This window comes from Aptenodytes patagonicus, chromosome Z (genome assembly GCF_965638725.1).
Source record: "Aptenodytes patagonicus chromosome Z, bAptPat1.pri.cur, whole genome shotgun sequence".
In the NCBI taxonomy this organism is placed as follows: Eukaryota; Metazoa; Chordata; class Aves; order Sphenisciformes; family Spheniscidae; genus Aptenodytes; species Aptenodytes patagonicus.
This window is the reverse complement of record NC_134982.1, coordinates 60875600-61019778: the sequence shown is the minus strand read 5'-3', so window position 1 is coordinate 61019778 and position 144179 is coordinate 60875600. Positions and strand designations below refer to the sequence as shown.

The window sequence follows — 144179 nt, the reverse complement described above, 5'->3', positions numbered from 1 at the left end:
TACCAGCTACTAGGAAGGAAATTAACTCTATCCCTGCTGAAACCAGGACAATATCCACCCCTTATTCTATACCATCTGCGTCATGCTCAAGTCTCATATTTTCCAGTACATTTTCATTAATCACCACCTCCTTTTTTTCTATATGTATATACACACACACAGAGAAATCATTCCCTTCGTCTGTGGGACATCCCTCTAAAACGTTCGGTGAGTTCATTTAGTCCATGACTTTGGGCTCCATCTGTCATAATAATCTTCCAGGGCAGGAAAAATGGAGATGGTATGTGGTGTTGGATTGTTTCATGTTGAAGTCAGTTCTGGTACCATCATCACTGTGCTTTGCTTGGTTTCACTGAAGTTATTCTTCATTAGTCTGGGTGATTCTTATTGTAATAACATTAGTATGGCATATAATATTATTAGTATTATTAGTATATCTGTGTATTATTAGTATAACTATTATAACTATAATCAGTACTTAACATCACATAATTCAGATCATTGGCTATTCTCACCCAAAATCAAATCCCCTTGAGGTACACATCAGACTTCCCCATCCTTCCGCATTATCCACCAAGTGCACCCAGGTCCTTGAGCAAAAGCAATCCCACGGATGGGTTTGCCTTTGCCCAAGGCAGGAATAACCCAAACTGTCTTCCCCAGCATATTTTTTATGTGCACTACAGGGACTTTATTCCCATCTACAGTACGTAAAAGTTCTGACTGGGCAGGGCCTGCTCGATTGGCAGATCCCCTCATGTTGACTAACCAGGTGGCCTTTGCTAAATGCGTATCCCAATGTTTGAACGTCCCGCCACCCATTGCTCTCAGCGTAGTCTTTAACAGTCCATTGTACCGTTCAATTTTCCCAGAAGCTGGTGCATGATAGGGGATGTGATACACCCACTCAATGCCGTGCTCTTTGGCCCAGGTGTCTATGAGGTTGTTTTGGAAATGAGTCCTGTTGTTTGACTCAATTCTTTCTGGGGTGCCATGTCGCCATAGGACTTGCTTTTCAAGGCCCAGGATAGTGTTCCGGGTGGTGGCATGGGGCACGGGATATGTTTCCAGCCATCCGGTGGTTGCCTCCACCATTGTAAGCGCGTGGCGCTTGCCTTGGCGGGTTTGTGGGAGTGTGATATAATCGATCTGCCAGGCCTCCCCACATTTATATTTCAGCCGTTGTCCTCCATACCAGAGGGGCTTTAACCACTTGGCTGTCTTGATTGCAGCGCATGTTTCGCATTCATGGATAACCTGCGCAATAGCTTCCATGGTCAAGTCCACCCCTCAGTCACGAGCCCATCTATATGTTGCATCTCTTCCTTGGTGACCTGAGGTGTCAGGGGCCCACCGAGCTATAAATAACACCCTTATGTTGGCAGTCCAGATCCACCTGAGCCACTTCAATCTTAGCAGCCTGATCCACCTGATGGTTGTTTTGATGTTCTTCAGTGACCTGACTCTTGGGTGCCTGAGCATCTACGTGACGGACTTTTGCAACCAGGTTCTCTACCCGGGCAGCAATATTTTGCCACAATGCGGCAGCCCAGATGGGTTTGCCTCTGCGCTGCCAATTGCTCCGCTTCCATTGCTGCAACCACCCCCACAGGGCATTTGCCACCATCCATGAGTCAGTGTAGAGATAGAGCACTGGCCACTTTTCTCGGTCAGCAATGTCTAAAGCCAGCTGGATGGCCTTTACTTCTGCAAATTGGCTCGATTCACCTTCTCCTTCAGCAGTTTCTACAGCTTGTCGCATGGGACTCCACACAGCAGCCCTCCACCTCCAATGCTTTCCAACAATATGACAGGACCCATCAGTGAACAGAGCACATTGCTTCTCATTTTCTGGTAGTTTATTATAAAGTGGGGCCTCTTCAGCACGCGTTACCTCCTCCTCTGGCGATATTCCAAAATCTTTGCCGTCTGGCCAATCCATGATCAATTCCAGGATTCCTGGGCAACTGGGGTTTCCTATGTGAGCCTGTTGTGTGATCAGTGCGATCCACTTACTCCAGGTAGCATCAGTTGCATGATGCGTACAGGGGATCCTCCCTCTGAACATCCAACCCAGCACCGGCAGTTGGGGTGCCAGAAGCTGTGCTTCAGTGCCGATCACTTCCGAAGCCATTGGGATTTGATGATGTCCATCTTGCCATTTTATTCCTAAAAACTGGATCTCCTGTGCAGGTCCCTTGTCCTTACTGTGTTTTATGGCAAAACCAGCCTTCAGAAGGATTTGGACTATTTCCTTCCCTTTTTCAAAAACTTCTCCTGCTGTGTTGCCCCATACGATGATGTCATCAATGTATTGCAGATGTTCCAGAGCCTCACCCTGTTCCAGTGTAGTCTGGATCAGTCCATGGCAAATGGTGGGGCTGTGTTTCCACCCCTGGGGCAGTTGGTTCCAGGTGTACTGGACGCCCCTCCAAGTGAAAGCAAACTGTGGCCTGCACTCTGCTGCCAAAGGGATTGAGAAAAACGCATTAGCAATATCAACTGTGGCATACCACTTGGCTGCCTTTGACTCCAGTTCATATTGAAGTTCTAGCATGTCTAGCACAGCAGCACTCAGTGGTGGCGTGACTTCATTCAGGCCACAACAGTCTACTGTCAGTCTCCACTCTCCATTAGACTTTCGCCCTGGCCATATGGGACTGTTAAAGGGTGAGCGAGTCTTGGTGATCACTCCTTGGCTCTCCAGTCAATGAATCAGCTTATGGATGGGAATCAAGGAGTCTCAGTTGGTGTGATATTGCCACTGGTGCACTGTTGTGGTGGCGATTGGCACCTGTTGGTCTTTGACCTTCAGCCACTCCACGGTAGAAGAGTCTTCCGAGAGATCAGGCAGGGTGGACAGCTGTTTAATTTCCTCCATCTCCAAGGCAGCTATACCAAAAGCCCACTGGTACCCTTTTGGGTCCTTGAAATACCCTCTCCAGAGGTAGTCTATGCCAAGGATGCACGGAGCCTCTGGGCCAGTCACAATGGGGTGCTTCTGCCACCCATTCCCAGTTAGACTCACTTCGGCTTCCAATACAGTTAGCTGTTGGGATCCCCCCATCACCCCAGAAATACAGATGGGTTCTGCCCCTATATAGCTTGATGGCATTAGGGTACACTGCACCGGTGTCTACTAGAGCCTTATACTTCTGTGGGTCTGATGTGCCAGGCCATCAAATCCACACAGTCCAGTAAACCCGGTTGTCCCTTTCCTCCACCTGGCTGGAGGCAGGGCCCCTCTAGTCCTCATCACAGTACTCATTTCTCACTTCTTGTACATACGAGTCAGAAGTTTCTTCATTAACATCAGGAGTAAGATCAGCCCTTCTACTCTGTCTGGGGAACTGCCCGCTGGAAACTGGAGCAGCAATTTTCCTGGAAGAACCCCCTTTTGTGATTGTTTTTCCTTGCAACTCCTATACCATGCCTCTAGGGCTGAGGTAGGTTTTCCGTCCCACTTCCTCATGTCCTCTCCGTGGTCACGCAGATAAAACCACAGGGTGCCCCATGGTGTGTACCCTTTATATTCTCTCTCTTGAGCAAAAGAATGCTGACTCCTAATAGCCGAGATACTGGTCCATACAGGTGGGGAGTAGGACCTGTCCTCTTTGAGTTGCTGGATCTCCCGGGATAGTTTCTCCACAGCCGAGACGAGGGAGGAAGAGAGACTTTCCTCATATTGCCGGAGTTGGCCAGCCAATTCATCCACTATTTGTCCCTCTCTATCTTTTCATGTCATTACTGCCAATGAATTGGCATATGACGATGGTGAGCTCCTTACAAACTTCCGCCACATGAGTCGTGTGCATTTGACTTCATCTGGATCTTTGGATAGCTGCTCGTTGCTCAGGTCACCATAAATCACCTCCAGCACAGCTAATTCCCTCACGTACTGGATACCCCTCTCCATGGTGGTCCACTTGCCTGGGTGACATATAACATCTTCCTTGAAGGGATACCTTTCCTTCATGTCTGACAGGAGTTGCCTCCAGAGGCTGAGGACTTGTGTCCCTTTTCCAGTTGCTTTGTCAATGCTTCCTTCTAGAAAGGGATCCCAGCTGGTTGGCTTCCCTACCCTCTAATTCCAGGCTACTGGCTCCGTTATCCAAACATCGGAGCAGCCAGGTGACAATATGCTCACCTGGACGACGGCTGAAATCTTTTCGTATATCTCGCAGCTCACTCAGGGATAGAGATCGGGTGGTCACTGCCTCATTTATGAGTCTTCCTCTACTTCCTCCCTGGGCAGCTGCCGGCTCTCCTCCTCCTGTTCTCATGGTAGCCCTTCTCCAGGGTCGTCTGCCTCATATACTTCTTCCTCCAGCTCCCTTTTAGAAGTTTCTTCCTCCCTTACTAAACGAGCCGACTTCCGCTTCCAAGATTTCTTCTTGTGTACAGGGGCGACTGATACTGGCACAAGCTGGTTCTTTGGTTCAGCTGCAGTGCCTGTCGCCGGGCAGAGTGGCCACCAGATCTAATATTTATTACGAGCACACTATGGTTTCGTTGTGTGTGAAGTGAAGAGTAGCTATTGCAATGCTTTCAATTGTAATAAGAACTGAAACGTATCTTAAGCAGCAGCTTCTAAGGAAGGTTTCCAGAGCTGCTTAGCTGGATCATTAATAAATCATGGAACACTGGAGTAGTCTCAGAGGAAGGGAAAAATATTAACCAAAAATATTCAAATATGGACTTGTAGTTGTGGCAACAGCCCTTACAAAATACTGAACTAATATGAAACTCAACTCAGCAAGAATAACCAGAAAGGCTATCCAGTTAACACTTATCAATATTTTTTTTCTATGAAAACAGACGTCTTTATGTTTGCTTGATATCTTACTATCTTGGTTATCTTGATTATCTTAAAGGATTACTTAACAAAGAAATAAATGAAATAATAATCATAGACTTCTAAGAGGCAGGCCCAAGGTAGTGTTATTAAAAAGACACCAAACTGGTACAATATCTTAAATAGACTGAATCTGGTAGATTTCAAAATGCAAGTATAACCTAGCAGTGACTTTGAAGTGGATATGTTTCATGTGGATTTGTTCTTGCTCCAACATTATTTAACATTTTTATCAGTGACTTAGAAAAAAAACATAAAAATATTATAATAAAGGTTACCCCAATACACAGAGCTACTGAAAGGAAATTTAAATAATGAAGAATGCACTGGTGGATCTGTATTACTTCGTAATCTGAAAACAATAAAAAAAATCCATTTTTATATCAATAGTCAAAGTGATACATCAGGAAGTAAAGAAAGCCGTTTCAGTTGACTTGAAGTGTAGGATTCTATGTTGGTGTGAAGTGTTCCTGAACAAAGTTGGAGGACACAAGGATGATCAAACAAATGTGAGACCTTGGTACAAAATTGTGATCAAAAGTCACTAATGTGTTTTTCAGATGTAGTAACATGAATCTTGAGTAAGAGCTTGAAAGCTAGCACAGGTACAACTCATTTTGAAGTAATATACGTGGTTCAGGTGCTGTGCTGGTTTTGGCTAGGGTAGAGTTAATTTTCTTTATAGTAGCCAATATGGGGTTATGTTTTGGATTTGTGCTGAAAACAGTGTTGATAATACAGGGATGTTTTCATTACTGCTGAGCACAGAGTCAAGGCCTTTTCTGATTCTCACCCCACACCACCAGCAAGTAGGCTGTGGGTGCACAAGAAGTTGGGAGGGGACACAGCTGGGACAGCTGACCCTAACTGACCAAAGGGATATTCCATACCATATGACGTCATGCTCAGCATATAAAGCTGGGGGAAGAAGAAAGGGAGGGACATTCAGAGTGATGGTGTTTGGCTTCCCAAGTAACCATTACGTGTGATGGAGCCCTGCTTTCCTGGAGATGGCTGAACACCTGCCTGCTGATGGGAAGTAGTGAATGAATTCCTTGTTTTCCTTTGTTCGCGTGCGCAGCTTTTGCTTTACCTGTTAAACTGTTTTTATCTCAACCCACGAGTTTTCTCACTTTTACCCTGCAAATTCTCTCCCCCATCCTGCTGCGGGGGGAGTGAGCGAGTGGCTGTGTGGTGCTTAGTTGCCGGCTGGTGTTAAACCATGACAGGTGCCTACAAATTCTGCAAGGTCTCATTCACCTGAAGAATATTCAGCAAGAATCATAGTAATGATTAGCGCAGAGGGGAACTAAATAAGTTCCAACTACTTATTTTAACATACTTGTAGATCCTTTAATAACTAGCATAAATGTAGTAAACAGAGACTTTTCAGTCCAGCAGGCAAGGCTACAGTAAGGTACTATCATTCAAATGTAAAGCAAGCCAATTTAAAATGATGAACTCCTCTTAAAAAGCTCATGAACCCAGATACTACTGTTGTGGTTTAACCTGGCAGGCAGCTAAACACCACACAACCATTCGCTCACTCCCCCTGCTCCCCTGTGGGATGTGGGAGAGAATCAGAAAAAAAAAAAAGTAAAATTTGTGGATTGAGGTAAAAACAGTTTAATAAGACAGAAAAGGAAGGGAAAATAATAATAATAATAGAATATACAAAATAAGTAATGCACAATGCTCACCACCCTCCAACCGATGCCCAGCCAGTCCCTGAGCAGCGGTCACCCCCACCCTGGCTAGCTCCCCCCATTTTATATACTGAGCATGACGTCATATGGTATGGAATATCCCTTTGGCCAGTTCAGGTCAGCTGTCCTGGCTGTGCCCCCTCCCAGCTTCTCACTGGCCAGGCATGAGAAGCTAGTCCTTGACTAGTGTAAGCACTACTTAGCAACAACTAAGACATCGGTGTGTTATCAACATTATTCTCATCCTAAATCCAAAACACTGTACCAGCTACTAGGAAGAAAATTAACTCCACCCCAGCTGAAACCAGGACAACTACACATCAGATACTTCATATCATATCTCTATCTGTCTCTAAACCTTAGATCCTGGTTTCTCCTTGCATATTGCCGTTGTTCAGCAACAATTAATTCATGAAAACCTAGAGCTTCTGTTGAACTAGAAGTCAGACTAGGTGATCACAAAAGGTTCCTTAGCAGTAACTATAGTTCAATCTTCTGGACTAATGCTGTTCTCTGTCACTGCCCTCTTGCTGTCCAGAAAGCTCCTGTTAAACATCACTGGCAGCATGGCTAATCCCAGCTAGGCACTCCTTGCTCTGCTTGCTTTTGTTTCTTCATGTTTCTACAGTTTATGGCAGTGACAAATCCTTCTTAAACTCTTATTTCACACACCTGTGTGCATATTGTCAAGTTTTTACATTTCTTAAAATTCCATCTTAATGTGAAGGGCTCCATATTTACTCTGCCGTGACTGTCAGTAAGTGGAATGCAAAAAGAAGATAGATTTTGTTGCCCATAATACAGAATAGCAACTCATAGTATTTAATTTTAAATAGATAAGCCTTTATTACAAGGATTATAAAGAAAGATCCTGAAACACCCTCCCCACCCCCAGCCCCCATGGGTTATTGATGTGTTAGAAACCACAGAAGTGCCTGAGAACAGTCACATAGGAATCAGGACTTCTCCCCCCAAAAAGGTGGAGGGATCAATAGCTCAACTGAAGTGCATCTACACCCATGCACGCAGCATGGGCAACAAACAGGAGGAGTTGGAAGCCATTGTGCAGCTCGAAAACTGTGATACAGTTGCAATCATGGAAACATGGTGGGGTGACTCTACAACTACCTGAAAGGAGGTTGTAGCAAGGTGGGTGTCTGTCTATCCTCCCAAGTAACAAGTGATAGGACAAGAGGAAATGGCCTCAAGTTGTACCAGGGGAGGTTTAGATTGGATATTAGGAAAAATTGCTTCACCGAAAGGGTTATCAGGCATTGGAACAGGCTGCCCAGGGGAGTGGTTGAGTCACCATCCCTGGAGGTATTTAAAAGACATGTAGATGTGACACTTAGGGACATGGTTTAGTGGTGGACTGGGCAGTGTTAGGTTTACGGTTGGACTCAATGATCTTAAAGGTATTTCCAACCTAAATGATTCTATGATTCAATGATTTTAAGAGACAGTCTTGTCTTGGAAAGTCAACCTAATGGGCTTGTTCTGAAAATCCGACTAAAGAGAATTACTTCTGCCTGTAGATGCTATTTGCTTGGTTTTAACTTAAAATGAATCTACTGCTGTCACAAACCGATGCTAGAAGGAGGGGCATTAAGCATCAGTTTGCTGTGAGAAGTTTTACCACCTGTGGTAGCTCTCCCCAGATAACTTCTGCATGCTGATCACTCTTTTCTCTGATACAACTGATCTTTTCCATAGGTCCATATAAAGACTCATGTTATGCTATCCAGGTGGAAAACTATACAGCTGAATTGTGACATTTCTTTCCTTTATTGCATTCTTCTGTGTTACACAGGAAATTAATTCAGAATTTACAGAAATGGCCTCTCTAGGAGTAACTGATGGAACCGTAGGCTATGTCTGACCTATATTTTTAATATATTTTAAGATGTAGCTATATTTCTGATTAATTTTGTATATGTCCAGAAAGCACTCCTGGTGAATAATGAAAGTAATCCTTCTATTAATTATGAATAAAAATTACTTGTAGATCTTTTTAATCTAATAATTAGCATCTGTTTTTGGAGGATGTTTGTGAAATGTAATAAAGAACAAAGAAGGATCAAATTAGATGCAATTTTAAGGACTCAGTTTGATTCATTGGAAAGAAAAATTGTGGCATAGTATATGTCACTGTTAATCATCAGCTTCTCCAATTCTCTTCATAAATGTTGACCTCTCTTACGTACTAAGGGATTGCACGATGAAGAGAGAGGATGCATGGCAAATAGCCTGAAAATTTGTATTGAGCATTAGCATTTGCATGTTAAAGACACATGAATATCCTGCAAAAGCATGGCATTGAGGTGCTACCCTGGAAATATATAGGGGACAGAATTATTTTCTGAGTCTTCCAAATATGTATCATTCTTAACAATGAATTCTACCTACACACTGTGCCATCATATTCAAGGGGCTATGGAGGAAATGTGTTCTTATTTCAACAGGCATCAAAGATTTCCTGCATCAGCATGACATATATGAAGGTAATACTGTGGTAAAACCAGCATACTAAATGCAGACATCTGTAAAAGTGTCCTGCTAGTTTGCTTCTCCTTTCATAGTAGTCCTGCAAATTTGTATTTTTTAAAAAAAGGAAAAGCATGAGGTTAGTCCCACAGTCTTGACCCACAGCTTCCTTTGGAAGACAACCGTTTTTTTCCTTCTTTAATTCCTCAGTAACACTACATCCAGCATGTATGGCTCCTTCTGGGGTTGTGTTACTAAAACTTAGCAAACAAATGAAAGAAGAGAAGAAATGTCATACTTTCCCCTCTGATTAGCATGTTTTCATGAAATGTGAGTCACTCACAGGTCAGTTTGAGGACAGAGGAGGGACTTTGCAGACTGGCTGCATTTTGACAATTCCTCTTCTACAGTTTAAATCAATAACAAGGACAATTAAGCTGGCCAGGGAGGAAGTGCACAGGGATCCGAGGAGTTAGGAACTGGAAAACAATACTGGAGTTTCAACATCTTCTATGTAGAGAATATTCTAGATGACTTTATGATAGACTTTACCAGCAGTTCTCATTACCCTTTGTTTCCAGGCTTTATGAAATACTGACAAAATTACTTTCTTGTTTGAATTTTTTGTCAGTAATAGCTGTAAATACTGCCTGGTTCCTACTGGTCAATGAGACAAAACAGTAGCCCATCTTCACTGGCATAAACTACAGTTCACAAAGAAGGCAGATCTCTGGAGGCATCAAATTCAGACTGCATGCTGAAATACATTCTCTTTTCTAGGATTTCTTCTTGTTAAAGAACATTCACACAGCATTGCTGAAGAGCTTACATTACTTCCTGTTCTGAGAGCAGCAAGTAATCAAAAGACCAGTGCATTGGCCTCTGAAATTGTCTTTTTTCTTCCAAGCAGAATTTTTTTTTTTTTTTTTTTTGCTTTCACATATTCAGTCTCTGAACTCTTTGCAGTACTGGTTTCTTAATGTTGTGACACACGGCATGAGGAAAAAATTGTCTTCAAAATCTCCAAAACCTGCAGCTTCTAAATTACTGTGCAGTACGAATGATTGTAGTAGACCTCCTGCCTTTTTCTTTCACAGAGGAAGTAGGATTTCCTGAGCATATAGCCATAGATTTCAAATATTATCACAAGAATATTTTCACAGAACAGTCAGAGAAAAAGGTCTGAAAATATATTTCAAAAAGTCAAGTAGTCACTAAAATAAGCAGAGAACAGAATGTTTTATTTCAGTACTTGTATGGGCTCCAGTTCACTATAAAATATATTATATGGTTTCATTGTGCACTAGATCTATCTCTCTCAATTTATTTTATATTACTTTGTATTATTGAAGAGATACACAAAACTCTTCATTTGTTCCTCTATACTCTGAAATCAGTGCATGGCACAGACTGATGCATGCTGAAATTAGAAACAATAGGCTAATCACCAGTGTCATATCTTTTAAACAGAAAATGGACCCAAGTTATTTTACAATGTCAGTTGAAGCAGCTAATGACAGTTGACACGGGGACAGAACAATAATCACTGAACATTAATCTTGATTTGCCTTGATCAGTTTGTAGAAGGACAGAGGTCAAATTCCATGGGATAATTACTCTGTTTAGAGTAACTTTGCTTGAGAACTACATTTACTTCCAATGGGAAACAGAGAACACTGGGAATATACTGAGGTCTTTTACAAGTGACTTGAAAGCTTCCCCTCTGTGTTACTGTGATCCTCTAAGCAACCAATGACCTGGAAGCCTGTGCTTCTAATGCAGCTGATGTTCCCACTACAATTTATGCTCAGTTGTACTGATCTAAGTTCTTCTATTTTGCAATACTTATGCTTCTAATGTGCACTTTATTCCAGTGCTGGCTGAGGGTACCATCAGCTACCACTGCATTGATCCACATCATGTTATTTCAGAAGTAGGTAAGTGAATGTTGAAATAGCTTCTGGGTCATATTAGAACTTGGAAAACAATGTGATATGTCATACTTCGCTAAATGTATCCACACACACACATGTATATACACACACCCTGACACTGTACATACATTTCAGCTGAGTTTTTTTGACAGTAAAATGCTTGGATCATACTAAGGACTGATAAATCAATGGGGAAATTTCATGGACTTCCTTTCACACATCTTTAAGTAGTATATTCTTCACTTATTTCCACTGTTTATCCCGTGATAAAATCAGAGGGATTCTCAGTTGTTTTCTTGGTAGTCAAGGCCAAACGTGAACATTCCATCAGCATCAGTGAGGCCTCCAGGTTTCTGACCCTGGACTTCCTGGGAATATTCAAAAAACCACAGTAGAAGTTATTTGTTGAGGAGTCAGTACTGTACTGTATTTACTCAGGGTAAAATGAGTCCCATTGGGAGCTTCCTTAACCTGGCTACATCCTTTTCCTATATTTGTGTACAATCTTGATCTATCTTTTCCAGTTAGAGACAACATTTTTTATTTTTTATTATAAGCTATAATGGAAAGCTATGAAACTACATGGTTAGTAGTAAAACCTGGTTATAAAATTTTGTCTTTTGCTGCTCATGAGACCTTGATTTTGGGCAATGCTCATGTTCTAATCTTTTTCTTTTGCACCAGATACAATTCCTTAAACTGTAGATATGTTGAGAAAGCCCTGAGAAGGCCTGGGATGTTGGATATAGAATTAGAAAGATCCATGCAAGAGTCTGTGGGTTCCTATCATTGGTCTCTGAAATGAGAGTCTAGATGGCTGTAACTGACCTAAAGCGTTTGTTTTGGCAAGTCACTTCATTTCTTGCATTTCATTTTCTCCAACTCTGAATCAGAAATAATAATATTCATCTTCCTTAACAAAGGCAATGCTAACTTTGATCTGCTATTAAGAAGTTTCCCATAGTAGCACCTTTCTTCCATGAAAGTTATACTCATTATACTTCATTAAATTGAATCCACTTACAGTCACAAGTCCAATCTTAACAGTGTGTTCTAGCTTCTTTGCCTTTCTGTCATAAATCAAAGTAACCATCACCTTCTGTTGATATGCATTTATGGCTATTGTGCATCACCAGAGCAGCAAAAACAGCTGAATTGCACCTGTGAATCTTCTCCATTATTAAGTTTACACTCAATTCTCTTTTTAAAATTGGGATCATGGGTTTTCTGTGGTGCCTTTTTAGATGCATCACCATATATTTGGTTTTATAAGTCTGGGTTATGTTGTGTTGCAATTTCAAACAAAGTGTTTAAAAATGTTCACAGTGGGAAATGTCTCCACGTATTTTGCTTCGTCCATTGCTCACAGATTCCATTGTGATTTCTCAATGGACTACTGACCTAGCTGCATGGATCTTTTGCTTAAAGCATCCAAGAAAGCAGTAATAATACCTTATATTAGTCACTCTTGCCTCAACCAGTTCTCGTGGCAGGCACATCGTATATTCCTGTTTTTATTTTATGCATGCCCTTTAAGCATGGATGATAGATACATTTAAGAACTCTGTGAGTAAATACCAGCAGCAAAATCAATGCATACTCTTCAGATTGAATTTAGGCTATCACATTGCCTGTTGGAACAGAAAAAGACATCATACAATCACTATTTAGAGCACACAGTCTTTTAGGTTGAAATAGCACAATTTTGCTCACGGGTGATGATAGCTCCTGAATTAGCTTGAAAAGAAAGAATATATAAATAATTCAGCAAAGAACATTCCTGCATTCTGTTGTTGGAAAATCTCAGAAGTAATTTTTAGCAAACAAGGACTTGAAACTCAGTTGTTAATTCTATTCTTGGAGATTTTGAATCTTGAGGAAAAGAAAAGAAAGAGTAGTGCATTTTCAGCTGATGTGTGGAAATTTTGAAGAGTTAACTGCCTGCCTGTTCTTCTGGTTAGGATGTCAAAATATATCTTTGGGTGCTACAATACACTGAGGTGTAAGTACTTTGCATTTTCTCCTGACAGTACAGCTGCTGCTATAGACAGCTTGGTGCTGTTGGAAACTCTCACCAGCTTTGTAGTATCTTTCTAGGAGCAGTCTTAATTATTTTAATATTTACATGGGAATATCTGTAACATTAGCAATGTGCAGCGGCTTGGGATATGGACACAAACTGCTCCACTCCCCAAACCCTGACCACCTTTCTTTGTAGTAACTAAAGAAAGCCAAGGAGGAGGACTGATACTATGTCACAAGGAAAGTACTCATGCAGTTATTCTGCTTAACAAATTATACCTAAAGTAACTTTTCCTTATCTGAATAAATCATAATTTTCAGCATTCTCATGAATTAGATGTTGATAGGATATAATTCAAAGGGAGTTTGTTTATGATGCTAAGCTAGTAAATCATAACAGTAAACGATGCCGAATGAATTTGTAGTCTGAGCTTCTTTTTTTTTTCCCTTCCCAGCCTTTCTTTTCCATGCACAGGCTTCTGTCTTGCAGTGGTAAGAGTGGTGCACTATTTAAACTAAACTTTGCAAGGTGACTTATAATGGAACTTTTCATATGCCTGAAAGAGAGAGGTAGTTGGACAAGGCACTGTAGTGTTGCCAGACTTTTTGCTGTATGCTTGTCTTCCTTTCTTGACTGCTGTAATATGTTTGTGATTGTGTTTTACTATTATCTCTGTTTCTTTATGTTTTTCTCCCTCCTCTCATTCAGCCTCCAGTGAATTACAGTGACAAGTGACTCTAATGAATATCCTTTATTTGACAAAGTCAAACCAAAAATGTATAATAATTTGTCTGCTTTGTAGCAACAGTGGCAAGAGAGTGGATTATACTTTTGTCAATGGATTAAACACTTTCATTCAGTGAAATGTGAAAGACAATGACAACACTGTTTTAAGGTGAAAATTAGAATCAAAGAAATCTGCACTTTGGACACACAAACTGGCCAAAACACATTGATAGGAGTTGGTAGGGTACTCTTGAGATGGTGGCATACCCTCAAAATAAGTGATAAATAATCACTCAAATGGTTTTGAATTAGTTATTTCTTGTTTATAAGTGGTAAAAATATTCTTTTTCTTGTATCATTTATACTGATATTTAGTCGTGCATGAAATTAATTTGATTTTACCTAGACTGGAAAACCTATAGACGCCTTTTTGTTAGACGGTGATGTAGCATCCCTTTCAATTAAATTTGGCGCACTTCACATTGTAATATTGCAAATAATAAATCCTGAGGTGCTACGGAAAGAAGGAACTTTGACAATGTACAAGATGTTTTATTGGTCTTCATACTTTGGAAAGTACATCTTTTTGAGTACCATTTATTTTTATCTCATCAGTAAGCTATGTGTTCACATTCATATGTGCAGTAATGACTTAGACATTTGTATGTCCATCAGTGAATAGCAGTTCTCAATAGCAAAACACAGAATTTTCACTTTTGGGACAAGGAAATTAAGGTGTGTTAGATACAGAATGACATACGGCTATGAATCCTAGGGGCAACCTATTTCCATAACATTTTCTTCATTTTTCTTCCTTTCTGCAGAAAAACTTTTAAGAGAAACCTCTCAGGTATTCAGCAATGTAACATGACATCAGGGGCAGTTTAGAAGTATACCCTAATTTTTGGAAGCTGAGCTAGGAACTTCTTTAAATACATGATCTATTTGTTTCTAGCATATCTAATAGTAATCTTTGGAAGCCACATGAAGTTTGGGAAGCTCCAGTGTGGCAAAAGGAGGAGTGATTGATACTTACATATTTCCACCGATATACTACCATTAACAGTGTTAAGAGTTTAGAGAAAAAGATTATGTATAATCCCACAAGGGGAGAGACACAGTAGTTCTTCACATTTCTGTGGTTAGGAGACTATTTTTGACTTAGACATAGGGAGTAAAAGAGGTACTATAATTAAAACCTTTTCTAGAGGCAGAAAGTTTGTGAATTTATTCTGTCTCATATGAGTTGTTGGCAGCAACACCAAGAGGAGCCATCAATATTATCTCTCCTGCTACAGATTTTCATCACTTTGCATTTCTACTGCCTAGTAGAATTAGGTGCATGTATTGGGTGTAGGTGCCCAGGTACTGGCAGCGGGGGGCTGCAGGGGTGGCCTCTGTGAGGAGAGACTAGGGCTGTCCATTGCCAGACACAGCTGGTTCCAACTTTCTCCAACAGACCCACTACAGGGCACAGCTGAGCCCGTCAGCCAAGATGGTGGTGCCTCTGGAAACTTATATTAAAGAAAGGGCAAAACACTGCACAGCAGAGAAAGGAGTGAGGAAAAACAGTATGAGAAACAGCCCTGCAGTCACCAAGGTCAGTGAAGAAGGAGGTGGAGGAGGTGCTCCAGGCACTGGAGCATAGATTCCCCTGCAGCCCGTGGAGAAGATCATTGTGAAGCAGGTTGTGCCCCTGCAGCTTATGGAGGACCACATTGGAGCAGCAGGTGGATATTCCCTGAAAGAAGCTGCAGCTTATGGAGAGGACCCACTCTGGAAGAGGCGAAAAGTGTGAAGGGGAAGGAGCAGCAGGGAAGAAGTGTTATGGACTGACCACAACCCCCGTTCCCCATCCTGCTGTGCTGTTCAGTAAGGGAGACCAGAATGAAGGAGTTGAGTTTGGGGAAAAGTGGGAGAGTAGGGGGGAGGTGTTTTAGTTTTGTCTTTGTTTCTTACCATCCAAATCTATTTTAATTGGCAATAAATTAAATTAATACCCCCTAAGTTGATTCTGTTTTGCCCATGATGGTAATTGGTAAGTCATGTCCCTGTCTTTATATTGACCCATGCGCTTTTTTCCATCTTATTTTCTCCCTCCATCCTGTTGATAACGGGAAATGAGAGAGCAGCTGGGTTGGAGTCTGGTAGCAGCCAAGGTCAACCTGCCACAGCGAGCAACATCAAAATTGGCCCGGTTTATTTCTAGTTCTTTACTTAGTTTCCCAGCCTAAGAAATATGATTAGAATAACTGATGAATAAAAAATGGCAGATTTTAAAATGAATATGTGCCAACCACTATACATTCAGGCTTCTACTTGATTTTGTACAATATTTATGTGTGTGTATATATTTAGATAGTTTGGGCAAGATTTAAGGTGTGGAATAGGATAGAAGTTGATAAGAATTATAACATAGTTACTAACCTGCAACCAACTACTCAATTGAGCAGTCCCATTGATACAGCTGAAGTGAATTCTCTCTCATTTTTCAAAAGTATTATTTCAATGTTTAATACTATGCAGTCACATCTTAGGTTGTGAAAAGAAGTCCATGCTTACTTTCTTCTGGACAATATGACCAAAAATAAAGGGTTATGAGTCATGCCTTCCTTTGCACTTGTAGAAGCCAATTACTTTAAATTATTTCAGTGATTCTGCAGAGATGTCACTGGTTGACACTTCAGTTGTGCAACTAATCCTGTTGTTGCACAGAAAGGGATAAAATTTAGCTCACTTTTCCCCAAGTGGATTGTATTGATTATGACAATTCCAAGTGTAAAAGGAGGAAAAAAGTATATAAATCCTTTAGAACTATAATCACTTCACTTAACAACTGTGTAGAAGGCAAGTGCCTAGCTTGATCTAGTTACCTGGATTTCTTCTGTAGCCAGAAGACAGGCACCTCCAGAAGACAGTTCTACTGTTTATCATAGACTCTTATTTTAGGATGGAATCAACCATCTTCTGAAGGTAAGGGAATTTTAAAAAAAGAGAGATGTTGGTAAGTGCCGACAGTGAATTTCAAAATCTCCTTAGGCATAAAAATACAGTGAAAAACATATACCTAATATCTCATATTTATTAGGCAGAGAAAACTATTCAAATTTTCTGCTTTTATATGGCAGCTACCAGCATTGTGTTGGACTTCCCATGTTAGCTGAGAGAATGACTGTTTCTTGGCACACCAAAAATCACTTGCCACCAACTAATTGTTCTTCATGGATGGTTTATTTCACCAGTGTCTATCTCAGAGTAATTCTTCTATAATAATAATATTCTGCTGTGACAGACCATTATCCTTGTACTTATTCACATTCTCCAATAGTGAGTGAGTGGGAGGAGTAGACGGCACTATGTAGAGAAGTGCGGTTGGGTACTGATTGTAGGTGGACATATTTATTCCAGTTTTAATCTTTTCAGTCTTGTATGAGTGTGTACAAACCAATACGCATGAAAACAAATAGGGTGAACAGATGCCAAAACTGAGAAATACGCATATTAACATATCAAACTGAGAGGACTAGGGGTGAATCTAATTGTAGTTTTAAAAAAAGTTTTAATACATGCATATTCCCTGTTTGGGAAAGAAAAACCCATAAAGTATTTGAAGGGAACTCAGGAGATAAATGCTACTAGAAACAAGCAGTGTCATGGATTTTGAGGATTCATTCCCTCCCTAAACTCCCAAATCCTCCTTTTGTGGCCTGCTTATTTTTAAAATAGTATGATGAGCTATGATACCAAATATTCAGACATTTGTTCTTATTTTCCCCTCAATATTTTATGTCAGTCTTTGTGCCTTGTCTCATTGTATGCCAAAGGAACTTAGATGTCAAATAACTAAGTCTAACTACTACCCACTATTGGTTATACAGACTGGCAGTGATGAGGTTGCAGAGAGAAGTCCTGCAGTGATCAAAAGGGACTTCAGGGCACTGGGGCGACTGGTTGAAGGATCGGGAGCACAGGTAGTGTTTTCCTCTATCCCTACAGTGGCAGGGAAGAATGCTGAAAGGAACAGGAAAACACACCTGATCAACGCGTGGCTCAGGGGCTGGTGCCATCAGAGGAATTTTGGCTTTTTTGATGATGGGGAGGTTTACATGGCACCGGGCCTGCTGGCAACAGATGGAGTTCAGCTGTCTCACAGGGGGAAAAGGATCATTGCTCATGAATTGGCGGGGCTCATTGAGAGGGCTTTAAACTCGGTTTGAAGGGGGAAGGGGATAAAACCAGGCTTGCTAGAGATGAGCCTAGGGGTGGCGTGCCGATGCCGGGGGTGAAATCAATAGCCCAGCTCAAGTGCATCTACACCAATGCACGCAGCATGGGTGGCAAACAGGAAGAGCTGGAAGCCATTGTGCAGCGGGATAGATACGACTTAGTCGCCATCACAGAAACATGGTGGGGTGACTCTCACGATTGGAGTGCTGCAATGGATGGCTATAGACTCTTCAGAAGGGACAGGCGAGGAAGGAGAGGTGGTGGGGTGGCTCTGTATGTTAGGGAGAGTTTCGATTGTCTAGAGCTCAACAATTGTGATGATGATACAGTTGAGTGTTTATAAGGCAGATATCCTGCTGGGAGTCTGTTATAGACCACCCAACCAGGATGAAGGGGCGGATGAAGCGTTCTACAAGCGGCTGGCACAAGTCTCTCAATCGCTAGCCCTTGTTCTCATGGGGGACTTCAACTTCCCGGACGTCTGCTGGAAATACAACACGGCAGAGAGGAAGCAGTCTAGGAGGTTCCTGGAGTGTGTGGAAGACAACTTCCTGACGCAGCTGGTAAGCGAGCCTACCAGGGGAGGTGCCTCGCTCGACCTGCTGTTTACAAACAGAGAAGGACTGGTGGGAGATGTGGTGGTCGGAGGCCATCTTGGGCTTAGTGATCATGAAATGGTAGAATTCTCGATTCTCGGTAGAATTCTCGATTCTCGGTGAAGTAAGGAGGGGGGGCAGCAAAACCGCAACCATGGACTTCCAGAGGGCGGACTTTGGCCTGTTCAGGACGCTGGTTGAGAGAGTCCCTTGGGAGAGAACCCTGAAGGGCAAAGGGGTCCAGGAAGGCTGGACGATCTTCAAGAAGGAGGTCTTAAAGGCGCAGGAGCAGGCTGTCCCCATACACCATAAGAAGAATGGGCGGGGAAGATGACCGGCCTGGCTGAACGGGGAGCTCTTGCTGGGACTCAGGAAAAAAAGGAGAGTTTACCACTTGTGGAAGAAAGGGCAGGCGACTCAAGAAGAGAACAGGGATCTCGTTAGGTCGTGCAGAGAGGAAATGAGAAAGGCAAAAGCCCAGCTAGAATGCAATCTGGCCGCTGTCGTTAAAGACAACAAAAAAAAATTTACAAATATATTAATGACAAGAAGAGAGCCAAGGAGAATCTCCATCCCTTATTGGATGCGGGGGGGAACACTGTCACCGAGGATGAGGAAAAGGCTGAGGTACTCAATGCCTTCTTTGCCTCAGTCTTTAACAGGCAGACCAGTTATCCTCAGGGTACTCAGCCCCCTGAGCTGGAAGACAGGGATGGCGAGCAGGATGAACCCCCCATAATCCAAGAGGAAGCAGTCAACGACCTGCTACACCACCTGGATGCTCACAAGTCTGTGGGGCCAGATGGGAGCCACCCAAGAGTGCTGAGGGAGCTGGCGGAGGAGCTCGCCAAGCCACTCTCCATCATTCATCAGCAGTCCTGGTTAACAGGGGAGGTCCCGGATGACTGGAGGCTTGCCAGTGTGACGCCCATCTACAAGAAGGGCCAGAAGGAGGATCTGGGGAACTACAGGCCTGTCAGCCTGACCTTGGTGCCGGGGAAGATTATGGAGCGGTTCATCTTGAGGGCACTCACAAGGCATGAGCGGGACAACCAGGGGATCAGGCCCAGCCAGCACGGGTTCATGAGAGGCAGGTCCTGCTTGACCAACCTGATCTCCTTCTATGACCAGGTGACACACCCAGTGGATGAGGGAAAGGCTGTGGATGTGGTCTACCTGGACTTCAGTAAGGCCTTTGACACTGTCTCCCACAGCATTCTCCGATCAAAGCTGGCGGCTCACAGCTTAGACAGGTGTACTCTGCGCTGGGTCAAAAACTGGCTGGATGGCCGGGCCCAGAGAGTTGTGGTGAATGGAGTTCAATCCAGCTGGTGGCCGGTCAAGAGCAGTGTTTCCCCAGGGCTCAGTTTTGGGGCCGGTCTTGTTCAATATCTTTATCGATGATCTGGATGAGGGGATCAAGTGCACCCTCAGTAAGTTTGCAGATGACACCAAGTTGGGCGGGAGCGTTGATCTGCTCGAGGGTAGGCAGGCTCTGCAGAGGGACACGGGCAGGCTGGATCGATGGGCCCAGGCCAACCGTAGGAGATTCAACAAGGCCAAGTGCCGGGTCCTGCACTTTGGCCACAACAACCCCATGCACCGCTACAGGCTTGGGGAAGAGTGGCTGGAAAGCTGCCTGTTGGAAAAGGACCTGGGGGTGTTGGTTGACAGCCGGCTGAACAGGAGCCGGCAGTGTGCCCAGGCGGCCAAGAAGGCCAATGGCATCCTGGCCTGTATCAGAAATAGTGTAGCCAGCAGGAGTAGGGAAGTGACCGTGCCCCTGTACTCGGCCCTGGTGAGGCCGCACCTCGAATACTGTGTTCAGTTTTGGGCCCCTCACTACAAGAAGGACGTTGAGGTGCTGGAGCATGTCCAGAGAAGGGCAACAAAGCTGGTGAAGGGTCTGGAGAACAAGTCTTATGAGGAGCAGCTGAGGGAATTGGGGTTGTTTAGCCTGGAGAAGAGGAGGCTGAGGGGAGACCTCATCGCTCTCTACAACTCCCTGAAAGGAGGTTGTAGTGAGGTGGGTGTCGGTCTCTTCTCCCAAGTAACTAGCGATAGGACGAGAGGAAATGGCCTCAAGTTGCACCAGGGGAGGTTTAGATTGGACGTGAGGAAAAAATTCTTTACTGAAAGAGTGGTTAAACATTGGAACAGGCTGCCCGGGGAAGTGGTTGAGTCCCCATCCCTGGAGGTATTTAAAAGACGAGTAGATGAGGCGCTTAGGGACATGGTTTAGTGGGCCTGGTGGTGTTGGGTCAATGGTTGGACTTGATGATCTTAGAGGTCTTTTCCAACCTTAATGATTCTCTGATTCTCTGATTCTATGATTCTATAAGTCAATCTTGAAAATAGGATTGAGGTTTCAAAGCCTCTTACAGACAAGTTTTCAAAAGTCTTTAGATGCTTGATGAACTATGTGATTAAGTTGCAGTGATATAAACAGCATGGCAACTAAAGCACATTACATGTTCCAGGTATAAATGCTGACATTGTGGCAGATGGGAAGTTGTTTACTACTGGTGGGATAGTGCACACCACAATCATTGTTGTTACTGTGGAGGAGCAGTGGCTCTGTAAGGCCATATCGTGCTTCAAATGATTTTGTCGTAAAATCACAATAATAAGTCCAAGTGTCTCATGGACTTTTAAAAACCATTTTAGTGATCAATTTGCATGGTGTTTTTGGCCTTTTAAAAGGATTTTAATTTTTTTATTATTTTTTTCAAAGTTTACTTCTTAGACATATGTATTGTACTTCTTAAGTATGATGGCATTAAAAATGCTGTACTTCAGAGATGAAGCGTAAGAAAAAATAATGGAAAAAGAAGGTGCATTATGAACCTATGGGATTTATTTTCTTAGTCATATCTGCCTGTTTGCATAGTCTCACACTGATGTAAATATGAGTTAGTATACCCCTTTCCCTTTCTTTCCCATCTTTATAATCAGCTTCAATGGGACAAATACATACATGTGGGCAGCCATATAAATGTATACAAGTGTAAAAGTCATCTGAAACAAGCCGTACAGAGTAGCTAATTCAGCAGTTTCCACTTTCCTTTCCGCAGAATGCAGGCATCTAACGAAACAGAAAGGAGAAGCTTAAGAATTATGCAAATAAATGCTTCATTTTCTAATGCGTAATTATTCAATCTCATTAATTCATTTCCCACAAGATAGCCAGAGTCAAACGAGAAGTAGATATTTATAAGGTAATTAGAACATCAAAAATCGTGTTGGGTAGGAAAAATAACAGGGATTTTGATACAGAAGGTAAAGAAACCATTAGGTGACTGGAGACAACTGCCATAAAAATAAAGCTTACACTGTAATTTCAAAGATTGCTCCACAAGCATGTTCTAGTTTGCTCTACAAGGCTGGCCACTGCCAGAAACTGATCCAAACAGGTCACTGGACTCATCTCGCATGTTCTGTGACTCCTGTGTTGGGGGTTTTGTTTGCTTGTTTAGCAGATTGATCTTGTCATAACCAAACTGCTGATTTTTCCAGCGATTAGGTTTGCTACAACCCCCGGCACTGCCCACGCACCAGATTAGTGTTATATTTGTAGAAGCACTTTTTAGTACAGAATAAATGTTGGCAGTGGGGAACATGCAGTTTATTAGTAGAAACCTGCATTGCAATTTTCCTTTCTCTGTGAGAAAGTAGAGTTACTTCTCTGAGCCTGACTGGCATCTTTGCCAGGTATTTAATTTTTTTTTAATAAAAAAAAAAAATAGAAAGGCAATAAGAAAGGTCGAGTGATTTTCAGATTGTCTGGCATTTTTCTCTTGATGTAATATGACACTTCAATTTTGTTCAGACCCAGGAGATCTAGAAATTGAAAAAACATGGATTGAGCTCCATTGAAACTATTTTTTTCTCTAAAAAGAAATCTTTTCTGCAGAACTGTAAGAATGTCAAAATTTCAGAACTATATCACTATCTATGAAATTTTTATGCATGTAGGAACTAATCACCTTAGCTTCTATTATCTAACACAGGTTTTCAACATAATTTCTTCTCTCTTTTTTGCCCTCCTTCCCCCAAAAAGGAACAACACAGTGCAAACCAAACAAAATTCTTCTGCATTTTTGAGATGTCTGGAATGGTGTGGCAAATCAATTGTTATATAATGAAACTGTAACACTAATGGATTAATTTAACACCACTTGCAATTAATCTGGTCCCTGATTTTAACAATGCATAAGTGGTCTATGTCAAAGTGTATGGGATGAAAGTACTTTTCAGACCACCACGTTTTTCCAGGGAGATGGTGGAAAGCTTGGTTCTAGGTGAGCCTTCCAGATCTTCTTTGCCAGCACAGCTGTAATAATGTCCGACACTGGCAAAACGTTCCCAAGTTCAATGCAGTTTTCAGCAGCGACTTGTGCCTTTTCTACAATAAGTTATCATGGAATATTATTCAAAAGAAAAATGCCAAACAAATGGTATTTTGGTGTAATTGAGGACTTTTAGCTGTTGAAGCTATGGTGGTCATAAATCAAACCGCTGCCCAATGTACCTGTGGTGATTAAAATGCTACATTGTAGAGCTGGAAATTGAGTGTCCTAGTCTCAGAAACACATGAGCTTTCTAAAAGCAATACACGGTTCCTAATGCTTTAAGTCAAAGAGAATTTAGAGTGAGTACGTCCATTCACTACTATGCAGCAATGACTTGTTAGTCATTGATTTATATTATTGCACAAATTATTTTTCTATCACAAATAACATCTAAATTAAACTGGCATCTGCTTCACCATCTCATATTATGATTTTGCTGAGTATTTCTGCCCTCTGCTGATTAAATAGTCATTCCTGATAAAGACAGCTATGTATCCGAGAAAAATCATCTATTACAAGGAATGTTACCACTCAATAAGGCTACCTGGACCAGGGGCTTTAGTTGCCAGATTGAGGACTGCACAGCTAAAGGTGTTTGGATACTGCTCCACTCTTTCAGTTGGCCATTTTTGGCAGCTCAAATGGGACAGCTCCTGCAGAAATCTGAAGTGACAGGGTGAAATGAGAATTACTGCATAAGTCCCAAAGGGCTGGCGAGCGGGTGAGTTTTACCCCACACAGCTGTACTGCAGTCCTTCTCTATGGCATGTCAGGAGAGGACAGAGCTGTAAACATATCAATACATCAAGGTATTTGTTCTCAAAAGAATCTATATTCTGTTATGCTTTATCTCTTAAGTATACTTGATTTAGAAACCTTTTTGCTAAGATTTTATCTCTTTTCTTTCATTGTTTTATATCCTTTAAAATGTAAACTTTAAATCAGATTCCTGGAAGCTTGCAAATGCTAGGTAGCTGTGGAGAAACGCCGTCATGGCCTGGGCATTTACTTTGTGTTTTTCCTACTATCACAGGGACTAGAGTTTCCATCCAGAGTACCAATGATGGAACTAAACTCAAGCAGGCTTTGCTCATGTGAAATTCAGCATTTGGATATCTGCACAGTGGTGCTAGCAACCACAAAGAGGAGCTTAACTTGGTTCACAGTATGGCGTAAGGACTGTGGTACTCCTCATCTGTGTTTCACGTAAGTACTGTGCTGTGGTTACAGCCAAAAATAAAACTAATTAAGACTGAGTTTGCAGTGCATAAATTCCTGATTCCTGTGTGACAAAAGACCAAGATTTGTCATTTTATAGTTGAGCAATGTCAAAGACAAAGTGAAAACCTATGCTGTGAAAGTGAGCAATCAGACAACAGAAGTAATATATGTATATTTCAAAATTTTGTTTTCTAGCTAGGGAGAAAAAAAAGAAAGAAGGAGTATTCTGAAGTCAAGAGCTCTCAGAGAGGTACAAGCATTTAGGAATATTTTCCTGCATCCTTAAGTTCCTAAAAGTTCTGTGTACTCAGTGTCTGCTTTTATTAGATACACAAGAATTATAGTCTGTTATTTGCTCTAAAAGGTATAGAAAATGCACAAACGATTCATTTTGCTATCTATATTAAAGGCATGCATAGGTATCAAGCATATGTTCTGTTTAGTCTTAGAGCTACAAGTTATGTATGTAAATTTATCCTGTAGCATTGTAGCATTTTGGCAGGTGCACCCGCCCTGATAAAGACTGGGGACATTAAGACTGCTGCGTCCTTACTTTTCGCACCCTTACTTTTGTGCCTTTAAGGTGGCGAGTGCTGACCATCACGTACAGACCTTGGGGCAGTGATTATGGTCACGTATACACCCTGGGCAAGGAGTAAGAAAGTGAAGGCCCTCAGTCAATTAGAAATGACCACAGGTCAGATTCGACTAGGGTATAAATGGAGCGCCACCGGAGTGCAAGTGGGGCCGGTCCTCCTTGGAGAAGCGGGTCTGCAGTCAGGGACTGTCCCCTTGGGTCGGGACGCCGCCCAAGGAAACTCCTTGAGGTTGAGACTTCTCATCTTGTAGGTGAGTGACTATGCACGTTTTGGATCCTCCTTTCTAAAGCCGGCTGTGCAGTATTAATCCCTCGTACACCATCCTGAACCTGTGGTTTACTGATGTTGGAGTGTTGATGCCTCATTTCTAGTTAGTTTTCTGCTAAACAATTTTGTTTAAAATAAGGTTTATTTTTGAATCTATCAACTGCCTAATTTGATTTCATGAGCCTCTGACAAATGTAGTGTAGATTTGTTAGCTTTCTTTCTCCCATGTAATTTCTTTAGCATTTTTAGATTCTTCTTTGTCAAGTGATACCCAGTTTAAGTTGCAGTTATTATTGATATTACAATCATCACATCTTGCATTGATACCTTTCCTATATCCCACTCAAATCTGGATTTTAACATGGATGGGTTGTTTTGTATTCAGTGACAGGTTATGATTATTTTTCTGTTCTGCTTCCTTTCTTAGACAGGTATTGAAAATCAGTTCTTGTGATCTTAGGATAAAGTTGGCCTGCTCAGTACTGCATTTGTGACAGATGGTGGATATGACTCCTGAATAAGGGTCCAACACAAAATGTAGCCCATTTCAATTCTTTCAGTAGGACCGTAAGAATCTTTTTAAAGCTAGAGTTTATAGAAATATTGTTGAATGAAGTACAGAGGAAGGATCATGAAGTAAAAATAAGTTTACGCTTGCCATTCTAGTTCAGTATTTATTGACTGAGTTATTTAGGGCTTATTGCTGTTTTTCTTGGATAGGTTACTCTGTGACAACTGCCTAGAAGCCAATGAACAAGGTTTAGGACTATTCAGCTTCTCTTCTGATTGTTGGAAGATCTTGACTTCTGGATACGACTAAAGCCTTTTCATTTTAAGATAGGCTTTCTCTTTTCATCTGTTAGCAATTGTTTTTACTTGACATAAACCCTGACAAAGCCCATGAATTACTATGTTCCCACAGATAAATTTGTTTCCCTTCTGGGATTCAAATGAAGCTTTCTTATAGGACAAAGCTGCTACAAGTAGTTTTGACATATTTTTCTGTAATATATAAAATATCCACTCCATTTTACAACAAGATTATGTAAAACTAAAAAAAAATCCCCAAAATATTTATTAAAAAAAGCCTTAACCTTCCCCTCCCCAACTCCTTTTCCACCATTGCATGATAAACAAATTGTAGTTAAAACTATTCTACAGAGGAGATTATTATAGGTACAATACGTTCACTTTAACTTGCCACTAAGGCAAAAATCAATCACTTTACCTATTTCTTAAAGCAGTTCACTGTTATTTCCCAAGAAGTGTTAATACATCTAGTATCCATGTCAAGCAGAAAGCACCCAGTGACAGCACTCCCTTTCAAATTACAGGTGGACCAAGATCACTCTGATGTGCCAGAGGCAGAGAAAGGCTTTTGGGTGCGATAAAACAGTTGTCATAACTAAAGACTCTACCTGCCTTCTTATGAGCAGGCAACTAGTTGAGATAAAAACCTGAATGCTGCATGTATGCAATGTAGACTTGGTCTGTGCTGCAGTCTAGTGTAGAGATTCCCCAAATAGATTTAAACAGATTAGCACTTTCCAGCAGCCTTCCAGCTGCTCAGTAATGGCTACTTTGTCCTGCTTATCTCCGGCTGTTACGGTTTATCATTGCTGCTGGTACCTAAGGAGTAGCATTTGAAGCCAGTTCAGATATCCTATACAACCAGCCAACATGCAATGTAGATATCCTGGTTTTAAATATTCTCAAGTGCTGCTTTCACTCCTAAAGCTAATGACAGCAGCAGTAAATTCTCTTCTTCTCTTTCCCTTCTACCATCCTTTTGCAGCCTCTTTAGTCTTTTCTTCTGACAGGTACTTCTAGAAAACTTTTAAGAGTGCCAGCAGGTTTTATGCTGATACTGGCAGTGTTTTCACTTCCTGTAGTCCTATAGCTACAGCTACTTCTGTTAAAGTTCCATCTCTGGAGAGAGAAGTTCTGGAGGACAAAAACACCTCTATTTCGTAATTTGTTTAGAAAATGATTTTGAACTACTTACCGAGGCAAAAGACATTAGTGACAGCTACCCTTCTTTATCCTAGAAGATTGCTGCAAAAGCATTTCTTAGTGGGTCTGTAATTTCCTCTACCTCTGCAAAGCATAAAAGAATTAATCAGTCTTTCAGACCTTGAAGGAAATCATAAAACAATTTATGGCATTACTTCTGTTCAGAGAATAAATCTGGCTTAGATGCTGCCAGGTGGGCATTTAAGTGTCTGACTGATATGAAGAAATAGTAATGCATTACAATTTTTAAAGCATAAAATTAGTCACTGTATCCTCTCCAAAGCAGGCAGACCTGCTTGGGAAGATGTAGCAGGGATGAAGATATCCAAGACATTACAGCTATGTCTATACTAGTAGGTTAAATAGTGATAGGGAAAGCTCCCAGGTAAAGGAATTCAATCCTGTCTACTATTAAACTGATAGAAAAATCCTTGTCATTATTTGTTTCTTTATTTATTTTGGGCCTGTGTCAGCTAGGGATTTCCCTTGTCTTTCTCTGCATGTGTTTGTTAGTGTGGGGTAGGAGGCCATTTCTGGTAGGCAGCTGTGACATCTTTTTAAAGGTAGTTTGCAAACACAGGTAGTTCTGTACTAGTTGACCTCAGTGTTAGATGACGGTCCTGTGTTAGTTTACTAATATAGCTAGTGAGTTTCCAACATATTCTTGAATATCTAGCAGCAGGGCACAAATGGGAATCTTACTGCAATTTGTCACACTTTCTCAAGAGAGTACAATGGTGTAAAATTTTCTCCCTAGGGGACAATTGTCCCTGGAATTACAGAAACATCTATAACCACAGAAAGGAAACTACACCACTTTATTCCAATGAATTGAACTAAACATTTCAGTTCTTGAAAATTGGTATGGTGGTATTGTGTGATGGATGCAAAGCTAAATTAGATTTGGGACTGCCTACTAGCTCTGGAAACAAGGCTGTCAACAGGGCAAAGAATGAGAGATGCTCGGTTTGGGTGTATTGACAGTTCAAATATGCCTGAGTTCTTTAAGAGAGAATAAGTCAGCAATGAAAGGTCCTGAGACAATGGAGGCAACATAAGAAGAAATAAAATATCTCACTGTAACTTTCCCAAGCAGAGTAGGAGATTGCTGCTGGCTGGTGCTGGAAATTTAAACACTTTGGTATGAGGCAATGGGCCTTGCCAGGTTTGATTAAAGATTATCTTAATTTGTTAATAAGAGAAAGCTGGACAGTTTGAGGGATGTTGTTTCAGCTGAAGGCAGACCGATAAGGAGGCTGTTGAAAGTAGAGCCTAGATAGAATAAATATTTATTTTTAATTACAAACATTATAATTTGATAAAGGAGTTAGTTACCATGAGAAAAGCTTGTTCTCTTTTCCTCATAAGAAAGTCAGTTAGTTCCTTGTAGTATTTTGGTTTGAGAACCTGGCAATCTTTATAACAGGTTTGGGCTATCACATGGGGAAACTGGGGCAGGGTGGATGAATTGTCACAGTTCCCAGAGACACTGCAAAAGCTACAGAGCAGTCGTCTAAACTGCAGGTGGGTTTTGTTACTACCCTGTTATTTGAACATCAATAACCAGTGCTGTATTTAGTATTCCTGACAGTGCCTGAAAATGTATGCTAAACCTTGTGCCTGGCCTTTTTAGACTTGAATTTAGGTTTTCTTTAGATGATTGAAGTTTGTTCACTGGATTTATAGATGCATTTTTACATATGTATTTCTGAATATGTTCCCCAGTTGCATCTTCCCAATAATGGAACAGCATGCCCTGCAGTGCTATTGAATACAATTATTTTCTCTTCTGATCTTGAAATTGAATTCAGGAATGTGGAGCTATGTTATTCTTTATGTGTACTGGTTAATCTGTGGTATAAAACCAAAAAATCTTCTTTTTCTAACTCATTTGTACATGTTTCATAAATATTAGATTGCCCTCCACTTATGCACCATCCAATCTGTAGTATATTTAACATCACTATGCATCATTGTGGTGGGTTTTTTTCCATTTGCTGTTGTTTCTGTAAAGAAGATTTTCTCAAGGATGTTTATCAAACATTGTGATTAGTGACAGGCAAATAAATAGTCTTTGGAGGATCTGGGCATAAATGATTTTTGCGGAAGTCTGACACAGCAAGGAAATGAGCATTCCAAGAGCCTGCCCAAGATCCTAATGTATATGCTTTCATTTAGCCTGGTTAAACCAATAGTGCTAAATAATTAGATAATTTCTTTGTGTTTATGAAGAGGTAGTGGTGGAAGGAAAGCTGATTGTTTTTTATATATATTTTGGGTCTTCAGTGATATAATCCTAGGATAAGCAGTGCCTTTAGATGCTTAAATCTTTCTAATTTCAGTACATACTCAGAATTAAGCTTGGCCTTCAGCTGTTTTCTAAGTGGTGTTCTCATCAGTTAGTAATAGTGTTTTACCAAGTTAATATACACTTACTGATTAGTTAATGGTCTTAAAACTGGAAAAGAAATAATGAAAAAACATAAGTGACTAAACACACCTCACTGTCCTTAAAAATGATTTATGCATATATATTTTTAATGCATACAGAAAATCCTGTCCTTGTGAAATGAAAAGTTGCTTCTAATCATCATCATGAAAAACTGAAAGGAAAAAAATTAAAATCTCATCAGAGTAAAATCTGAGTTCTGTTCTGAACAAATAAATGCCTTTCTAGCTTTGGAATTTGGCAAGAAATTTCTATAATCCAAATGTTATTGAAAAATATGGCAAACAAGGAATATTTAGATAAAGAATGTTAGCTTGTAAAACTACAAATAAGAATAGCTTTTCCACTTCCAAAGTATTATTCAGATTTTAAAAACCTAGAGTAGCTGGTGAATGAACTGAGTTTTAAACACAAAATATTGACATGCTCCTCTGTTCTCAAGTAATACCACCAGCAATTTGATGATTAAGATACTCATCTAAGATACGAAGATTTAAGATAAAATATCATTTTTAAAACAAAAAAAAAAAAAAAGGAATGCTCTGATCCTGGGATCTGTTTTTCACGTACTTGGCAAGTTATCCATTAATCAGTAGGATTTTGATGAGAAGGCTTAAATATGTTCATTACTAGATAAATTAAGCTAGTATTTTCTGGTGGCTAGGGAAATTTGTATGAAAAGTTTGTAACCACCTCTTTGGCTGACAGATAAGGAAGGAACCTTATAGCCCCATGGCAATGCTAAGGAATCTTTGAATACTAGATTTCTGTGTCTGCATCTATAGAGTAGCAGAGCTACTAGACAAAGCCCCAGATTTAAAGCCTCAGAGAACCATTGAATTAACTTTTTTTAATCTATCATTATCTGCCAGCTTCTATACAAATAGTAATTTGTGGAAAACAAACAAACAGGGAAATGTACATCATTAAAAGAAAACTAAGAATTCCTACGTTAGCTGAAAAAAAATAAAGAACACCTGAGCATGAAAAGATGTATTGGAGCCAAAATAAATTAAATAAGTCTGAGTAGCTCTACAAGGAATACAAATTGACTTACTTCCATTTAAATAATACTGGAAGAAATGTAACAAGGAAGAAATTCTTGGATGTTGCTTTAAAAGCAGCCTGAAAACATGAACTTGAGTTGAACCTTTTTACAAAAGGGAAAAAAAGCTAAACAAAAGTTAATAATACTGATAAAGGAATGTGATACTTACCTTTGTTGCAATTCAGTGTGTGTTTAACTCACAAGAGATTTTTAACCTGGTGGGATGCATGAACTGGGTGGAATATGATATGAATCTTCAATACAAACTAATATAAATTCTGTCTGTCTTTTTTTAATTAACTTTGGACCTTGAAAAACCATTCCAAGAACACTTTTTCTGCTTTGTGGAACTGCAGTATTATCAAGCTTGATAACCAAATAAGTTAATAAAGAACTCTGGTTTTATTTGGTTATTTTAAATGTATTACGGTTTTCCATCAGAAGAACTTTGGAAGTACCATTCTACGGCCAAAGGTCATTCACTGCTGTGGTCTTTATGAGCAGGCTGAGCAGCAGCCATGCTGTCATTTACAGCTGAGCACTGAAATCTCCCTAGTACTTATCACTTTTGAGTCTGGTGCACTCCATAGACTTCAGTGTAATAAAACTGCCATTTTAATAAGTGTAGAAAAGGGAGTTTGTGGGGTTAAAATTCTACTCAGTGTTTCATATATAAGAAAGCTACATCTCAGTTACATAAAATGTTCAATCTAAGTTACCAAAGCTAGCATCAGATCCAAGAAAAGCTGCTTAAAGTGGAACTTACAGGCAGAGCGAAGGTATCAAAGTATAAAATTATTGTCTTAGACACACTGATTACCTTCTGTGGTGCTTTTGAGCATGTCCTCCCCTGACTCTGGTATAATTATTTCTGTGTGATGACAGTTTCAGCAAGAGATTTTGTCAATCAGAGTAATACTGTCAGAGCAGAGCATTGCCCCCAGAGCCAGGAGCGTTTGTTTGAACTCCTCGAGGTGAGGAGGGAATTCAATCCAGATCTCTCTGTCTGAGTGAGAGCTTTGAACAGGAAGTGTTGTATGAAAACGGGTACTTTACTACAAAGAGCAAACTAAAACAGCACTGAGAGAATTATGATTCTCCCTCTGTTCTTTGGAAGAATGGTGTATAGCATACGGATCACAAGCAGCTTCTAATTAGCAGCTTAGTGGCCTTTCTGGGGTGGTTCTTGATTGATTTCCTTTGCTTAAACTGATCTACTATAAATAAATTCAGCATTTGTTGAGCTAGAAGAAGAGGTTGTCTTTAAGGAGAGCTCGTTAGAACATCCAGCACAGAGGCTATTAGAGCCTCCATAAAAGAGGTAAAGCCTGCCCAGGAATGACAGAGAGACCAAGCCCATAATCCCTATTATTTGACAGTTGTTTACATAAACATTTTTATTGTAATTACAGCTCCTTTAGATGCTTCTCAGAAAGGATTACACCAGGAAAGGGTGCCCAGTGAAAAAATGTTTCTGCCTGCTAGACTGAAAGATCTCAGCTAATAACCAGTTAGCAGAGGACAAATACCAAAGGTAAACCTGACTATTTCTCAAATGTCAAATTATGCATGAACAATGCCTTTCAATAGACTACTGCCATAGGTTTTACCTTATGCTTCTCAAAACTAACTAGAAAATGTTAACCAAAATTTTTTTTTTTCCTCAGAGAATCTCTTCTATGATCATTTTGTGAAATTGTCTCAATTTTAATCAAAAAAATTTCCAAGGGGATAGATTTCAAAGTTCCTATTGTAACCTTTACAGTTAACACTGGAATGTTTTGGAATTTTGTTTGGGTTTTGGTTTTAATTTATTTTAAAGTATTTTGCTATTAACATTACATTGATTGATTATATCACAAATAGGTGGCACTCAGTTCTGAAAAAGAAATTGTTTCAGTGGGTCACACTTACATTTAAACTAACATGGACATAATACAATATTTAAACTAATATTTTACCATATAAAATATATGCACTATTATAATGACTATATATGTCATGACATGATTCAATAGTTGAAAATTATTGAGTAAAATTTTAAATTTTGCATACATGCTCATCTCGTAAAACATAACCATACAAATATTCTGAAATAAAACAGAAATTGCAATGTGAAAATTGTGGTTTTTGAAATTCCATTTCATGAGACATTTGTAAATATTTACAAGTTCTAGAATGAAAAACGGAAACCTCAAGTCTGGCCAAGTGGAAATTCTGAATTTTGATTGACTTTTTAATCAAGAAAAACTTCATTTTTTAACAATATTTTTTCTCAATTAAGGAGTAAAAACTTTAGCCAGCATGAAATGTGCTGTGAAAATAAATAAAAAACATCTTAAAGAAGCTCTAATGATCAAGACACTTATTCCATTCTTGTACCAGCATTCCTTCCTTCTTTTTTTGCCCTTCCTTCCTTCTTTTCTTTTTTCCTTTCCTTTTTTCCCCCCTATGAATTACAGTTTTTAATTTTACATTTAAAAATTAAAAATGTAATTTTTACATTTTTACATTTACAAGAATGCTGTGGGAGAAGGTGTCAAAGGCCTTACTGAAGTCCAGGTAGACCACATCCACAGCCTTTCCCTCATCCACTAGGCGGGTCACCTGGTCATAGAAGATCAGGTTGGTCAAGCAGGACCTGCCTCTCATGAACCCGTGCTGGCTGGGCCTGGTCCCCTGGTTGTCCCGCTCATGCCTTGTGAGCGCCCTTTCTGTGACACAATAATCTTTCCCTCTTGAGGTCTTTTTGTATATGATTCAGCAGTTGAATATTATTGAATCTGGTCTAAAACTACTTTTAAAACAGCAAGTGGGCTATGCCATCACATTTTAAAGGAAACATCACAGTAGGATATTGCTTGATATTTAGTGGGACAACATGATCCAAACTTTTTACTTGCTTAGGCTTTCAGCTATTGAATCATATAATCATAGAATCATTAAGGTTGGAAAAGACCTCTAAGATCATCGAGTCCAACCGTCGACCCAACACCACCAGGCCCACTAAACCATGTCCCTAAGCGCCTCATCTACACGTCTTTTAAATACCTCCAGGGATGGGGACTCCACCACTTCCCCCGGCAGCCTGTTCCAATGTTTCACCACTCTTTCAGTAAAGAATTTTTTCCTCATGTCCAATCTAAACCTCCCCTGGCGCAACTTGAGGCCATTTCCTCTCATCCTATCGCTTGTTACTTGGGAGAAGAGACCGACACCCACCTCACTACAACCTCCTTTCAGGGAGTTGTAGAGAGCGATGAGGTCTCCCCTCAGCCTCCTCTTCTCCAGGCTAAACAACCCCAGTTCCCTCAGCCGCTCCTCGTAAGACTTGTTCTCCAGACCCCTCACCAGCCTCGTTGCCCTTCTCTGGACACGCTCCAGCACCTCAATTTCCTTCTTGTAGTGAGGGGCCCAAAACTGAACACAGTATTCGAGGTGCGGCCTCACCAGGGCCGAGTACAGGGGCACGGTCACTTCCCTACTCCTGCTGGCCACACTATTTCTGATACAGGCCAGGATGCCATTGGCCTTCTTGGCCGCCTGGCCACATTGCCGGCTCCTGTTCAGCCACCTGTCAACCAACAACCCCAGGTCCTTTTCCAACAGGCAGCTTTCCAGCCACTCTTCCCCAAGCCTGTAGCGGTGCATGGGGTTGTTGTGGCCAAAGTGCAGGACCCGGCACTTGGCCTTGTTGAATCTCCTACGGTTGGCCTGGGCCCATCGATCCAGCCTGCCCATGTCCCTCTGCAGAGCCTGCCTACCCTCGAGCAGATCAACACTCCCGCCCAACTTGGTGTCATCTGCAAACTTACTGAGGGTGCACTTGATCCCCTCATCCAGATCATCGATAAAGATATTGAACAAGACTGGCCCCAAAACTGAGCCCTGGGGAACACCGCTCGTGATCGGCCACCAGCTGGATTGAACTCCATTCACCACAACTCTCTGGGCCCAGCCGTCCAGCCAGTTTTTTACCCAGCGCAGAGTACACCTGTCTAAGCCGTGAGCCGCCAGCTTTGATCGGAGAATGCTGTGGGAGACAGTGTCAAAGGCCTTACTGAAGTCCAGGTAGACCACATCCACAGCCTTTCCCTCATCCACTGGGTGTGTCACCTGGTCATAGAAAGAGATCAGGCTGGTCAAGCAGGACCTGCCTCTCATGAACCCGTGCTGGCTGGGCCTGATCCCCTGGTTGTCCCGCTCATGCCTTGTGAGCGCCCTCAAGATGAACCGCTCCATAATCTTCCCTGGCACCGAGGTCAGGCTGACAGGCCTGTAGTTCCCCGGATCCTCCTTCTGGCCCTTCTTGTAGATGGGCGTCACACTGGCAAGCCTCCAGTCATCTGGGACCTCCCCCGTTAACCAGGACTGCTGATAAATGATGGAGAGTGGCTTGGCGAGCTCCTCCACCAGCTCCCTCAGCACTCTTGGGTGGCTCCCATCTGGCCCCACAGACTTGTGAGCATCCAGGTGGTGTAGCAGGTCGTTGACTGCTTCCTCTTGGATTATGGGGGGTTCATCCTGCTCGCCATCCCTGTCTTCCAGCTCAGGGGGCTGAGTACCCTGAGGATAACTGGTCTGCCTGTTAAAGACTGAGGCAAAGAAGGCATTGAGTACCTCAGCCTTTTCCTCATCCTCGGTGACAGTGTTCCGCCCCGCATCCAATAAGGGATGGAGATTCTCCTTGGCTCTCTTCTTGTCATTAATATATTTGTAAAAACATTTTTTGTTGTCTCTAACGACAGCGGCCAGATTGTGTTCTAGCTGGGCTTTTGCCTTTCTCATTTCCTCTCTGCACGACCTAACGAGATCCCTGTTCTCTTCTTGAGTCGCCTGCCCCTTCTTCCACAAGTGGTAAACTCTCCTTTTTTTCCTGAGTCCCAGCAAGAGCTCCCCGTTCAGCCAGGCCGGTCGTCTTCCCCGCCCATTCTTCTTATGGTGTATGGGGACAGCCTGCTCCTGCGCCTTTAAGACCTCCTTCTTGAAGATCGTCCAGCCTTCCTGGACCCCTTTGCCCTTCAGGACTCTCTCCCAAGGGACTCTCTCAACCAGTGTCCTGAACAGGCCAAAGTCCACCCTCCGGAAGTCCATGGTTGCGGTTTTGCTGCCCCCCCTCCTTACTTCACCGAGAATCGAGAATTCTACCATTTCATGGTTGCTAAGCCCAAGACGGCCTCCGACCACCACATCTCCCACCAGTCCTTCTCTGTTTGTAAACAGCAGGTCGAGCGAGGCACCTCCCCTGGTAGGCTCGCTTACCAGCTGCGTCAGGAAGTTGTCTTCCACACACTCCAGGAACCTCCTAGACTGCTTCCTCTCTGCCGTGTTGTATTTCCAGCAGACGTCCGGGAAGTTGAAGTCCCCCATGAGAACAAGGGCTAGCGATTGAGAGACTTGTGCCAGCCGCTTGTAGAATGCTTCATCCGCCCCTTCATCCTGGTTGGGTGGTCTATAACAGACTCCCAGCAGGATATCTGCCTCGTTGGCCTTCCACCTCATCCTTACCCATAGACACTCAACTGTATCATCTTCACAATTGTTGAGCTCTAGACAATCGAAACACTCCCTAACATACAGAGCCACCCCACCACCTCTCCTTCCTCGCCTGTCCCTTCTGAAGAGTCTATAGCCATCCATTGCAGCACTCCAATCGTGAGAGTCACCCCACCATGTTTCTGTGATGGCGACTAAGTCATATCTATCCCGCTGCACAATGGCTTCCAGCTCCTCCTGTTTGCCGCCCATGCTGCGTGCATTGGTGTAGATGCACTTGAGCTGGGCTATTGATTTCGCCCCCAGCATTGGCATGCCACCCCTAGGCTCATCTCTAGTGAGCCTGGTTTTATCCCCTTCCCCCTTCAAACCTAGTTTAAAGCCCTCTCAATGAGCCCTGCCAATTCATGAGCAATGATCCTTTTCCCCCTGTGAGACAGCTGAACTCCATCTGTCACCAGCAGGCCCGGTGCCATGTAAACCTCCCCATGATCAAAAAAGCCAAAATTCCTCTGATGGCACCAGCCCCTGAGCCACGTGTTGATCAGGTGTGTTTTCCTGTTCCTTTCAGTATCCTTCCCTGCCACTGTAGGGATAGAGGAAAACACTACCTGTGCTCCCGATCCTTCAACCAGTCGCCCCAGTGCCCTGAAGTCCCTTTTGATCACTGCAGAACTTCTCTCTGCAACCTCATCACTGCCAGCCTGTATAACCAACTGCAGGTAGTAATCAGAAGGCCGTACCAGACCAGGGAGTTTCCTAGTAATGTCTCTGACCCGGGCCCCAGGGAGGCAGCAGACTTCCCTGTGGGATGGTTCTGGTCGGCATATGGGGCCCTCTGTTCCCCTCAGAAGGGAATCGCCTATGACAATTACCCTCCTTTTTTTCTTAGCAGTGGCAGTCATAATGCATGGGGCTGACTGCCTCACCCTAGGCAACCTCCTGGATGGACCTTCGTCTACATCCTCATTTACCTGGCCCTCAAGTTCCAGGGCCCTGTAACTGTTGTGTAAGGGCAGCCAGGAAGGTGAGGGAGGCTGGGCGGGGGTTCGCCTGGCACCCCGAGCAGGGACCTGCTTCCATTCCCCCCTGTCACTTAGGTCCCCTCCTTCTACCTGGTGGCAAGAAGGCAGGGGGTCCTCTGCTTCTTGTGGAGCCTGCCTTTGCCTCAGGGACGGCAGGGTGTGGCTCCACCAATCTATCTCCCTCTCACACTCCCTGATACTCCTCAACCTTTCCACCTCCTCCTTCAGCTCTGCCACCAGGCTGAGCAGATCATCCACCTGGTCACACTGCACACAGGTGGTGTCTCTGCTGCCCTCCGGTACAGCTGACAGGCTCAGGCACTCCCTGCAGCCAGAGACCTGGACAGCTGTATGCTGTCAACAGACAATATGCTACCCACACAGATAACAGGCAAGCCTAAAATAAAAGGGTCCTTCAGCCTGAGCTCAAGTTATCAACAGAGTCAGAGTGTTGGAGTATACTTGTTATTTGAAAATGGACCTAAACTTACTGCCTCATTTATCCAACCTGGCTGAATCAAGTCAGACAGGCCTAAGAAGAGCGTTAAGGACCATTCCCAGAAGGACTCTATATCTGTCAAAAAAAAAAAAAAAATGGAACCGTCTCACATTCAGCCCAGGCCTCTCTACACATCTCATACAGAGTCAGTAAGACAACTAAAAACAAGAAATGTAAATGGAAAAGGGGCAAGGCAAATAATCTGACATGAATAAACCTGCTCTAGAGCTTTATATTCAATTCACAGGGCAGCCTTATTGAATAACGTCAATACTAAACATTCATTTACTACATTCAGATCAGGATTCCTCTCTATGTGGTGACCGTCCACCCAAATAAAGGACAGAGAGCATGTTGCACAATATACATTTGTATATACTTTGTATAGGTCTTAGTATTCTCTTCTAGCAATAACCACTCTAACTTCATCTTACTACCTGCACAACAGATTATTTATGTGCAAGAGTTACATTAAAGATAAACAGATGATGCTAATGTAAAATACACTCCAGCTAGAATCAATAAAAAAAAAAAAAAAAAAATTACCAGTCCTGCTGTGAACACTGTGGAAAACTATGACAATGGAAAATGTAAGAGGATAAGCAAGGCTGTAACATCAAATAAAGGATTATCCTTATTTGGGAGGAACCTACTCCAGAGAAAAATTGTGTTAACATTTAAAATACTCATAAAACAACATCTATAACACTAGTACTCCAAAACAAACCCCTTCAAACAGCAAAATCTCTTGTCCCTGTTTAAGGTCATATCTGGTCTCTTTCTAAGCACCTATGCAAGATACTGGAGTGTCATCATTTTCCATGGCCTGCCTGTTTTCTGCACCTACAACTCCGCTCCAAGGAGGATTTTTTCCTATTTCCAGACCAACTCTGAAGCTTGAAAGCTATATGGCTATGTATATATGTACATATATATATGTATAAAAAAAATTGCATGCATGCACATATGCACGTATATATAACTATATATTGTATCTTAATTTTTTTTGCACAAAAACAAAGTACTGGATCCAAAATGGAAACAGATACCTTGTGACTCCCTGTAGTAAGTTAAAAAGAGGAGAGGTACCTATTTTTGATGAATTAGAAGGCTCTCTGGAGGTTTTGACAAATGCTTCCTTCTTTCGTTTGAGTTTAGGCGTACAAAATGTAACATATAAATGGGGGAAAAAAATGCTGCTGTGTTCATTAAGGGCTTGGGTGATTATCTTAAACCCAGCTAGCTACAAGTTGCCTCATATGAAGGAAACTCACTTTTGAAGCTGTCACCAGGCTTACAGTTTACAAAACAAGGCAGGTAAGACCATCATTATTTGCATATTTATGATGTATGAAGGAATTGTTTAAACTAAGTAAAGTATCAGGAAACCACATTGCCCCCAAGTTACACATTAAAAATGGGTATCGGCATAAGAATGGTGTTAAGAGTTACATAAAGATTTCTTTTTTGTAAAGCTGATTATAATCTCGCAGCCTGTGCTCAAGCTTGATTCCATTCCTATGCTAAAATGTACAATGTAACCATTTTCTGTCTATTTTGTTATTTCCTTGCTGATTCTCACACCTTCACAAGTTAAAAATTAAACCAGCATTAAACCAATGCTTACAGAATGCAAGGGGCTTGTCATGAACTTTCCTTTGAGGTAAAGACAACGAAGAAACAGATGCAGCAACTATGAGAGTGATTACCTGCAGTGATGATGTACCATGTATTTGAAAAGAGATAAAAATATATATTTTAAAAAGGCTTTTAATTTAATTTCCATTTAGTCCAAATCCCTCTGAAATGATTTCTTGATAAAGAAATCAAAGTCCACAATGTTCTGTTACAGGGCAAAGATTTTTTAATAAAAGCTCCTTCAAGAATTCCAGTTCACTAGACAGAAATCTGAAAAGAATAAACATTTATGACATTTTATGACATTTGACATGACATTTTAAATAACTGAATATCATTCCCTGCACACTTCATTTTATATATGTAAATGTAGGTTGCACATCCCCAAAATAATGTAAAATGTCTTCTGAACTGCTTTTTTAGTAGTTGCCGGGGGTTTTTTGGTTTTGTTTTGTTTTTGTTTTTGTTTTTTTTTGTTGAGTGGGTGGGTTTTTGTGTTGTTTTCTCTTAGCAGCCTAGTACAAGATATAAGGCAGGTTATCTTTTGTCTAAGTCCATCAGAATATAGCTACATCCCTACCTCTGAAAGAAAATTAATTGAATGATCAAGCTACCAGAGCTTATGATAGTCTGAAGTTGTGTGTCCTGGTTTTGGCAGGGATAGAGTTAATTTCCTTCCTAGTAGCTGGTACAGTGCTGTGTTTTGGATTTAGGATGAGAACAATGTTGATAACGCACCGATGTTTTAGTTGTTGCTAGGTAATGCTTACACTAGCCAAGGACTTTTCAGCTTCCCATGCTCTACCGACTGAGAAGGCTGGAGGTGCACAAGAAGCTGGGAGGGGGCACAGCCAAACTGGCCAAAGGGACATTCCATACCATGTGACGTCATGCTCAGTACATAAACTGGGGAAAGCTGGCCGGGGGGGGCCGCTGCTCGGGGACTGGCTGGGCATCGGTCGGTGGGTGGTGAGCAATTGCACTGTGCATCACTTGCTTTGTGTATTATTATTATTATCATCATATTATTATTATCATTTTATTTCAGTTATTAAACTGTTTTTATCTCAACCCTTCTCACTTGTGCTCTTCCAGTTCTCTCCCCCATCCCACTGGGGGTGGGGGGGGGGTGTGACTGAGCTAGCGGCTGTGTGGTGCTTAGTTGCCAACTGAGGTTAAACCACGACATTGTGTTAACTAGCAGTTAGGTTAGGGCAAAAACATCATCAGGCAGAGAAACAGCTTCCAGCAGCTGCTTCACTGTCTTTTTCAACTCACAGTTGTCACAGGAGACAATTTCCATCATCACAGCAAAAATCTTGAAATAATGGTATCATTATTGAGAGAATATTATTGGTTTTGCCAAGGTAAGTACTCTAGAGCTAGGAAATACCACCATCAAGTTGCTTGCACCTTAATTTAGTTCCTATAGTATTAGGACAGGCAAAACACATTATTTATTCCCTAACTTTTTCTCCTATGTCATTTGGTGTGTCCTGGTCTCATAGAACAACAGAATGAATGAAGTAGAATATTTTGTGTGAGAATGGGGCAAGAGAAAGGCTAAGCTCTGGTTAAAATAACTGAATACTGGCCTGGAAAGCTAGATCCTACTTTTCACTTGGCCCTAGGGTTCCTTCCTGTAAGCACCACCTTATTTTCTGGGAAATGTAGTCAAGATCCTGTGGCTATGCCAGTACAAAATATATCCAAATTCCCAGGGTTATGGCACGAGCTGAAGAACTGTCATGTGTTAAAAGACTCCTAGCACCATACCTTGCAGGGTTTGGCATGGGCTGACTAAGACATCAGTGCCAAGGAGACAGTGCAAGTCAGAGACCATTCACAGTGGGTGGTAGGGACAGGGGCAGGGGGCACCCTGGTTATTTTTGAAAGGGGAGCAGAAGAGGAAAGAGATCAGAGGGCTCTTGAAATAGGATTATAAACCCAATATACACAGACTCTGATTTGCAGTGTCAAGCATATATGGAAGTCACCACTGAAGTCACCAGGAGTTATCCTTTTAATATATGTACACAATGGTATGGTAAAACTCTGGTCCTAGCACTTCAAGCTTGGTAGCTAAATGTTGTGGCCAATTCTGACATCTCTGCAAAATGGGTTTAGTGTCACTCCCTCACCTCAAGGTTATGCTGTGAAAATAATTAATTAACATTGAAATCGTAAGGATAACTACCACAGCAATTTCAAGAGCAGGTTATTAACATTGTCCACAGAGCATAGTTTGGAAAGGAGATCATTAAGTGAATGGTACCAACTACTAACACTGAATGAAGTAGGAGGTTCTATGGAAAATACAATATATGCATTCAGTCAGGCAAACAAAGTTTCCATAGTCAATATTCAGTCTGCTATTTCCTAACTTTCAAGTAATAAATTCTGAAATCCCATTAATTTTCTTTTAAAAATTTTGTGTTTATTTAATAAGCAAGCATACTATAATTAATATACTAATTTCACTAAAGACATGCCAGCTTGAGAAGAGGCATATGATCAACACATCTGCACTCCACAACTCTGATTCAGATTGCCCAATTTACTGAGTACCTAGTTCCAGTAAAAATGCTTGTTTCTTTTAATTATTTCAAGATATGAGAATGCATAAGCAATAGAACTCATGCATTATATATAAATCTTATACCTATTCAGCCAAAGAAACCTGAAGAAGTTGTCTTCTTACTCACAACTGTAAATTCAAATTTATTTGTATTTAAATAAAAGGATTTACTGACCAGTTTAGTTAAAGATATTCAACAGTGACAGAAAGAAAAGGAGGGTAGCAATTTGTTTTAAATTAAATAGATTTGTTTAGGAAAAAAATAAGTTTCTTGCAAAGCAACAGGATTCAATGAAGAGATAGAAATACTTTTAATATGCCTTTCACAAAACAATTTCAAGGTGAAAAATAAATGCAACCTTACTAAACCAGCCACTACCTTCATTTATGGGTTTATGGGTAAGGATAAGGGGGAAGGCCAACAAGGCAGATATCCTGCTGGGAGTCTGTTATAGACCACCCAACCAGGATGAAGAGGCGGATGAAGCATTCTACAAGCGGCTGGCACAAGTCTCTCAATCGCTAGCCCTTGTTCTCGTGGGGGACTTCAACTTCCCGGACGTCTGCTGGAAATACAACACGGCAGAGAGGAAGCAGTCTAGGAGGTTCCTGGAGTGTGTGGAAGACAACTTCCTGACACAGCTGGTAAGCGAGCCTACCAGGGGAGGTGCCTCGCTCGACCTGCTGTTTACAAACAGAGAAGGACTGGTGGGAGATATGGTGGTCGGAGGCCGTCTTGGGCTTAGCAACCATGAAATGGTAGAATTCTCGATTCTCGGTGAAGTAAGGAGGGGGGGCAGCAAAACCGCAACCATGGACTTCCGGAGGGTGGACTTTGGCCTGTTCAGGACACTGGTTGAGAGAGTCCCTTGGGAGAGAGTCCTGAAGGGCAAAGGGGTCCAGGAAGGCTGGACGATCTTCAAGAAGGAAGTCTTAAAGGCGCAGGAGCAGGCTGTCCCCATACACCGTAAGAAGAACGGGCGGGGAAGACGACCGGCCTGGCTGAACGGGGAGCTCTTGCTGGGACTCAGGAAAAAAAGGAGAGTTTACCGCTTGTGGAAGAAGGAGCAGGTGACTCAAGAAGAGAACAGGGATCTCGTAAGGTCGTGCAGAGAGGAAATGAGAAAGGCAAAAGCCCAGCTAGAACACAATCTGGCCGCTGTCGCTAAAGACAACAAAAAATGTTTTTACAAATATATTAATGACAAGAAGAGAGCCAAGGAGAATCTCCATCCTTTATTGGATGCGGGGGGGAACATTGTCACCGAGGATGAGGAAAAGGCTGAGGTACTTAATGCTGCCTTTGCCTCAGTCTTTAACAGGCAGACCAGTTATCCTCAGGGTACTCAGCCCCCTGAGCTGGAAGACAGGGATGGCGAGCAGGATGAACCCCCCATAATCCAAGAGGAAGCAGTCAATGACCTGCTACACCACCTGGATGCTCACAAGTCTATGGGGCCAGATGGGAGCCACCCGAGAGTGCTGAGGGAGCTGGTGGAGGAGCTCGCCAAGCCACTCTCCATCATTTATCAGCAGTCCTGGTTAACAGGGGAGGTCCCGGATGACTGGAGGCTTGCCAGTGTGACGCCCATCTACAAGAAGGGCCAGAAGGAGGATCCGGGGAACTACAGGCCTGTCAGCCTGACCTCAGTGCCAGGGAAGATTATGGAGCGGTTCATCTTGAGGGCGCCCACAAGGCATGAGCGGGACAACCAGGGGATCAGGCCCAGCCAGCACGGGTTCATGAGAGGCAGGTCCTGCTTGACCAGCCTGATCTCCTTCTATGACCAGGTGACCCGCCTAGTGGATGAGGGAAAGGCTGTGGATGTGGTCTACCTGGACTTCAGCAAGGCCTTTGACACTGTCTCCCACAGCATTCTCCGATCAAAGCTGGCGGCTCACAGCTTAGACAGGTGTACTCTGCGCTGGGTCAAAAACTGGCTGGATGGCCGGGCCCAGAGAGTTGTGGTGAACGGAGTTCAATCCAGTTGGCGGCCGGTCACGAGCGGTGTTCCCCAGGGCTCAGTTTTGGGGCCGGTCTTGTTCAATATCTTTATCGATGATCTGGATGAGGGGATCAAGTGCACCCTCAGTAAGTTTGCAGATGACACCAAGTTGGGCGGGAGCGTTGATCTGCTCGAGGGTAGGCAGGCTCTGCAGAGGGACACGGGCAGGCTGGATCGATGGGCCCAGGCCAACCGTAGGAGATTCAACAAGGCCAAGTGCCGGGTCCTGCACTTTGGCCACAACAACCCCATGCACCGCTACAGGCTTGGGGAAGAGTGGCTGGAAAGCTGCCTGTTGGAAAAGGACCTGGGGGTGTTGGTTGACAGGTGGCTGAACAGGAGCCGGCAGTGTGCCCAGGCGGCCAAGAAGGCCAATGGCATCCTGGCCTGTATCAGAAATAGTGTGGCCAGCAGGAGTAGGGAAGTGATCGTGCCCCTCTACTCGGCCCTGGTGAGGCCGCACCTCGAATACTGTGTTCAGTTTTGGGCCCCTCACTACAAGAAGGAAATTGAGGTGCTGGAGCATGTCCAGAGAAGGGCAACGAGGCTGGTGAGGGGTCTGGAGAACAAGTCTTATGAGGAGCAGCTGAGGGAACTGGGGTTGTTTAGCCTGGAGAAAAGGAGGCTGAGGGGAGACCTCATCGCTCTCTACAACTCCCTGAAAGGAGGTTGTAGTGAGGTGGGTGTCGGTCTCTTCTCCCAAGTAACAAGCGATAGGACGAGAGGAAATGGCCTCAAGTTGCGCCAGGAGAGGTTTAGATTGGACGTGAGGAAAAATTTCTTTACTGAAAGAGTGGTGAAACATTGGAACAGGCTGCCGGGGGAAGTGGTGGAGTCCCCATCCCTGGAGGTATTTAAAAGACGAGTAGATGAGGCGCTTAGGGACATGGTTTAGTGGGCCTGGTGGTGTTGGGTCAATGGTTGGACTTGATGATCTTAGAGGTCTTTTCCAACCTTAATGATTCTATGATTCTATGACTCCATTAAGCTCTGTGCTTATCAGCTTTTGAAGGCTTAAGATATCGCCAGTATTTCATCATTCTTCTGTGGAAGAAGGACGAGAATTTTAATTTCTGTCCTCCACAGAATGCAGGGCTACATTTCTTTCCTTACAGGATATTTGAAGCCTACAAAATGTGGGAATTGGTAATGCAGGACATGTTCCCTCAGCTTTACAGTGAACAGAAGATGTGGCTAACCACGTAACCCAGGGTGGGCTGTGTTCTGCAAAAGTGTGCTGACAGGCATCTTTGCATTCTTGGATATTCCGTGCTGCATGGTCTAACCTAGTGTTTCTCCACTCTAAGATTATGCCGCATTAGAAAGGGGATTGCTAAATGGAGGAGAGGGGTAGGCATCAAGGTGAAGGGATGTGATGTTTAAAATCTCTTCTATATTTGAACAATTTAGAGAGCTGCCTTACAAGTTCTCACCCTGGAACAACTTTTTATGAGGAAAGAGTCTAACGTGTTGTCCCAAACTGAACAGCCAATGGCACCTCATCAACACTACCATCTAATGAATGAAATTAATTGAATTCATCTAATCAGTGAAATACACAGTAACAAATCCCCACTATCCAAAGAGGAAAAGACACTCAAAAGTGGGAAAGAAACTCAAATATGAAACTGCAAAATTATTAGCCAGTGTGTAACTGTCTTGTTTCATGAAGCCGCAGTACCAGAACAGAAAGAAAACTGAATTCACCAACCTTAAAAAGGGCTTTAGGAGGATCATGGAGCAATACATGGTTGAGTCTGGTTTCCATACTAGGCAAATGGTTTGAAATGATAAGGAAAAAAAGGAGAATTCATTACAATTAAGGAGGATCCAGATAATGTACTGCTCCTATATTAAAGCAAATTTTAACATATCCACCACTAAAGACACTTAAGAAAAAACTTACTTTTCATAGGATAAAAAGATGATCTTCTTATGTATTAACAACCAATTAGGAGTCATTATAAAGCTAGACATGTACAGTCAGTTTTCACAAAAGGATGTTCTCTGGGGGTTATCTCACCTGTCTCTGACACTTCAATCCACACTTTCAAGTGAATAAGATCTTTAAAGGAAGTTGAAATTGAGTTGAGTATGGTGGGTTGGCCTCGGCTGGCAGCAAAGCACCTGCACAGATGCTTGCTCATTCCCCAGACCCTGCTCTGTGGGCAGAGGAGACAATAGCAAACCAGGATTGAGGAAACTCATGAGTCAAAATAAAGGCATGGAGATCATTTATTAATTACTGTAGAGGGCAGAGTGGGCTTGACTTTAAATTTACTGCCAATTCACATATTTAGTTACTGATTGTGGTATTGGGAAACAAAAACCATAAAAACACATAGGGAGAAAAACACCTCCTGTATTCCCAGGCTCAGTTTCACTCCAGATTCCTCTCCTCATCCCTGTTAGCTCCACAGGTTATACATTCAGTCCCTTCAATGAGGCCATGAGTGGTGCAGAGTGTTTGGGGTCGGGATGTAGCAGCTTCTCTCTGCTGCTCCTGGTTTCTCGCAGCTTTCCTCTGCGCTGTTGTGGGTCCTTCAGAAGCTGCAGCGCCTTTGGGGGAAGCACCTGCTCCAGCATGGAGCATCTCTTCTTCCTCTGACCATAGTGCTCCTGCCATTGTTTCTCACTCCTGCTTCGTTTCCTCCTCCTCTCTTTCTCCAGTGTTTTTTGCCCTTCCTTAAATAACTTTCCACAGAGGCACCACCATCTTGGCCGAGGGGCTCATCTGTGCCCTGTGGTGGGTCCGTTGGAGCCAGCTGGAGCCAGCCGTGCTGTGTTCAGCACAGGGCAGCCCTGGCCTCTCCTCACAGGGGCCACCCCTGCAGCCATCTGCTGCCAGCACCTGGGCACCTGCACCCAGTACAGGGACTAAGCTGGCTGCTGCTTCAAAATTATTCAGAAAAGACAAAACAAAAAGCTCTACGAACGGTTGCAGATACCAGATGACTGCAAGACAACATGGCACATGAAATGCAGAGTTGATAAATGCACAATGATGAACATATGGAAAAGCACCCTGAACATTGGTTTGACAACGAAGAACTCCAGATTAAAGGACATTTTTGTCAGCCAGGAATGGTAGTGGGCAGCTCAATGCTCAGTCCAAAATCCTAGGAAATGTTGGGGAAAAACAAAGAATAAACCAGAAAATAACACTATTGTACTGTCACATCTTAACACCATATGCAGGCAGGCCTTGTAATCCTATTCAAAATACTGAAGTAAAGAAATACAAAGATGGGTAACAAGGATGTCTGAAATTATGGCATGATTTTTACAGGAAAATAAACTAATTAGGCTAGGACTCCTCAACCTGGAAAAGCAAAGACAAAAGCAAGACATGACAGATCCCTGCAAAATCAGTATGATAAGGAGAAGGTGAGTATAGTCTGTTCATTACTCCTTTTAGCACAGAAACTGGCAGGCATCCACTGAAATGAGCAGGCAGCAGTTTTTTCTGGGCTTTTTTTAAGGGGAAATGCTTTTTCACAGTGTGCTTAATATTAAACTGTGGAATTAATTTCCACAGAAGGTTGTAGAGGCCAAAACTGTAAATGAATCTGAAAAAAGATTAGGCAAATTAATGGAAGATAATTCCATGGGGGATATTGAATGCAATTACCTGACTCAAGATGTAATGAAACCACTGATTCCTGGGAAGGCATGCCGGCAGGTGTATCACTTTGTATCGGCCTCAGGGAGCAGGCATTGCAGGACACTGCTGAAGGGAAGTTACTTGCCAATGATCTGAACCAATACTACAGTCCTTAAACTCAAAAGGAGTAGGGAGTAACCTGACCTGGCCCGATTCCATGGAAGTATATACATACTAAAGAAATGGTCTTTCAATTTTACCTCCTTTTCTCTATCTTTCTCCTGTTGGTAAGTTGTAGGCCTTAGTTGTTCATTTTGTTTTCATTACTTTTTTTCCCCCCAGAAAATGCAAGAGAGGGCAGTACGAAAATAAAATTTCAGTACCAGCTATATACCTACTTGTTACTGACCAATAAACCCCTATTATGGGAGAAGGCTCAGGGGAGAGGGGCAAGGGTGATGTGCCCATGAAGCTCAGAGAATAAAGCAGGGTGTGACTGACCACAGCTGTTGCAAAGAAGCTGACCTTATCCTGACATAAAGGAGACCGGAGGGTGGCCTTTGTTTTAGGTAAACAGCTATCAGCAGTTGAGTGGATCAACTGGTGGTGTAAATGTTTCTCCATGAGTTCATTAAAACAGTGTGAAAGTCTCACTGTCTCAGCCAGGCCAGCATGGAGGAGTGAATATGTGGCTCAGCTCAACATAGAGTATAAAAATCAGGCAACTAGCAAAAGAATTTCAAAGAGAGCAATGGGCTTGAGCTGGCCTTAACCCACGTATGCTTTCCTGGTGACTGGGGATGCCCAGCATTGTGATGGTGAGCATGTTATAGGACCAGTAATGGGAATCACGTTGGTACTGTGGCTGAACTGTGTATTGCAATTGCTTTATTTTGCTAAATGTAACTTACATTTGTATGTTGTTTTCAGTATATTTTGTGTCACTCTGCTAAATCAGAAATACCACGCAACATCAACTATGTTCAATTAAGTAAATCTGATATTAAAGATACCCCTCCACACATGGAGTATCTAAAAGAACCTGGCCAGAGGGTATTGGACTCTGACACTACTGTACATCAGCACACTTCCTTTGGAATCACACAATTAATGAAACTATGCTGAGGAGCCAGCCATACCTGAGGAATATTTCAAAGCTTCTGTTTGTTCTCTGCAAATGATCTGTCATGGCACATTTTAGTTCCAGTTTGGATGTGTTTGTAGATACAGTATTGACTGCAATGGTTGACTTTGGTTTATTTTTCGGTATACATTTTGATGGTTGATGAATGTATATTGTATAAACAAGATAGCAAAAAGGAATTTCAATCTTCCCTGCACATTCATTTTATCATTTACGGCACAAATAAAGCTCAGTTCACCCTATCTACTTTGGATTTCTCTTCCTTGTTGCTTTCATAGGTTTTAGCTCTCTAAATATTACTCAGCGTAATAAGTTTTTCAATCCTCTCCATTCACATAGCTGCACTTCAGACACTTATACCTTAAATAATAAATCCCAAATATAGCCACTCTTTTTTTCCTGAGTAATTTCAGAGCTGATGAACTGTTGAGCTCTCTGATAATCTTAGAATATGTTGAAAACACATTGTTTCTAATATGTAGTATTTTCCTCTGGCAATTACATGTCTGTTGGTGTCCTCTGGATGCCCAACTTTCATTTCCACAAGTTAATCTGGAACCACTAATTAAAATGAGAATGCATACCTTTAGTTTTGCCTTTAATTTTTAGCTTTTTTTGACCAAACAAGTTAGTGAAACCATGTAAGTTGAAAACACCTGCCATTTTGTTATATTTTTTACTTTTCCATAGCACAACTAATGTGCAGTTATTGCTGAACATGTGAACTGACTCAGCTGTTGTATTCATTTGGCTGCTAATGCACTGTTTCCATTGAAATATGCTAAGGTTATAGTTATTAAATATGCCATTTCAGGGTGATAACCAACCTGCTTGAATTTTGGTAGCACTAACACATAGAGTTACAACAACAGTAAAATGAAAATTTTTATTTACAATTCAAGGTTGCATTCTCTCACCTCTAATAGTTGGCAGAGATATTAACTTCATCATGAGAGAAAGTGTAGGCAGGTATAATATGCATGTAATGGAACAAAAGCTGTAGTCCTTCTAAAGTACATGAAGTGCATATATTCTTTCCAGTCATCTGATGTTTGTCTTGTAACTGTCAGACTTTCCATCAGTTAATGGCAGACACAAATAGTAAGAATGGAAGTGTCATGCTGTGGTTATCACCTGCATTCTTGTTAAACTGTTCGCTTACCTCTGCGCTTACTTTAACTATGCAAGCTGTATAGCTAAGATACATAAATATACAGCCACGTGCACATAGATTTTTCTCTTTGGATTACAATACCATTCCAGCCATCTCTACAGCAAACTGGAAATTGTTTCTTGATACTGGACTTTGGATGATAGTTTTCTATGTTAATGGAGCATGTGTCACGGAGGCTCATGAAATGAAATTAGACAGATGATAGATTCAAAAATAAACTTTATTTTAAACAAAATTGTTTAGGAGAAAACTAACTAGAAATGAGGCATCAATACTCCGACAACATCAGTAAACCACGGGTTCAGGATGGTGTACAAGGGATTAATACTGCACAGCCGGCTTTAGAAAGGAGGATCCAAAATGTGCACAATCACTCGCCTACAAGATGAGGACTCTCCACCTCAAGGAGTTTCTTTCAGCGGCGTCCTGACCCAAGGGGAGAGTCCCCGACTGCAGACCCGCTGCTCCAAGGAGGACCAACTCAACTTGCCCTCCGGCGGGGCTCCATTTACACCTTAGTCGAATCTGACCTGTGGCCATTTCTAATTGGCTGAGGGCCTTGACTTTCTTACTCCTCGCCCAGGGTGTATACGTGACCATAATCACTGCCCCAAGGTGTCTATGTGATGGTCAGCACTCACAACCTTAAAGGCATGAAAGTAAGGGCACAGAAAGTAAGGACGCAGCAGTCTTAATGTCCCCAGTCTTTGTCAGGGCGGGTGCACCTGCCACAGCATGCTAAGCCAGTATATGCTTTCTCCTAAAATTACTTACCCTATTTTCTCTTGGAACAAAGTGGGAACATACATCCATCCTTGTGGGGGCAGTGCTCTTCTGAGGCAAGTCCTGACATCACATGCACTGCTGTTACACCTCTGGCATCCTGGCTGCGGCAATTTACATAGCGTTTTCCCATTATATTTGCCATGGTTGTGCTCCCCAGTCTTGAGATTAATGCCCGTCCTTTTTATAGATAAAATTGTTGGTTTGAGCTTGAAAGGCTTTTTTAAGTTGATAATTGATTTCATAATTATAGCTGTTCAGTTCATACCATCATCGATTTTATGGCTTAGACACAGCTTAAAACCATTAAGCTCCTAGGCCATGAGTATTTTTTCTGCTTTGGAAATTACAATTAATGCTGTCTTCTTTGAGAGAAAACCATCTTACCTTTGTAACTCCATTATGAATTTATTCTTTTTACTTCATTTTTCATCTCCTATCCCTCTACATTCATTTATTCGAAGAGGTTTGACATTATAGTCCTTCATGTTTTCTCTCTGCCTGCATACTTTCTGTTTCTGCAGACATTGATTTTGTGTTCCAGAAATCTGTCTGTAGAGTTTGCTTCTCCTTTAGTAACTGAGTCCTCAACGGTGTTTTGTTATTAAGGCTCATCAGTCCAGCAAATTCAATGCCAATCTTTTTTTTTATTTCTCTGTAGTTTAATTTTTCTTAAGACAGGCTTTTGACCTTTCACTCATTCTCCTACCTGGGGAATCAGTGAAATTATATGTTTTTCTCTTTCCTGCTCCCACCAGCTTGTCATTTGTATGCATTTCCCTACCCTTATTTTATGAAATTGTATTTTGACTATTTGGAAATTTCATCTGTATGATTTCTAAACAGCCTTTCTTTCTAAATAACAGACTACAATATTCTAGCTTGAGACAATTGAATGTTTTCAATCAAAAAAAATTTTTGACCCCCAAAAGGATTTTCAGCTACTTGGATTCCCTTATGAAAACTATTTGCTAATGGAAAAATATTAGCTCTCTGGCAAAGAAATTAACACACTCATTTTTGGCCTAACACTGAAGAAAATTCCATTTGAAAATTACTCTGCCATTGAAAGTACCTATGAATTATCTTTTTTTATTTTTTTATTTTTTTAAATGGACTACATCTTTCATGTAATAACAGAAACAGACTTTCAGTTTGTATCACATTGACTAAGGAAGATAGAGTATGGTATTACATAGAAGGCAGTGTCCAAGTCAGCAAATTTTGACTATATGTGGGACAATAGTGCAATAACCAGTGACAAATAAAGATTCCCATCAGACATTACAGTAACATTTCCAAACTGAAATTTTCTAAATTTGACTGAGAGTTGTGTTTTTTCTCTACAGAAGGAAAAAAAAAAAAAAGGGAAAAAAATTGTGGAAATGGCATAGAATATAACTTTTCCCAAAAAATATTTTTATTACAATCATAGAATAGTTTGGGTTGGAAGGGACCTCTAAAGGTCATCTAGTCCAGCCCTCCTGCCGTGGGCAGGACATCCTCAACTAGATCAGGTTGCTCAGAGCCCCATCCAACCTCACCTTGAATGTTTCCAGGGATGGGGCATCCACCACCTCTCTGGGAAACCTGTCCCACTGTTTCACCACCCTCAGCATAAAAAATTTCTTCCTTATATCTAGTCTCAATCTACCCCCCCTTTAGTTTAAAGCCATTCCCCCTTGTCCTGTTGCAACACGCCCTGCTAAAAAGTATGCTGCCATCTTTTTTATAAGCCCCTTTTAAGTACTGACAGGATGCAATAAGGTCTCCCCCAAACCGTCTCTTCTCAACCCCAACTCTCTCAGCCTTTCTTCATAGGAGAGGTGTTCCAGCCCCCTGATCATTTTCGTGGCCCTCTTCTGCACCCACTCCAACAGGTCCATGTCTTTCTTATGCTGAGGGCTCCAGAGCTGGATGCAGTAGTCCAGGTGGGGTCTCACCAGAGCAGAGTAGAGGGGCAGAATCACCTCCCTCGACCTGCTGGCCACGCTTCTTTGGATGCAGCCCAGGATACGATTGGCTTTCTGGGCTGCGAGCGCACATTGCTGGCTCATGCCCAGCTTTTCATCCACCAGCACCCCCAATCCCTTCTTGGCAGGGCTGCTCTCAATCCCTTCATCCCCCAGCCTGTATTGATACCAGGGGTTGCCCCAACCCAGGTGCAGGACCTTGCACTTGGCCTTGTTAAACCTCATGAGGTTCACACAGGCCCACTTCTCGAGCTTGTCCAGGTCTCTGGATGGCATCCCATCCCTCTGGCGTGTCGACCACACCACTCAGCTTGGTGTCATCTGCAAACTTGCTGAGGGTGCACTTGATCCCACTGTCTATGTCATTGATGAAGATATTAAACAGTACCGATCCCAATACAGACTCCTGCGGGACGCCATTCGTCACCAATCTCCATCTGGACATTGAGCCATTGACCACTACCCTCTGGATGCGACCATCCAACCAATTCCTCACCCACTGGACAGTCCACCCACCAAATCCATACCTCTCCAGTTTAGAGAGAAGGCTGTTGTGGGGGACCGTGTCAAAGGCCTTACAGAGGTCCAGACAGATGACATCTGTAGCCCTTCCCATGTCCACTGATGTAGTCACTCCATCGTAGAAGGCCACTAGGTTGGTCAGTCAGGACTTGCCCTTGGTGAAGCCATGCTGATTGTCTCGAATCACCTCCCTGTCTCCCTGTGCCTTAGCATAGCTTCCAGGAGGATCTGTTCCATGATCTTCCCAGGTACAGAGGTGAGACTGAGTGGCCTGTAGTTCCCCGGGTCTTCCTTTTTTCCCTTTTTAAAAATGGGGGTTATTTTTAAATAAGGGTTATTTTCCCCTTTTCCAGTCAGTGGGGACTTCACCGGACTGCCATGACTTCTCAAATACGATGGATAGTGGCTTAGCAACTTCACCCGCCAGTTCCTTCAGGACCGGCGGATGGATCTCATTGGGTCCCATGGACTTGTGCATCTTCAGGTGCCTCAGATGGTCTTGAACCTGATGTTCTCCCACAGTGGGTGGCTCTTCATTCTCCCAGTCCCTGTCTTTGCCTTCTGTGGCTTGGGCGGTGAGGCTCGAGCACTTGCTGGTGAAGACAAGGTTAGCTCCAGCAGTTATCACTTATCTGGCCCTGAGCTCCAGACATGACTGTCTTTAAAGTTCAATATACATCATGCTCCTATAGTAGTAACTTTCAATGAAAGTGTAAGGAGAGCATTAACTGGAACACATTAACTTTATGACATGTTGTTATATGAAAGTAAAGCAATTAAATTGTGTCATAACTGCATCCTCTCAAATTGCAACTGTTGAACAGATGCTTTACTGCACTCAATCTCTTTATACTACATTGTCATGGAAGTAAATGCAGTTTTTAAAATGAGAATTGTATAACATATATAAAAAGGATTATTATGAAGTTTAAAATATCAGTTTATAGACAGTTAGCTTGGTAAGTAATAATGAGGAATCTCAGTTTTTCTAGTGTGCTTGTTAGTGGCAACAGATCTCCCTGTAGCTAGAAAAAACCCCAAAGTCTGGTAAGTATCTGCTTTATTTCAAAGGGAGCTACATGCAGCAGAATAGCAAAGGTATTCTTTTTGGTTTTAATTGGTTTTTTATACAATCCAGTGCTAAAGGTTTTTTGTGTGGTGACTATGTGTTTGCATTTTCTAACTGTGTGCAGTTGGATAGGCCAAAGAGCACTGGAGGCAAAGGAGTGAGATCCCTGCCTGGAATAGGAAAAGGAGATACAAGACACTATTTTGGATAAATTAGTTATATTGAGATTGGCTGGGCTTGGTATTTAAAGATCTGACTCCATCTTATATTTAGTGTAGGCCATGTAGAGAAAAACTTTGTGATGGTAAAAATGGTAATTTACCAGAAAAGACAGGCTCCAAGAGGCTGAATCAATCTAACTGTTAAGTTTGTCCGATTTATATTATAAGTTTTCTTCTGGTCCTGAGACTGTGTGTTTAAAATTGCTCTGCTAATACTTCAATAATGTCATAATTCCAGAAATAGATTCAGAAAAGTTGGAATTATATTCACATAAATTAAAGGCAAAATATGTCCCAGCAATCTTACTCCTCTTTAGCAGTCAGCCCTTTGAGAGCTTATTATCGTAATGGCTAGGAATAATTGAGGCCCTGACAAATTCTAAAACGATCGGCCTGTTTTACTCATGTTCCAGACAAAGTGATAGTATTTTAACATTACTGCAAGAAAAAAACTTACTTTCTTTTTTCTTTTATTGAAAATAGGCTTTGTGAAGTGCTAACTTAATTTCTGATTCTCAGCTAAGGTTTAGAACAACCTTTTTGTTCCATTTGTCAGTGTATGTATACATTGACATGTTTCCAGATTTACATGAAGAGAAGAAAGGATTTACAGCATTTTTAGCACAGAAAAGAAGGAGACCCTTACAGGTCATATGGCATTAGAGAGAACTTTTATTCACAAAAATAGAAATTGCACATAATTTGGGATTTATGTATAAGTTGAAGTTTATTAGTGAACTCAAGGATATATACTTCACTTTTTTTTTCTTTTTTCTTTTTTATTTTTCTTCTGTTTTCTATTCGAAAGTCAAAGATTAAATACTGTCTGGATGACATGACCTACCAGAAGTCTTGTCAGTCCAGTGAGTCTGTGATTGAAAAATAGAATGGAATTTCTTTTTTCAGTTAGACAGCTGAAGCTGACAAATGGAGAGACCTTTCTCCCTTGCCTGTTTTACTACTTCGAAGAGTAAGAACATGATCTGCGGAACATACATAATCTTTTTGTGTATTAGTATAAGGTTGCAATTTATTGACATATCAATTCCTCATCAGTATAAAAATTAATAATGTATGTATAGAAGACATACTGAAAACAGGGAGGGATGGTATTAAAGGATTCAACAGTTCCATAAGTACATCTTTATTTTCTGTTTTTTTCTGGTCTTGAACGAAAAAAAAACATCCCTGTTCAGAAATGATGTGAATGATTCTCTGAACTAGGTCTACATAAGAAAAAAGCAAAAAATTGGGCAAGTAATCAATTCTAACACATTAAAAATAAAACACAATATACAATTTAACAAGAAGCCAAAAAGCTTTAGAAATAGATTGAAAAAAAGATTTGTGTGGTAGACATACAAAGGAACTTAGTTGTTATTTTTGGCAGAAGAGTTTAAACAATTTAAATGTTCAAACATTATGTTTAGACTCTACCTAAATATGGAGTTACTAGGCACCTGTACACTTTAAAATTTACCCAGTTGTATGTTTTCTGAGTTATTACTCAGAGCCTAGGTATATTTAACAGTCAGGGTTGTAGTTCATTTGCATACTAGAAGGTGAGCTATTTCTCTTGATTTTTAGGGTCTGACACAACAGTTATTCTCAGAGTACGCTTTCTTGGAAATTGTTCAAATGAAATGCAGTATTGCATTTGAAAAGCATCCTATTGCAGTACTATAGACATACCCTGTCTACTTTTGTATTTTTTGCATTTTGAATCTATAGTTAAATGATGGGATTAACATAAACATAATATTTCGATTGCATTTCCTCATTAACAGAAATTTTGCTGAAATTAAGATGCAACAACATAGCTTTAGAGCATTATTCACCCTTCAGTCTTTAATCCAGTCCCCAAAGTCCAAAGCATGGCACAGCAAGTTGACCAGGGCTGATGAGTAGGTGCTTAGGATGGCACTAAGATAAGATCCAAGTGGGTTATGAATTGGTTCTGCCCTTTGCAGATCATGTGGTAGGAGTGGCCACAGACTGAGCCAGCTTCTGTAATGTTGGCTGTGTGCTGCTCTGCTTTGGCACTCTGGTTTCTTGATGGATTAATTCAAGAGCTTGTTAAAACTTTCCATGTAAGTAATATAGAATGTTGTTTACATATCTGCATCATGAGAGTTAATCTTGTCCTTCTTTAAATCCTTCTAAAGTGCAGCTTTTGAAAATAATGTGATAACTGTAGTCTCCTCTTTATTCCAGTGTATGCATTAGATGTATTTTTTTTCAAACACAGAACTTGATTATGGATTTTAACGCTCAAAAAACCTCCTATTTTGGGCACTTCTCCTTAATCTGTATTTATTTCTATAAATATTAGACCACATATGCACCCTGTTAGTAATTTTAGATCGTGAATAGATTCCATTTTAAAAGCATCTCCATCTGTTCTTAAATGTACCCAAAAAAATAGGATGAATCTGAAGAAAACATAGAAACATACAAATAGTATCTGTAAGAACTAAACAGTATCCTAAGCAAGATACTTTAGTCTGAAATCCTTCCAAACTTTTTGTGATTAAAAAAAAGCTCTATCCAAAATACAAACAAATTATTATGAATGTAATTTCTGAAGTAATACAGGGGGAAATGCAGCCTACTACATACTGCAGTGCAATGCTTGGGTCTGTGTTCCTTTATGTGCTTGCTATTTTGTAAGCGTAGTCAAAGGTCCTGAGAACATCCCCTACTGAAGATGAAATATGGCTGATTTTTTCTGCTGCCTGTAAAGTGTGGTACAGTCCTCTCTGCGGAAGTACCTCATGCACCAATTTGAGTTGCAAGAGAAGACAGCAGCTGTCGTACTATTCATATGCCAACTACAAAAAACAGTAGAGAACATTCTTGATATTGACACATGAATCACTCCACATAACACGCTTGCAAGCACTGGTCAGTATATAAAATCTAACTATAGTGTCTGATAAATGTTTACATGTCCATAAATACACTGTTAATCTAATGCCTAGAGATAAGTGTGTCCACAAAGCCAGGAAATTTTTTCTAAAAAAAATCTCTTTAATAACCGTTGCATGTGTGCAGGGGAGCAGTGTATATTTTTTCTCCCTTACAGTTTTATTTAAATGAATCCAATTGCCTTTAGGTTGAAAAGCCTTGAGATGCTTCCCTGAGAATCCTAAAACATGAGGTGAGAAAATGGAGGTGACGAGGGTAATATTCCAACCATGTCAGCTTTTAGAGATTCAGTTACTGCTCAGATAAAAATGCCACAACAAAAGTAAATCTGTGCTTTAGTATATATAAAAATCTTACTTAGCAGGAGAATGGATTTAATTTTTTAGATGGGCCAAAGATAACTTAGGCACATTAAAGATAATTTAGTGTAGGGTGTTTCCTAAAACAGAAGTTCTTTCCAAATGGTGCATTGTCGTCAATCTTTTGTGTGGCAAACTGATTTAGGTCTACCAAGGGTAAAGATTATTGGAACGGACTCTGTTCTAGCAAACTATTATTTTGCCTAAAATGTTAAAACATTTTGAAGTGCTGAGTGATAAAATAGCTCAACCTACTACCAAAAAGCAAAATGCATCCAGGAAAAAGAGAACTTTAAGTCTTGGCTCTGTAAAACCCTGAGAACCCCGACTGAGTCCAAAACTTCTTAAAATGGGCTCATCTGCATGCATAGTACCATCTTGGGACAGCACACATGCTTTAACTCTTCTATGTTCTTTTCTGTGATATCTATGTTTAATTAGGTGGAGTTTCTTTCTTCATCTGCTTGCTAACAAAAGCATTTGTGAAGCACAGTTTTCACTGGCCCTGGAGATACTTCTTGGGGTTTGCAGAGCAAGTCTCTTTCCTCACACTAACTGTATGTTGCTTTTTATGTCATGCAGAATGTGGTCACAGACTAACTTCTGACTAAGGTATTTAAATATATATATGACAGCTATATTGCAGGCTTGTAGAAAGATGCGTCTGCGGTTTCACAGGGCATCTTGTAATTTCCCCCCAAACCAACCCTTTATACATGGATCAAAGAATTCTTTCAATTTTGAATAACTTAGTCCAGCATTTTTTCCTGCTCCTGGTGCAATACATCATAGGTTCATGAATCTTTAAATGTGTAGGATTTCACACATCCAATTTCTTTACACTGTAGTTTGCTTCAAGAAGGAAACAAAAGCTTTAATCAAAACTCATATTGACAGAGGTGGGAGGGACTGTGGAGGCTTTACTTCACTTTTGCTAAGTGTTTGTTTTCTTTCTCAAACCATGTAATGGAAATGTGACATACACAAGTGATGGCAAGAGGAAAAATTCTAATTTGCTGGGCTTTGTCAAATGCCTCACAGCATAAGGTTTTACCTCTGTTACTGAAAACTGCGGAATTAAACATCTACTCCTACAGATCTCTTTAGTCGCATGGTCCAGAAACTTGGTGAAAAAGGCATCCAAAAGGTTACCTTGTTTGGGTACTGAAGGACATCACTGGGAATTGAAGCAAGTTTAAAAGATCAAGGGAGCTGAATTTTCTTTTCCACCTTCCCTTTCTTTTTAGAAGAAGGTAGAAAAAGCCCAGATACTCACTTTGGCTGCTGCTGTGAGACCTCCCCTCCTGTTTCAACCTCATTTAAACAGCTGAGAAGACCAACTGCATAAAGGTAGGTACAGCATCAATCAGGAACTCTGGTTTTAAATTGTTTCACTTCTCAGATACAGAAACTCTAAGGAAGGACATCACGAACACACAAGACGTTACAGAGAGACTGGCAGACTTCTTTCATTGCATGAGAAAGGGCAGAGCAGCCATGGACTGACTGCCCACAGAAAAGCATTCCCACAGGACACATAGAAATGCAGTGGCTGGAAGGAGAGGGCAGGTAAGTGTTCCAACAGAGCTAAAGCCATGGTAATTCTAAGGGACTGACTGAAGTGGTGGATTCAGTTAATGTTCACTCGAGACCTGAGACAGAAATCGGAGGACTGCTTTACTTAATATGAAAAGGGAACATACCAAAGGAATAGTTTTTAACTAAAAAGTAAAAAATGACTGAAACGACAAAGGAGTAAGTCTTGCAGTCTTAATTGATTAAAATGAGTCCTTCCTGAGAGAGATGATAGCAGTTGGAATATGGAGCAACCTATTGAAAAAAACAGACAAATGAAACCCCCTGAAACTTACTGGACCGAGAAGAAACTTGGAGGTAAGAATGAACAGTGCTTTGATACAATGATTATTAGTTCAAACTGGCTTACACAATAAAATTCTGATCCTGAATTATAAATATCAGAATTAAGGAAATGAAGATACGCAGGCTGTGACAGCCAGCAAGCCAGGGCATTACTTGGCACATGGAAAAAAGGTGCAAGAAATGCAGGAGAGTTTGCATGGGCTGGTAAGCACCTATAGAGCATGCACAATGTGAGTAAAGAGAAAGACAGCTGCAGAGCAAGCTGAAATGTATTTTCACTTTTACTTTCATCTCCCTGGTGGAATATACGAGTGAGCTATGCTTAAATACAGGACTCTACTGTTAAGCAGTATTATTCAGCATGGTTATAAAACCTTCACCTTATGAAAATGCTGCTTTCACTTGAATGGTAAAAGACCAAATTCATTTTGTAGGAGTTTGAAGACATTTCCCAGTGTTTAGGAAGCCATTAGTAAGGCAAAATCTAAAGCTGAAACTGAGCAATGGCACACAATGCAATTGGTTAGAAAAACTTCCTATGCTGTACAGCAAACAAAGCAAAACAAATAAGCAATGCAGTGGGTAATTGACTAGATTTGGGGAGTCAGGACAAAGGAAAAAACCATTCTGTACACCAACTCAAAGAATTGGTAGCCTGCCAGAAAAGATGTATCTATTGAGAACAAAAAAGGAGCATTTGTGTGGTGTAGGATCTGTCAGTGGAGAAAAAGGTCTGTGAACACACAACAATGTTTCATCTAGAGAGAGTCCATTTCCTTAAATTGCTTTTTGGGTTGCCCTATAGAAAGAATTTCGCAGGGGAATACAACAGAATAGCACAGCTGGGATAAAAGTTAACCTAGCAAAGAACAATGATTTTTTGCAGCAATCCTAAGCTCATTCATCACCACCTTGCTTACTTCCCCAGACTGTAAAAGAACAAAGTTCCCTGTAAATAAGCACGTTTTTCTTGAAAATCATCAGCCTGAATTCTAAAATCATTGCCCTAAGAATGCTGCTTTGCAAGATGTACAGCTCAAATCTTGATAATCTGAGATGCTGCCAGAAATGCTAAAAGGAGTCCTAGATGTGAGACACTTCCAGCATTGTCCAAAAATCTTGTCCAAAGATTCTGAGAAAGGTGTTGCTAAAGCCCATTTGCAATGGTGTGGTCAAAACAGGTTCATGCATCACAGGTGCTTATGAAAGCTGAATGTCAATACACTGATGCTGAGAGGTACTCCCATATTGTACTACAAAATGTGCAAGCCATTGATTTTTGGGAAGCAAATGCCACCTGGAACTCATCATAAATATTATATTGTTATTGCCAAAAGGGCTTCTTAAGCGCTGCCTCATCCTGAGAACACAGAGTATTTCTGCGCTCTGTACCAGAGCTTGGGCTGGTAGGACCTGGCTCCAAAGCAATTTCCAGTCACTGCCAGGGGAGAGCTGACATAGTACACTACAGCTCTCTTCTGTCTTCTCTTCCCTCTGCTTGGCATTTTTTTGTTTTGAGGCAAGGACTTGGAGAGGAAGCAGAGACCTAGACATGGCACATCTGTGCTTTGCATTGTGGAAATTCTCCACTGAGAGCACACAACCAGACTACAGCACTTTGCAGCAGCTGAGCAAAATAATTTCAAATGACCTGTTTCTGGGCACAAATCTATATTAATCATACACTTTTGTCCAGCCTAGGACCAAGACAGATTTTCCCACTCTCCAGTCAGCCAAAATAGACATGTAAAAATAAGTTCTCAAAATTCTGCCCAGGTAGGTGGCGATTTCCTGTTCAAGCACTTCAGACTCAGATTTGTCCCTTCCTCTTTAATTGGAGAATATTTACATCTTGTGACTTACAGCACCTTACATGTGTGTGTATATATATTCCTTTCCTTCACACATTATTTTATTTCAGTCAGGGCTGAACCTGTAATTTTAAAACTAAACATTCCTTTCACTTTAATGTTAAAGTTCACAGTTTGTGATAAGCTTGGTAAATCAAATTTACTTTCTACAGCATTTCTCTGAACTATAAAAATAGTTACTGTGCTATTTGTTTCCATCAAAAATAGTTATTTTTTATTTTGTGACATAATTTCTTCTAAAGAGCACTAAACCAAAAAGTATTCTAAGCAAAAATAAAAAGTTATCTGCTTTTTATTTAATAATAAAAAAATATTTAATCATATTTTTAAAAGTCAAAAGAAAACGTCTCTGAAGTTGATACAGTGCTTGTATTTCCTCAGATGAAAAAGTCTTAACATTGAAAAGCTTCTAAAGGACTTCTAAATGACTTCTATAACTGTGACTGTTAAGATTTTGTATGCTTTTCCTGAGTCATCAAAATATGGGAAAAAAATATTTCCCTCTATACTGTCTTTGAGCAGACTACAAGTAATAGGATTAGATTATTAATGTAATTTCTATGGGATACATTTGTCCTTTTTGTAATTTTTTAAACTTTTTAGACTAAGAGATAATATTTAGTGAAATACACTAAGTAAAGTTAGAGAATATCTTTCTTGAGATGTTCTTGTTACTTTTAGTGGCTTGCTATTTTGAGTATAGGACTGGAAGGTAGGACAGCTGAAGTTATATCCTAACCCTGCTGAAGTCAATCAAAATTTTAGCATCTACTTCAGCAGAAGCAGAAACTCAACCTTAGATCTGCTTCACATGTCTGCCCACTGACCTGGGTGACATATGGGAAATCCCATTTCCTTGTGGGTTTTTCTTACCCTCGTTGGTGTCGGTGTCTTCTGTGTGGACTGTAATTTCTGAGGTGGGCTTTCCCATGGCAATTTAAATATCTAGGACCCTGACCATCTGTGACTGGAATACCAAATCCTAGCTTGCAAAGAAATAAAACAGAAAAGAAAAAAAAAAAAAAAGAAAAAAAAAGGGTAGTATTGCATTTTAGAGAATGACTTGCCCTGAAGAGGCTACTGCTTAAAGATCTTACTTGGAATGTGGTAGATGGGGGTTTTGTCCTGTCTTAAGCACTAGGCAGTGGTGTAAGCCTCTTTCTCTCACTCACGCTGTAAAACTGTTATTGAAAGCTGCCATTAAAAACGAACTTGATCGTAGCAACGCAGTCTGAGAGTACAGCTTCACAAACAAGTTACCACAGCAGAGGGTATACTGTGAACTTAGAGCGGCTGTTGCTTGTTATACAGTAACAGTTTGCATGTATGCTTTTGTCTGCAGCAAATAGGAGATCATGTTGAGGTAGCTTAGCTGTAAACAAAAACGGCTTGCATGTTCATCTGACCATGCAAGGTCTATAAGCTGCTAACGAAGACAGCCAAAAACCTTCTCTGACAGAGATTTGAGTGCAAATCCTTTGTATGCCAGGGGAGTGCAGAACAGACTAAATTACTGGTAGGTCTGACCTCTCACACTAACCAGAAATTTAGTTTCGGACATGGTGAACATTTCCTTTTGTTGAAACTTATAAAGACACCATAAAAGTGTTGTTGAATTACAGTTTTCCAACTAGGAAAAAAAAAAGGGAAAAAAAAAATCATAACAAGCTATAGTCTTGATCTCGGCAAATGCCACAAAGTGTTAAAGAGATAAGTAAGAAAATATAGCTGAAGGCATATGGGAAGCTCTTCTGTGTGACTTTGTCTAACACAAAGCAATAAAAGTCAGGCAATTTTGTAGTATCTATCTATATACAGTTTCGCCACCATTAAATTAAGCAAAATTAAAAATAGAAATAATAAAAACGGGAATTAGTTCCCAAAGAGTGAATGGTTCCTGCTGTGGTTTGAATTCAGGCAAAAAGCTTCTTTCCCCATATCCAAATCTATATAGCCTAGGTGGGTATCCTGCTGGGAACTACCAGTAAAATGATGGTTCTCACTGGAAGGCCATTCACAGTTATTAAAATATAAGTAGAACCTCACCAATCCACCATATAGCTTCTCAGAAAACCTCTTTCCAGTTCTCAGACATGGAAAATTCATGCAGTAATCTCTCATATTATGTTTTCACTACAGTGTGTTTAGGAAATACATTACTCTGCATGCAGTAATGAGTTATGGAGTGTTACAAATAAATGAAACTAAAGCATAGCCTTTCAAATAAAGGAAAAAGTCATTTAATGTTGTATCTCCCTTGCTTTTATGACCGTGATTACTCACTTGGAAAAAAAAATCAACATGCAAGCTCTACATTAATAGATGTAAAGCAAGTATTATTATGTCTTTCAGATACTTCCTTAAACTTAATTCCTGCACTAACAACTAAGAGTAGTCTGGTAGCAGATATGCTGACAACATGTCTTAACTACAATTAATCACTCTGTTCCCTGTCTTGTGTTTGCCTACTGCCTCTTAGCAGAAAGCAGGACTTAAAATTTCAGGGAGACCCAATCAACGTTGCTTCTGAGTAAGTACCCTGGTGCTGTATTTTGTGCATGGGTCTGAGCTGTGCGGAAAACATTCAGCTTGCTGTGATTCCAGGTCTTTCAGCTCTAGAAGCTGGCCTAAAGCATAGAAGCACAAAAGAGAAAGACTGAGCTTGTTCTAAACCAACCCGGACTTTTTGTGCCATGTTGAATGAGTATGCAAGAACAGAGATGATCTGCCCGAGTCTCACCTCACTTCCTATCTTGGGAGGCCTATTGGAAACAGCAGAGGGCAGACTGTCTTGAGTCTCACTGAAAAAATATGTGAAGTAGTGCAGCTCATCGTTATCAAATCTCACACATTGAGCCTCTGGGAATGTGGTAGCCATTCTGATTTAAAGCAGTGAGGTTTTAGCCTTCCTGAAAGGCATACTAGCTGATAGCCATTTTGAATTAGCAGAAATTTTGCATATTTATAACCAACATCTATGGGACATTTGCAATATCCCATGTCACAAAAGTAAAGAGGATATCATGACAGCTGACAATGTCTTTTTTTAGGTTGGCTTCTATCATGATCACCCTCCTTGAAATGTTAATATAGTTTATATTTTACTACTATATAAAAGTGTGCCTCGATCAGAGAAGTCTTCAATGCAGTAACTAGAATAGTGCGTGCCCCTAAATTAAACATCCTTCCTTGCTGTTACACTGCAACTTCATCTGAGGACCTTTGTAGTGGATAAATACATTACTGCACAAAAGAATGTAAAACAGAGAATATGGCTTCATTGGGATTTAGTTCCAATGCTTTCTAGGGAATTGCTGTATTATTTTTTCTAGAGAAAAAGGCATTCTCTTCCTATCACACACACAAAGAAACTGTTGAGAGATTCATGTAAGCTTACTGCAACTGTATCCACATTATTGATCATGTGGTTGTTCTGCAAGGTGATTGCAAACACTAAGTCATCATTACACGTCAGTCACAAAAATGAAAGGGGAGGTGAATCTGAATATGGATTCTGACCTCCTTTTTGTGTCTCTGAACATCAAGAGAAATTTGAGCACCACCAACCCAAACCTTGAGTCCTATACAGTGGAATAACTATACAAAAATGAGGTTCACTATATCATCTTTAATTCTGCTGCCTATAGAAAAGCTGTTGCATTATAAAGCTGACATATTTGAAATGCTGCTATTTGTAATGCCAGTAATGCTCAAAATGTAATACAGGACTATACTTCTACCACAATAGCAAGTAGATTATATTGGTGTCTGCATGAAAACAGATCTAAGTATCAGTAGTACTTAAAAATTTCTCAAAGAATCATTAATTGTTTTAACTGATGTTTCTCTTTTACAACAAAATTTGAATAGTTAATACTATTAAACACATTGCATAGGACTAAATCAGAGAGAAAAGTGTTAAGCAAATGCAAGAATGAAGCATCAGCCATGCCTATTCCTGAAACAGAAGCATGTATAAACGTATGACCTTTCCATAATATTGAGTATTCTGTCAAAAGTTATTATATAGGAATCAGAAAGCTCTACTTACTGTAAATTGAGCAGATTTACATTCAAATTATATGTTAAAAAAGATAGTTACAAGTGGCCTGAAAAATTACCTCATCCATCCTTCCACCTTGAGTTAAGAATCTAGAGATGTGTAATTTGGTCCTAAAGACATCCAGTGATGGAAAAGCTACAGCTTCCCCAGTCAATCTCTTCCAGTGTTTCTCTATCTTCAGTGATAACAAGGACAGAATTAAGTCAGAAATAGTTCTGGGCACCCACATACAACATGAAACACTCTTAATGCAAAAAGGACTTTATATGGTAATATGTTTTAACAAATGTAAATGTTTCAAGTTTCTAGCTACTTTCTTCAGCATGAAATGCAGCCTTTCAAGAACTCTTTGCCGTAGGAACTAATTAGCAGTCTGAAATTTGAAATGCTTAAATGCATGATTATTTGTAGTATTCACATTTTTGCTCCTCTAGTCGTCCTCATGAAAGAAATTTTACTGTCATCACCAGCTGCCATGAAATAGGATTTACTGAACCTGTTTCTGGGTTCACAGAGCTAAAACATTCCTTTAATTCATATAAAATAAATCATACTATTTGATATAAACTCTATTCATTATTTAAATATCATTAGATTGTATGAGAAAGAGGAAATCATTTCAAGGCATAATTTAGATAGCTTGTTAGAGTTGTGAAGTGCTGCTGATGATACATTAAAGAAAGGTAATTAAAGGAATTGGTGAAGTACTAGATATGAATGTTTAAATTCTCTATACAGTAAACCCATTTTGTGTTATAATAAACTTTGTCATTGCAAATGAAATGTTCCACTGGCTCAATTCTGTTATATATATGCTGTATACCTATACACTATATGCATCTGTCTGTTACTTGAGTACATCAGAGAGCTAGAGAATAAGAGTATACTAGGAGTAAAACCTGGTCAGAACAGCTATGAGAGGGGTCTTCCTCACTGTAGTCACAGCTGTAAGGCTATTTCTGAAATAGAGATCAGGATTGATTTGGGAAAGCACTGAACAAGTTGGGAACTTGTCCTTGATCAATTTTTAAGCAACTCCTGTGACTCTGGGACCCTGCTACACAGATAACCTCAGAGCTTAAAATAGCATGCGCAGAAGGTGAAGACAGTGAATTACTGGAGGATCAGATCAATGGAGACGATAGGTAGTGGAGTTGCCAACAGCAGAAGTCTTCAAGAACAGGCTAGATGATAGGGATCAGGTACATGAGTGATATCACAAAGGCTGCCTTGTGACAGGGCATGCGCTGAGTTACCTCTCAGGATCCCATAGTCCTCTTCTAACCTGGTAGTGTGTTTTCGTGGTAGTAGAATGACAGGCATGGGAGCAGCCTGAATTTTCAGAAAAATGGCCACAGATTATTAATGTGTGCTTTTGGAAAAGTGTTTTTCTCCATATTTTACTCAAGTGTAAACTGACAGTTTTACATTTTAATAACTGAATAAAAGTTTTGGAGTCTTGATGGTGTAGAGCTTGTAGTTACAATATTAGATAGGTTCCTCAAGGGTGCTGGGAGCATCATAGAGCACTTGCTGGTACTGCTGGTGGTATTTAAAACCACACAGACATAAAACAAACCCTAAAGTTTATACTTGTCTGGATGAGGCTGCTGTGGCTACCTGTACATACAGTCAGTTTGGAGTCAACTTTTTTGGCCTCTCTTGGTGGTGGAAGTCAGTTTCAGTCAGACTGGTTGCAAGCAGACTGAGCACAGACAGAAAAGTGCACTGCTGGGCAAGGCACCTCATGACACCCAACACCATCAGTCCTCACGTCTCTGGGTTGCAAGCAGGGATTCCTTGTGTGGGGGGAGGATTAGTCCATATGAAGCAGCAGAGGAGCTGAGTTTTAAGCTTCAGGGGGAAGGAAGTGCAGCAGAAGTTGGGGAAGAAGAAGATGAAGGCACACTACTTTCTGAACGTGTACATGGCCTGGCACGAAACCGAGAGCTGCAGTGGCTAACTGATATTGTAAGCTGCCGTTGGTAGTTGCGGGTAGAACCGAGTAAAACCAGCACTGAAGGTGGGTGAATTTGGGATCCTTGGCATATATTTTCAATATCTGTTGCTGATCAGCCCTTCTAACAATAAAAATAATCTAATATATAAAAAATAATATAATGTATAAAAAAAGAGTATTACAGATGTTCAACAGGGCTGACAAGACTGATGGAATCCTAACTTTTAAGCTGAACAAATGATGTAGTTTTTACAATGGTATTAAATAGGGTTTTGCATTGAATCCACTTTTTTTCTAGAAGAGGCTGTTTGACATGAATTATACCAAGTGAAATTTGAAGTTCACGCTCACAGATAGGGTTTTTCTCCTTTTGCTGCTGATGCTATTTAGAGGTCACTTTCTGAGACTAGGTTATCAGAGCCACAGCAGAGAAGAGCACAGAAAACACAGCTTGATCTGGCTTGTGTGGTAGGAAATTGCAAAGTTTCCATTCCATTCTGCTGAGGCTGAATTAAACCTTTCCTATTAAACAAAATTGATTTTTAGAACACAACAACTATTAGCAGCCCTGACATTCTCAAGGATTTCTCTAACCTTTCTTCACTTTTAATGCCTGTGAGGGAATAGTCGAGGGAAAGAAAAATCCACGCTTATCTCCAAACTTGCTTGCATCTTGCTGTGAAATGTCTGTTACCACACAGTTCTGGAGACAGCGTATCAGACCAAATAGACCCAGGGAAGGTTCCGTCATCCCATGAGCTCCCATTCCTTAACTAAGTTAAGGGGAGAGGAGTCACACTAGATTTGACACAAACCCTTCCTGGATCCCCGTGGGAGAAGAGTAATGCCGGTGCTGAAGCCTCCTCCACAAATGCAAACTTAAAGGCTGTCGGCAGATCCCTGTCACACAGAATAAGGATAGTCCAGGACAGCCCAGTCACTTTCAAGAGGGCAAAATAATACTGAGAAAAGAGGATATAGCTTAGGATTTCTTTTTCATGTTGCGTTACGCATTTATTTTGTTTTGGGGTTCGGGTTTTTTTTGTGCGTTTCAGAGAAATCGTCCCAGCAGAAGTAAGACAGTAACGGCCATGTTGAGACCGGGTAGATGAAACAGGACGCCGGGGAGCGGGCGTTGGGCGGTGGATTTGGCCAGGCTCCTGGGCTAACCTCCGGGCCGGGATGTGCAGGGGCCCTGCCGTTTCCCTTCCTCCCCGGCCTCCCCCGCATTCTCTCGCTGGTGCCGGGGCCAGGGGAGCTGCCGAGGCGGTGCTCCGAGGCTGGGAAAAACCTCCAATGCCCTTTTCAAGCTCCAACCGCCCGTCGGGGGAGAGAGGGGAAAAAAAAACCAACAAAAAACAAACCCCTTATCCTTCTTAGGAACGGAAGCGTGTCGTTTCTTTTCAGTGGCACCGCACTGGCGGTCCTTTGCTCAAACTTTCTGAAACCCAACAGGCGACGGGGTACAACGTGCTTCAGGGGAGAAAGACACCCCCTCCCCAACCACAGCGGGGCTACAAAGCGGGGGCCTCCAGCCTCGGCCCAGCGGGGGCCGCCCGTGCGCTCCCGCCCCGCGGCGCGAACGTCCCGCCGCCGCGGGCCCCGCCGACCCCCGCAGCCCCGAGCCGGCACCGCCCGCTGCTCCCTGCCGCTGCCCGCGGCCCGGCGCCGGCGCCGGGTGCCCGCCCCCGCGCGGCGCCCATTGGCCGCGCTCCGCCCGCCACCGCCCCGCCGCGGGGAGGGAGGTGCCAGCGTCGCCCCCGGGCCGTCGCCGCCGCGATCGCGACGGGGCCGCAGTGGAGCCGGAGCTGGAGCGGAGCAGCGGCGGGAGCGGCGCGGCGCGGCTCGGCGCTCGCCACGGACTTTTCCCCCCCGCCGAGGAGAGCGAGCCGCCGCCTGCGAGCCCGGCTCCTGGGCAGGGGAGGACAGCGTGAAAGAAAGACAAACTAAACGCCGAACAACCCCCAGCGTCTGCGCCCTCCTGATTTTTATTTTTTTTTCTTTAATTATTTGAAAAAAAAAACCAACCCTGTGTTTTTGGCAATTTGTGCCGCGTGTGGAGTTGTTTTCCGCACACCCCTGACAAACAAAGGAAAAGGGGGAGGGGGACTGCGTTTCGCAGAAGACATGCGTTCAGTCAGGAAGAGGTGGACTGTGTGCACGATAAGTCTCCTCCTCATCTTTTATAAGACGAAAGAAATAGCGCGGACCGAGGAGCGCCAGGAGGCACCGCTCGCCGGGTAATTGCGGAGCGCCGCGCCGGGAGGGCTCTCCGCCGCCCCACCCGGGTCTTCAGGTCACCCGGCGGCCCCCGAGCCGTGACCTGCTCCCCTGCGGTGCCACCACAACTTGGTGCTCTCGCTGGTCGGCGCAGGGAAGGGGGGGGGGGGGTGCGGGGCGGGGGCACCGCTGCGGGACGGGTTACGAGCGGGTTTGGCTGGCGGAGCTCAGCGGCTGCGGGCGAGGGGGACGGGGACGGGTGGGCGGTTGCCCGGGGACGGGGTTGCGGCTGGTGCTGCTCCGTCCAGCCCCAGTAATAGGGCGCGCCGGGGACGTTCACCTGGCCGCGGCTGTTCCCCGAGGGCCGGGGTGGCTGGAGGTGGTGGTGGCGGCCGCCGGAGCGCGTTGTGCCTCGTTTCCTGCTTTGGGAGCCCTTCAGAGGCGAGCGTGCCGGGGTGCGCGGCCGCTGGCAGCTCCGGGTGGCCCCTGCCTCCGTCCTTGAAGTTTGCCTGGGGGCTGTGCTTAACTTCGCTGCTCCTTGGGGATGCTTGCTCTGAGAGCGTGAGGGACATCCCCCTTAGCTCCCGAGGCTCCTTCGCTGGAAACTCTGGTCCCTCGCTGAGACCCTCTGTTATATATTTTCCCTCTCCTGCCTGTCCTCGGTTGAAAATAAAAGGCGTAAAGTCCCTTGCCATTTTTCTGTTTGCACCTCAGCTTTCTCTTTGTCGCGCATTGTGTTTGTGTATGTGCATGCCTGTATTCCTCATTTTTCTCCTAACTTGCAGCTATTCTGTGAAGATGTTGGATTTTCAACCAAGTCTCTTTCTCCTTGGAGGGGTATAATTTTTTGTTTTCCCAGGAGGGATGCATAAATTCCGTTGTGGCATAGTGAGATCAGCAAAGGCCCCCCCTGGGAAGGGGCTCGCACTTTTTCTTTGCTCGTGCAAATCGACAGGGGGGGAGATGCATTCACAGCAGATTTTCGTCCTTTGGTGTAAGCCCTTGCCTTAATTTGAGGAGGAAGCATAAGGTTGTAAGTGCCCGTAGGGGCCTGGAGGAAGCCGGAGCAATTACAACCTACTTAGTCCCCCCTTCGCCCCCGTGGGCCCCAGAGTTAAAGGCAGAAAGTGCATGCCCCTTCCCCGGCCCTTGCCCAGGCAGGCCGGTGCAGGAGCGGGTCGCAGGCAGCTGGGCGCAGCTGGGCACAGCTGGGCGGCAGTAGCCCCGGCATCTCCCGGGAGCAGGGGATGGCCTCGCCTGTGTGTGTGTATGGTTGATGATGCGATGTTTGCTTCTCGTGGTGTTAAAGATTTTCACAACTTGCTGGTAACTTTCCGTCTTGTTCAGCCTGGGTGTAAGTCCAGTTTCTGCCATGATGCCGTGGTATCTGCATGCTTACAAGATGTACAAAAGTTTAAAATTTTGGAGTTGTAGGTGTGCAAAAATACATGTGAAAACGAATGTGTGAGGGAGAATCACCATTAAAGATACCCATGTTTCTTAATATGTACTCCTTCCTGTCAGACTAGAGGTAGCTGCTAAAACGATTCAGAAATTAGTCACTAGGTAGAATCCATATATATTTGCAAAAAAAGCCCCTTCCAGCTTATGATACATTGTTTGACACGATTTAAAAGGTACTAAACCGAACTGATGATTTAATATTAAATGAAAGAAAATAAGTGTATTTAGTCATAAATATGTATGTCCATAACAACGCTTTAAAATGCAGCTGTAATGTACTTCTGCCAGGTCGTTTAGTGATATCTGCACTTCTCTGGTATCAGTGAGACTTCTTGTGCAGTATGGTGCTACTCACTTTGGCTGAGGATATTGGAATATAATTTCTTTTCTGAGCCCGTTGTCCCATCCATTACTGTACGAAGCAGGAAAAAAAAACCCTAGGTGTACTACTAGTATCTGCTGCCACTATTGATGTTACACTTGCCTTTCTCCTGAAGGAAGGGCTCATGCTGTTTGGTTATTTTTGACTGGCCACATGGGAAAGCAAAGTCAGTTTTCTGCGGGATGTTTTACTTCCAGAAGCACCAGTAATGCAGAACTGTGCATGCGCGAGGTGGCCCATTTTATGGTTATTAGTGACACTGCAGGTAAATCCCAGATGTTCCAAAATGGACTATGTACAATTCCAAAGTATGCGATAAACCTTAAATCAGCTGTGTTCTCATAGCAAAGTTTGCTAGGACAGCAGTTGTGAAAGCATGCCCTTCTTTAACTAGACAGTAATGTGAAACATGCATGTTATGTGGAATGCAGTGTTTCTTAAACAGTGTTATCTTCTACTGATATGGAATATGCTTGAAGACAGTTATTTATATTTAATGAACTGTCTTCAGGAGAAGAGATAGTCTTATTATATTGGTCTGATTGGTCACCAAGGCAAGGTAATTCAGAGTGAAGGTTGACACTGTCAGCCACAAGTTGCTGTCACACTACGGCAGCTGTTTCATTTACATCACAGAGGATTTGCAGTGATTCTAGAAGAAACAAAGTAGCCCAAATTTATTTTGCAGTTGTTTACACAATGAAGATTTTTCTGTAGTAAATCTAGTTTTTTATGTGTTAGTTTATTTAATGTTACTTTAAGTGAGAATTAAGCAATACCAATAAAAGGGAGAGGAGGATGTAAGTGAACACCTTTGTATTCATGGTAGAACTTTAACACAAAGTGCCTAGGACCTTCTTTTAGCTCATGAGAGCAGAATTTAACAGTATTTTACTGTACAATATATGTAGCTCACTGCAGATATAAATTGCGAGTATGGAAGACAACCACATTTCAAATGCTGTGGTGCTTTAGGTTTTAAGCTTTGTCACCTGTGTCACTGTTAGAGCGTCTACTGGATAACGTTTAACCCAGCATAAACTGGAGACTGAAGCACTGAAGTACTTTTAGACTGAGTACTTTACCTCATAAATATAAATAAATAAAACATTTTAAAATAGCAAAAAGTATTAATGGTTATTGAATTTTAGGACTTCTGCAACATCCTCCCATTCCCTCAGGTTAGAGTGATTTGGATAATTTGCATACAGATCTTGTACCTACACGATTGCTTAAAGTTGTAGGTTTTTCGGTAGGTGGCACTCTTACCTGTGAGTCAGTGCAATGTCAGTGCTGCAGCATGTTGGCATAGAGGGGATGAGGGAGGGAGAGCGTTGGTAGTGATCAATGTTTTCGATGAAGTGTATAATACTGGTTTATTAGTTACAGGGGCTTTTACAATCATAACACTTTTTGCAAATGACTACATGTTACCAGTTTTGTTAATTTAGCTTAATTAATGTCCCATTGCAGGTTAGTTTGAGTTTAGTCTGCTATATAATTTACCAAATATTAATACTTTTTATATATACTGCAGTAATGTTGCTGTAGCTCTTACTAAGGGCTAGGATCCAATTGTTTTAAGAACTTACAGCCACAGGAAAACAAGAGTCAGCGATTCCCTAGAAAACTTACAATCTCACATCTTTTCCATTTTGTTGGTTGCATGGCTAGTGGTCAAAAGTTCTGTTTACAAGCTAAATGAAGTTATTGTTATTGGCAGCATTTCAGAGAATGAAGAGATTTCTGTATATTACTGTTATATATACTCCTGAGATACAAGACATTCTACATGGTAGAATGTTATATCCAACAACTTTGATATATTTATGATTAAGAGCTGTGTTTGAACTCAGAAGAACATTGCTCTGGCACCTAAACGGAAACAATATGGAAGATCATATAAACCAGATTTCAGACCTAACATCTTAAGTTGTGCTTGCAGTGTTTTAGCTTCTCTGTCACATTTGTGTGACCCTATTGGCTAATATCATTGCAACTGTAACATTATAATACCTCATCGGATGTTCAGCGGTCATCACCCACAGCTTACTACATTTTTTTTTTATTTTTTTAAGGTTGCCTCACCAAAATTTATTAATATGATAAGATTGATGAAGAGGATAAGACAACTGGGGTTGTTTGAATGTGTGCATAGAAAAGTTTCAGGAAGTCTTGGAAAATTTTGGGTTTTGTATGCTGTTAAACTCCAGAATTCCATGCATGAAAGTCTTTTAGTTATCGATAGGAGGCAAAGGGAATCTATTAGGCCATTATTGTAGAACATGAGCAATTGCTGGGGGAAGGCTTGAAAGTTAACAATTTGCAGTTCACTGCAAAGTTAACAATTTGTTAATACTGGAAATTTGGAACACAGAGGTGCAGAATCTGCCTCACAAACATACTGAAGTTTGGTCCAGGTTCAATTTGGAGTTTATTGTAATTTTTGTTATGTCTGTTTCATTAGAAATACAAACATATTTAAGCTCTTAAATTGCATATTCAAGTATTAGATATAGGTGTCCCATAGATTTCTCACAGGTACATTTTATTTGCTTTGGCAAGCAGAATAAGTCTGAAGGGGAGATAATTGCTTCTTTTTGTTGTGAATAAAAGGAAATATCACTGGTGCTTGTGATGTAAATTACTTAAAACTAGAGTTAGCCTTGATGTAATTGTGTCTTTTCTATATTGCATTGCAGAGATGGTGAACTGAGTTTGAGTAGATCAATGATCAATAGCTCTGATAAGATAATTCAAAAGGGTGGCTCCTCAATCTTCCAGCATGCTGTAGAAGGTTGGAAAATCAATTCTTCTTTGGTACTGGAAATAAGGTGAGTGTTTTAAATAAAAAGCAGTTCATTTCATATTACCTATAATTCTTTTCATTTCATATTGCCTGTAATTCTTCTGGTCTGGAAAACAGCCATTTGATTTACGGTTGCAGGTGGATGTTTTATATACATGTTTATGGTGCAGTGTTAAATGCAACTAAATTACATTAGACTCCAAAGTCAAGTCATCCTTCATGAGAATAAATAAAATGTTTTCATCTGGCTGTGTCAGTCAGACCCGTGCAGTCAGTATCTACATTATGCATGTTCACATTTAAGTTGGCTGCCTAGAACTCTCTTGCAGTCAGTGGTGAGAAATTGGCACTTTTAAGACATGATTTCCTCCCATCCTGAAGGTCTGAAATAGGATAGATGGAAGTACCTGAACGTACCAATTTTTCTCCCTTAACTATAGAGGGAGCTTAGGTAGACAACTTAGATGTGAGAGTCAAGAGCTAGGATGTCAGGTGCTGCGAATCCAGCCCTGTCTGTGGCTGGTCCAAGTCACAAGGTCAGGCGTTGACAATATGCAGTTTTCTTTCCTGAAATCAGAGAGGCGAAAAAGAGCCTTAGGCTCATGCTGAGGGTGGAAACACAGTAGCAGAGTTAAAGTGAGTGATAGTTCTGATGTGTGTTGGTAGGTACAGCGGGTCTACTCACCTTGGGGCTTGAGAGAAGAGAAAGCAGAAGCCTCTTAGTGTGTTGTATTGTCACTGTATCTGCCCTGTCTTAATCAGGAAGGTGGCCAGTGAGAGACGTGTGGAGCATGGGTTGGCAGTGTGGAGGGCTGGGAGTGTTGCATTCTGTGAAAAATGATAGAAAATAACTATTTTCAGCAGCAATCACATAGCAGAGTAGACTTGTTTTTCTGAATATTAAGATGTTGAATAGGAATTTGATCTAATTAACATGTGGTTTCTATGTCATTTCCCTTTCTACCTGTTTTTTTTTTTATTTAACAGACAGCTTACAAAACCCTTAAACAGGCAATGTTCCACGTGTGGAAGCATGGCTTCTCTGAATGAGGAACTTAGGGTTTGGTTTTTTTAATGACTGCTATTTTATGTCCCTAATTCTAAAATGTGCAGAAGATATGGGTAGCTCAGAAATGTATGAAGTAAAGGATTGATGTTCTGTAAGTCTTGTGCTATGATGGCCATAGCGCAGCCCCGCTGCAAAAGCCGAGGAACAGTGTCAGGGATGGAAAGAGTTGCAGGATTTGGGTAGGCAGCAAATTAATATTCTGGAGCCTGTAGCTGTGTCTCAGCTGCCTGGCAAGAGCTCTCTGGAGCACTGTGGAGACCCCACTCCCTGACTGCCTAGACTAAGGGACCCTTGGGCACTTGGCTGCTCCCCAGGCACCTGGGTTTCCTACTAGGGAAGACCTGGTGGTTGCCCTAAAATGCAGCTGAGGTGCAGCTCAGGAATGGAGTTTCTTCCAGGACCGTCTGTTCAGATGCAGCATGTTTGACGAGTGCATGGTTATTCCATAAAGTCTAAGTTCTGCTCCAAGGTAGTTTAGGAAAGATAAGCAGATTTTCTATATCAGTATTTAAAATTTATATGCATATAACTGACAATTTAAGTTGGAGAAATATTGAGTAACTTCAGAAGAATACTGTTGAAATTTCAAATCATAGGTTGTGTTTCTGACAATTAGGAGAAAATAGCACACTGTTTTACTCATGTAGTAAACTGATTTGGAAGCCATTGAGTGACTATAAGTAGAGACAGATAACTCTTTTCAGTCATTTTGTTGAAAAATTCAGTGTCATATTTCAGAACCATTTAAAACCAATACACCTTGCTGCTCAAGCCAAACAACAAACAAGTAAAAATACTACAATAACTTTTTGATCAAAATTATGAGAGAAAATGAAGCTTGGGTTATGCTCATTTTTCACTTGTTTCAGAAGCAAAATACATCATTCAGACAAAGAGGTAAAACAGTAGAGAATACTTTTTTTTTTAAGCTTGTTACTATGTGTGTATCATCTCAATCTACTAAAATAATGAGTTTCAAAATCAGTTTTTTCCTTACTGTTGGCTGGGGGGGAAAAGTTCTCTCATTTTATAAATTACTAATGTGCTCTTAAGAAGCATCATGATGTGATTATGTGGTGTTTTTTAAAAATTGTACAGTGAAGGATTTTTTTGTCTCAGTAGTACAGTGAAAAAAACCAGGTCTCTTGTACACTGGTTTAAACAGTAAAGGTTCCTCTTTACCAGCGTAAACATTTTCTGTACAGTAGAGAGCCTAAAGGTGAGGTTATTTAGATGTCCACATTGCTAGTCTTGTTTTGAGATGAAACAGCTACTGTCATGAACACCAGGGCAGAAAGCAGGTGTTTTCACTGAACCAGTAAAAGTTTTTAGATTAATGTGACTTAGGGCTAAAATTTGACATAAATTATGTGAAAGGAGTCAGTGCTACTAGCCAGTCATATTCTTTCCAGAAATCCTCTTTGCTAATGTGCATAGCGTATTCAGTTATGGTCCTCAGTGGTGAGGGAGGGAAGTTCGGCATGCTTTTCCTTGAGGAAGCCACATGCAGCCCCTTGTGATATGTGTTCCACTCTGATGCTGACTAAAAAATGTGCATTCTACTTTCACTTTTACAGGTGGTTTGCTATACACCTTTCTTCCCTGTCACAGCAGTAAGAAGCATCTTAGCCGTAAATATTTTTACACTTATGGACCTATCAGGACTAACTTCAAAAGTGTCTAGCAATCTCCTAGAGTGTTCTCATGGTTAAACTAACTGTTTAGCCCTCCAAAGTACATTACATGCACTGTGTAGACTGTGAAGATGATTCATACTCTATTATTGCAAATGTTAATGTGAACGGTGGTGCTCCTGTGGTGTGAGGTTGACCGTAGCAAATAACCGTGAGAGAAACAAAAAAAAAGCTAGCGCCTGTTGAATAATGTATAAAAAGTTGTCAGTTCTTAGCAGTAGAGAAGTAATTTGTGAAACCATTAGTGTACAGCATAAAGACATTTCATAAAACTTATAATCACCCATAAATAGCAGCTACTTTTGTGTCTTACGTCGGCTGGACACCCACATTAGCAATTTTAAAACATAGAAAATATTTGATAGTTTCACTTCATGTGAGGACTCTTGATCAATGGTATGTCTGGACATAGTTGGCTGGCAGCTGGAATATTATGCTTTGCTATTTGCTTTGTTGACCATGGGCATCATCTCTGGCCATTTTATTTTTGCTCAGGTTAGTGACCAGTCTGTCAGCCTCAAAGGTCCTATGAATTCTTGGCAAGGCCAGGCTCAGATAGGAGTCAATGAGTGAAAAAGCTGCTTTATCAGGACCCCGTGGGAGGATGAAAAGTTTCCACTGGGTTTCTGGTGTCACGAGATGCTCTCTGGAACTTTGCAGCCAAAAGAGGTAGTCTAGGAAGTGTAGCAGCCCTTTTGGGAGGGCAGCAGCCCTTTGGAGATGTTAAGCAGGCATTAGACGTTCTGTGATTGAGGTAGAAATGATGGGTATTGTTAATTACTCTGGGTATTATTAATTGCTTGAGACTGTAGCAAATTTGCTGCCTTGCCAATCACCATTGCTCTAGTGGGAGAGTGATTTTTCCAACTGATGTTACCTTCTGATTGCTGACAACTTCTTTGAAGAATAATTGGTAATTCCTGTGCCTAAGGGAAGAAGACTGCTTGCTTGGCTCCCCTTCTGTCTGAATTTTTTCAGTTACAAAAAAGAGAGAGAATCCACCTTCTGCAAGGTTTTGTGTCTTAAGTCCTTCCTGCTCTCTGTACCAATGTGAAGGTTTTCCAGTTCTGGAAATTAGGAAATTTCAGTTGTATTGAAGGCCATACTTTCAGAAAGGAGAGATGTGGCCGAAATGGTACAAACCTAGCTGGGGAAGCCTTCCACACTATGCCACACTAAGCCAGGACTATGCCAACACATCTGTGACCTGTGTGAAATTAATTACAGTCTGACATCTCAGTGTGTGACTTTCTTCTTCCACTTATTTTTGATTAAATGTGGGTGTTTATGTTGGAAGGAGCAGATGAACGTTTTGAATTGCAGGAAGGCAAAATAAAAAAAAAAAGTGTGTCGAGGATGTATTTATCTTTTTGCAATGTGACAGAGAACTCGATGAGTGGAAATTTCCTGTCAGAAAAGTGTGAGAACTTGTAAGATGTTAAAAGCATCATGAAAAAAAGTGCAGCTTCCTCATTAGAAAGGTTCAGATTATTATCGTTGTTTATCTTTCAAGTTAATGTGAAACAGCTATGATAAAGTCCCTGAAGTGCAAGCAAATACTGAACTGGCAATGGAGCAGTACAATTGCTCTGAAGCATTTGGAGCAATGTTTTGGGGCCAGCTACGCTGTTTCCTTCAGATCTTCTGTGTCTCTACGACATTCAAACTGGGGCTGTCTAATCTGGTTTAGTCATAATAAATCTAAGGTTTTTTTGCCTCCTTAGTCACTTGCCTTCACTGAAAAGTCAGTATTCACTGTCAGTTGGGATGATTAACTCCTTTGACTCCTTTCTTTTGACTCTAACTTGCTTAAATTAATGAAAAGCTGACATATGGCTGGGCCTTCATATGGTAAGCAGTAGTTGGGTCATATTGTATTTGAAAGCCCTCCTTTCCTTTTGCATGTGCCCACTGAAGATTTGTGCCCGATGAGTATGTGCTTCAGCTACTGAAGTAACCTTTCTGGTCAAGGGAGAGTGGGGTGCCCTGAAGGACACGAAGAGGGCTAGAATGGAGACAGAACCAGACAGCAACTTTCCTGTAATACGGCACTTCAGTTTGTGTGGTCCTCCATGGGCTGGGGAATGCCAGGAGCCTTTCCATGGTTAGTTGCAGTTAGGCGTGCTTTTAACAAATCCAAATCTTAGAGAATTTTCAAAATTAAATAGAAGAAATGGAATGAAAATCTGCAATAACTTCAGTAGGATGGGAGTCTTTTGGGAGTGAGATGTTACTGGACATTTACTAATTATATATCAAAAGGATTTTGTATGTGTTGTTTGTCTTATTAAAAAAAAAAAAAAAGGAAACAAAAGCACCAAATGAGTCCAAAGAAATCTAAAACTTGAAGTCTGTGTTCAATTTAAGAGCAATCTAAAGTCAGTCAGTTAAACAAACTGCCTAGTTACTGTCAAAGTGATCAAGACAATATTTAGAAATTGAAATATTTATGGTCAGATGCCTTACAAAGCAAATAAAAACATTTGGATATAAACAACCATTGGTCTTTTAGTAATGAACAGCTTTTTAGAAGAATTAAAAAATAATCTTTTGTTTTAGTAGCATGTGAAAAATCCTCCCTGTAGTTGCACGAAGTGCACATTCAGAAACATAGAGCTCAACTGTTAGAATTGTGGTTAAAAGCCCTAAAATGATCTGAATTTATTAGAAGTCTGCTTGTGATCAATTTGCATAGAGAGAGCATAAAAAGGAGATATGGGAAAGGTAAGATAATTAATCAAATGAAACTATTCATTTTTCCCTTACTCAGACATACAAACACAGTTTGGTCTTAAGTACCTGTTTCAGCGCTAGAGGCAAGCAGAGAGTTGGAAAGCACTACTCCTTTGGGACAGGAGTATTTTTAGTGTTGTTTAATTAAAAAACAAAACAAAACAAGAACAAACTGTGTGGTAACACAAGGTCACAGCCTGCCCTTGTAGATGGCTACAGCTCCTGTTGGCCTCCTGAGGAGGCAGGGGGGACTGCAAATGTTTGCACCTGCGTTGGGTTTGGCTTTAGTCTGACTGAAAGGGAGTTTTAAGAAAACCTCTTTAAGGAAAGCAGCATTAGCTGGCAAGAAGTATGCTTTACCTAGGTCGCAGTCCTTGGTGATTTCAAAGGTTGAGAGCTGCCTTCTGCCTTCCAACTGGGGAGTGCAAAGCAGCGTGAGGACTTGCCAGGGTTAGAGTAGAATAATTGAAAAACCAAGTTGTTTAAAGACCTGTGTGAATCAGTCAGAGAAGGTCTGCAGGAGAGTAACGAGAGGGGTCAGAGATCTACAACACATGACCTGTCCGGTTAAAAAATAAAAGTTTAAAAAAACGTTGGATGGCTTCTTAGCCTCAGGTAAATGAAGGCTATTGCCAAGAGTAAGAAATAGTCTGTCCTCCACAGGCAAGGTGTAAGGAACAAGGACAGGCTTCAGTTGCTGTGGGAAAGATCCAAGCTAGCACTAGGAATATTGTGCTGCTGGTAAGGCTAGGGAAGCACTGACATAGACTTCGTGGGGAGTTTGCTGAGTCCTCGCCATGGGAGGTAGTTAGGAATATATTAGATAAATATGGGCTGGGGGTGATGTAGATAAAGGCACATCTTCAGTGAGGGCAGAGTGTGGACTAGGTAATCACTTAGTCTGTTTCTGTTTCCATAATGTGGTTGCTGGTGAGCTAGCCCAGCTTCCTGGGTACTGAGGATGCACTTCAGGGTCTTTCCCTCACTGCTGTGGTCCAGACAAGTCCAGATGCCCCAGCAGCAAGGATTTCTGGCACTGCCTTGCTCAAAAGGAATGATTTTCCCAAGAAAAGTGTTGGGAGGTCATATTTCAGTGTTCTTGGCAATGTCTAAAAATATAAATTTCTTTGTAACCTTGAAAGTCTAAGTGATTTATTTTCTTCCCTTAATCCACACAATTATGAGGCAGATGGGGGAGAGTTTGCCATTATATAATAGTTGTGTAGTATAAAGACTACAGTACAAAATAAAACCAGAAAAATGCACGTAAGTAGAAAAATGTCACCATGTTGCCCCCGAGCAATACTTTATCAGATAACCAAGAGTTGTAGTTGGTACTTAAATATTATGAACATCTGTTTCTGGTTATCGAAGAAAAACTCTAGGTCAACCACAGATTGTGACACCATGTTTCTGCGAGTCATGTAAACATGCTGCAAACAGCTGCTTAGCTTCAGATAAGAGCGAGCCACATCTGCCTCACCTGCCCACAAAGGGCTCAGGCCACACCCCAGATACAGTTTTATTCATCAAAACAAAACTTGAAGACCACCTCAGATAAAATAGTTTCTTTACATATTTTAACTTAAGGTTGCAGAACACCTTTGCTTCAAGGTTTACTAAAAATCATGCTTTTTTTTCCTTCCTCTAATTGAGCTTACACTTGAATTTTATATGCAGCTGGATGTGGATTAGCACTTATTTTAAATTATTTTGTCATGCCTGTTTAATCAGAATACCTTGTTGTGCTATTTTCAGTGCTCTTTGCGGGACAGAACAAAGGTTTAAACAAGTTCTTATTATTAACCAGCATCAAGACTGAGACACTCATGTATGTACTTTCAGTTTTTTGTCATATCCTTTAGTAAATTTTTTTCTCTTAGCACTTAACATGAAAATTGGAGGTACTGCTATCCCCATGGTACAGATGAGTCAGTAGCACAGAGAAACTTAAAACAATAGCATGAACATCTGCATTCTTAATCATATTTCTTTCAGTATTAAAAGATATCTGGATACAGTCAGATGAATCATTTAAAATATTTTAAAGTTAGCACTATTACACATCTCTTATACAAGGTTTCTTATGCGTACTGTAATACCTGTGCATACATTTAATTGAATATGCTACTGACAACTTCGGATAAGAAAACGTTTTTAAATATGTGAGAAGATACTAAGATTCAGTGACTTTTGCCCATCTCAAAATTTTATAGAAAAATAAATTCCTTAGACATTTTGGAAATTTCAGCTCTGTTAAATAAGTGGTTGATTATCTGAGTCTAATTCAGGTCTACTTGAAACCCTTTGGAGGACTTCTGTGAGCATATGTAAGCACATAGATAAGTAAGCTTTGACTGTAAGTAACCAAATTAATAATGGAAGCCAAGTCACTTTTATTTTTTTGGCACTGTTTGCATAACTTCACTGCCTTCCTCTTATGTTTGAAAATAATACAGAAGATACTCTTTTCATGCACAAATGTTGCTACTTTTTTGCTAACAGAAACAGTATTAGGCCCATTCATTCTAGGTATCAGGGACGGGTGCTTTAAATTACTACATCTAATTTTCTGGTGATCACGTGACTTTCTACATTTCTGTACATTTCACAGAATTTCTTTTGCTTTTTTGAAACTCATTTGTGGTCACCCCTTCTCATGTCAGAGTGCATATGAAGTGAGTGGATACCTTGGCTGATGCTATTGATAACTTCTGATGCATTCATCTTGTCCTTTACAGGCACAGGTCTGGTAGCTCTGTTCTTAGGTAATGAAGAATTCTGGTCATTTTTAATACTGCTACATTGGGTAATTCCTTCTTTCTTGCTCTTTTTCATTTTGTAGCAATTTATATATCTGTTGCAGAGTACCCACAAAATGAAGCTTATCAAACCCATGGAGATTTTAAGTCCATTCAACTTAGAGGCTAAAGTGGAGTCTTCATCTTCCTTTTACAGAAATACCTTGCCTGGCCTTACCAAAAGCTTTAGACTCTCAGGATTTTAACATTGTCTATCCTGCTCCGTTATTCTGAGTCCCTCATAGGCCTCAGCACAAGCTGTCTTTGCTCTGATGCTGCTTCATTCATACATGACAGCTGTAACAGACAGCCCAAGACGTTCTTTCTTTTTCTTTTTTTTTTTTTTTTTTGGTCCTAGTTTAAGAAATGAGAGCAAACACTTGAAAAAATATTTTTATCATGTTTCACTTCCTCTATGGCTTTTAAGGTCGGTTCCAGGGTGAGTATTTTGTGTCACTGATTGCAAGTTTCAGATATATTCTTCCCTCTTGAGGCAGTGGCACAGGAGCTGGCTGCTGGTGAGCATGGTGTTCCTATAGTTTATCCCTTTTCACTTGTGGGGGATTATTTCCCCTTTATGTCTCTCCGTGGGTGTTGCAACTGCTAGAGTGGCATCTCTAGTTATCTTTTCCTGTTTTGATCTGCTCTAAGGAAGTCCTGCTCTAAAAATTTATTGCATAAAAATAGCATTCTCTTACTCAACAAAATGTCTGTTCTGTTTTAAATTCCACCTTACCTGCTGACAGCCGTGGAAAATATAAAGTTATTGTTCTTCTTCTTGTCTTGCTAGAGTTGCAGAGGCAAAAGTTTGTGTTCGAATTAACACGTAGTGAACACTCTGCCCCAGCTCAGCACTCCCTGTCTGTTCCATAAGTGTATTGTACTTACGTATGTTTAAGTTCAGATGTCATCTTTATGCCTTTTCACAAATGTACATGCTTTGCAGAGCAGGGGTGGACACAAGCTTGTAAGGCTTTGCTCATTTGCAATCCTGAGCTACCCGTGGCTCCTGCAGTTCTGGCCTGGAGTTCTTCCCAGCTTTTTATACCAGGGATAAATGTGTACTGAAAACTGCTTGACACTGCCAGTGCAGGTATCAGTCATTACATAGCTGCAGTCATTAAGAGTGTCTTTTTGAATTCGTATTGAAAGTGTGTCAGTTTTTAGACCCCTGCCCCCACCCCCGTAAGCGGGTACAATTACCATGACTTAACTTCTTCAGCTGACATTTAAGCAGACATTCTTCATCTGATACTTGCTGTGGACTGGCAGTATACAACTGTTTAATTACCATAGTTCACTTGACCCATGGTAGCTTGTTAAACCCTCATGTCTTGATCATGTGTGTCTGAACCCGGCTAATAGTTTAAAGAATTAATTGCAGAGAAGCAAGATAAAGGATTGGACTAACCTCATTTAAAGTGATGATAGAGTTCATAAGTGTTGCTATGAGTTCAGCTAACAGCTTGACTAGACCCTGAGCTGCAGTAGTTTAATTTGCAGTATGTTTTTAAGCTGATTTGGTTTAAATTGGTACAAAAGACTGTGGGTGTTCCTATTTCAAGTTAATTAGGATAACTTTGGCTGAACTTCAGTTAATTAGGAGCAAGTTTATGCTAAACTGAATATGTTGTTCTTATGGTGAAATAAGAATCTATAAGAAAACATGGCCATTCCTGAACCAAGCTGATTTGTGAGAGATGAGATTGTAGTGAAGCATTTATTTCCTAAATCATAAATACCTCATACATTTAACTATGTTTTTATGATGTTTCTATGAAAACAAACTGCTCTTGTCCTTTTTCAAATATGTGTTTACTCCAAAGTTTTGTAAAATACTCAAAAATAGTATGCCTTCTAATTTCCGAAGTCATCCTCCCTTGGTCTCTCAGTGCCTTTGTAAGAAGTCATTATGCTCTATCACTGTAGTATTTACGTGTTATATTGTAACCCAGATTTGAACTCTGTCCTAACAGCTTTGCTCTAACTCCATCCTAGAGCATGGGAAATGACCTTAGTCTGTCTGACACTATCTACCCTCTGCTTTATCTACCCTCTGCTTTATGTTGTATGCTCTGTACAGTCTGTATTACTCTTAGATAAACTCCATGTGACCAGTGAGTTGGGTTTTATCTGTGCATTTTTCTGTCAACCCAGAAAGAACATTCTTCGATTCTTGGATGCTGAAAGAGATGTCTCAGTGGTCAAAAGCAGCTTCAAGCCAGGAGATGTAATCCATTATGTACTGGACAGACGTCGTACCCTGAACATTTCTCAGGATTTGCACAGCCTTCTCCCTGAAGTTTCCCCAATGAAGAATCGCCGATTTAAAACCTGTGCTGTTGTTGGGAATTCTGGCATCCTTCTGGACAGTGGATGTGGAAAAGAGATTGATAGCCATGACTTTGTAATAAGGTGAGTTTTCATCAGCTGTTGAAGATACAGCCTGCTATGTTTCTTGGACTCAAGCTGGGAGAAATGTTTTAATCTGAGATACAGATTTCAGGCATTATCTGAAATTAATCTGAAACAGTATCCTTCACTGTGTGATTCCCCAAGTTTAAATTCATGCCCATATTGTTGACAAGATTATTTTTACAGTGAAAAGAAAACAAGGGTCAGAGGAGTGAGGTTTGTGCTACTTATTTTTGCTGTTTGTTGTTTTTATTCCAGACAAAATAGATATTCTTATGGAGGCCATGGTAGAATAAATGCAAAATGTTTTCTCCTTCAAAAATATTCTTTCTTAGCTCTTGGCCAATAAAGATGGCCTGTTGTAAATTACTCCATTACTTATGTGCAGCATGGGGTAAAATTTCAGTGTGATGTATTGATGTTGAACCAGATGGCTGCCATTAAGGTAATTGGAAGTCACGCATCTAAATCCCTTCACATTGCTTTAAAAAAGTCTCTCTGCAGTTTGGGCAAAAAATGTTGATATGCTTCACTTGTTACTCATTCTGAAAACACACACAATAGAATACCTTTGGATTTCACATATCAATGGAAAATAAAGAGGAATAGCTGGCCTTATTTGACAGCCTGGCATTATATGGACGTAGAGAAGGTTGGGCAAGAGATAGAAGCTTCTGCTTCAAAAGCAAAAGGACCTATTGGTTTGGCTTGAGAAGGGTGAAAGGGTAGAATACAGAAGGGCAGTGACAGAAAACAATATAGAAATAGTTGTCATTGCGAGTTATTTGCTTTTTCTTTTTTCACCTTGAAGAAGGATAGTGGCAACAAAAATATCAAAAAGCTACGGAAAAGAAAAATTACAGTTTTTCAGTACATAAAACAGGATATACAAATGAAAGTTGTATTTTATTTGAAAGGTGTACTAGCAAGTGGCGACTGAAACAGTAACACACTGCTCTTTAATTTTCCTTATTTGTTTTGCTTGTACCACTATAGTCTTTCAAATTAGCATCCTTATTGCAGAAGGAATCAAAAAATAAATACCACATTTGTAAACCACATTTAGCCTATGGCATGCTTTTCTATGTCTCAGAGATTTAACATGATTCATTTAACAGGACTACATAAAAATTTAGATACTAGATTTTCTAGATGAAAATTTTCTTTCAGAACGCAAGGTACATACTTTTACTTAAATCATGTGCTGAATTTCTTTGAAATTATCTCCATGCTCTTCCCCATGTTTTAACTAGCCATGAAACTAGGTGATGATATCTGATAGGAGATTTTAACTAATTCAAGCCATGTGGAGTAAAGATAATATTCTTAAAGATTTATGTATGAATAAAAGAAGAATGGTGAACCTTAATAGGAACATCAGGAAGTTACTGTTGCTGATCAGTTATTTAGAATGGAGAAACATCTTTCCTATGGTGTACGACTAGTAAAGTGGTCAGTATAACAACTAGTTAGTCTGATGATATTGTGGATAATAATCTTTATAAGATTCTGGGAATAGAATACTTGACCCTGCAGCCTACAGAGAGTTTTAATACAGTGAAATTTTTCGATTTACAAATCAATGTTAAAACATTTTAGAAGTTCACAGATTATCTCATAGGTTAAACTATATGATATTTATTTATGTATGTCTGGATGGGTGCATATGTACATAACATCTGTTTAAAGTAAATAGCAATGAATTCATTTGTATTTCAAGTTAAAGAAGAAGGCAAAGTATTGTTCAGAATTATAGTTTCCTACATTCCTCTTCTTCCATTTAAAAAAAGTTGTACGCAACATGATATGTAATCACGTGATCTAATGTTACTGGCATACTTGGTAACCACTCACCTCTACTGCTATTAGGATTCTGGTATTAAAATGTACCATGACACTGTTACTCTCTTTGCTTTCAGCTAGAAGTAAAATGCACTCATTCTACTCGCCACCTGATGGTATTCTGAAAAGCAGTTACTGTATGCAGCTAGATGTATAGGCTGATGAACAAAATTTTTGTAGAATCTCCTGATGCTGAGTGCATTAGGCCTACATGCTGTGACAAGTACATCATACTATTTTGGTTAAATATACTGTCCAGTTGATTTTGATAGTACTGTACATTCTTTTTGAGATCTGAAACAGAAGTGTGTGTTTTTGAGAGAATTGTTTCTTAGAGCAGCAGTTCTAATGTTAGATCTAACACCAACAATACCATTAATTTAATGATAAAGTGAAGATCCGTGAAAGTGAAGAGGACACAACAGACAACCAGCAGTATTTGCATTACAGTACAATAAACTCAATATCCTGAATGTTAATGCTCCTATAAAGGTGGTATGAAGATGTTAGTAATAACTGATAAAGACACAGAATATACGCTTTATTAAGAGTAAAGAATGTCAGTACCTAGCACTTTAATTAATTTAAAGTTGATAGTATCTGTCAATGTCTTTGAAGTCATCCAAAGTTAACTAATAACTGTCCATCTTCCTTTGAGATATTCCAGCATATTCAATGCCTTCTATATAACAATGTCTCTCAAACAACATTGATTCAACAGAGACACAGGATAATTAGAATAATTCTGTTATGAAAAATATTTAAAAATAGGCACCTAAACTAGACTCAAATAATAAGCATGCCTGTAAGCCAACATGTAATTCTGACAGCAAATTTTACAAGTAAAACAATACAATTCGTCTTCTTCAGACATCTCTGAAAGTGCATAAATAAGGGTCATTTTTGCAAGCAACGTAATATCTTGTCAGCATAAGCAGATTTACTGTATTTACTGAACATTTTAAAGTGGCTTGGTTTTAATTACTTGGTCACATAAGGCCTTATTTTGTTCTCACGGCATCAAATCAAGAGTCTAGGGACATATCTTCTGCTAGGATAAAATGGATTAGTTCCACAAGTTTAGTGAAGTCATGTCTATTTTGACAGTAGAAAATGTGACCCATCGAGTTAAAATGGGAAGCAAGGACACTGTTTGCGATTAAAAAAAAACATGTGCTGACTATAAACTATTTCCTGTTTCCCATATTCCTTTCCTTTTTACCTCTTATGTTTTTACAACCTGTTAAGTGATTATTGATCCTTGCACTTCTGCTACTTTTGTAGTGGTGAGCTAAAGCATGCTGAATTGTGATAGTATACCCAGGAAGGGTCTGAAGCATTCCAAAATCTCTGATTCCATAAAATAAATCAGAATGAAAATATGAAATAATCAACCAGATTACATTTAAAATGTATAAATGGCACAGTGCTGTTGCAGGAGCTGTTCTTTGCATGGTACTGTTTTCAGCTGTTTCTCTAGCTGCTGGGTCAGATATATGGTGCTCAATCCCCATGAGATTTAAATGCAATACATCTTATTCCCCCATTGTCTACACTTTCTCATGCTGAAATTCTCATGCCAGGGCTGTGTTAGCTGTTACACCTTACAGAACAGATGAACTTGTTATAGTAAGTGGTGCATTTTGAAATGCAGTAGTTACATAGGACTTCCTGAAAAATACAACTGTATTTTGGGTAAATGTAAAATAACAATACTACATTGCCAAGTAGTAACTTCCAGATTCCTGGAATTACTTCTGGCAGTCAGTAAGTACCAAAAAGAATTCAGTTCAGCTTTGGGTTCAGAATTTGAACAATGCCAAAGATCAGAAGTCGGGGGGCTTTTTGTTTTTTTTTTGTTTTTTAAATTAATGGAATTCAGCATTCATGATGGGAACTTTTCAAAAGCAGAGGCCAAATAGAGTTTTGGAGTTATTTTGTTAAAAAACAAACAAACAAATAAACCCCTCCCCCCCAACCTAGTAAATAATCTTGTGGTTTTTCTCATGGTGACACTACTGCTGGAAAAGTCCCTTTCATTTCAGTTGGACTACATGGAAAACAGGCCTGTTGAGTGAAGCTGTTTGACTAGTTTAGTACTGCTCTGACAAGGAACGGCCATGAGAGGATATTAATTGCTTCTTTCTTTGGATTGAAGTGCCTAGTTTATACGTTACAACTCTTCTTTCTCCCATTGGAGTGTTTTCGTGCTAATTCTGTCAGCACCTAGGAATCAAGCTGAATATTTTTGCCATCATCGATGATAAAATTTTGCTGGGCAAATGCAGCTCTTACTTTTCCAGTGTCCTTTGACTTTCATTTTTTAACTTGGCAATTCTTGTGGTTAGTGAAGTTGGCATGGAAAAAATTCATAATAAAAAACTCATTAATAAATTTGTTGGTTTATCCTATGCAAAGAAGAGGATGATCTGTTTGACTTTCTCCCTGATGTCTTGGTTCTGTGGACAAGCAATTGTGATATGAGCATAAGACAGTGTATCCGTTCAGGAAGAAGAAAAGGACGGGCCTTCCAACCATATCATGGAGGTGTGGTTGCTCATTTCAGGAGAAGAATTTAAATTTCTCTGCTAATCTTAATATGTTACCAGAGAGTGGTAGTGCTTCTTAGTTCTGTGTTGTTCCTTCAGCTGATAGGAAAAAACAATCATAAATCTGTCAGAATAAAAATGATTTAGGATATTAATGTACTTATATTCTGGAACTTTTTTTTTTTGTAACTTGTATCAGCTTTTATGTCCAAATATTTATTTAATACACCTTGCTTGGAGCATAACCATTGTGCCAGTAGAGCTGGATGCTCAGAGCCAGATCTGTTGAATGCAAAGTTGCCAATTTTACAGACTTATTTTAAAACATGATTCTTCCCTTAAAAATCGCATTTGAATACATCATGACTAGCTCATTACAGTTTTCAGCTCTCAAATGTGGCAGCTCTGTTTTTGCCCTCTGTCTCTTCCTACAAATTGTTACACTACATTGAAACATTAAATGAAAGCAGAAGAAAGTCAGAAAGCTATTGTCTTCAGATGTTCTTGCTCAGTGATTTGAGTGCCTGAGAAAGGGGGAGCGCCAGTGTAGCTGTTTGGTGTTTCCAGTCAAGTTAGACATGGGTGGCTTCCATCTCAGGAGAACCTTAGAGAAGGCCTGACTTCTCTTGGCCAAATTTTCCCTTTTTGGCTTCACGTCATGACTTCTTCAGCTGCTGGAAGGGTCCTTGCATGACAGCTACTCCAGGCAGCCCATCATGGGGTGAGAGCTGATACAGAGGTGTCTTCTTATGAAGCTGAATCTCTTGCTCAGTCAGTACATAGCACCTGGTGCTCCCTGCGCTGGTGGGCCACTGGGTACCCTCCATAAGCATTTATAATTCCAACTTTGGTGCAACTTCCTATTTTTTTTTTAAAAAGGAAGTTAATTCTTAAGTAGGTGATATGGGAGGAGATTTAAGGATGTAAGTTTAGAAGGCTAAGGAAATAGCAGTAAGAAGTGACTTCTGTAAACCCATGTACAAATGATCAAAGATTCCAAAGTTGTTTCTTAAATAAATAGGTGTCCTATGAGCATCCAAATATAGAGCACATAGGGTTAGCCTGACTCTTTCTGTACTTATTCTGAGATAAAAGGATAAAATTCTTTTAAAGTTGCTTACTCTGTTGTTAATGATACAGAGCTTTTAATTTAGTAGTTTTCTGAACAGTTTCAAATGCAGGAAAGCTTCACTAATCCATTTGCTCATTGACCGAGTGTTTTGATTAAGAGGTGTGACAATGTTCAGAACAGTTATAGTCTAAACATTCCCTTTTTTGCCGTTCTCCATTTTTGGATGTTCAGACTACTGCTTTTTTCTACATTCCAAACTCACGACCCCAAAGTGCTTCTCCAAAACAATGAAAACAATCATTTTGCCTGAATTTATTGCAAGGATAATAAATTTTTTTAACCCTTTCTGTCTCACAGTGATGCAGAACTGTTCTGAAGTTTTCTGTATCAGAACAGTAACACTTCTGTAGCATTTTGGTATAGTAACACTTCTGTAGCATTGCCCTATAAAATATGCCCTCTATAGACAGTAATGTGTAAAGGTATTTTCACATCAAAAGGCAAAGATGCAGGTATTCAGGAAACTACTAAGTTCCATTTCTCAGGTTTTCTTACATTAAAATAGCATTCTCAATATTTCACTGCTGTAGGTTTTTTTTCCCATATGCACCAAATTTTCAGTGATAGAAATTCCCTTCTTTATCTTGGTGTTAAAGTAATGATATTGGAAAGAACAGTAAGACTCTGTAATTCATGGGTAGTGTTGCAGCAAGGACTCGTAATAAAGACGTAAATAATGTGTTTTGCCACTGTTTCTAAAATACCACTTAGACCTTTTCTGTTACTTCACTGTGCTGTGTCAATTGAGGATAACTTGCATTTCAGTCATTGGTGTTAAGGAAGGTGGTAGGAAGAAATAATTTAATGATTATCAGTATAGGTTCTACTTTGGGCAGCAAGAAGTAATGAAGTTTATTAGCAGGTGATGGTACAAAAATGCATCTTCTAACTGAAGTGAAATCAGTCATAAATTCAGAATTCTTGTGGACTTGTGTTATAAAAGGGGATATCAGGTCAATAATAGTATATTTTGCATGGCACATCATAGAAGACAGCTGTGATTCCTGTGTGTGAATAGAATCCATAATTATGCTGTACCTGAGACTCTACACAGCTTGCAACTCTTGTGAAACATTCTCTATTGTGCCGTGCAGAGGATAAGGACTGGGGTGAAGTGGGATATGTCAGGGAATTCCCTGCTAATCCAAATCCCTATGGTTAATTTGAAGCAATTCTAGTTTTGTCAGGAGCCAAACAAGTATACAGAACATGTGAGAATCCATACATTTTACTAATCATTAGATTTGGCAGGGGGGAGATAGGAGGTTTGTGCGTGGTTTTTTTGTAAATTTCCCTTTTTTGGGTGTATGTGAAAGTTACCACAGTGCTGCTGCACACCTTTATTTGAAGAACTGGGTGAAATGATGTGCTACATATACACAGGTATTAGGGTGATGTGCTTCCTGCAAGTAGACTGGGTAGAGAGTACTCCAGCTGTTAGGTTGTCTGCTGCCTTGAATTTAACTTTTTTTTTCCTCCTGTGTGTTTGAGCCTTGAATTTTACTTTCACATCCAAGTGTTTCTTAAAATGTCAAGAATCTTTGAATTCAAGATTGCAGTTGTGATTCATACAGGAATCTGGGTATCCAATGAACCTGAATATAAAAGCTTGCAGGCTATTCAGGAAAGAGTGTATGTTATTGATACTAGTTTAGGTAATGTCATATGTTTCAGAGATGTTTAATGTTATGTCTTCCAGCAACAATCTAATTTTCATTTTTTGGCTTCTCAGAGTGTATGTGGTTAATATTGTGTGATGGATATTTTTGGCTTTGCTCTACAAGGAGAAGATACTAATGAAACAAAGCATGTTTTTACAGCACTTTTGTGCAGCTTGGGCTTTACAGTGGTTTCTAAATACTTATTTCAACCTGTAAATCTCAAGTCCACAGATTGTTGAAGGATTAACAAGTGTACAGATTCATGGCCAATTCTTGCATTATTACTGTGTGAAGAATATTCTTTTAGTTCTCAATATCAAATAAAATGGAAATAATAATCACTTTTACTCGAGCAAATTTTTATGGCGTTTATTTAAAATTAACTTGAAAAAGAATACTGATATATGGCCTATGAATATTACATATTGGACATTTACGTGCATATGTATGAGCTGTATGTTTATTAGTGACCAAGCAAGCTCAACTGAATCTCTGTGGAATAACTGACTTCTCATTTGAGTGTATTTTTGTGAATATAATTTCATTATTTTCTTTGTTAAGCTCTGCTCTCTAAAAGGCTAAGTATGTTATGGGTGTGTTTGAGCCATAAAGGCGTCACAGTAAAACCAGGGTTGATTACTTTGATGTAAGTGTGGTATAGCAGCACTTACTCCATTCTTCAGTCTTTTCTCATGGCATGCAACTCCAGCCATTGGCAGTTTGGTTCTTTTTTCCCCACATTTTTCCTTAATAGATCCCACTGTAACTAATACAAGCAACAGGCAGTTGTGGAAGAAGCAGGTTTTCAATCACTGAGACGTTTTGGTCTGTGTATCTAAGGATCTTGGTTATTCTACAGATACCCAAATACCATGTGATATTTCAGACATGAACTAATTTTTCCCTTTCACCCCAGATCTCTTCTTTAGTGATAGCATCGCAGTGCATATTCCTGTTGAAAATCTTTTGCTATCACACTGAAAGCTTGTGTGTGAGAACCTCTGCATTTTTACTCTGAATATTATATATATATATATATTTGCCTCTCAGCATCATGATTATACACAAATACTATGTAACTTAGGTGGCCCTGTAAACTTACAGATTACCTAAATCGTATAATTGATGCCTGATACTAAGTTTAGACTAACTACCCTGTTGAAATGGCTGTGCTGAGGTTTTGGGTATAGTCTGGGCTGATGTCATGGGAAGAACAGGAACTGCAGCATTAATTTGAGGTATCTTGCATATTATTGCCTATGATACTACCAATCACGCAGATTATGAACATTTCCCACTTACTTAGGTTTTTTTTCCTAACCCCCTTTTACAAATGTACCAATCTTTGTCTCATTAGACCAGTTTCTGAACACTTCTACTGTAGAGAGTGCTTAGAAGAAGTAAGGGAGCAAATAATGACTCTAATTATTTGCTAGTTTAGTGCAAGGGAAAAAAGAAAGAGCTAGAGCTTCTGATTAAACAAAATGACATAGAAAAAACAGCCATAAGCTTGTTAGTTTTAAAGAATAGACTTACAGTGAATTTTTATGGAAAAAAAAGAAACCAAAGGAACTCATGAAAACCATTATTTTGCAAAATTGTTTTTGCTGGGGCAAGCTGCATTTCATAATTTTCTCTGGAAACAGTCAATATCTTGGACTAAGGAGAAGGAGATTTACAAACCTTTATATAATGTGATGTATATTCTCAATGCTTATATTTACAGCTGTCTGCTTAATTGCTCAAGTCAATCTTCAGTGCTGTGTGTGACTGTTAATTCCAAGCCATTCTCATATTCTCAGTGCTAGTAACCTCATAGCAAGTTTGTCCTGCTCAGCTTTGACCTGCAGCCCACTTACTTGCAGGCTGACTAACATGAAGGCAATACTGAAGTTTTTTTAGAATGAATGGAAGTTGATGGTATGTTGCAGAAAATTGTGTTTTGGAGTCAAATTTTAAACAATCATATAGTTGCAAGGTATCAATAATGTGGCATGTGAGAAAAAGGAAACTCAGTAATTTACAGTCTTCTATCTATTCTTCCTGCTGGGTTTGATATAGCAATGCAACTTAAAAAAAAAAAAAAAAAGTAAGGTTTCATTTGTTGTGTACAAATTTCTAGGCACGTAATTGTAAAGCTTGTGGTGCAGAGTCCCCCTCACCCCCTCATCACTGTTGTGGATATATTTGGCATTCTGTGCCTTACAACAAATGAGCTAGAATTAAAGAATATAACAAGGGAAGGGTATTGCATTGCCTATTTCAAAGTTGTTCAGTTAATAGGCTTCTTAATTTGACTTAAAAGAAAATAAATATAAGTTTATGTGTCTCTCTGAATACAAAGTTTTCTTGAAAGAGTCCTGAGAATTGACGGGAGATAATTGACGTCTGCTAACAAAATAAACTTAAAATTTCTAACAACTGTATGAAACTGTGGCATAGCATAAAGATGCATTAGAGGTTAAGATAAAAGTTCTGAAACAGGAAACTAAAGCTATTTACATATACTCAGGTCTATATACAAAATACACAATAGCTAGTCTTATTAGCCCTGAAACATACCTTTCTATAAAATTTTCTGGAACTCATCTGGAAATATCAGTTATCTGGTATTAGCAGTTTAGGGTAAGTGTTACAGTTCATCACTACCACATAAACTCTTGAACTTGTATGGAAACACTTCTGACATAACTGCTTCATTTACTCCCTACTGAAGAATGTGCTGATTTTAATTGATGGGTTTTAGCAGGTGTTTTATATTTTCCAACTTTGTGGATAAATATAGAGTAATTATTCAATATTGACACTTCTAATTTAATGAGCACTAGAATCATTCTTTGAAGGAAGTAACCGCTAAGAAAATGAGAAGTGGCTTAATGAGGGTAATATTTTTATAACTTGGTCAACTGCAACTAATCTAGTAATGTTTATTTCCTTAACAGAGCTAGAAATTTGTGTAGAGCTTGTCTTACACTTGTATTCTACTAAAACAAGTCTTAGCAGTGTACAGCTAACAGCATCTAGTTACTTCTTTGAAAACAGAGACTTTCAAAGTGCAGGTGTGCTTCCCACATTATTTCAAACTTCAGCACTGCTACTAATCCATATTTATATAACTGAATTTTTAAAAGATCAAAGGTTAAGAGGTGCTCAGCATTTGGAAAACAAAATGCCTTACCTGCGTCTACTATTTTAATCAGCTGTCTAACTTGAGACAATGAAGCTTGAAAAATATGATTAAAATTCTAAATTAACTGTTCATAGACAACTCCATTGTTACTGAGTGTATTTAGATTGCTCATTATTTTCTGAAGTTATACTTGAAAAATCTGAATGTGCCATAGAATTCATACTGCTTATACTGTGTACCTTTCTAAAATACAGTTTTGGATATTAAGTATACTACTGTTGAAGCAGTAATGACATGCAAGATACGTATTTGGTATGCCTATGGTGATTTTTTTCAGGGTCTAGGTGAAATTACGTTTATATACTTGTTTCAAACTGCATACACTTTTAAGATTTTGGCACTGATGCTGTTGGCAGATCAGAAAGGAGCTGTCAAAAGACATGGAATCATATTAGAACCGTAAGGCCTTTGTTATATTTGCACACTTTGCCTATGGCGTACAGGTAGTGTTGGTATATAGATGCTTCTCAGAGTTGGACACAGAGAGAGCAGGATTTGCAATGTCAAGCTCTGTCTTACGTTTGTAAGTAATAGATGTCATCATATGCATATATGTGTGACTACTGAAAAAAATCCTGCTGTGCAAGAATCCTTCATTATGTTGTGCAGTCTGCCCTTAAAAGAGGTATTTTCAAAAGCAGCAGTAATTCAGTGAATTTGATTGGTTGATTTTAAGTCTTTGGTTTGATTTTTTTTTTTTTTTTTTTTAGACTTTATGCAACACCAAAATTTTGACAATTCCAGGTTATATGTTCATGCATTAAGTTTTTTAGAAAAAATTTTCAAAGCCAGTATTGAAATCAGTGGGAGTTTTTCTTGTGCCCTAACTACCATTTTCCAAAAGATATTACTCTTAGCAGCCTGTAATACATGCAGATGGTTTGTGGAATAGATGTATAAAGATACTGAAGAATGTAAATCAATTTCCTAAGAAAGCTTACATCTGCCCACATGTCATCAGAAACTTGGACAGCTTTATCTCCTAAGAATATGTAGGCTTTATGGTCTTCAGAACATTTCTTTCTGAAGAAGATAGGACGACTTCTTTAGTTGATAATTACGGAATGAAAATGATGTTCTGAGGAATTAGTAATCAGTCAGGTGTTAATCAATATTGCTCTGCTGACTTCAGTTATTTTTATATGACACTGGAGATCTGGCCATTAGAAGATGGTAGGGGATAAGCTTAAGTAAAAAGTTTACTGTACCAGAAAAGAATTGCAGAACTAATAGAATACCATTTATATTAGGAATATAATAACAAGCAAATGTTTTGAAGGACCTAGTTCCAACATAGCTTCTTAGCTTCCTCCACCTCAACAGAGCAGTTTGTTAAATTGTGAAAATATTGTTGCGGCAAGATACTTATTTGGGGTATACCAGCTACAGGCTAATTCACTGAGGATGTTGTGGAGGTGATTTGTTTCAGTCAGATCATACTGGTCACTGAAATCACAATTAATTTCTGAATTGCATTTTGTCACCTGCATCCAATGCTGCCCATGGAGAATGCTGCCTCTGTGTGATTACATATACATGTATTTATATAACTGAGGTAAAAAACTATGCTGAACAAAGGCCTGATGAGACCTTTTTCTCAAGCCTAGAAAAAATCACAAAGCTACTGCAAAATTAAACAAGGTTTGAAAATATGACGTCAAGGAAAAATGGAAAGATTAATGCTTTTTTCCAAAAATTGCATTTCTAAATGAAATGAAAATACTAAATTACAAAACAACCGATCAGCTGCAGTGATAATACCAAAAACCAAAATACCAAAAACTTATTTAACATGGGGTAAAGTTCTTTTGTAAATCATATTTAAATACTGTATTGTAAAAAAAATGCAATGACTAACCTGTATAAATTATACCTTAATTGGCTGGCATGGCTTCCTTTAAGAGTGTGAGCTGTTGGTAACATGATGACAAATGAACACTAATGAAAGGTAATAGGTGTTAGAAAGCATACTCTTATTCATGAGTGCTACTCTGCTATCTGTCAATGCATTTTAAAGCATGATGACATGGTTTTCAAATGTACAAAGAACTTTTTCTTCTTGCAGCATTATGTACATTTAATGTTTTTAAGAAATTTGTCTAATGAGTGTCCAAGTTGGGTAAAACGCTGCATGTTATCACACCTGTTGTCACTGGTATTTTTTTCTCACGTTAAATTGAAAAGGGCTTGCATGTTCATTTTCAGCTTTCCCTTCATGCACACATTTTTCTGAGTTAATGTTTCATATTTATTTTCATTTTTCCATTAATTTCTTCCTCTTCAGGTGCAATCTAGCTCCTGTGGTGGAGTTTGCTGCCGATGTGGGAACTAAATCTGATTTTATTACCATGAACCCATCAGTTGTACAAAGAGCATTTGGAGGCTTTCGGAATGAGAGTGACAGAGAAAAATTTGTGCATAGACTATCCATGCTGAATGACAGTGTCCTTTGGATCCCTGCTTTCATGGTCAAAGGCGGAGAGAAGCATGTGGAGTGGGTTAATGCATTAATCCTTAAGAATAAATTGAAAGTGCGAACTGCCTATCCATCACTGAGACTTATTCATGCTGTCAGAGGGTAAGTGTCTGGAAAAGACTGGTCTGTCCTTGGCACAATGAAGCTCATAACTAGAATTCCTAGCAGGCAGAAAAAAGCTCAAGTAAAATGTTTAAAGGAGTATGGTATTTCCATTATTGTTGTAATGGATTGCTTTTATGATAAAATAAGTTTGTTTGGTAATAAATGTCATCCACACATTTAGCCTGCAAACAACCGAAATACATTAGCACAATAACTTTTCACTTTCACTTTTATGTACAAAAATTTTTTATGATCATTATAGTGATAAATTAATGAAAAAATAGTCTGAATTCAAAAGATATCTGTAAGTCATCAAATCAGAGGACAATGAAAGTGCTACATATCTTCTTTTGGGCAAGAGATAAGAATTTAAATAGCATAGGGGGTAGGGTAACAATCATGTAAATAATGAAGTCTGGCAGATCTGAAAATAATGAGCTCTTTCCTAAAACGTCTGGGATTTTGTAGCAATCTTTCTCCTTTTGAATTTGGCCAGATGCTTGGGCAATTCAAAAACATTGATCAGAATCACTGAAAACATTCATGTAACCAGTTGTTAAAAAAAAATGCATCCATGCTTTGTGCAGAGACTTTTTTTTTCAACCCCATAATTAAACAAGGCTGTCAGAAGGCTCCAATGTCACTACAAGTAAGAGTATATAGGGCTATGCATGAAAAACATTCAGAAGATGACAGTAGCGCAATATCTGTTTGTGCAGTGAATTATGACAGCATGATAATATTCAGCTTTGTGTTCCTTGAACTATGCTGTCTGTTTGTGGGGTTTTGGGAGATGCCTCTCACTTTGGGAGATTAGTGTTGGCTTGTACACCAGTAACTGATTATGTATCTGCCTAAAAAGTTGTTTCTGTTCCAGCAGCAAAGATAAGATCAGAGGGGATGTTTGAACTGTTACCCCAATCTAGTATGAAAGTATGAGAATAAAGCTTAGAAATATGTTGTTCTTCAGGATACTAGGACTTCTGAATATGCTTTTCTCCTTCTGCCACGTCTCAGATAGTTTAACTGCTGTGTTCTTCATGTGGTACACTTCTGGCACTGGAAAAAAAAAAGAATCTGTTCTCTTTGGAATTTTGAAATCTTTTGGAAAGCCTTTAATTTTTTACTGGGTTGCTCAGTTTCCATAGTTGTTGGGATAGTTGTTTTATTTTACAGTTACGCTGTAGCTATTTATGGGCCTTGATTGTGTTGAATTTTCAAGTATTCAAAATGCCTATAACACATGGAAGGGTGTAGTGGGTTTTGCGTATGTGTATAAATCTGAATAAATAAGATTACTTCCAGTTTACAAACAGCTGTTCTCATTTCCATCTGCTGAATCTGGGCAAAATTATGAAATGTGAATGGTAATTCAGAATGTGCAGTCTTTCAGCTGGCCAATTTGAAGGTCCTTTTGGGGGCTTTGTCTTTAAAAAAAAAAAAAAGAATTAGCACCTACATTGTCTCCCTGAAAGAAAGGCAACAAAAGCTCTGCCATCAGAATTGTGTTAAAAATTAAGACTACACTGTATTTCAGATTATACCTAGCAGTGTCATCTGATAGGACTGCACAAATTTGTCAGGTTGTTGAATCTGTGCTCTAAAGCTTAGGTCCTCCACTGCAAACCTTGTTGTTTAATCACGACGCTTTCCCTTTTTTGTTCTTGTGGGAAGTAACCAAATATCATGTATTCTTTACTGTTCTTTTTTTTGTAATTTGAGTAAGAACAAAACAAGAAGTCAAATTTATCTTTGGTCTAACTCTTGACTTAACGCAGTGAGGTGCATGACGTGAATATGTCTTCGTGGGTGAGGTTTGGAAGTGATACAGTTAGCAGTAATACATTTGGAATAAATATTCTTTAGATTTCTTAGAAGGCAGTCTTAAAACACCAGCCCGTAATAATGAGGTTTGTATTACAGCAAAGTTAAATCTAGGGAAAGAGTATCGTCTTTTTACAGGTTGAATTACATCTCTTTAAGATCTGTTAGGTTTATATGTCAAATGGAATACCATGGCAGTATGAGAAATTCATAAGCAAAAACTGTTCTTAAAATGTGTCTGAGCTAAAAAAATAATATTTTCTACAAAGAAGTAAAGTAACTTGAAAAATAAAGTAAAATTAAAAGCTGCATAATCCTTTTATCAAACAGTCCATTTTGAGGAGTAAGACTTGGGAAAGTTTAAGCAAGTTACAGCTGCTAACTTCAGTTTGAAACTAATGGACAGCTAAGTCTGCTGCCATTTAAAACAGTGTGTGCAACTAAACATACTTAGTTTTAAGGAAAATCTTCATAATACTGTATCTATTGTGCTCATGTTTATTTCAAATTCAATGTAAACTGATGATTTATGAGCCTCTGAAAAGATACTACCTAAAATTAACTCCTATAAAACACTCATTTTATGAATCTGAACTATTTTTGTATATTTGTTTTGATATATTTGATATATTTGTTTGTATATTTGATGCTTTTGCAAGCTCTCTGCTTGCAGGTTTGTCTTTGTGACCATGTTAACAGTGATGACGTAGTGGAGGCCTGTGCTGCTGCAAAACAGAAAGGATAAAATAAACCTAATGTGAAGATTGCTGTTAGTTGAATGAGAAGCGAAAACAGGAAATGTACCCACAAAACCTGCATGTTAAAACACACAGTAAGACCTGTGCAGACCATCTAATCTCCTTCATAGGGTGCCTGAGCATATGCGCAAGACTGAGAATGCAAGGCTTATGTGACATCTTTCAGCCTTTTAAGCTGTAAGAGGGAGATGGAGTTTGAGTTACTGATGAAAGCATGATAAGGAAAGCTGAACTGCAAGAAGTGGTTTTTGTAGACTGTCTTAATTTACACAAGGAAACTACTTGCATCTGTAGCCTTTGTTTTGTAGACTCTGAGCATTCTCAAATAGTTGTATCTTTGTGTTCGAATGTAGCTCAATGATTTTCATTAAGGGGTACAAAAGTGTAGAGCAGACACATTGGGAATGTAGCATTTGCAATCATTGTCCTGTATTAATATTTGTAACATCCCTAAACTCCTCTTAACTTCCATACAAGTAAATATTCACTTCTTTTGTTTCCCGTTTCTTACCTTGATAATTCCAAAGCATTCTGGCTTTTCTTTTTATTTGAGTATGCATATTTTTCATTAAATAATTTATATGAAGGTAGTTAGAGCTGTTTTAAATTAGACTTTAATGATAAGAGAATCAGTCGAGTCGGTGTGTGTCTTACCTTGCTTTTTATATCTTGAAACCCCCCAAATTCATAACAACTTAAACACAGTGAGATTTTTGTTAGACCATGCCAAAGACATAATACCAGGAGGGTCTACTGAAGAACTGTTCCTCAACTTGAAAGCATATTCTTATGGAGACGAATAAAAGGTGCAATTTTATGTTTAATAAGCTAAAAGATTCCATTAAGCTGTTTCAGAAGACTTACGCACCCATGTGTTTTTCCTGTACCACAGATACACGTGTAGATGTGGTATACCACAGGGCTATACCATATCCATATCATTCAGCTGGTTGAAATGAGGCTTTTATTTGAAACTTTAGCATATTATATTGCAACTACAGATCTTCATAATCTAAAAATATAAAACACTGATACAGGCCTAAAACAGCCTAAAAAGAGAAGATGTCTATCCAAAAAAGTTACAATTATAAAGTCTTCCTTTTTTTGGAAGAACAAATAAATTCCCAGTGTAAATTTAAATTGCTATCAGGAGTTCATTGATTTAATGCACCTAAAATGTTATTAAAAATATGGAAATGCCATGTATTGTGGGCTAAGTCATTTAGTAGCTAATCATGAATAAAGTAAAGTTCATAATTCCAACCTGACAAATTAAGTACTAATAAAGACATTTAATGCTGAAGGGTGCAGGCTGATGGCCACAAGGTTTGGAAAGTATTGTCTCTATTCCTTTTTGTCTGTATCACAGTGCCAAATTGTTCTGGCAAATTAGGTTTTTTCTTCATCAGTCTTTAAAGCATAAGGCACAGGCAGTTTCTAAAGACAGAACATTAACTGTCTTAGACTTCTGATCTAGTGAGGCCAAATTCTGTATTCCTATGTACTGGTTTACATAGTAACAGGGCAGTTTTGCTGCAGTCACATATGGCACTGAAATTCTCTCCTATTTTTCCTTCTCTTTTAATGAAAGAAACTTTCTGAGCAGCACGTAGTATTTGGGAGTAGCTTTTGGTGAGATAGTAGAATAATGACTGCATTCTGAGATCATTCTGAAAAACTTTATTTTTTCCTGTCCATTTGTGCACTTTTTGGGTCATAAGAAAGGTAATGTGGTGTTTGAAAAAGAAATTGCTTTTTTGCAGATTTCATGCCTTATTAAACTTCTGTGAGTGATGGCCACTCCTCTAAAATCTCAGAGGAATTTGAAGTTTTGAGAACAGATTATGTAAATACTCAGTCCAACATGATAACTCCTTTTTTAATCGGTAGCATATCTTAAATAGCCATTGGATTCACATTCTTTACTTCAGTAGATTTAGATCAAGTGATAATTTATTTTCTCTATTCTACTTTTGTACTTACTGATCAACAAGTTTGTATTTCAGGTGAGAATATTGGATTTGGAAAGTTCTTTGGGGGCCGTTGCATGATTTTTTTGTTTTATAAAGCTGTTTTATGGAACTTTTAATGTAATTGTGCACACATTATTGACAAAATAATTGAGGTAATCAATACGTAACAGTTCAAGATGGAACTAGAATCTATAAATGAAGAGCTTAACTGATTAAAAGGATTTATTTGCTCTCTAATGCCACTGCCAGGAAGGTCAATTATAAAGTAATTATAATGAGCAAACCACACAACTTTTTTTTTTTTAATTGCATTTAACAACAAATTTCACAAACTTTGATTTATTAATATGCCTGAGATTTAATGCTGAACTCTTTCATTAGGATTATTTTTAATAATATTTTCCAAGTGAGATGATACTCTGTGAGGTGTGGACAGTGTCTGCATAGAGTCTGGTCTCAGTAGCAGAGCTCTAATGGAATATGCATTAAACAATAGGCAAACAGGAACTGAGCCTGCTGGGATTAGAGTCCAGATCTTGTTGTTACTTCCAGTGGTGGCAGACAACCAAGCCTGAAAGTAGGATCAGCAGATGCTTTCTGCTATGGATCCTGCCTTGCAGTTCCTTGGAGGGAGTAGAGAGGGCTCAAACTAAGCGTGTTGTTGGTCAACTAGGTGGAGGCCAGAGTTAACTCCCAGAGCCTTGCACAGCTATTCTGCTTCTGCTGGCAAATATCTGAAGACATCTGCTGAAGAGGCTGAACACCCCCACCCTGCCAAGCAACACAGTCTTTTACAATACAGTAGTTTTCTGAGAAGTTTTTTCTCATGTTTCCTCTCCCAACTCCACAAAACAAAGTTCTCACACTCATCTTCATGTGTAAGAATGTTTTCTTGGCTTTTTTTCTTATTGGAGCCATCCCATGAACTATTAGTCACTCAGCAGCAATATCGCTGAAATTGCTTCACATAAGATTCCTTCCCGTCTTTTGGGTATGGAACAATCGCGTGGACATCCTGTGGGATTTGCCTGTGCTCCACTTACTTCCTCCTTGCTACTGCCTGCGAAAGAGCGGTATTAGAGTTGATCCTGCATTAAACATGGCAGAATTCCCACTGAAATCTGTGTTTTGCCTGTGTAAAGAGTATGCTGTGCCTATTTATGGTCACTTTTCAGTGCAGAGTCTTTTTTTCTTTGTTAGTGAAAGCAAACAGCTGCTGTTTGAATCTAGTGATCTTTTACACAACTTCACCACGGCTCCAGAGTCCTTTGCTGTTGGAATTACAGAAAAAAATACTTTAAGAAACACAAACATGAAGAAATCAAATAGTTCTCCAGCAGCTCTGTGCTAATAAAGAAACAATTGCTGGGAGCAATCTATATTGTAAACACTTCTGTTTCTTTTCTTACTACTAACAGACTTTACTTTTTTTCTTTAATGCTAAAATATAATTCTTAAGAAAAGACATTTTGGAGTACATGGATGAATAAATAATCACTGCAGAAAACAAAAGATTAAAAAAATGGCCATTAAGCTAAAAATACAATACTATACTGAATATAAAATGACCATGTGTTTTGCATCATGTCATACAATTATTCAAAATATTAGGAAAAAAAATCACACATTTCGCTACTTTTCAGTGGAGTACAGTCCCATTTTTCATATATATGGATGTTAAAATAGGAGTTCTGTATTGCAGTATAGAACCCTTGCGTAATGCATCAGTAGAGCTGGCTTTGTTTGATAAGTTATACAAACAAATGGGATGCCAGCTAGTTTGGCTTTTCAGAATTTAATCTGTTGTGTGAAGTTGTTCTTCAGATCCTGGGATCCTGTCCTAATAGGAGAGCAGGAGGTGATGCTTCTGTTCCTGGAGATCAACGGGGGTTGACCTTTCAGCCCAGCAGCTAATTACCAGGGCTGCAGGGCCCATGCACCCCATGAGTGTGCATCTGGTTCGAAGTTTCTCAGAATGAGCCTTTATTTCCTTTGCACAAGATTTCCTATTTTATTGTGTTTCAGGAAGATTTAGCAAGGTCAGTCAAGAGATATGTCACTTTTCGAGAGAAAGGAGAGCTTTTTCGATGGGGACAAACAGAGTTAAAGTAGAGGAGGACACAAGGGGGAAACTGAATGTGCACTAAACTGTCTGCTTTTCATATTTTTCATTGCCTGGTCCATTTCGCAAAGTAGGCCATGAAAAGCCTCGTCATGATTGTAGGGAGAGAAGCATTATTCTTATTTTTATTTACTTTTTGATTAAATTCTGTGAGGTTTTGATTTGGGTTTTTTTTTGTCCCTTTTGCTGTGGCAACTGCTTTGTTCCTGATTGTCAGCAATGTATATGCTCGAGACTTGTAAAACTTACTCTTCTAAGGTTGAATTTCAGGTTTCAACTAGAGGAAAGCAACAGAATTGGTCATAAGAAAAATAGTAATGAAATTGCCTATTTTCAAGTTTTGCTGCTTAGTTTATCTACCATGAGCAACAGCACTGTACCTAATGCTGATGACTGTTAGCGGCTAAGCAGGGAATAAATAACACATAGTTTATTCATACAGTGTATTTGCAGATTTATATTTATTTTGAAAACTATTTTGCTACTGTATTATTATTATTTTTCAATTTTAGGCAATGTTTTTATCTTCACTTGCATAGAATTTGTTAACTAATGTGTTTCTGAAAACTATAAAAATATTCAAAATTAATTAACTCTCATATGGCCATATTGTACTCCTGTAACAAAAATTGTAGCTGTGCAGCTGAGAAGCAAACCAGAAACAGTTTTAATAGTCTGTCTTTGAGGACCAAAGTACGTAGAGGACTAGAGTCCATAGAGAGTCATGTTGAGCGGGTAGTATTGACCGGATGGGGAGTAGCCTCTCTTTTTTTTGACGCGTGAGGTGAGCTGTCTGTTGATTCTGTATGATATATGTGTGCATGAGGAAGTTCTGTTAGGTTTCCTTTCTTTTTTAAAGTGATGTTTCTAAGGTAAAACTTACAATAGTAACAATTCTGCTATTATCAAAGCCTTCTCCATGTCTCAGTCTCCCCCCACCAGTGAGTAAGCTGGTAGTGGGGAAAAAGCTGGGAAGGGACACAGCCAGGACAGCTGACCTGAGCTGACCAAAGGGAAAGGCCATACCATATAGCGTCATGCTCAGCAAGCAATAAACTGCTGTAGCAGAAGAAGAAGGGGGGGCATTGTCTTCCAAGGTGGCCGTTGCTGAGAGACGAGGTGTGCCTCGGTCTGCTTGTGGGTGGTGGTGAGCGATTGCCTTTCTTCCCCCTCTTTCATTCGCTTAGTAAGCTGTCTTTATCTTGATCTATGAGTTTTCTTGCTTTTGCTCTTCCCGTTCTCTCCCCTGCCCCACCGAGGAGGGAGCAGGGAGTGAGAGAGCAGCTGTGTGGGTGCTTGGCTGCTGGCCAGGGTCAACCCACCATGTGAGGAAAGGAATTTGTGTGTTTGCTACATCAGCCAAGTATAGGCTTTTCAGAGATTAAGGGAAGCCTACTAACCTGTTCCAGTTTGCATCAAAGAATTAAGAGACTGAGTTAGAAAGTGAGAAAAAGGGTGAGCACTGCTGTATTTAAGACACTTGGGAGATAAAAGAGGCCAGGTGGTTAGGTCAGCACTGTCATGCATGGTGATGTTTTAAGCACAGAACATGTTTTGAAAGAAAATAACTGATTCATCAGGCGACTGGTCTGGATTCTGCTTCTTTGGTGTTAGAAGGCACACCATAGTTGAGTTAGATGCTAGATGCCTGCGTTTCAGATCGAATGAGATTTAAATCTCTCACCAGTCTTCCTTTCCTTCCCAGGCTAGACTGAAGTCTCTGCACCGCTGTGCTTTCTGTCTTACGCATCTCTTTTAGCAGAGGTTGTTCCTGTAAATCCTGTTCTTAGGTGTCCTGCTGTCCTTATGCTCATGTGTAGGACATGTCTATACATGTATGGGAGATTAATGTTGTGTGTGGATTCACATTATGAGTTTAATAGGATAAGGTTGCTGTATTGAAGTCCTTTTTTGAGATTTGTCTTTCAGTCTTCAACAAGTGAATTAATGGGCCTTAGGAAAAATTAATAAAATAACCACTACGTCTAAAATGTAAAAAATCATTACATTTCTACCTTTTTTTTTAAACAATATGTATTGAAATAATAGTTGATATGCCTCATCAACACTGTGGAGACAGCTTATTTACATTTTCCATTCTGTATTTAGTGGGAAGAAGAGTCATCATTTGCATTTTTTGAAGCATATATTTAGTGAAGTAGTCAAAGAAAATTGATTTAGAGAAAGTTATTGCTAGAACTTGCCTTTCATTTTAAACTTAGTTGTACTTTGTTGGCTAGCAGTGAGATACAGGGGAACTTGCAACCGGAATGAGTAATGTTCTCTTACAACTTGCAAGCAAAGAAGACCTGTAAAAGGATCTGAGAAAAGACCCTACTGAGAACAAGTGCAACTGCTGGTTTCAGAACATTTTGGAGGCTCATGAGGGTTTTTTTATTTTTATTTTTTCCATTTCAGTATAAATGTGGGCACGCTCACCAGAAGTGTTGGCAGAGAGGAAATAGTGGGTGTATCAGTCATGCTGAAACCAACAGGTGGCACAGCTTATGCTTATATCAAAATCTTTAGCTTCAGATGAAATGTAACATACAGAAGGGCTAAGAGGGCAGTATCCTCCTGTTTGCTCCAGACTGCTCCTACAATGTAAAATCCATCTGTGGGCTTTGCAGACTGTTTGAAAGGTTCATGTTTGGCATGAACTTTCCAGATGAGGCCTTTCTCACCTTTAGTCTGTAAGGGACAGAGTATAGAAGAAGATGCAAGGGAGAGAAGGTAGACTACAGAACATAGCTCTCAATGACAAGAAGCTTTCAGAAAATAATCTCAGTGTTTCTTTTTATCTTCCTTTGCAGAGCTAGCAGTCATTTTAAAATCACTAAAGGGAAACCCTGAGGGCTGGTAAAGACAGGATCAAGGAGGGAACCCCTCCCTCAGTGCTGCAGGGTGTTCTCCTCTCTAAACAGAGAGGTACACATGCCTGCACCAGATGGGAAGCTGCATGGCTGCATGAAACCTCACAAGCGTAGCCGTGAGCCATGCTGTGGAGACTGTGTGCCGAGGAGATGGTGCAGCATGGCCGGCTATAGGGGATTGCTGTAAGCTGGCACTGGAAACAAAACACAGGGCTTGACTTGTAGACCACTGGTGGCAATGGGATTTGTCGTGGGTTTTCACAGAGGAACTGATTCACTGTAGTTTGTGGGTTTCTCGGAGTCCCCAGGGACGTTTCACAGCGGGAGCATATCCATAGAGATGACGCTGGCTGGCTGTGGAGTCAATTAGAAGGTGAACTGAATGAATTCTGGGGAGAGAGAAGGACCGGTTTGAGAGTATATGGGTAGAGGAAGATTTGACTGATGCATTTTGAAATCTCAGCTCTCCGATGTTGTGAGTAGCGAACATCTGTCCTTTTCCTGCTGAATCTGTTTAGAGAGCAGGAGGCTCCTGACCGACAAGGGTAATGCAGAGGCTGTTGTAGAGCGCAAAATTTGCCTGAGATCTCCTGGGTTTAACTCATGAGATTGCTAAGCCATTGTTGCTATTTTGGTATGATGATCATCCTCTGAAACAGCGGTGAAAGAGAAGAGGAAATCTGTCTTTCTGTTTTTGTTTTCAATTTCAATAAACTTGTTTGTAATATGCAAAGGAAGTTCCGGGCACAAAATATCTGGGAAATGTGCCAATGTGTAAACATACTTCATTTCTATAACACTGATGACTTGAAGTTGAGTAGCTTGAATTAAGACTGAAGATTTCACTTCAAATTACTTTTAATTACATGGCTGATGGTAACTTAGTAAAGCCACTGGCAACGTACCATGACTTTTAGCATAATAGTAAGTAAGTAACGGTAAGACAGTTCAGTTTTTGCTTAAAAGCTTTAATCAAGAAAGTGACGAGTAAAGAATTTTTTAAAATGCATTTACACAGTCTTTTTTTTTTTTTCTTTTTCTTTCTTTTTTTATTGTAATCTTACAGTTCAGTGAACTGGCTGGGTGATTTGTTTCAGGATTGTCAAAATCCCTTTTTTTCTTTATTTGATTTATAACAGCAGTAATAATAGTAGATGCCTACCCGCTGAATGCCTCTATTGGTACATTTTGAAGTGCATGAAACCCACAGAAAGAAAATAAAACAAATTGTACAATGGAGAGGACACATTTCTAATTTTTTTTTGCAAATACTAGCCAATCATGACAAAGTCTTTTGTCATATTTCTCTATACTCCTTTCTGAAATCTGTAGTAGAAAAGAGAAATTGATGCAGAAGGCTGTCATATCAGCAAATCTTGGAGGAAGGCAAGTTAAAGACAGGAAATCTTTCTGGAGGAAAAACATCCATTAATCTCCTTACTTGAAAACCACAGGAATTCCTGTTGGGAAGTTATTGCTTGTAAAACCAGTAGTGGGGTCTGCAGCCTTTCACATGGGTATCATATATTTGTTTCTGACCAAGTGTAGCAGTGACTGAAAATGTTTTTTTCTTGGTCTATTGCATGTCCTTGTGAAACCAGTTGGTGGGCTTTGCAGAACTCCAATCACATCTCATTGCTGCTAATTGGCATTTTGGTTGCCATTGTTTGCAGTGAAGCTAGAGCTTAATAGGATGTGAAAAGTGAGCAACAGTTGTTCTTTAAAGGCGCTGGTCCTTTGGCATGGCAGTGTGTGGACTCCTGTGTATTGTTTAAGTGTGCTTTTCATATTTAATGGACTTTGTAAGGCAATCTCTCACTTTGGAGCTCTACATTAAGTTGTGATGCAGCAGATTGTTTCTGTTCAATCATGTTCATCAACACATGCTTGCACATGCTTCAGTGAATGCTTTTAAACTGCTTAAAGGTTTTGTGGAATCTTGATCCTAAGGAGTAACTTCTGCCTCCTTATTTTACTGAAGTAGTTCACTTTTATTTGTATGAAGCCTGGCTCTTCTGGTTGGTTAATTCAATGACAGCTGTGGGATTTATTATGGTAAAATCAATAGCCTTTATATCTGATTAATCTGCTCTGATTCATTGCATTGATCAAATTTAAGGGCCTGTAATGGATATTTTATATCATAATCTCTAAAAGGAAGACTTCAGGTTGTATTGATTAAATCAAAACATGTCCAATTTTCTTCTATATAATTAAAGTTAGTCTAACAAGTAACATAGCATTGAACACGTTGTTTCACTGTATCTATCCGGAGCTGATGTTAGACATTATTGACTTCAGCCTTCAAGGGGAGTTGGGCACAAGCTGAAAACAGTTTTAACCTGTTTATCAGTCCAATGAGCAAAGAGCATCCGGAACTTACTAAGTTCACAGGCTACATTTTTCAACATCAGCTTCAGTATCAATGCCATTAATGAAATGCTCCATGGTACAGGGCATAGTCCTCATCCTGGGATCATCTTTATAAATTTCCCACTATTGCAGGGACACAGCATATAATATTCCACAGCAGGGAGCAGAATGTCCCGTAGTTGTGTCTTTTTTGTCTTTTTTAGGGTAGATTTAACAGTTGATATAAGGTGTTAGAAAATGGTCTTTCAAGAATACAGGCCTGTGGAATTGATGTTCTGGGGAACAAATAGGTTATTCCAGGGTTTTCTGAAGTGGCAAATACAGAACTTAACAATTGGAGTAGGTCCTTCCATTATTGTATTCCTAATTCCTTAATATACGTAGTGGACACACTGCATTTTATTCTTATTCCTCATAGATTTGTTTTTTTTATTTTCTGAACGTGACAGCATTTGCATTGTTTTGAAAAGAGAGAAAATCAGTTAGTTAGGATTTTTTCTGTTACAGAAATATGTTTACTGTGCATTAGCATAAGAACAGGTACTCACATCAGTAGGAAAGACTAGATCTAATGGTGAAAGCTAGAATTAATGCAAGTTACTAACTTCAATTATACCTGTCCAGTAACATTCTCTTGCAATTTTCATAGGAAAAATGCTAATCAAGTGTAAGTTGTAGTAATGCTTCATAAAATATTAAGAATGCCATAGGTTTTTGAAATGTGTATTTTATAATTTTAAACCAGTTACTTGTGTGTTTCAAAGCACTTCTTAGCAATGTCCACCAGTCAGTCTGCTGCACATTACTATTATTATAACTTTGCAGTAAGACTACATTGTTCTTTTTCCCTTACTACCCTTTAGCTGAATTGTCATCTTTATTCAAACAAAAGATTTTTCCCTGTTCTTAATTTGACATGGCTTTCCCAGAGAAGCATTGGCTGTATCATTGAAGAGTCTTATCCAATCAGTCCCACCCTTGTATTGTTAGAAAGCAAATTCCTTTTCCACTCCATTTGCCCATGTTTGACATGGGAGATAGATTTGCACATGGTAGTTTTTAATGAATATTTTGTCGTGCCCTCACCAATCTCCAGAAAACGTCAGGACCCCAGGGCACAGTTTGACAAAGCATGTAAGTTTAAGATTAACATGAACATGTGGTTATGTTGTATTATATATTATTTCTACAACATGGGTATTTCAATTGAAACTAAAATTCAAAATTACTTAACTTCTCTTGTAGCTGAAATATAATCTGTGTAATTGCCATAATCTTAATAGCTATTTAGTAGTCATGCAATAGGAAAATAAACATTTTGCATTTATTAGAGGATTTATCATTACTGTGCAGGACATGGGTCAAAATCATTTCTTGGCTGTGCTATCTTTGCTAACCGAAGCCATTACCAAGGTTTCCTACTTCAGTAGCCTTTCTGAGGCTTGAATAGCTACTCTGAGACATATAAATAAAGGCTCTTTCAGGAAGGGGAATATGGCTGGTAGAAAGCAGCCTGCTTATTTATCACTCTGCCCAATCTCTGCCTGTTAAAATTGCCCCTGTGGGCCAGGTGAAATTGGACGCACTCTTGGATTCTGATTTCTCAGTTTTAGCTCCAGCAATAGGAGAGGTCCCAGTGTGGGCTTCTGTCTTTGCCTTTGAGCTGGAGGCTGACCTCTGGTATCAACCCTGCTGATGCCACAGACCAAACTTCTGCCTAGGAAGCTAGCCCACCATCACAGTTGGTCTGGACCAACCCCTTGGTCCATGAAGTGTGCCCGCAGCAGGGAGCAGCGGTGCTGTCTCTTGTGCCACCCCTGAATGGGAAGGGAGCCCCAGAAGGTGAGTGGAGAGGAAAGGAAGGTTTTCCAGCAGTGGTTACCGCTCAGGGCAGAGCTTTTCCTTCAGCGGAGGAGGGAGTTCTGGTTCAAAAACAGACACAGCATGGTTGTGAGTCAAAATATAAGCTTAGGCTATAAGTCTCCTAAAAACTTGAAAATCTCAATGAAGTAAAATACCTGTCTTCTATGACTGCCTTCTCATTTTGCTGTTAGGAAATGCTGTTTTTTCTATACACTACACATTTTCTTTTGTCTGTCACTTTCCCATACTTTCAGTCTCTGTTTTGCCTTATTTCCCCCACCTCTGCATATGTTTCTGTGTGTGAAAGAGTTTGGTAGGTAGTCTTATTTTACTGAATAGAAAATTAGTTGTGAAGGCAAAGATTAATTCCTTCTCTAAAACCAATAAAATATTCTTGGCCATCTCCAATCTGATGATTTTTCTCTTCCTCCCATCATCACTTCTGTTTAATCCAAACTAATGCCAATACTCTTATTAGAGAAGGAAATAAGTAATATTTACAATATATATGAGAGGGGAAAAAAGCAATTGACTCCTTCTAAAACATACTTACATTTCTAGCCCCATTTACTTAAAATGCAATTGCTTTCTTTTGCTTACTTTTATAACTGTTTTGTTAGGATTGGACCCAGTGTGCTTTCCAGAATGGAAATCCAACACTACTTTTCCTGCCAAAGGTTTTCGTTTGCACTGTCAGTATGCTTAACCTTTGTAAGCATTATTTGTTCAACAGTGTTGAACTGTTGATTGGAGAATGGAGACGTAGTGGTCCTCCAATCTTTAGTCTCTAAAGATTTGTATAGAGGTCTGATTTGGTTAACCAGTAACTGCACAGCTCAGCACTATTTAAAGCCACTGGTCTGAAGACGTATGTTCATCTGGAATAGCAGAGACATGCTCTAATTGAAGCACATTAGCGTAACTGTGTAGGCAAAGCAGCACAGTGCCTTTCTCCCATTATGCTTAGCATATTCACTGGTCATGAGCATTAGCATTAACTCAAATTCTCTGAATGTATTGCTGTCTCCAGTCATGAGTGACAGGGCTGTTGCTATTACCACTAGCTATTATGTACGTCTGTAAGACTGTGTGATAGAAGTGTCCTTCTAATCAACAAACTGTCTCACTCAGAAAAGCTTTGCTGGATATTTTGTGCCTTCTCCCTTGGTCATAAAAGACAGCCAGGTGGTGAAAGCTTGGACTTTCACACAAACCTGCAGAGCATAGAAAGGATTGAGCTGAACTGTCTTCTAGATTATACACAGACTAATTGTTTATGAAGTTCCAACCAGGTATTTCTTTCCAATTGTGTTGTAGGAAATTGGGAAATACTTGTGTGACAGAAGGTGTAGCTTTAATGAAAAGGTGTCATGAGGAAAGATTCCTGTTAGATTATGTGGATGAAACCCAAGCCCTACTGAAACAAATCAGAATACACCTATGAACTTCCACATAACTGAGATTGCACCTTTTGCTCTAACCTGGCCTTTATAGGGTTAGCATTTGGAGCAGGAAGAAGGTTGAGGAAAAGAAAGAAAAACCTTGCTAAATTAGTACATTGACAAGTCACGGGAAAGTTTTGAATGGGAACATCCATCGGTCAGTTTGTATCTGTGCTTTGTAGCTATACACATAGGAAAATATGGAATTTCTCTTCTGTGAATTCATGCAGAAAGAGTGAAACAAAGGAAAAAGGACTATCAAATTATGGCAAGTAGTTGCTTGGGTTTGGTATTCAACTTATCGGTTCTATGTTTTTTCCTAGTTAATCAAATGCTTTTTCTTTTGTGCAGTTTTCACATCATTGCTACTGTACCTTGCTACAGACATTTGTTTTGTATTAGCTTAGATTTGACTGTTTATGAACCATCTGAACACATCACCCATCTTCATTTCAAATCCTCATAAATTCATATACATGCTTTTTAATCACCATTTTTACACCTAAGGGTCACTCTGTTCAAATGTTCTCCATAATTTTTTAAGGTTTTATCTTAGCCCTTAATATTTCCATGTGCTTAAACAGTTCCATGGGGCAAGAGTAAAATATAAGAAAAAATAGTCATCTTAACTATGGGAAGTGTAAGGAAAGGAAAAAAAGCCCATTAGTGCCAGCAGCTTTTAACCAAAGTATAATAAAAATAATTTACTTGATGCAGGTTGATGACGGTTGGACTCAATGATCTTAGAGGTCTTTTCCAACCTCAATGATTCTATGATTCTGTATTAATCAAAAATAGATTGATCTGAACTTCCAGACTGACACATTGACTTTTGTCTTGTAAGTGTGAAGATAGTTCATTCATTTGTAATGTGTGTGGGGGAGTAAAATAAAAAGAAATTGATGCAATTTTATTATTTATCACTGGTGGGTTCTAGTTTACAGCCACAAATTGAAAAAAAGAATACAGTTTTTTTGAGCAGGTCAGAATTTATTAACCTGAAGGAAACATTAACATATCTTCATATCTTTGTATATGAGCTGGCAATATATGCTTGCAGCCCAGAAAGCCAGTTGCATCCTGGGCTGTATAAAAAGAAGTGTGGCCAGCAGGTAGAGGGAGGTGATTCTGCCCCTCTACTCCGCTTTCATGAGACCCCACCTGGAGTACTGCATCCAGCTCTGGAGCCCTCAGCATAAGAAAGACACAGACCTGTTGGAGCAGGTCCAGAGGAGGGCTGCAAAAATGGTCATAAGGGAGGAACACCTCTCCTATGAAGATAGGCTGAAAGAAAGGGTTGTTCAGCCTGGAGAAGAGAAGGCTCCAGGGAGACCTTATTGCGGCCTTTCAATATATAAAGGGGGCTTATAAGAAAGACGGAGAGAGACTTTTTACCAAGGCCTCTAGTGAGAGGGCAAGGGGCAATGGTTTTGAACTGAAAGAAGGTAGGTTTAGATTAGACAGAAAGGAGAATTTTTTTACAATGAGGATGGTGAGACACTGGAATGGGCTGCCAGAGAAGTTGTGGATGCTTCATCCCTGCAAGTGTTCAGGGTCAGGATGGATGGGTCTTTGAGCAACCTGATCTAGTGAAAGATGTCCCTGCCCATGGCAGGGGGGGTTGAACTAGATGATCTTTAAAGGTCCCTCCCAACCAAACAATTGTGTGATTCTATAATTCATAGAATTTTGTATTTTTCCCCATTATTTGTATTACAGGAATATATTGTCTAAGTACGTCACAGAAATAAGATAGACGTGGAACACCTCACTGAGAGATACATCTCTTTCCACCAGACCTCAGGAAGGAGCTGATTTGCCAGAAAGGAAAACCTTTTCTCTAGAAGTTTATCTTTTAGCTTTCTTAGTCTGTAAAATGTATTCTAGGTTTATTTTAGTGCACCTTTGCTATGTACCTGTGTGCATATCTAGTGCACCTGTGATCTCTAAATAAATTATTTATAACTGACTTCTTTTAAAATGAAGATATGTTTCACTCTTAAAAATGGTTTTGTGCATGAGTTGAGGGAGCAATGCTTTTCAGCAGAGGCATGTACTGTGCTAGAATGAGTGTCAGCTGATGACTTCCATGACTCTGAAGCAAGGGTAAGTGTTTAAGTCACTATGCAACAGAAGACTAAACACATTTACTGTCAAAGGTTCAGTGCTCATTTTGGTGTAAATGGATTCCTAAGGGTTTAAATGACTTTAAAAATATATTTATGGATATTCTTTGCGATTTTCAGTAGCTACGTAAGTAAGTAGACTGTACTCTCCCTTTCTCTCTTGTAGTGTGATGTATCACAAAGAGTATTTCTAACTACCCAAGCAGCAGATCAGTGTTTCCGAGGTGTTTTGAGAGTTGGAGGAAGACAACAGTCGAGGCAAACTCAGCTTGCTTGGAGCAGTAGGGAATAATGACTGGGCAGGTGCAGAGATCATGACTTGTGACAGAAGTAACAAATGCAGGGGGAGCTCTGATGGTGCGGCCCAAGACAGTGGGTCACTTCAGTGGCTTAAAAGTCACAGTGAAAAGAGAAGTGATTGAAGTAACTTCCCAAAAGCTTGAACACTTTGAGAAGGGAGGAGTTGAAAAGGAGCTGTGAAAAGCCCCATTCAGGTTTTTCTGTGTTCAGCAGTTAGCACAGCCTGAAGGCTAAGGTGTCCCATAGATGTCAAGAAAAGGTTTGCTCAGCAAACTTATTTTAAAAGTTGTCATGAATGTGACTTGCATTGTGAGAAAAGCATGAAAATAAAGTAAGAGAAGAGATATCTTCCCTCACCGCTGAAAAAATAGTGTGGCTAATCGTGGATGACAGTGAATAAATGATCTGGAAGACCAATGATAAGCAGGAAAAAAAAAACTGTTCTACCAAAAATAAATAACAAAAGTGACCTTGGCTTCTGGAAGCTATTAAGGGAATGTTGAATGGACCAAAGCTTAGGACCTGAGGAATTCTAATACAGGTTCTCAGATGCACAAAAGAACTTGTTAAGTAGCTCTAGAAAATAATATGTCAACTTTAGAGGATGTGCATACATTCCAGCCTATAAGGCTATGAGAAGATGGTTACTGTGAAGTGAATAAAGGAAATGTGGACATGATGATCCTCCTACCAGTAATTTGAGTAGATCAATACCAGTCTGTTAATAATAGCATTATGTTATAAACAGTTTCATTCTGCAAGCTTCTCAGGTGATCTTTATTTCCAGCCTGATTCTCCATTTAAGATAATCTTTACCACAATACATTTAAAATGTCCTTGTTCGATTGCTTTGATTTTGGTCTTCATTGTCCTGAAAAATAATTAGCTGTTTCCTAGAGGATATTCTGCATCAAAACTACTATTTCACTGTCTCACATACAAGCACACACATGTACGCTATTACTCCTTTTTCTTCTTTTTCTCCATTTTTTAGTTACTTTGTTCTTCATAATGACAACCAAATCATGACAATGGCAAGTCAGGTCTAGCTATTGTGCTAACATCATATTTGTAGTCATGCTTTCCTCATGAGTGCTAAATCTAGCCTATTGCTACCAGGCAAGAGTTGGCACCTTTTCTCATGATCTCCCTTCTTGAGAGATATGTAGTCTCTGATGAGAATCAAGGGGCATCAATTTCAGTATTAAAAAAAAAAGGTGCTGTTGCTTTTTCAAGTACAGTAGGCCAGTTTTAGTGAGAGACCTCAAAGAATTGCTCAAACATGCTAATTGCAGTCTTCAGGAAATAACCCTGGAGACTGTTTCTGTTACCTTTTAAGTCAATAGTTGCCATTGGGTGTCATTGGGTGTCTCTACTTGAGTGTTTTCAGTTTGTGTCAGAAGGCATTTTTTAAGTAAATGTCCTGATCATTCTCTTTTACTGTTCTTTATGTCATGAACGTGTCTTAAAGCACATCATTTTCAGATTAAAATAAACTGGGGCATTCCTGTGGCTCACCAAGTACACCCCCACTCAGTCTGTGGTAAAAAACCCTGTAATGGGTATGGTGTGGACATCCTGTACTCAGCACCATCTGTCTTACCCTACAGAGTAACTCCTAGTGGTCCCCACTGCTTTCTAGTGTAGCCCTAGTCACTGACTCCAGGAGGAGCAAAAATCCAGGTAACTTTCTTTGGGAGCATTTTAAGTACTCTTTTGCCCAGCCCACTCTGCTTTTGAGTGGTGGTATAACTGTGAAACATTGCAAGGCAGATACAATTCTAAAAAACAATTTTCTACCTTGCATTGTAATGATTATGTTGTAGAAATAAAAATAATAACATGGTAAAGACAGAACAGTTCCCCCACCCCGAAAAAAAGAAAGCAAGCCTAGCTCTACGCTTCCATAGTTATGACCGATTTTAAAGATGGATTCTGGTATGAGGCATTCTGAGACTGTGTGATTTGGCAGAAACTGTTGACTAAAGTGTTAATAAGATTTTTGGTACTGGACAATATTCTGTAATTTTACTTTTGTAAGTGTTTAAACTCACTTAGCTTTTTTAAATCTTTGATGCTGAAGTACTTATCCATCTGTTAGTATCTGACTTGAGAGACATTCTCTGTATATCAATGAATACTCACATAAGAGTTTAAATTATTTTATCAAGAAATCTCTTCTAGCAAGCTAATTGCCATAGCATTTTCAGACTGAAGTCAGTTCAAAACATTTGACAGGTCAGTAGCATGTAAATAACACTCAAATTCAAAGTAATCAGTTTCCTCGTGTGTAATCTCCTTGGCAATCTTATGTCCCTTATCTTTAAACAAGTTATTTTTGAACACAGTTGTATCGGTGTGTAAGTCAATATAGCCACTTAGGACTTACTTGTATGAAGGGTTACATGGATGGACCTTCACTGATACTGTCCCGTAAAAGAAATCAGTATGTATCAGGTCTATTGCTGCACATGCAAAACAGATTTAGAAGTGCAGTAAACAATTTCATTTTTTGCTCTCAGAGTACCTGTACTCAGATAGTGTCAAAATAATGTTAATGATAGTATCTATGAATCGCCGGATAAGTTATGTTGCCAGTTTGATGGTTAGTATATTGCTTATAAGTATATTGCTCATAAAGCAAAACATTTTTAATCACACCTTGGCTGTCTTGAAAAAAGACATCACTTTCTTACTTTGACATGTTTAGTGTTTTGGAAGCTACATCAATTCTCTTTTCACAGAAGCACTTGGAGACATTTCTTCTTAGTGCTATGTATAACTTACTATTGCAAAAGAAAAGATATACAGGCCTGGGCTAGTATCTCTGCACTCCTGTTACTTTCACTTAGCCTAAAGATTGACATTTAATATAAGATATTACTTTACAGTCTGGTTCTTTATGGACCTTCTGGAAAAGGTTAGTACACTGTTACTATTTTACACTGAGAGCAACTATTCTCATCAGTGAAATCTAAAGTGAACTAGCTGTTAAATCATTGTTTTCTTTACCACATACAGTCTTTTCCAAGATAATTTCATGTGCTTTTAAAAAATATACATAGGTAAGTATTCGAGCTGATTCTGTGGGTTAATTGCAGAATTAATTGGATCATGTTTTCTTGAATAGCAATAAATGTCTATTGTTTATTGCCTAAATTTGGTTTAATTTTAATTTCGTTTTTGTTCTGTAAGGTTTGCAATTCCTGTTGCTTGAAGTCTCTTCTGCAGGGGTTTACTATCTGTTTACTGGAACAAACCAAGTGAGGCTCAACTTCTTACGCAACGAGGGTGTTTCTAACCTTGACATTTCTTTGAAATTTTAGAGCATCTTTTAGAAAGTTTTTCCTTTTTGACAGAGAGTCACTGCTCTACTTACTCTAGTAGGTTTTGAATGCCTTTATATCCATCTGGGTACATAGGCATTAACCAATTTCACAGATACACTGTACCTCATAATAGCGTGAAAATAAAAGAACGTTTACCAAAGTTTCATGGCTAAGTGAAGGCAATGATCTGGCGTCAGTTGAAATACATTTTGTACAAGCAGTTTTGCTTACAGGCATAAGTATTTAGGGAAACAGCTTGGATTTTTCTAAAATTTAGAATTTTGCTCATACAGTTTAATTTTCGTTCATGTTCTGGAATGCCTTGGTCATGACAGCAGTGAGCAGGGTGCCAGATACCTCAGTGCTATACCTCAGTGCTAAGCTTTGCAGAGGTGTGGACAGCGTGACCTTCTCACAGCCGTGTAAGAAGAGCTTGGTCTTGCAGGTGTGCTTTGAGGAGGCCCTGTGCCTGTTAAAAAACAGTTTTCACACAGATGCACTGCTATTTTCTTCCAGAAGTTACTTAAGCAGATGGGAGATGATGGCTCTCATTCTCCTTTTGTACTGCAGCACCTGGGTAGCTAGCACTTGCAAAGGCTTAAACTTGCCTCTTCCCCCACCTGACCAGATTGAGGCCCATGTTTTCTGCAGTCATGTTCTGCCTTGCATCTGTTGGTGGCTTTTCTGGGGAAAGAGATGTTGTCTGTCTGTCCTACCGGAATGCTTCTACTTTAAAATAAAAAAATATGTGGGCAATTTTGTTTATGAAGGAAGAATCAAGGACTCTGCAGCGTGGGCCTTTTATATTTTGAAACTAATGATGGTTTAATATAAAAAGCTGTTGTCATTGGTTCATCAAGAATTGAAGCATGGGTCTTTTCCTTTGGGTAAATGCTTTAATGAAATGGTTAAAGAGGTTTATTCATCCTGTGATTTCCTTCTAAATCTAGGTCAATAATTTCTTTTTTTCAGATGAAAACTGAAGGAGCTAGTATGGCTTCAAATAAAAGTATTCTGATAGCTTGGAAATATTGCAGAAGTGGGACAGAAGTTGAGACACATTCCCAGTCTTAAACGTATCCTGTTAATTAGTCCTGAAGGCTTTCTCCTTCATACATAGGCCTTACTGCCCCACCTTTCCGGATATTTCATAGGGCATGTGGCTTATGGCTGTGGAGGATTCCAGTTGTTACACCAAAATCTTTTTATGTATGAGAAAAGAGTTCATAGTCTAAACTGGTCTTAACTTTAGCAAGCGTTTCTTAATTCACTGGCAACAGAAGGGCAATGCTATGCTATATTTTGATACTTCTTTATCCTTAGTAGATCCTTTTCCTGTTGAGGTGATTTTCCAAAAGTTGATTGAAGCTGCTTTAGGAGCAGATCATGCTAGATCAATGGTGCAAAGCAGAATAGTCTCCTACACCAGGGAAGCTGAACCACTTTATTTTAAGACAGGTAAAAGTGAGCTTTAGTATATTCTTAATTATTTTGCCATAGCCACTAAAGACTGTGCTCACAGTGGTTAAAATTCTCTGCAATGGCGGTAACACTGAATGGCAGCCTGCTGGCCGTGCTCTCATTTAGCTGTGGCAATGCAAGGTATGTAACATGACTGCATTCACCATATCACTGGTCTTTTCTTTCTCTTTGTAAGGAAGATTGCCAGGCAGAGTCCAAACTCTCGAGTGGTCCTTGAAATCTGCTTATAAGCAAGAATTGAAGGGTAAAGGGAAAAAAAAACCAAAGAAAAAACAACCCTTAACATTAATGTAGTGAATTAAGTTTGCTAAAAAGCAAATGACAATTTTGGGGATTGTTTCAGCTCTTCATAAAGTGCATTATTCCTTTTAATGAAATGGATTTTTTGTATGCTATTTCAAAATATTGTACATTGAAAACTGTAAAGTAGATCTTATGCAAACACTCAGCAATGTTTCCATGCTGGCTGTCACACTCTCAGTGTTATTGTTCACACTTTAATTCTTTCACACTCTAGATTCCTTGTGCAGCCTCCTGCTCAAGGCGTATCTCAGTAAGAAAAGGACGAATAATGCATTTTTAATTAATACATTCACATAAATTGAGAGGGTCAGTTGAAGGGTTGTTCATATCATTGATGTGATTAATCCCACTGAAGACATGAAAACACTAGCAAAGGCTTTATTCTTTCTGAGTTTGAGGAAGTTATTTTAGCTAGCACCTTCTACAGAAAGCAGATGCTGCGTCCAAGAACATAAAAATGGCTGTTTAAGTAGATCCCTCTCTAGCCTGTGGTCTTACTGGTGCCAGGTGCCAACACAGAGGCTTAGAAGAAAAGTTAGAAACAGAGGAAATGTCAAGCGTTTACCCTGTGATACAGGCTCCCATGGCCAGCAGCTTAGCAAACCCTTCAGAAAAAGCTTCATCCACACCGCTGTGTTTGTGAACTTTAACAATTTGTATCTTTTTAGTCAGTTGGCCGTTGTCATCCAAAATGTCGTGTTGCAATGAAGTCCACTGTTGAATGGCATGTTGTATGAAAAAGTACTTGCATCTTCTTATTTTAGACCTACCACTGAGTAACTCCACCAGGTCCATAGTTTTTATATTACAGTGCTTGTGTTAAAGTAGTAATGAAATGCCTTCTTTACACACTACGTAATTTTGGAGCTTTCTGCCATATCCCCACTTAGTTGTCTCTTTTTCAAGCTACTCTGTTTACTCTCTCCTCATACAGAAGTTACTTTATTCTTGTGATAACCTATGTTGTTTTTCTCTGTGTCTTGTCCTGTTCTACAGTATTTTTTGAGTGTAATCGAGACAATATACATCCTCTAGCTTCTCCCACTGACACAGACACTCTTGAGTAACTCTGAAATGTTTTGTCTTCCTTCTCACGATCTTTTTTCCCTACCTTGCTTCTTATTAATGCTAATATTTTAACTTTTCAAATACCATATAAGATTTCTCAGAAAGCTCTTTTAAAAAATATTCTCTCCATGTAATGGCTGTAGAAGGAACAGAATTTCAGTGACAGGCAAGTGTGTATGAGTGCGTTTACTTGGAGATCAGCTTGCCACTCAATGAACAGAGCTTGGTATATAATCTTTCAGAGCTATTCAGGGTTATAACATTTCCTCAGATTCAGTCCTGTCCAGAGAAGGGAGTTAAAAATCCACTGAAATATACACAACCAGATTCTGATCTCATTTATACTTAGAAATCCTATGGAATTTGTAGATATGGCAAATAAAGATGTTAAATATGCTAAATTATCTGATATTTGAATGTAGCCTATCATATCAGGTTTTCCTTGTCTGAGACAACACATACAATTTTGAGTACAGCCTTGGGAAAGCACGTATCATATTTTAATCTAGTCAGAAATCATCTATTCCACAGTAGCAGAGTAAACAGTTGTCATTTGAATTCTGCAGTATTTATTTAATGTGATGATGATCAGCATCAATTGTTGCATATTTTAGTCATTGTAATGGAGTCTTGTCAGAAGATCATTTTAACAGTAACTATTTTTAAAACAGATGTCTATGTTTTTATGTGTTTATTTGAATTTATTTTTGTCAATAGTTGCAAGAAGTCATTATCTGGTAGCAACATTGCTATTCAATTAACATTTCTTCTGCAATCATGCTGATAGGTATCTTGCTAAATATAGGTGAAAGTCTGGTGGTTTTGACTGTAGGTTAAACCACAGGTGATATTTTGATCTGGCAGAAACAGGTTCAGTGTTTTTAAAGGCCAAAATATTGAGGTTCCGTAAAGACTAAGAAAAATCTAAGCATCAAAGCAATCTTTTAACAGTGACTATGCATGTAAAAAATTGATGTCTCTCTCATTCATCAGGGCAGACTTTTACAACTTTAATTGCTTTTCTTACAGTTTTCAGCTGTAGAAGGAGCTTTTCCACTCATACTCCTTTCCTTCATGGTTCCATTCATTTTTCCTGATCATTACAAATCATATCAGTTTCCTGCTGACACAAGTCTGAAGACCAATGCACAGCACACCTGATTTGTAACTTGTACTGCATTGTAACTGTTTCAGAGCCCGGTGGCCAAGAATTGGTTACAACTATTGAAGTGTTGTACCACTGCTTGGGGGCAGTCATTTTGCCAGAAGGTTACTCCTGATCAAAGAAGGAATGTTTTATATTATATTCTGCTCGCATTCTGGTTTTCATTTGGTTTCACTTTATTTCAAATTTCTTTCATGCAAGGTTGAGTTAAATAGTTTGAGGTCAGCTGAGGTTAAGAAAAGATGAATGTTTGTGAGGATTGAAAGACAGGAACAGAAACAAATTCTTGAATTCTTACTTTCCAATGTAATCCCCTTGATTCTGATGGAGGTACAGCAAGTGCAGGACTGGAGGTTCCTGGCAGAGAGAAGTTTTCAGGTTTCTGCTTCTTTACTTGGAGTGGAAAGCCTTCTTGCAGCTCCTGGGACGGCAAGAATTGGCATGCAAATATCTCAAATTACAAACATGTTACAATAAAGGTATCTGTAGTTTGCCCTGTTGATTCGTATGCAGTTTATGAGCAGTTCTAACTGCCACATGCACCTCTGAAGAAGTACCACCTTAGGAGTTTTTGCCAGCCTTCACAGGCAATTCTCTGCATAACTTACATTTCCTGTTTGTTAATATTTTTTTTCTCAAATCTGTCAGGCTTATTTTGTATTTTCAGTCTTATCCTCTAGTTTCCACCCATGGTATGTGCAACTTTCTATTGATGGAGAACTACTGATGGTTACTGATTATAGTTTTCAAACCACTTTTTCTCCTAGGTAGTAGGAAACTGTAATATTTTACTACAAAGTCATGGTTTTTAGCTTGCTTATAGTAGTATGAAAATAAGCTTCCACAAGAAACTGTCAAAATCTTTTCATTTCTAACAGTAGCAATTAGAATTTATTGTTTGTTGTCAGTGTGAAAAAGAAAAGAACATGATTTTACCTGACAAAGATAAACCCCTTTTAAAAGGGACTTGCTTCATAAAGAGGCAGTTGTGCACTTATTACTAAGTTTAGCTGGTAAAATAACTGAGCATTTTATAAACATCCTATACTTTGTGTATGAGGGGAGAGCACTGGATATTATATACCTCAGTGGTAGCAAGGCTTTCGGCACTGTCTCCCACAATATTCTTGCATTCGGGTTAGAATGTTATGATCTGGATGACAGGATAATTAGATGGGTCAAAGTCTAGCTGGATGATTGGCCTGGATGCATAGGCCAACAGGAGCCTTACGAAATTCAGCAAGGACAAATGTGTAATCCTGTACTGGCGAAGGGGTAACCCTTGCAGCAGTACAGGCTGGAGGCTGACTGAGTGGCTGGAATCAACTCTGCTGGAAGGAACTTGGGCATCTTGGCAGGCAGCAAGAAGAGCACAAGCCATTAGCGCTCCCTGGCAGCAAAGGGCCAAAAACATCTGGGGCTGTATTGATAGGAGCGTAGCTGGTCAAGTGAGGAAAGTGATTGCCCCCCTCTACTCCGCACTTGGAGTGACTGTGACCAGACCACATCTGGAGCACTGTGCCCAATTTTGGGCCCCCTTAATACAGGAAAGATATTGGCCAACTGGAGCAAGTTGAGCTGGGGACTACAGAGGTGGTTGGGCTGGAGTGCAGGCCCTGTCAGCAGTGGCTGAGGGACCCTACTTTGAGAAAGGTCTGACTAGAGATTTGCTGATGTCCCTTCCAACCTGAATGATCCCGTGATTCTGGTAAAAGTCATTACTGAGATGTTTAGTTTTTATACCCATGTCTCAATTTAAAATCAAATTATTTTATCTAACAAATAAGTCTTTCTCCTTTACCCTAGTTTTTATTATTATCTTAGTAAAGATAAAGAAGACTATTTGCCAAAAATTACATTTTTACATACAGAATATTAAAACATGCAAGTCTTCTATTCATGGTGTGGAACTACATGTAAGAACTAGGTTTTGGTAAGATAATAGCATTAAAAAGGAAGGAAAAAACATTTTCTTTATGCCTAAAGCATCAGAAAGTATTAAAATAATGCTGGCACAAATCCATTATTGACAATACTTATCTCCAGTCTTAACAGAAATACTGAAAGATGTCTGATTATTTTCACTTTTATATCTAACATAGAGTGAAACATGCAGGAGATCACTGTTCAAATTTTAAAATCACGTGAAATCTCTTTGAAGTGTGTATGTCCAGTAAAAAGAAAGGACTGTAGAAAAGAGATACATATTGGACTGGATGAAAAAGAAGGTCTACAAGTGTGTGGCCATGACTTAACTACATAGTATGTCTGAGGCAGGTAAAAAGGTTTTTGAGGCAAAGATGCTTGGATTTGGGATGAGTTGCTGAGGTGAAAATAGACAGGATGATATCAGAAGAAAGGAGTAGGAGCAGAAGGGCATAGATAGAAGAACCAGTACTTGCTTGAGCATACTTTCTTTTCATGGAAGAGACAGTTTTAGCAGTCCCCTGCTATCAGCAGGTTGTCCTTTAATCTTATGGTATATTGTGCTATTTTTAGTTACCTGTTGCAATCCTGGTAATTATTAAGTGTAATTTTATAAAAATCATATACATGAACCTGTCTAAATTAGTTAAGTATTGAACTGGCCTTCCTTTCATTTCAGATAGTTCAACATACTCTCTATTCTTGCATGGTTTGTTTTTTTTTTTTTTTTTGTTTAGTGGTGCTGTGTTTTTCACTTACCACTGGAGGTTTATTTTTAACTTCTGAGTATTAAGTAGAAAGTCATGATATATTGCCAGTGTCTTTACTAATTTAACCATCAGCCATGTAATTAAAAGTAAATTGAAGTGAGATCTGTTTGAATTCAAGCTACTCAACTTCAAGTCATCAATGTTACAGAAATCAAGTGTGTTTGCCATTGGCACATGTCGATAAATTCAGTAGTCTGCTTTACAGCATGGCCCCACAAAAGAGTTGTTTTATCACAGCTGTCAAGAGAACAAGTGACTGGAGCACTGTAGTGGTGCACTGTGTGGCTGCAGCCTTCCACTTACGGGCTTAGTAGTGATGCTTAAATAGCAGACTCCATTTGCTAACATGGCAAGATGCACCTATTCCTTTGTCAGTTAAACTTATTTCTCTATCCAGCCTGAAACTCAGGAATTGGTCATGAGTGAAGATCTAGAGATTAGTTATGAGAAACAAGAGATTCTCTTTTGGATCTGTGGTAGGTTCCTTCCCTCAAATTGTAATCTTAGTTGTACAGAAAATGAGTGCATCCCAGATAAATAGATAAGAAGAGTATCTTTAGGCTTAAAACTAAAGTTATAACAAAACTCCAGAAACTGAAAGCAGGTGCAAAAATGCTCATTGGTTAAAGCATTTACAACATCAATCTCTCAAAATCAGCCTTAACCAAGTTTCATATTAGAGTAGCTACTTGAGTGACTAAGAAAAGACACACAAATTTCAGGACCAAAAATCACAAAGACTACTTACACCACACAACCAATTTTATCAGTTCAAGTAGAGGTTGGGAGCCAGAGATTTGCAGAGATCAAATGATCTGCAAGAAGCTTCAGCCTGGAGCACTGAATGCCTCTAACTGTTTCATTCATTGCTTTACTTGTGGTTTTTTCATCTGAAGTAGAATTGATCCCAAGTTGCAAAATTTTGATAGTACGTACAGCAAGTACTATATTTTGAGTATAGAGTTTGGATATCTTTTTCATTTTTAAGAGAAACCAAACAGTTAAACTTCCCTTTTGTATGATATCTGAATATGACAAGCAGAAGAAAAGATTTGCTTTTATATTCTAAAATTGTGAGCCTCTTTATTACATCTTATTCCTTCATTATGTACTTGTTCCTGTACAGAAACTCTTAAGTAAGAAGATATAGTGTCCTTTTCAAATATTTGGATCCACCTGTTTACTATTAATTTCATTCTCTGCCGTGATCATCCTGTTCCTGGAAGGGTGAAATACAGCTGGGATGATAGCAGTTGTGCTGTGTAGTACCAGATGCGTCAGGTTTGATTGCTGTTTGGCTAGAGACAATCATGTACATGGCTGACTGCATGTGATTAGAGCGAGTACCAACTTTTGAAGAGATAAATACCAGTTTCTACAAAAATTAAATAATTAGCTTTCACTTTTAATCTTTTTTGCTGTATCTATGATATAAGTGATGTCACACATTATATATTATGTATAATATATAAGTGATAAGTGCCAAAAGTCATTAGATTTATTTCTTCAATAACTTTTCTATAAGCAAACGTTTAAAAAAATCTTCTCAAATTAGAGTTTCTCCTTTGGCTTGTCTTGTTTTAAAATGTTGCAGTTTCTCAGAGTAGGAAGCAAACTACTTAGCATCTTATCTCAGAAACCTCTGTCTGAAAACTCAGGTTTATGGAAACAATGAAAAAACTATATGCATTTGTCATTTGTACATGTAACCTTTCCCCATTGCATTTGCTTCTTAAATATGCTTTTTACCATCCTGTTTTTTACAGCCAAACAAAATTCTGAGTCATTCCCTCTGCTGGCTTTGAAGAAGCAATCACTCAGCCTAGAACTGCTTTCTGCTTGCAGAGTCCTTCAGCTTTCAAAAAAGAAACTGAGTACCGTGAAAAAAAAAAAAATATCTTTCACATGCATATGTATCTGTGATTCAAAGACATCAGCCTTCAGGCCCTATGGTTTTGGCAAAGACTGAAACTGAAAAGGCCAGTTTCCATGGGATGGTTATTTTTAATGTTGCACAGCATCTGATACTTTTAAGACCCTTTAAGCTTTGATTAAAGTCATGTTTTTGCTATCCTGTCTCATAGTGGTGGGTGGGATGTTCCTCCTGCTACACCGCTAGATGCCTTTAAAGCAATCTGGTTGTATACTCAGAGTTCCAACCTTATTGTAAACCTGTTTAGCACAAGGCTAGCTCTGGTCTGATGAGGCTTACCTCCCTTGACCCCCTGTCTAGGCTATGGTAGAAACAATTCGCAGCCTACTACTAACAAAGAATATAGTGATACAACGCAGTGATTCAGGTTTGTGTGGTAACGCTATGTAACAACTTGCTTACCTCCCTTACTTGCAGCCACTTGTTCCCACAATTTGACTAGCACAACTGTGTGCGTGGCTGCTGTTTATCTGAACCAGCAGAATGACCAGGTTTAAGTTTCTAAATACACTTTTTTTATTTCTATAAAGTGCTAACAAGCTTTATATTGAATCAGGCTTGGGAGAAGTGTTTTGCCAGTAACAGGCTGGCACTTGCTTTAATGAAGTTTTATTTTTAAAGACTGGGGATGTAAAACAATGTTGGTGACAGATTTTGAAGGTGCCAATGTGACCTACATGCTGGAATCCAGTTCAGTTCCCATGTTCCTTCTGCATCTACCCACCAAAACTCTCTGCAGCTTCTAAACCCACAACCAGACATGTTGTTACTGGCCCAGCAAACTGTTCTATACCCTCATTGGATCTGTGTACTGTTGAGTACACAAAAAAACCTTTTTAAAATTATAAGTGTAAAATTTTGCTTTTCTGGAGTCTGCCATTAGCAAACAGGCACTTTACGTACTTACTTACAAGCAAAGTAATTAAAGCTTCACTTCTGTTTACTTCTGAAAGTTGCATACTTAATGTGTTATGTTTATTATTTCCATTTCCTTTCTATTTAGACAAGCAATCTGTGAAGTAATCACTAGGCCAATCAAATATGCTGTGTAGGGCTGACTTGATGGGCTGAATTGGATACTGCAAGAGGTCAAAGTTTATAGCAAGAGACTGTTCCCTGATCTGGCTGAGGAGGTTAACTGCAGTTTTCTAGCATTTGCAGGCATTGTGACTTCTTGTTAGGGTTAAAGCCTGAACTAAGAACCTTAGTTGGCCAGCTTTTCTTCAGCACTGTGTTAAATAAGATCTCACTTCTCTTCTAGGTGGAATAACGGTGTGCCAGAACAGGGTCATCATTTATGATCTCAGTTTAGAAAGAAGGAGGAAACTTTTGCTTTTTTATAGTGTAAAATGAATGCATGATAGATAAAATAAGTTTGCAGGACTTACTCACATGAAGTTGTATGAGAGTTTCTTAATGTCCTTTTTCTTTCTTTGCAGCTATTGGCTGACAAACAAGGTCCACATTAAACGACCCAGCACTGGTCTCCTCATGTATACGCTTGCCACCAGATTTTGTGATGAAATTCACCTGTATGGATTTTGGCCATTCCCAAAGGATTTACATGGAAAACCAGTCAAGTATCATTATTATGATGATCTGAAGTATCGGTACTTTTCTAATGCCAGTCCTCATAGGATGCCATTAGAGTTTAAAACGTTGTATGTGTTACATAACAGAGGAGCACTTAAATTAACAACAGGGAAATGCATACAGCAATAAAGCACATGTAAAGTACAGTAAGAAGTACAGAATACACACTTCATCATACAGATGTTGTGGAATGGCAATGGGATCCCAGTGAGGATATGTTTCAATACCCACTAAGCCCTCGGAAAAAGAAATTTTATCAGAAGTACATAACCAGCTATTATACCTGTAAAGTGCTATATAACTAAGCTATCTTGACTGCAAGGGTTCAAGTAAGTGCCACTTTCACTAAGAACAAAGCTTGAATGTATACTCAGTAGTGTTCACAGGATCCAGTGACACATTCATCATGAATTAAAGAAGAAAAATATAGCCTGCTTACTGCTGACTTCCCACTGTGGTCAGACAGCCCACAGAAGAAATCCCTAGTGGATGGAATATTTTCTTGAGCAAATAAACCAGGCTTTGGCAGAAAACATCATGATGGAATCGAGTAGAGAAAGTGAAGTCCATAAGATCAAACAAATCAGTAAATGCCTTCAGTCAGAGGACTGTTTCTGATCTTGTATTATAACCTCAGCTTTTGTTGCTCTTTTTCTTATTGCTGTTGGTTGGGTTTTGTTGCTTTTGAGTATTGGAGTCCTTAAAGGATTTTGAGGATGTTATGAATAATTAAAAGTGTATATCTTACAGCATTGTCTTAGGAAAAATTTTCATAAGGGTGGGAGGGTGGAGGGAAACATCAAATATTTCATCAATTGTTATTGTGTTGTATCCATATCCTGCTGTCACACAATCCTTCACGTTCCAATTGTTTTTCTAGCTACCGCTATCAATACCCACTACATGGAACCACTCAGAGGTCATTTTAATCCATTTTTAAAGAAAAGTTTTTCTGTTGTGTTCAGATTTGAACACATACAAGAAGGTGCCCTTATTTTTGGTACCAAAGATTACTCTTATACATATTTTCTCCTTTCCTTGAAGAAATGGTGTAGATTTAGTATGTTTCTTTGTTGCTGAAGGGAACATATTCTTTATGTTATTTAAATTTTTGAATTAAGCATTTCAAAGCAAAGCCTCTTTACTGACTTTGCATATAGAATTTCATTCTTCAGAAAAATCTGCAGGAGTAAAGGAATTATTTCATACATTCAAATATATATATACACAATTTTTATTCCTGATTGAAAGTAAAACACAAAGTCTAAAGGAACTCAGGTGACATTGGAACACGTCTAAAGCAAAAAAAAGACATAGCCAATTAAATGGAAAATAAAAGAACTGTAGATCAAACAGTTCTTTTTAGAACTTAAATTTCTGATGTTGTTGGATGATATTTCTAATATACCTCTTTTGTATCAGCTTGATGTTCTAATATGTAATTGACTGAAATAACACAGAGCTGAAATAACACATTATCTCACAGTGATTTTTCTGAGCATCAGTCTAGTTTATCGATGAAACCAAGAATTCTTTCACTCTCTTCTTTCAAAAAAGAACAAGAAATTACAGGAGGGTAGGGCAGGGTGGAGTGTCAGTACAGCATATACTCAGATACAAAACCTGCCTGCATATGATATGTTTTAGCGCTAATGGAGCAGGTAAATGAACAACACCATGGTTCCACCATTTTCATGTCAGGCTAGGCTAAAGAGGAGGCATGCAGATACAATGTATGGGTATTTTCTTGTTATGTTTTCAGCTTTACGTTAGGTCCTCATCTCCAAATATGATACTCGGTGTATCTATTGAATTTTGAACTAGCTTGAGCAATTTCATATATAGCAGAACACTCACAAACATTTACTAGCTAAAAGTGCCATTTATTAACCCGTTTTTCCTCTTAAGTTCACATGTATCTCATCGTGCGTGACTAGAGGTGTGTGATTATGCAAATTTAGTAGCTAAATCACTGCCTTGCGGACAGTTTTGCCAAAAGTTGATGGGAAACAGAAAGTCATTCTGCTATATCTAAGACAGAGTAGCATCTTTCCTTATTCACCAGTCTCTCCTACCCAGGACACTTTACTTTGGCTGTATGCTAAGGTGTGGGATGTGATCCTAACGTGATCACCACTGAAACTAAAGCATCGCAAGGAACTAAACAGCAATACAGACTGGAATGTGTTTAATTTGTTGTTGATAAGCCAGAGGGTGTTATGTGTACATTGTGTAAACTTGCAGTTTAAGACAAGGTTATTTCCTTGATGCAAGGTGGGCGTATTCCTGTTCTTTCTGTTAGGGTTTTGCTGCTGTTGATCTTTTAAAACATATTTCATATACATTGACAGAATTTCTATTGAGATAACTAATTCACAGGTGCCAGTCTCACAGAAGCTCAGAGAAGCATCTGTTTAGCTTTATCTTTTCTTCTGGGAATGTCTTTTCTTCTTCTCTCTAGTGTCAGGCCATCAACAAAAAGGGAATTCAAGTAGACTAAAATATTAACTGACAGGTGATTTTTTTCACCTCAGGGAAGGTTTTAATACACCAATTGATTATTTCTCTGAGAGCAAAGTAGATGGAGACACTCTAATTCCTATGGTAGTAAAAAAAAAAAATTACTTGTGTAGTTGTATAAGTGAAAACAATGAGATGTAAATAGGAAGATAGATGAGAAAGTTTGTCTTTAAAGTCAGCACATGAAGAAAAATTTGGCCTGAGCCTGTTTTGCAAGCTTCATACTTGATTCTCTGTGAGTGAAGTTAACTTTAGTACACAAGCCATGGAGTCCAAATTTTTACCCTATCACTAAATCTGATAGAACAGGGCAAGGTTTCTCTGACTTGATTTGGCACAAGACATGACAGTAGCACCTACTTCCAAGACAACAGAGTTTGCCCATACCTTTTCAAAACTGGGCCTTAATCTCATCTCCTGCAGGCTTTCCACTTTCAATACTGCACGCTTCTGGCACCATGGCTCTCTACCACCATCCACACTCATCCTTCTCATAGCACCCTCCCCTCAAACTGCCACCCAGGTGTGTCTCTCTCTACCAGAAGCATAGGACTCCTCACTAACCCATCTCCTGTCTCACCTGCCTCAGGTTTATCCTAAGCTGAAGTGTAATGTAGTGAGTGGTAGGTTTCAAACCATCCTCTGAGGCAAATAGCAGTTGTAGTCTTTGACTGTGCAGGTTTTCACAAGCACTAGGAGTCATTTTGCTCTATTGCTTTTGTATAAGGTCTGTGTCTATGTGGAGCCCAAAGCTTCTGGGGCTCCCTGGCATGCAGTTTGTTGTGCTGCAAATTGTCTGTTTTGAGGTGGTTTGTGACCACCAGTAACTGGTTACTCTAGGGTGACCTGAGGTGGGACATGCCCAGAGATTTTCCTCTTAGCTTACATGGCCTTTGTTGTTAGCCCTCTCACTGCTGGGAAGCTGCAGCAGTGGATTCATTGCAGACATCCTTTCTTACCTTTCCCTTATACCTCCTGGCTCTGTATTGCCCTGGGGCTCTTTGTGCATTTCTGTTGAGGCATCCCAGGTCGTGAATGAAGAAACAGATTACTTCCACTGCGTGACTGTTTATCCCTATAGGTGACCTGGGGCACAGCCCCAAAGGCTTAGCTGCTGTATAGGGGCTTGACAGTGGAATAAATTTCACTCTGTGGTCCTTCACTGGGCAGCAGTCAACAGCTCAAGCCTCCATAGCTGCCTTGGTTGATTTCTGTTGTTTATATACATTCACACCTCCTGTGCTGCCTACAGCACAGATCAGATAAACAGGCTTTATTATAATTACCACTTTTATCATCCAACACAACCAACAACTAATACGAAGTAGATAGATAGGATAAAAAGAAGGATCCTTAATATTGTAATGATATCTGCCCTGGTGAGGAACAACTGAGGAACACCCATCAGTTGAGTGTACCTCAGATTTATCCTCACATCAGTCATATCAATTGCCAGCTATGGTTCCTAAATGTATGTTAAAAATAAGAACTGGGAGCTACATCAAGACAGCAGACAGTGTATACTTTTCTGACTCTTATGGCAGCTTTACAGTGAACAACTTGATTTCATTCAGATAAATTTATTGTAAATTGTTTATTAATGTACATGTTAATGTTTCTGTGGCAGAGTCCTTCATATTTCATAAAAAGTAATAGATAAATATATTTGATTGTTAAGTTTTCAGCTTTGGGACAGTTCTCTTTCCCACAGCTCTGAGCCACTCTCTAGATATAAGATCTACTGAACCTTTGAAACCTGATGTGTAACGAAGACTGTACCATTCTTTTCTTAAACAATATAATCAACATATGCTTGAGGTCAGCACCTTTTCTCTAATTGACTGCAATTTGAAGAAAAACAAGTGTGGGTTCAGTACCTTTTTTTAGTGTTTTATCTAGCAAAGTGCTGAGCACTCTTTACAGTGACTTTCCTGGGAGAGACGTGTCCAGGATTTAGATGGGGATCTAGATTAGCATATTTCAGGATATAACTCTGAAATTGCACATTATTTATTTTTAAGAGCACTGTTACTTTGTGTAGGGAAAAGCACAATTGTTCTAAATGTAGATAAAATAAAGGAAGAGCGTTTACAGAGAGCTTCATTCCTGCACAGTATTATTGCTACTGAGCGTATGTAATAATTTCTGTGGTTTAAAGTATTGATATGTATTCTGTCAGGATTGTCATGTTTGACACTGTTAATATTAGTTCAAGTACAGCTATGGGGATTGTTTTTTATTTGTATAACTGTAAAATAAAGAAGTTTTTTTCATTTTTTCTGCTATATTCTGTTCCATATTCCTTTGTAACACAGTTGTGATAAAATTTTTCAATTATGTGCTAATTGTAAGGATATGCGGAAGGAGAGTGTCTGCTCCTTTAAGGTGTCTGGTCAAGGACTTTCTCAACACAAAAGGGGATATTAAGAAAAGGAGGAAGCCATAAACAAAAACACAGAAAGACACAAACCTGACCGACAAATGATAAGGGAGGCAGCAATGAGAACCAAAACTGATCAGTCGCACTAACTGGTAAGGATATGTGGAGTGTAGGAATGTTTATTCCAGTAAGATTATCTGATCGAGGACCTTGTCAAATGGGATACTAAGGAAAAGGGGGAAGCAATAAAGTATATGGAGACACAAACCTGACAGGCAAATCATAATGGAGACAAAGACAAGAAGCCAACCCCATCAGTCACACTAACTGAACAGCTATCAAGAAACTGCAGGCAAACGGGACTTTGCGGCTGATAAGGATGCAGAACTGAGGGTCCGGGATGTTGGAGGGGAGTCAATGGGACTGTGCAAAACTGATGAGGCAATGTGCAGGGGAGGAAGAAAAGAGGAACAGACAGAAAAGGGGCCGCTCGCGTGTAAACTGTGGCTGGTCAGTAGGCTTGTCTGGCTGAGCCCTGGGCCTGATTGCCACAGTCTGTCCTAACTCCCCATTAAATCTTTTCTTAACTACCTCTCTGCGTAATCTCACTTTCTATCCCATGTGTGTGAATGCTGCAAGGACTCGGTGCCAGCTGCTGGGGGACCACTGTGAGAGGACTGGGTGCCAGGTGCTGGAGTCAGACTGGGGATGTGGGCACCCCTGGCCTGTGGTGTCAGCTACTGGAGCAAGTCGGGGAGTCTCAGTGGCTCGCTACAACTGCCTGAAAGGAGGTTGTAGCGAGGTGGGTGTTGGCCTCTTTTCCCAAGTAACAAGCGATAGGATGAGAGGAAACGGCCTCAAGTTGCACCAGGGGAGGTTTAGATTGGATATTAGGAAAAATTTCTTCACCAAAAGCATTGCCAAGCGTTGGAACGGTCTGCCCAGGGAAGTGGTTGAGTCACCGTCCCTGGAGGTATTTAAAAGATGTGTAGGTGTGGCACTTAGGGACATGGTTTAGTGGTGGACTTGGCAGTGTTAGGTTTACGGTTGGACTCGATGATCTTCAAGGTCTTTTCCATCCTAACTGATTGTATGATTCTATGATTCAGTGCCAACAGCTGGAACAAGTAGGGGGGTCTTTAACCTCCAGCCATGGGGTGGGAATGGTGTGTGTTCCCGAAACCAGCTGCTGGGGATCACCAGCACGAGTGAGGCGAGTGAGGGACTTGGTACCGGTGGCTGGAGCAGGACCGCAGACCACAGCCTGTGTGCCTGGTGACAGCTGCTGGGGTGGGCGAGTGTCTGTATCCTCCCCAAACCTGGTGTGCGTGGGTAATCACCGGCAAACTTCAAGCTGGACCAGCCAGCAAGTAGGAGACCCTGGGTCAGGCAGGGGTCTCAGGCGGGCAGAGGGTCTGTGCTGCTGTGCCCAGAGGGACCCGCGAGTGTGGGGTGCTGTGGGGCAAGTGCGTGAGTGCTGTGCATTTGCAGCGAGCACCGAGCTGGACCAGCTGGTGAGTCGGGGACCTGTCGGGCGGGCAAAGGGGTCGGGGATCAGGGCAGGGGTGCCGGGTGGGCAGAGGGGCCGTGCCGGTACTCGGGGGATCCGCGAACGTGCATGTGCTTGTGAAGCTGGAGGGTGTCCCACGTGTGCCGCACTAGTGACCTTCTGTCTCTGCCAGCCCAGGAGGAGGAGGGGGCTGGGCTGTCTGCCCCTGTGTTTGTGTGAGTCCTCTGTGGGGGTGCTGTCGGAGGGCCTCCTCTGCAGCAGTGCGTGTGACTGGCCATGTCAGTGTCCTCCCTGTGTGTGTGTCCACGTGTCTTGTGTCTGTGTCTGTCACAGGGACACATGCTCAGCTCCACTTCTGGCTGAGCCTGCAAATGGGAAAGCAGCGGCCACATCCCTCAGCCTGGGCACAGACCCTGGGGCACCGGCACCGGGCACCGGGCTGGGCTCCATCAGCCGGGCAGGAGGGGTCCTGGCCCGACATGGCTGGAGGAGGCCGCTGCTCGTAATGCCCCATTAATACAATCTGTTATAAAATGTTTGGAGTGGTTCACATGAGAGCAAAACTTACCCAATGAGAGCCAGAATTAATCTCTGTATACACTGCAGAATTTAAAAGAAAATGAAAAAATAGCTTGTAGAAACCATGCACAATGCTGCAAAAACCCTACACTATGCTTTAAAGCCTATTAAATCAATCAGTATCATGTTTCGATCAAAAACAGATTTCTAAACCTTTACCAGCCATGCTGCAAAAGCAAATACACAACTCCGCCCTGGCTATAGAAATTAGAAAAAAAACCCCAACCTTATCCATAATGAATCTGATATTCTTATTCTATAATTGCAGGTTCAGTCTTCACACGTTGTTGCAACTTGTGTGTATCTTACAATGCTATGACAGTCAATATTTTGCTGAGCTGCGTTCTTTTTCATGGCACAGGCACAAAAAGCCATATTTTGCTGAATCCTGCTTATAGCTCTGTAATATTAAATAGATTATTTTAAATGACTATCCGTTTTTATTGGGAAAGTGCTGTCTTTTGATTACTTACTACAGCAAAAATATAAGCATATAATTCATAATCAGTAACTGTGTCCACGAAAAATTCTTGCACTGTAATGAAGACCTGCTTACACTGGCAATATTCAGCTGTGCTTTCTCCTGCAGCCTTTAATAGTGACCTTCTGAGTCTCATCTTTCTGTATTCAGTTTATGCCTTCTTACCTTCTGTTTGTCTTTTATGTCCCAAAATAAATACATTTATAAATCAAAGAGATGTTTTCACCATTTTCTTATTGCAAAACTTTGCATATTTGATGTGCTTCAAGTGCTGCTTCTAAGCCTTAAGAAACCTGATTAACAATATGAAAGACTGCTTCTCAAAGGAGTATTGCCAAACGAAGTGTAATTTCCACTTCCAATTTAGTTGTCCCTTTATGGCACTCAGGTGATAACAGAGCTAGCCAACTGCACAGGTAGCTAGTCAGCACAACAGAGAGGCTGTGGTCTCAAAGAAAAAGAATACTTCTTTTCTGGAGGCTAAAATGTGTTCCAAGGGAAGTGCAATGAGAAACATAAAATGACAAAGGTGGAAGGAGAAGGTTCCCTCTAAAGGAGACATCATTGCTTGAGTCTCAGTGCTCTGATTGTTTTAGAGCAAACAGGAGACATCTCTCCTTAAGAGGTGTCTGTTGATGACAAGTCAGCCTCTTAGTGTCCTCACAGTCATTCCATGTTCTCTAGACTGTTGCATACATACTGTGGGTATTCTCCCCTTTTCCACTCATTTTACATTGCCATAATTTGAGTGGAAATAGTGGAATTAATTCTATTTAGTGCAGAGTGTGTTTAAAATAAAATTATATTTAGTTTTTTGAGAGAGTGAGGAAAAACAGGTCTATAGACACGTCAGATATTACCTGTACATCAAAGACTCAGAGAAGAAATACAGTCTTCACTCTGTTGCTATTAAAGCTACTGTCTAGAGTTAGATGGGAAGTTTTGTCCCCTTTCTCCTCTACAGACTAGCATCTCTTGTGGTGCACCAAGTAGTAGCCTCTGTTGAAGAGCCAGGGGGCATCTCATGACTCTTCTCCATTCTGAGAGGCAGTGTGAAGGCTGAATTTCTATCCCAGAGTGGAAAATGCAAACACCTGCCCAAAATACAACTCCTATAAAGCTCAAGCAAACATTACAAAACAAAATATTTCCAGTCAGGAATGGCAAACTGCTGTTCTAGGACTCCAAATGCCAAAACTACACGTATGGACATTTCCAAGTATAATGTAAAAAATGTTCAGTCTCTCAGCTCTTTATGTGCTCCAGAGGAAAATAAATACCAAATTTTTGCCTAAGCAATAGCATTTTGATTGTGTATCTGTGGATGAACTCAGATTTTTGCATTTCATAAAACAATCCTAGTTCTTCTAAATGGGACTGTTGTATTTCTCCGCAGAACTAGACCATTTTGTAGGTAATTATTATTAATGGATTTTTTTCTTCCGTTTACTGTGGTGGAACAGCTCTGAGTGTTACTATTATGTCAATGGGTGGATAACATGCAGAGAAGAATTATGAGTCTACTGAAGTAAAGTTCAACTCCTGCCTTTAAACATAGTCCCCTTCTAATGGACACTCACAGGCATTCCTGGAAATCCCCCTGCCAAAAGAAAGCCTATTAACACACTGGGATGCTACCCAGGAGTTAAGCCCCAGACAAATGTAAAGCTGGGAAAGTAATTAGTTCCAGCATCAGAATGGGCATAGAGAGTCAGCCAAGGCCCTGACTGTCTGAAAATATGCTCTGTACATAGAAGGAATCCTTCCAGATAGTCACCATCATCCTTAATGTTAATGTATATCTCTAACAAATGCTTTAAGGAGATGTACACTTTCCATAGTTGGCCTTCTTGCCTCAAGTTATTAAGTAATCAGTCAATTTCTGAAATCCTGACAAAGGGAAATCATGCTCACAAAGTGTTTCACTAATACAGAAGGTCTGGAACAGGCTGTTTCCCTGGATGGTAGCAGGTAAGCAGGTGCAAGCTCTGTGTTTACTGGTGCACACCTTTTTTCAAATACTACCCTAACAAAAAAAACTTCTTGATGAGCTAACTGTGCTGTGCAGATAGTGTTTCTAAGACTTCTTTTGCTTCCTTATTACCTCAAGAATATTATTCTCAGTAGCTTCTGTTCCTTTCAGAGATTGATGGCTGCTATTAAATCCAAGTAATCTGCCTGCTTTTGCCATCAGGTTTCTCAGACTCACCTTCATGACTCAGCAGCTGTTCTGGAGCTTTCAAATCCTTGTCTCCATCCATTGCTTTATTGCACTAACAAAAAACATCTTCAGATCTGGTAAGTTCAAGAACAGTGTCTGAGAAGCCGGTTCCCACATTGTTTTCCTATATAATCCTCTGACTGCAGGAAAGCAAGAGTCCAAGTGAAGGTTAATGACATTATGATAATATGAAGATAGCAAGAAAAAAAGCAGTAACAAAATAAGAGCAGATGCTTTCAAATGTCCCTCTCCTGAACCCCCAACTGAGTGGTATTCACCCTTTCCTCTCTGGGGTTGTCCATTTGCTCTCCAAGCTCTCTGTTCTTACTCCTGCTGAATCATTGGCAAGTGCAAGCTGACTCCTAAATCTGTGTGTGAAGAGAGACTATTTAAAGCCTGAGGCGGTGTTACAGAGCAATACACCAGCCTAGAAGAAGAATAGCTATTGTGGTATGGTACTCCATGTGGATGAATTGCTTCTTTTAGAAGAAGGATGGAGTAGCCTGGGCAGTACACCAGGGTAATGCTCTCTGCTCTGCTTCTACAGTGCATAGAAGAGTTCTGTGTGATACACAAACAGCATTCAGCGCTGTAATAGCTCTAACTCTGTTCTTCAAACAAGTCATCCTATGAGTAGTACGTGTAAAGCCTGATTTTACACAAAGTTATGTCCTGAAGTAACCTCAGCTCCTCCCATGCCAGCTGCATCACTGCTTTTCCACCTTCCGCCTTTCCACTTCCAGTATCTTTCAGAGTCTTCCCACTGAGCTGCTTACTCAATAATCCCACATCCCTCCAATATCCACTATTGCAGCATGGGACAGAGGACCTATTTTGCGAAGGCAGGAAAAGCTCACAATCCAGGCAAGTAAAGTTGCCTATGATGCCAGTTCGCAGCTATGCAAGGGATAATATGCTAATAAACCTGTATTCCATTTAGGGAGTCGGCTGTTGCTGCTGAGGGAGTGCAGAGTGCTACTTGTCTTTCCTGCAGCAGCAAAAGTGGTGTTCACTCTCCATCTCCTTGTAGCTTACTGATTTCCAAAAAGTTTTGGGAATTTAAAATGTTTAAGACAGTTTATCTCCTAGCAAATGTGTCTGAATTTGATCAAGGGATTAGTACAGAATCACAGAACGGCTTAGCTCGGAAGGGCCCTCTTGAGATCATCCAGTCCAAATCCTGCTGCTTAAGCTGGGTCAGCTAGAGCAATTTGCCCAGGACCATGTCCAGCTGGGTTTTGAAAGCCTCCAATGATGGAGACTCCACAACCTCTCTGGGCAGCCTGGTCCTGCATTTGACCACCCTCACAGTAAACAAAGCCTTTTCTTGTGTTCATATGGAATGTCCAGTTTTTAATTTGTGCTCATTGTCTCTTGTCCTGTCAGTGTGCAGTACTGAGAAGAGTCTGGCTCCCTCTTCATTCCCAGCCATCAGGTATTTATACACATTGATGAGACCTCCCTGAGCCTTCTCCAGGCTGAACAGTCCCAGCTCCTTCAGCCTTTCCTCGTATGAAAGATGCTTTGGTCCCTTAATGCTCTTCGTGGGCCTGTGCTGGACTCATTGGCTAAGTTGTTAGGATCAACTGACAGACAAGCAATGGCATCATATAAGCCTTACTGCCTTAGCAAACCAGACTGAAGTGAGCTGTAGGTAAAGACAGAGCTATGTGACTGTAGATAGGATGGAAAAATACCTGAAGAGAATTCAGGTATTTATGTTCTCTATGAAAGTAAACCCTTGTTCCCAGTCTCTACTACTACCGCTAGTGTTTGAACCCCCCTCACTGGGTGTATCAGTTGTGAAACAAAGGCAGGTGAGTAGAAATCCAGTCCATATTCTCTCCCTTTCATTTTTAGTAGCTTCTTATCTGGAGCATATGATGAAGTTTGGAAAGATGGTGTGGAATTCCTGATAAGGAAAGTAACTTGCTTTTCAAGATCTATATGGGAGTTACCCTGCAGCCCAGGAGAATTTTGTTCCTAGATTCTTGTGATTCGCTAGACCAGATTATAGTTGTATAGTCTTAAAATGGCTTCTGGCTTAGGCAGAACTTTAGGTGACTATGTTGAAGCAAGTGACTCCAGACACACTTGTGTATTGGTTACTTTCATATTTTGGAAAGGGTGTCAATTAATGGAAAATCTATTAAAAACATATGGCATTGTTTTGATCTTTCTTTTTAGAGCTAAATAGACCAATACATCGGGAAGCTGGCTTGCAGGCAAACACATGCTGAAAAAAGGTGATGATTTGGATTTTCTCCAATTTGCTGTTAAAACCAGTTATAAGAAAAAGAGAACTTTGTGTTTTGAAAACTAGTAGTTCTCTAAAAGTAGGAAAGATTTTTCATCTCTGTATCCTGTTTATTTGTGGGCTTATCTGAATAGCACGTAGCACTAGAATATGTGTTTGTAATTATTTGGCATATAAATAGTTTGTATAAAGTATATTTCTTAGCAATTGCTTGACTTTTTTTTGACTAGTATACAGCAAAGTGTTGATAAATTTGTTTCAGTTCAGTTGCTGTCAGAAATACAGAAAAGAGGTAGCTGTGTTAAGATGAACGTCCTTCTGTTTTTATATAATACACATCTAAATGGGGTCTTGGTCATTAAGCAGAGGATCTAATCTGCTGTAGCAATACTCCTAGTTAATTAAAATTTATAATGGAAAGGTTGAGGATGGTGCTCTGACTTCACTGTGGGTTTTCTTTTTTGCTAAGAAAATACTGTACTCTTTTAATGAAGGTGTTTTCTTCCTCAGAGTGTTCTTGTTTGCTTGCTTCTTTGATAATTGTAACAGAACATATAAGGTCTATATCCTGTATACACCCACCAACATTAAGAGGAAATTTAGCAGAAACCTTGTAAACTGGGAAAACACCTGTGTGCAGTCAATCTTTTGACACAGGGCAATCACTCCATCCTCACCAGGTCACCTGTCCAGGTCCTCAGCTCCACCTTGCTAGGCAGGAGAGCATAGCAATGCGAAAATTGTGTAACCTGGGGGCAAGAAGTCAGTAACTATGAGCAACGCACCATTAGAATCATAGAATCATAGAATCGTTTAGGTTGGGAAAGACCTTTAAGATCATCAAGTCCAACCGTAAACCTAACACTGCCAAGTCCACCACTAGACCATGTCCCTAAGTGCCGTGTCTACACATCTTTTAAATACCTCCAGGGATGGTGACTCAACCACTTCCCTGGGCAGCCTGTTCCAATGCTTGATAACCCTTTCGGTGAAGAAATGTTTCCTAATAACCAATCTAAACCTCCTGACACAGTTTCTTACTTGCAGGTCAAAATCATGGAAAGGAAGGTTAGATATGCAGACAGTGTGAAAGAAATAGTAGATCTATGGAAAATGACTCAGTTATTTATATCAGTCTTTGGACTTCACAGGAGGTGACAGTACCCTCTGGCAGAATACGGTGTGGCAGGACTGTGGCTCTGAAAAAATCTCTGGTTTGCAGTAGCACTGTTCTGCTCAGCTGTTGAAGAGAAGCATACAGGTTCTAATTTAAGGCAACCATTCTTGAGCTGCCTTGATAAAATAGTAAATATTTTATAGAGTAAGATAGATGAAACATGCAGATATATATTTACTTAATTTATGAAGTATAGAAATATTGCTGACCATCAAAATTAGTTAAATGCATTTGAAGAAGTAAGGCTAATCAATAAAATTTTTAAGCAAACTTCTAATTTGCAAAATGCAAAAACTGTTGCTTTTGAATGCAGTGTATTGTAAATCAAGAAAAAGCCATAATACATGTGACTTCAGACTGAGCTCATTAATAAGATGTATATCAGAACTATGGATTTTTCCCTTGCTTCTGGCTGATCTCACTGTTGAAGTGGCTGATGATGCAGCTGGCAAAGAACTCTCCTGAATGCTTTTCTTTTCCTTCTTTTATGATGGAGACACAATCTAAAGTGAAAAGGGGGGCAGGTAGAAAATACATGTGTCTTACACAGACAGCAGAGCAAAAACCTCATTGGGTAAGTGTGATTACTTTAGACTATCAGCCTACGTATGAGGCCAGCTTACTTTCTGATAATGTTGTAGGCAGGACTGCTGTCCCACAATTTCTTACGCTCAAGTTACACTGCTATTGTTTGACTTGGATGAAGTCTTCGGGGTCACCTGAGTCACTGTCTTGGCTTATACTACAGTACAACATATAAAATACATGCAGAGAGGTGGTTTAGATTTTAGCTGCATTGTGTTTGGTGAAACCAGATTTTCCTCAGTACTTAATCAAAGTAGTTTTCAGTGTATTGTTTCACACACAAAACCCACAAACATTTAGTGTGGGTATTTGAAAACCATACTTTGTTTTCAAATTTGATTTGCGCCAACAGTATATTTACAGCTTCTCTCTGGTGCTATGTAGGATAAATTGAAATATTTCCTCCCAGCAGAAATTTGTCATCCAGAGACAGTGAAATTAAGAGCATGTTCACTGTTGTGGCTGCTTTGTTGCAGCCAGCCTAGAGTGTGGATGGGAAGCAGATGCAGCAAGAGCAAGGTGATTGAGCGATGATGTTTGACATGTCGTGAATAGCTAATATTTGCATAAATTAGTTTTATTGAAGAATAGAGATTTTGTTGCCTTAGGAAAGGCATTCTGGAATAAAGACTGAAACCACTGGCAGAAATAAATATATGAAAGGAAACTTAGTCCAGGAGAGCAATCAGTAATAATGAGGTAATGGACAACTTGTGAGGACTGTAAACATAACAAGAGGGAGAGGCAGTGTGTGTTTAGAAAGCTGATGTTAATGGTGTGACCCTGTTGCTGACACCATGTAAGTAGGAGTGCCATCAGCTGTGCAAATGTCCCCTTCCAGCAGCTGGGGCAGCCCTGCTGCATGAGCCTCCTTGCAGCTGTGAGGCAAGGGACAAGGGACAGAGTTGTGGCTGCTGGTGGTTAGTTTTGGTCTGAGGGGTTTTGGGGGGGTGCGGGGGGAATGACAGAGGAGTGGCTTTTTAAAGTGCTTCTAGCAAATACCATCTGGGTGAATATGTTTCAGAGTAGTGGCACAATAAAGACATTCACATTATTTAAGATACTTAGGCTGTTTGAATCTTAAGCTGTTTAAATGAGGTTCATCAATGCAGAACCTTTATAAACATTTCTGGGTTTACCTTCAGTTTACTCGTCCTTGAACACTAGTTACAACTCATAATGTTACACAGATCTATTGAAATGAAAGAGCAAGAAAACCACTTTTTTCTGTGCAGTAGCTGGAATTGACAAAGCACAATAGTGATTCTATTCATATATTACATATATTACCACATGTTGTCATTCCTTTCTTTTTCTTTTTCTTTTTTTTTTTTTTTTTTTTTGACAAAACCTACCTTTTAGGCTTAAGCAACAGCTAGGATTAAAACTAATGAGTGAGTTCCAGAGCAG

General features: G+C 39.9%; 1 protein-coding gene across 1 annotated transcript; it reads left to right on the top strand.

Annotated features, from left to right (window-relative positions):
- Nucleotides 1-69142: 69142 nt before the first annotated feature.
- Nucleotides 69143-129963, top strand: ST8SIA4 (ST8 alpha-N-acetyl-neuraminide alpha-2,8-sialyltransferase 4). Its single transcript, XM_076362488.1, has 5 exons — nucleotides 69143-69534; nucleotides 74063-74194; nucleotides 84624-84881; nucleotides 97540-97833; nucleotides 128906-129963. The coding sequence occupies exons 1-5, from the start codon at nucleotides 69422-69424 to the stop codon at nucleotides 129186-129188; spliced, it is 1080 nt and encodes a 359-aa protein (XP_076218603.1). The 5' UTR covers nucleotides 69143-69421; the 3' UTR covers nucleotides 129189-129963.
- Nucleotides 129964-144179: the final 14216 nt, after the last annotated feature.

What these genes read in the sequence shown, in the direction of transcription:
- ST8SIA4 (XM_076362488.1), top strand. Translation starts at nt 69,422, where the DNA reads ATGCGTTCAGTCAGGAAGAGGTGGACTGTGTGCACGATAAGTCTCCTC. An exon ending in CAGGAGGCACCGCTCGCCGG is followed by an intron (nt 69,535 to 74,062) that starts GTAATTGCGGAG and finishes ATTGCATTGCAG; the next exon opens with AGATGGTGAACTGAGTTTGA. An exon ending in TCTTTGGTACTGGAAATAAG is followed by an intron (nt 74,195 to 84,623) that starts GTGAGTGTTTTA and finishes CTGTCAACCCAG; the next exon opens with AAAGAACATTCTTCGATTCT.